Source organism: Anabrus simplex, chromosome 1, assembly GCF_040414725.1.
Source record: "Anabrus simplex isolate iqAnaSimp1 chromosome 1, ASM4041472v1, whole genome shotgun sequence".
Lineage (NCBI taxonomy): Eukaryota > Metazoa > Arthropoda > Insecta > Orthoptera > Tettigoniidae > Anabrus > Anabrus simplex.
In genome coordinates, this window is record NC_090265.1 from 925,413,305 (window position 1) to 925,557,483 (window position 144,179).

Here is a 144,179-nt window from a genome sequence, read left to right on the forward strand (position 1 = left end):
TTAAATTTAACACACTATAACAGCATTTCTAAAATTCGTCAAATATTAACCGAGTTTCAAAGTCCAGCCGTACTACTGCTCGCATGGTATTAACTTCAAGGGGTAAATAATAACATTGCATGAAAATTACTCACATGTGTTCAGCACCCCATTTTGAATATTTCCAGGTCCAGAAATGAAGGATTCATAATGATTTTATGGGTAATATTGGTAATAATTACTCATAATGAAGTAGGAGGGTGTATTTATCCAGAGGTGTTATAGCATAGACTGGTCACTTTCACTTTCAGCAAAACATGGAACTTACAGTAGATGAGAAAAGCATAGGCTGGACCATATGACTGGTCTAACCAGACCAATGTTCTTGTCCAGCCCCTATCCTAACCAGTTCAGACCAGTGGTCTAGTCCAGGCTCTGCCCTAACCAGTCCAGACCAAAGGTGTTTGCAGTGGAATCTAGAGGCCTAAGACCGCTTCGCAGCTGTAACCTTGGGGCTTACGTCCCCAGACCCCCTTTGCTTGTCCCCATATGACTGGTCTATCCAGACCAATGCTCTTGTCCAGCCCCTATCCTAACCAGTCCAAATCAATGGTTTACTCCAGGCCCTACCCTAACCAGTCCAGACTAATGGTGATTGCAGTGGAATCTAGAGGTCTAAGGCCGCTTCGCGGCTCTAACCTGGGGGCTTACGCTCCCAGACCCCTTTTCCTTGCCCCCAAATCATTGCTTTTCTCAAAAACACAACATAATCTATGAAAATATATTGTCTTATATCAATAAGATAAACAAAACTTTTAACTTCCATTATTTGTATTATTATTATTTTTATTATTATTATTATTATTATTATTATTATTATTATTATTATTATTATTATTATTATTATTATTATTATTATTATTTCCAGTCCCCTACTTCTTTACCACCACCGAAATATTATCTACAATATTAAATAATTTACATAATGAAGTTAATGTAATTTCGCTTATTTTTTCAATTTTTCAGATATTTATCCATTTTAGGTCAACTCAAGACCGTATCAATGGTTTTTAGCTTTCGTGACTGTTTTTCTATTTGTTCGTTTGTTCCATCATCACGGAGATTCGGCTGGATAGATCTCGACCAAACTTCATATTTAGAGTATACTCATCCATGAGGTGTAGATATGCATGCGATTTACAAATCACTGAATAGAGTGGGGGTTAGGTTTTTTCAATTTTCCCTTACACTATTGATTTTCTGTAAAATCCGTAGACTATATGTGGAATATCCCTTCATTTTCAACAACTTTTGTTATGAAGGCTACATAATTTCGCTTACTCTTCAAATGACGGAGAAAATGACTATTTTCAGCGGGTTTCACGCACTGCATTGAGTGACGGACACCCGCGCAGACCGACAACGAACCTACCGGTTAGCATGCCAACGTCTCTGGCTGCTTGCCAGCAGGGAAGTACCGTAATGCCATTTTCGCCATCATTTCTGTAAACTCGTGGTTATTCATTGTGTAGAAGACGAGAGAGACATCAATCTTCCATTCTGTGGGATATTTACGGAATACCGTTGTAGGTTTCAATCGTCTCCGAATAGCACTAATGGGGGCTGTTAATATTTCAACAGTACCACGGAGTGTAGCCCATTATTTCACACCACAAGTTGTTATATGACATTTGCTATAATTTGTACTGTATTTCTCTTCTACTTCCGTTTTCTGCTTTAATTTCTTGCCCTGTTTTGACGCTTTAGGGTTAATTACACCATAAGTCATCTTCCTATCTGACAATCCATGCACTTAAATTTTTCCTCTGTTACCACTTTCTTAAATCAGCAACTCATAACATCAAAATTTAATGAGGGACATAACATTTTTTCCCAATATTTCCACTTGGTATTAACATATTTGACCTATCCGGCTATCCTCAGTTATTATCCTATCTTCAATTAATGTCAACTTTCTTAACTTTCTTCCTTAATTTCTCCATATGTATCCCAGTGCTGATGTTGAAAACTGGACACTTTTTCCTTTGAGGAAAAATTCCAAAATGTTAAATTGTGTAAATTTTTTGGCCCCGAAAAGTTTCGAAATATGGAGGCATTTTTAATGACGGTGCGGACCTTCGTTTCGGGATAATTGTTGGCTTAACGGTAAATCGTATCACAAAACAGATAACGCAATCGCTGAGATCTTCATTATAATCAAATCTCCCCAATTCGATTGTGACTGGCATTAGGAAAAGGGGCCTATCTTTGTAATAAAATCTCCCCCATCTCCATTGAGAATGGCAGTAGGCGAGTGAGCCTGCCGTTATAGTAGAAACTCCCGAACTCGATTAAGAATGGCAGTAGGAAACTCGGCCTGCAATTATAGGGTACATTAGCTAGTAACACATAAAATCGTGAGACCCAAAGCACTGACTTAAAGAAGTGGTTGCGATTTACAAGACTTTATAACACAAGCAGATGGCAAACATACAAAACAAGTAACAAGCATGTAGGCGAACCATCAAACCCGGCAGAATAACGTGAAATGAAAACAAATAGAAAAATAATCGGCATTGCCTCTTCACACAGGCACTTGGGGCTCGAACTGGTGTCTCGGCAGAACATTTTCCACGACATAAGACCTGTAATCCTACTACGTAACGGGCTTTGTATTAGATAAACTTAGCTACTTCCTTCTCCCTTTTGTCAACGCTAATAAGATCATTTACTGATGACCACAACATAATTACAGAATACAAAAGTGTGGCTCGTATTGCGAGGCTTTCTTACCTAGCGGAACTTTAAATCTTTCATAGAAAAATACAAACATCCCTTGGATAACTACTTCAGCATAATGCAAGTCTTTTTCTATTACTGGATAAGGCTTCTTTTTGAAAGGAGTCCAATCACTAATTAAAAATTTTTACTTAAAATTCAGTATTACTGCAGGTTTTGATTTAGAAGTGTCCGCATAATGTACTTCGCCAGCAACTCGACTATGGATTCTTTCTCTTCTCTAGTGCCTCCAATTTCTTTAATTTTAATGTCATATATTACACCTTACGGAACGTACTCCCCTACGATCTGTTCTTCAACTTGCATGACGTTTTCAATAGACTTCATTGTTGTAGTCTGGCTTACTGGCTCCACTTCTTCTGTCGCCATTCTATATATTCTGATCATAATTAGTGTATATTGGGACGCCTTGACTTGAGAGTCTTCCAATTCGATCTATGCGACTCGCTATCTCTCATCATCACAGCGATATCTAATTTAATCTTCGTTAAGATCAATTATTATGCCACTCTCTCTTATAATGTCAGCACCTATGATGACATCATACCAAATTCCTTCTCTAATCACGAATTAATGCGCTAAAACAACGTCTCAAATTTCCAGTTGCAAATAAGTTTGAATTTTAAATCTGGCTGTCCTGTCTGGAATAATATTTCTATTATTTTGATATTAGACACAGATATTATTGGGATATCGGCTTTGAATTTTCCTCCAAAAACAATATTTCTCAAACTACGCTAATACTAGCGCCTGTATCCACGAGATATCTCACTTTATTTCCTTCAGTCCTGACCATGGTAATTGGCATCCCACGTCTTTTCTTTCACCTGACGAGTAATCTTCCAGAGATTCACGCTGTTCACCTAAATAACATCCTCCAATACCCTTTGACTTATCTCATTTCCTCTCATGTCACATGTCCTTCCGCATTTCTGTCGTAAGACAACGCGTTAGGGTTAAGCCTTTTCCGTGCTTCTTCCTCTTCTTCCTCCCGACGGTGCTTTGGTATTGGAGACTGTGCGAATATTTGATATCCCTTTCTTTCTTTCTTTCTTTCTTTCTTTCTTTCTTTCTTTCTTTCTTTCTTTCTTCGATTGCTTCTCTCAAGCCGGTGCAAATTTAACAACGCCGCCTCGCATAGTCCACGAAGCGACCAGATATGTTTTCTTCAGCAGCTGTTAAAATGATAACACCGCGAGAATTTTTTTTAAATTACTTGTGAGTAAGATCAAACCTCTAACGCTCATTTATATCCTCTCCACGTTGTCACTCACCACCCTGTATACAGTTTAGAGAGGAAACATCTTTTATTTTTTATAAATTGCTTTACGTCGAACCGACTCAAATAGGTCTTATGGCGACGATGGTATAGGAGTGGCCTAGGAGTGGGAAAGAATCGGCCGTGGCCTTAGTTAAAGTACAGCCCCAGCATTTGACTGGTATGAAAATGGGAAACAACGGAAAACCATCTTCAGGGCTGCCGGGAGTGGGGCTCGAACCCACAATATCTCGGATGCAATGTCACAGCTGCGCACCACTAACCACACGGCCAACTCGCCCGGTGATAAAACATTTCAGCGCGGTAATGTTCTGTTTTATTTTGGGTTGCAGTGTCCCAATATGCCGGCTGTCGGCTTCATCAGAATTACACACGTGCGTCGTGTTGGGAATGCGGTTGGTGGTCTAATATATTATTGAAGATGTTTCAGTGCGCTGTTCCGATGAATTAATATATAACGAGTGCGTGCAGGTGCAATAAAATGAAAACGATGGTGTTGTTGTGTCAGACAGCTGTTGATTGGTTGAAGTCCATGATATTCTTATACCGGATTGGTCATTAAAGCCAGGAGCCAAATAGTTCGGAAAACGCCATTGCATGAACTACATGCCGTATTTTATAGAGCAATGTAGCCTATAGTCTGGTTAAATAACTTTTTGTCACTTTCTTTCTTTCTTTCCTTCTGCCTTTCATGCTTAATCTGTTTACCCTCCAGGGTTGGTTTATTCCTCGGACTCAAAGACAGAACGCACCTCTATTGCCTCAAGGGCAGTGTCCTGGAGCGTGAGACCTTGGGGTCTGAGGGTACAACTGTGAGGAGGACGAGTACCTCGCCCAGGCGGCCTCACCTGCTATGTTAAACAGGGGCCTTGTGGGGGGCATAGGAAGATCGGAAGAGATAGGAAGAGGGAACCGAGCTCGACAGCTGCAGTCGCTTCAGTGCGGCCAGTATCCAGTATTCGGGAGATAGTGGGTTCGAACCCCACTGTCGGCAGCCCTGAAGATGGTTTTCCGTGGTTTCCTATGTTCACACCAGGCAAATTCTGGGGCTGTATTTGAATTAAGGCCACGGTCGCTTCCTACCCATTCCTAGCCCATTCCTTTCCCATCGTCGTCATAATACCTATCTGTGTCGGTGCGACGTAACGAGCAACTTGCAAAAAAAAAAAAGTGAAAGAAGTGGCCGTGGCCTTAAGTTAGGTACCATCCCGGCATTTGCCTTGAAGAGAAGTGAGAAACCACGTTAAACCACTTCGGGAATGACTCAGGTGGGAATCGAAAACAACCCCCGCCCCCCCCCCCCCCGCCCGCAACTCTACTCATTTGACCTCCCGAGGCTGAGTAGACCCAGTTCCAGCCCTCGTACCACTTTTCAAATTTCGTGGCAGGGCCGGGAATCGAACCAGGGCCTCCGGGGCTGGCAACTAATCACGCTAATTACTACACCACAGAGGCGGACTAAGTTATTCTTTTAATTAATCCGTTACACTCCATGGTTGTTTTTTCGCCCGAACTCAAACGGTTGTACCCATCCTTGTAATCCAATGGATTAAAATGGTAGGATTCGGGTATGGTTTCGGCCTCAGCTTCAAATGTCAAATATTGTCTGACACTTCAAGCACAGTTCCGTTGGAAATATAGGAACTAGTCCCGTAACTGATGATATGACCAGGTAAAAAAATTCTTCGTATAGCGTATCATGGGTGCTTGTCAATACTCTACCAGAAGTGGCTCTCCGTAGTTTGTCACTTCATCTCTAGATAATTGACGGGTTCGCACCAACATGGAGACCCCGGCTACTTTCTTTCCTTAATCTCGCCCTCAGTAAACTATAATGTATTGTTGTCATAAATAATAATAATAATAATAATAATAATAATAATAATAATAATAATAATAATCACTGCGGGCTGGCCAGTACTTGCCCCCGTAGAATACACGAGACGATACAATCATGCCTCGGGAATTATACACCAGGCACTTGCTCAGGAAAACCAATTAATTCAGGAGCGTATCCCTTATTACAAATACCATCCAACACCACTTCTGGAGAACGAGTCGATTAAGCTCGATTGGGACACTGCTGTAGTGACAGACAAAACAGTCAACCATAACAGACCAGACATCATACTGGTAAACAAGAAAACCGAGGCAACTTTAGTTATTGACATCGCTATCCCCAATGACACCAGCATTGACAAAAAGTACCATGAAAAAATCTACAAATACAAAGAACTTGCAGAAGAGATCAAGAGGATCTGGAAGATTAAACTGGTACGGATAGTCCCTGTGATCCTGTCAGTCAACGGCCTCATTCCACACACACTCCACAAGAGTCTGCGAGAACTGGGTTTTCCACCGAACATCTACAAAATTGTACAACGTTCTGTCCTCCTGTCAACATGCAACATTGCGCGATCTTTCTTCTTGCAAGAATGAAGATCCCGTAATCTGCAGTTTTGTATATACCTGTACATCAATATTTGTGTTATAATGTGTAAATACTTCAAGTATTGTAAAGGCGCGTCCAGACTTGTAACAGAACATCGTAACGTAACCGCGTCGCGCTCCTGTCTGGACGGTACTGCGTAACCTCGTCGCGCAACCTTAGCCCGCAACATGAACGATACGGAACGAGGTTCGCTGCGTTCCACTGCTTGTCGGTTTTCCCGCGTCACATCAAAGAGCTGCGCGCGCGGAAGTTACAGCAAGCTTGGACGTACACAGGACCTCGGCGCGTAACACACATTCGCCTCTGTCTGCTTGATCAGTAAAAATGTTGTGGACCGAGCAAAACACACTGCATTTTATTGAAATATACAGAGCTAAGGAAATGTTGTGGCTAACTGGCCATCCCAGGCATTTCAACAAAATTTTAAAGAATGACCACTTTCCCCATCCACTCCATTCTCCGGTTCACTCTACATATTCCCAATATCCCCATCATGCTGCACAACATAATGTTCATCAGCTGCCGAACCCATCACATTTTCAAGGTTACACCGTTTCAACACCCACTCTTTCAGCTTCCTTATCCTCGCCGAATACTACTAGTACACCCAATTCTCCTCACTCCAACTCCAGTCTGTCCACTGAGTGAAATACAGTAAGCAATTCCCACGATGTGGATATGGATTTTCAGGACTTGATTAGACTTACAAAGTAGTGTTTCTGTGTTGAATAAGCAATTAAAATAGATAATGTTTGATGTATGAAACATAGAATATCCCAGCAATAAATTCCTTACTTACGTTTATATTTCCGTTTAGTGCTTCAATCAGAGCTTGACACATTCCGGTACGATAACACTAATCGACTGTTTGCCAACATCGCCTATGTTTCCGTTTAGTTGCATAATGCAAATAAATATAGGCTGCTGCAGCTAAATCCATCTTTCAAAGCTGCACTGTCTCAACTGACGGAACGCTGGTAGGTTACGCGTTACGACCTGCGGCGCGGGGTAGAAAAGTTTACCTCGCAACCGCGTTGCGTAACATTGACCCGTTTAACCTTGGCGCGCGACGTGGTTACGTTACGGAGTTAGGCGCGCATGTCTGTACCCGCCTTAAGACACTTGGTGCATCCCGTGTCCCGTTACTGCGCATATTTCCTGTGGAGAAGTGTATGAATAATAATAATAATAATAATAATAGTAATAGTAATAGTAATAATAATAATAATAATAATAATAATAATAATAATAATAATAATATATTGTATGGCCTCATCTACCGTGTGTAGGCACTTTGAATTGATGACATCTAGGCTACCTGAATATCAATTTCATTGGTCCGTCGTACGGCTCCGTGGCTAAATGGTTAGCATGCTTGCCTTTGATTCAAGAGGTCCCGGGTTCGATTTCTGGCCAGGTCAGGGATTTTATCTCTCAATAGTTAATTCTTCCGGCTCGAGGTCTGGATATTTGTGACGTCTTGAACATTACAGTTCATTTCTGGTAGGGGCACATCTTTACAGATGCGCAGGTTGCTTATACGGCTTCAAATGGAAAGACCTGTAACAGACCTCTCCGGAGGCAACGCGCCATTATTATTATTATTATTATTATTATTATTATTATTATTATTATTATTATTATTATTATTATTATTATCGTTCCAGATGACAGAGAAGCGGCTCTTTGTTGAGCGATCTGAGTTTCGATTAATTTTGTTGAGTAAACACTACATAAATCACCAGAGGTCTTTTACATGCTCATCGTACGACATGGGGCACTGAATGGACTTTCCCTCGACCTTGAAAAATCCAACTATTCTGCCGAGTTTGAACCGGTGAACTTGGGATCCCAAGCTGGCACTCTACTACTGATCCACCCCAATGGCTACAATACATACACATATAAGTACGAACATCATATCCACACAATTTATTAGAAAAAATTCTCTCACTAGGTTCACGAGGCTGATTTTCCATATGTCCCTATCCCACTACATGAAACAACTGTAATGCTCGATATCCAATAATATGGGCATAATATTTAAGGCCTGGATAAACCTTAATGGTTGTGTTCAAGAATATGGCTCCACTACTTGTTCGACGTCAGCTATTTAACAGTATTGTAACCATCAAAACTTTCATTGGTATTAAGTAACCAGTACTACCCAAAGGCTCAAATTTCATCTGAGCGCGCAGAAGGTCTTAGTGTCTTGTATAGCAAACAGGCCTTGAGGTAATAAGTAAGGAAATCCTTAGTCACGAACGGCAGGTATCAGGTAGAACGGATGTTAAGGTGGAGTTCATTTGAAACAGCACTATAGACTGCAATTCAGAAATCTCATTGTCTTAAAAGAGACATGGCAGTTTAAACGTCATTCCGACGTTGTCTGTATAAACCCAGTACTATCTGTTCATATCTCTCTCTCTCTCTCTCTCTCTCTCTCTCTCCAGTCCTATCTAACAAGAGCACTGTGGCATTGTCTTGATGGCAAAAACTGTATCTCTCCAGTCTCTTGATTTTGTGCTATACTGTTCATTTTGCCTTGAGAAATCAGTTTAAATAGGCCAGTGCCTCTTCTGGAAATGTGTCCAAAATATCGAAAAAATGACCGATCAAATTCCTTGGATAGGACTGTTGTGATCTTCAGTTCTTTTAAAAAAAATTATACAATAGTACAGTGCTGCGCCCATGGTGTTCTCAGCGTCCTTGTATATACCCACATTTCGAAAGCATAACTTTTGTTTTCTACAACCTTTTGTTCATGGTCTAGGTTTCCTAGGTATTCGTGCCTATGGGAAATATAAGTGTTTTATTAACTTTAATAAGTCTTTCATTTCTAGTTATTCTCTTGGTCGTATTTCGAACTAAACAAATTCTGCGTTTTTCACAGGGAATATATACTTTTGAATGTGAAAGAAACCGAACAACATATCATGTATTCATATGAATATTAGTTCGTAATTGAATCTTAGATTATTTTGTGGTACAGCTCAGGATGATAATAATAATAATAATAATAATAATAATAATAATAATAATAATATGATGATGATGATGATGATGATGATGATGATGATGATGATGATGATGATGAATTCTCTGCAAATAACCCCATCTCCAATGGGTGGGGTTAACTTCCAATAAATCATAGGGGAACCTGACCTCTTCAGAGCGCGTCTCCACTTCTGCTGAGATGGTCTTAGGACCCGCGGACCAACAAGTAGCCCAATTCTTTGGGGCTTTAAAATACTTAGACACCCTCCATCCAGGGGTTATAAATTTGGAGGGCGCTAATTTCAACGGTAGTGAAGGCGGAGGGAATGAATCTCGATACGGAGGAACTAGCGGAAGAGACAGCTAAAAAGCAAAATCCATTTCGCGTCTGACTTGTAACAAGTGGCTAAATAGTCAGCGTCTGTTCACCAGAGGTGCAGGTGAAAATCTTTCCTCGGAGCTAACAACCTCGAGTAGAATTTTTAAGGGACTTGTTCTCTTAACCCATTAAACAATCAACTATGGATATGCACTTTGTCAGAGACTTACCCCAGGAAGTAACCAATCTCTCATTTCCAAGGAAATGAAAAGTGGGCATTCGGATTCTGAGGGCTCACAAACTTGTGCAAAGGATGGGTCGAAGCACCCTGAAACCTGCCTAAAGCAACAGTCATACAAAATTAGGTACAGAAACATAAATTACTTGACTACTTTTAATGTGTTTAATGTGAACTCACTTTTAAAGACGGGATAATTTATAACATTGACAGATTTTCTAAGAGTTAGAAACATTTTGATAAGCACTTCAGGAAACACGATATACTGATGAAAATCACATTGACTCACAGGGAATCAGGATATTTAAGGAAAAATCAGGAAATAGAGTTATGAAGAATGTACCTCACTTTGGAACAGGTTTTATTGTAAAGAGGAAGGGTTCCCTGGCCGAGGCGGTAAAGGCGTGCTCGGTCCGCCCAGAAGGACGTGGGTTCGAATCCCCTTCAGGAAGTCGTAAAATTTAAGAAACGAGATTTCCACTTCCGGAGGTGCATATGGCCCTGATGTTCACTCAGCCTACACCAAAAGTGAGTACCAGGTTAATTCCTGGGGGCAAAGGTGGCCGGGCGTAGAGCTAACCACTCTACCGCATCACGTGCCGCGGTTAACAATGGTGGAAGCCTTTACCTTACACTCCTCCAAGGGCCTCCATGGCCTGTGCGGAGGTGTCTGTCTTTTCGTCTTTGTCTTTATTGTAAACAATAATATACTAGACTAGCAAATACAGTATACCCGTGCTTCGCTACGATATTCTACATTGTATACGGATTTCTCAATAAATTACCAAAGGCAGTGAGTAAGATTATATTAAATTGCATGCCTCTTAGCGCTATCCTAGAAACAAGACAGGGAGGACAGAATATCTTGTTTCCGATGTAAGGTAGGCATTGGGGGAGTTTTGAGGAGAATGAAAGGCCACATTTTCTACTGCCAACCACAATCATATTCGGCAATTTATACTACAATGGCAGGCTCACTTGGCAACTGCAATTCACAATAGAGATGGAGAATTTTCATTATAAGACAGGCCATCATACCGAATGCAACTCACAATCCAGTTCGAAATATTTGATTATAATGGTGAATTGCAGCTCTATCTAACGTATCAACAATCGTATCAACATTGGAATGGCGATTGTGTTATTTTTTGTAATCGACTTACCGTTTAGCCACCAATTATTCCGAAACGAAGGTCTGCAACGTATTAAAATTGCATCCCTTCTGCGATACTTTCCAGTGTCAAACGTTATACATTTGCATAGCTTGGAATATTTCCTCGAAGAAAAGAGTGTCCAGGTTTCGGGATTAGCACTTGCATACATACGGAGTAATTAAGGAAGAAAGTAATACAGTTGAGAAGGTTGAAATTAATAGAAAATAGGATTATAACTCAGGAAAGACTGAGAGGACAAATATGTAAATACCAAGTGGATGTATTGGAAAATCAAATGCCCCTCAATAAATTATGATGGTATGAGTTACGGATATAAAACGGTAACAGAGGAGAAATTTAGGCGCAAAAATTCTTAGGTAAACAGATAAAAAGATGACTCATGGTGATAACTTAAGCTATTCGCGGACGGTTATAACCTCCAACGATATTCCGTCAATATCCCGCAGAATGGCCGATTGACGTCTGTCTTGCTTTCTACTCAAGGAACAACCGCGAATTTACAGGAATGATGACGACAATGGCAATACGTTACTTCCCTGCTGGCAAGCAGTCAGAGACGATGCCATGGTAACCTGTAGGTTCGTTGTCGCTCTGTCGGTCACTCATGCAGAGTATGATACCCGCAGAAAATAGTTATTTTCTCCATCATTTGAGGAGTAAGGTAAATTATGAACATAACAAAGTTGTTTATAATGAAGAGACATTTCACATGCAATGCACGGATTTTACAGATAGTAAATAGTATAAGAGAAAATGGAGGAAAACTGTTCTGGTGTTCCTATAAACCGCCCGTCTGTTCAAAGATGCTTAAATGATGTGCATATCAAAACCATCCCCGGGATGAGTATAGTAGAGATATGACGTTTGCTCGAGATCTATCCAGCCGTTTCGCCGTGATGGTGGAACAAACAAACACACAGACAAACGCGAAAAATAAAAACCACCCAATTGGTCTTGAGTTGACATAAAACGGATAAATATTTGAAAAATTGGCAAAACAAACGAAATCACAGCCAGCGGAATCGCTACAACTTTATTTATATAGATAAGCATGGGCACGTCTAGAAGTGCAGGTTTTTATTTCCAGAGTTACTATGTGCGTGCCCAATGTCATGATTGCATCTTTCCTATAAGTGTGCCTAACGATAGCATATACGTGTAGGAAGTACAAAATTAACTTGAACTCAAGAAATTCAGTTATATTTAACGTATGACAGAGATAAGATAAAAAGTCGTAGGAGCAAAGTTGTAGATCTCTCCAAATTGAAAGCGATTGCGCTTTCTGTTTTGTGATACGACTTACCGTTTAGCCACCAATTATCCCGAAACGAACGTCTGCACCGTCGTTAAAATTGCAACCATATTTCGATATTTTTCGGGGCCAAATGTCATACATTTTCCTAGCTTGGAATATTTCCTCAAAGAAAAGAGTGTCGATGTTTCGGGATCAGCATTCGCATACGTACGGAGCAATTAAGGAAGAAATTAACACAGTTGAGAAAGTTGAAATTAATAGAGAATAGTAGTATAACTGAGTGCAGCTGGAAAGGACCAATATGTGAATACCAAGTGGATGTATTGGAAAATCAAATGTCCCTCAATAAACTATGATGGTATAGTTTTTATACAAAAAGATCTCGTCAGTGTTGTGGAATGGACAGCAAGCAATGGTACGATCATAAACGGGGTTAAAGGTCAGGTTGTGAGTTACACTAATAGGGAAAGTCCTCTCAGGTTTAATTACTGTGTTGATTGGGCTGGAATTTCCTCATGGGGAACACTGTAAGTACCTAGGTGTTAGCATGAGGAAAAATCTCCATTGGGGTAATCTCATAAACGGTGTTGTAAATAAAGGGTACAGATCTCTGCAGATGGTTATCAGGGTATTTAGAGGTTGTATTAAGGATGTAAAGGAACGGGCATATAACTCTCTGGTAGGAACCCAACGAGAGAATGGTTCAAGTGTATGGGATCCTCGCCAGGATTACTTGAATCGAGACCTGGAAATAATCAAAAGAATAGCAGCTCGATTTGTTCTGGGTGGTTTCCGATAAAAGATTAACGTTACAAAAATGTTGCAAAGTTCGTACTGGGAAGGCTTGGGAGAAAGGACGTGATGTTCCCAGCTGTCAGTGGAGAAATGGCGTGGAATGACATTAGTAGACGAATAAGTTTGAGTGGTGTTTCTAAAAGTAGGAAGGATCAAAATATGAACATAAAGTTGTAATTTTGGAGGACGAATTGGGACAAATACTTGTGTAAAAAAGAGGAGTTAGGGATTGGAACGATTTTCCAAGGGAGATGTTCAATAAATTTCCAAATTCTTTGCAATCATTTAGGAAAAGACTAGGTAAAAACAGATGGAGAATCTGACATCTGGGCCGACTGCCCTAAATGCAGATCAGTGGTGTTTATATGATTGATTGATTGATTGATTGATTGATTGATTGATTGATTGATTGATTGTTGCCTCTAGGGTAAATTGTTCTTATATTTTATGATTTATTGATTTTGAAATTAATTTGTCGTATTAAAGAATACGCTGAGATGCCGGATATTTTGTCCCATTGGAGTTGTTCTACGTGTCGGTATATGTACCAATACCACCGGACTGAGCCCGAATGGAACCCTGCCACTTTGAAATCATAAAAGCAACGCTCTACTATCGCTTCCAACCATGGCTACCTTTTCAGCACATTTTGACAGAGTTGAGTCACAACCAAACATAATCCTTTGAGTTGTTTTCTATTCTAAGAGCACCGGAGCGTATCCCATCCAATGATTTCTGTGTCATACAGTTTTCCTCATCATTGAAGGAAGATGATCAGACAATACCATCGAACCTTTTTTTTTTGCTATTGGCTTTACGTCGCACCGACACATATGTTTTATGGCGACGAAGGGACAGGAAAGGTCTAGGGCTGGGAAGGAAGCGGTCGTGGCCTTAATTAAGGTACAGCCCCAGAATTTGACTGGTGTGAAAATGGGAAACCACGGAAGACCATCTTCAAGGCTGCCGACAGTGGGGTTCGAACCTACTGTCTCCCGAATACTGGATACTGGCCGCACTTAAGCTACTGCAGCTATCGAGCTCGGTACCATCGAACCAGAGTTTTTTCAATTCTGAACTGGCAAGTTAGTCTACATTTCACTTTTGATATGTTCCTGTGAGGCTTTCGTAGAGTACGAGAACCTTCTACTTCATTTTAGAATAGTTATCACCACCACTTCGTTCGTTGGAGCTATAGGGTGGATGATAAACAGCCATGTGATGATGTACCTCTGATTTTAATGCCTTTGATCTTTCATACCTGCCCGTGCTCGTCGTCGAATATCGTGAAGTATGATCGCTCCTGGACAGCAATATTTTTTTCAAGTCATGCATGTCACAAACGGCGTGCTTAATAGCTTCATATACTTGTGGTTATATGTCTGATGATCTCTGTTCAGTTAAGGGTACGATGACTTGTAAGTCATCAAATGTTCATATTTGTTTTCTTCACTCCTCTGAATAGAGAGTTTTCCTGAATTCGAAACTATATAATACTAGTACATAAGCCTCTCTTCGACAGTCTACATTCCTGTCTATAACGTAACTGGAAATTTTAAGTGAACTATTAATGTACCTTATGTAAAAATGTTACACTTTACAGGTTATATACGGCATTTGAATGGAATCAAAACCGGTGTAGTATTATTTCCTTACAAACCACATCGAGCGCAGTTGTAGCTTGGAGTTGTATTTTGATGTCTACGGATCTGAATACTTTCGAAAAAGCTACGTACAATTGTGCAAAATATACAACATTTGACGATGGAAAAAATTGTTTAGGCTAGACCTCATGCTTTCATGAATGTCGTCTTCTCCCGACGGATTTAGGCTGGCGTATTTCTGTGGACGTATAAATATAGCGTGTTCAGCTGTTCTCCATGCAGTCCTGTCTGCAGCGATCCTCTTAGTTTCTTCGTAATTTCCTGCTATTTTGACACTGTCTACCACCTGTTACCTTCTCCATCCTCTTCTTCTCCTTGCATTTACCGATCCTTCTAGACCTTCCATCAACAAACACTCTCTTCGTTGCCAGTGCCCAAACCAGTTACCCTTCCTCGTATGGATGGTTTGTAATAACTTCCACATTTCACCAACTCTCTTCAATACCCGGTTGGTTCGTACCTTTTTCTTCACCCAGTATATATACAGTATGTTTATATATATATATTTCATCCTTGTCCATAACCATATCTCAAATCCTCGTTTTCTCAATGAATCTGTGGACGGCAACGGAAGCCTGACGTAGTTCGACAACATGCCGATAGATATAACTGTATACATACGTCATCAAGGCGATGAAAAATAACTTCCCTGATAGTAACAGTTTTTCTTTTTTTAAAGTACAAAATTCCCGGTCGTAAGAATTTCATTGTATTTTACTTGTAAAGTAGATATAACAATCTAAAATTGGTACCAGTTTTAGCTGTTGAAACCTTCCCGTGTTTTTCATTATCACTCTGAATGACAGACAGAATTCGGCATTTTATGTATATAGACTAGCAGTGTCGACGGATAAAGAGTGGGTCTCGGCCCACAAGCGTCCACAGTTGGTCCGTAGTCCGACAGCTCTGCACTCCAATCGGTCAACCGAACAGAGGAGGGATGGCCACGGCTCTACGCCTCTGTATTCGGGAGATGGAGAGGGGCTGGTTCCCACCGTTCACTGTCCTGAGAATGGTTTTCCGTGGTTTTCCATTCTCCTGCACTAAGGCGAATGCCGGGGAGAGTTCCTAATATAGGCAACAGCCACCAACCCTCTCACCTTCTCCACGCATCACCTTCTCCAATACAAATCTCCTGGCCTGAGAGACGGCGTCAAAGTGTAGAAGGCCCGCCGTCCCCTTCAGGGAAAGAATGAAAACGCTGTAGTAGTAGTAGTAGTAGTAGTAGTAGTAGTAGTAGACACCCACGGCTTCGCTCGCGTAAAATCCAGCGAAACTTGCAGGAAAATAAACCGTATGTTCTGATCTGGTGACTGTCTGAGAGATTCCAAATACCGATTTCCACGTCTGTAACATTTTCAGTTTTTGACATATAGAGTAAGTATCCATATAAAAATAATTCAATCCATTATTCAGTCCTTTTTACCTCCCTCCTTACGTGGAGTTAGCGAAAACAAAAAACAAACAAAAAGTACATTTTCTTTTATTTTTAAAAATATTCCAAACACCAGTTTTCACATCTGTAATCAGTTTTGAGTGATACTGTAGATATACTCATTTTAAATATTCACTCTTTTTTCACATTTGTAATATCTTCAATTTTTGAGATACGTATATGTATCCCCATAAAAGGGATTAAACTTCTTTTAGAGTCCTTTTCAACCCGCCCCGACTTAAATGTATTTTCCAAGAACGAAAAGAAATGACATGTTGCTTCATTTTTAAAGGATATTCCAAATACCAATTTTATCGTTTGTAACATACTAGCAAAACCCGACAGACGTTGTCCTGCCTGTGTACATTTATTTACCTCAGCATATACGACACTAATATCGGTCGTTTTCGATTACTTTTACATTTCATCCTCTCCAATCAGATTTCATTTTTTTTTGCTAGTGGCTTTACGTCGCATCGACACAGATAGGTCGTATGGTGACGATGGGATAGGAAAGGCCTAGGAGTTGGAAGGAAGCGGCCGTGGCCTTAATTAAGGTACAGCCCCAGCATTTGCCTGGTGTGAAAATGGGAAACCACGGAAAACCACCTTCAGGGCCGCAGATAGTGGGATTCGAACCCACTATCTCCCGGATGCAAGCTCACAGCCGCGCGCCTCTACGCGCACGGCCAACTTGCCCGGTCAGATTTCATTAAAATAACTTCATAATCCCTCTCAGATGTAATAAGAACAAACTGTGAAATTTTCAGCGAAATCGGTCCAGTAGTTTTTGAGTCTATTAGCCTCAAACATACGAACATCCAATTTTATACATAGTCTATAGATTAAGTTTTTGAGATATAATTATTTTAAAATTTCTCCCACTTCTTCACTTGTTTTGAGCCCCCTTACATGGATTTTCCTTTACTTTTATAGGTGATTCCAGGTACCAATTTTCACGTTTGTATCTTCTTCATTTCTAGAGATATAAGTATCCACATAAAATGTATTCAACCCCCTTTTTCACTTCCTTTAACCCCACTTTAGTGGATTTTCCGAAAACAAAGAAATACACGATTCTTTTATTTCTCAAGGAGATTACACATACCAATTTTCAGGTCTGTAAAATAGATTTAGATATACTAATTTAAACAATTCACTACCTTAGCGATGGAAATGTACAAAAGTTTTCCCTTAACACCTCCACTGCAATATAAAAGTATACCCAAAATATCGTTTCTTTATGTCCAGTAGTTTTGGCTCAGTGATGATGAATCAGTCAGTCAGTCAGTCAGGACATGTTATTTTATATGGAGAGACTAGCTTCGCTACGGTGTTCTACCGTGTATGCGGATTTCTACGTAAATGACTGTACTCGCAGTAAGTAAGGTTATATTAAATTGCAGGTATCTGAGCTTTATCCGTGAAACATGACGGGGAGGACCTCATACGTTGTTTCCGATGTAAGGTGCGCGATGTAAGGTTCCCTGTCCTATTTCCTAATGCTAGTCACAATCGATTTGGAAAGATTTGCAGCTCTGTCTAGCGTATAAGGGATCGAGACACGACAAAAGTCATAGGACCAAAGTTGTAATCTCTCCAAATTGAGCAGCGACTGTGTTATTTGTTTTGTCATATGAAATACCGTTTAGCCAGCAATTACCCCGAGATGAAGGTCAGCACCGTCATTAAAATTGCCTCCATGTTTCGATATATTTCGGGGCCAAATATTATACATATGAATATCTAAGAATATTTCCTCAAACGAAACTCTCGGGGTTTCGGAATTAGCACGCGCATACTGTACAGGAGAAAATATGCCCGTATTTGGCTAGGGCCTAATCAACTTTCCTCCCGTCTTCACAGGTACATAAATAAATATTCCACGAATACACACTATTTCGGCATGCATTTCCTAATAATTTTCCTCGTGAACTATTTGGAGCTCCACTTTTCAATGTTTTACGTAATCCATCATTGAGGAAAGTGCTGGCATAGTGGGCTAGTAACTAGCTTCCACGTAATTAAAAGGCCGTGGCATTAATTAAGGTACAGCCCCAGCATTTGCCTGTCGATAAAATCGGAAACCACTGAAAACCATCTTCAGGGCTGCCGACAGTAGAGTTCAAACCCACTATATCTAGAATGGCAACTCACTCGGTCACTCAACGTTTATCATATCGATAGCCGCTATAAAGAACTGTAAGGTGACTTCTAGATTCACAAGATACGCAGATTGAACAATAAACTAGAAACATAATTTTCGTTCAATAAACCATTTTACCACCTCTTATATACATTGATAGACCCACGGATATTGACACAATCCAAACTATTACTTACAAATATCTTTGTACAGATGGATAAGCACCTATATGTATGATTTTCATCGTCCTCCCGTCAAAGTTTTTCATATAAGGCTGACTGCATCGTAACAGAACTGGAGACCAGTCCTAAATTCTTGAAAAAGTCGGGAACCTAGTATGTTACAGGATTCATTTTCCATGTATTGGTGTTGTATTATCTGCGTTTCTTGTTGAAAATAACGTAGTTAGACCCTTTTCGACAAGGTTAATTAGTTCCATTAAGATGTTGTAACTTCATTACCCCTAAACACCCTGAAGGATCTGCTTGATGTTCACCCCAAATAATTAAATCTGCAGGTCACCTCTTCTTCCCCCTTGGAACTACGCATGTGGCAAACATGATAAAATTACATTGCCAACGCAGTACATTACATCCAAGTGGAATAACATGAAACAGAGGAACAAAGTGCATATTAACAAGACTAAGTTAGGCTCCGTATGCTTTCCATATTAACACATAAATAATGACCATCTAAGTCTAGCTTTCATGCCTTCCTGTGTTAATGTTAAGCGCAGTTAATGATATAGCGTTAAAGAATGAACTTCTTCTTAATCCGTTTTCCTCCAGGGTCGGTTTTCCCTCGGACTCAGCGAGGGATCCCACCTCTACCGCCTCAAGGGCAGTGTCCTGGAGCTTCAGACTCTGGGTGGGGGATACAACTGGGGAGGAGGACCAGTACCTCGCCCAGGCGGCCTCACCTGCTATGCTGAACAGGGGCCTTGTGGAGGGATGGGAAGATTGGATGGGATAGGCAAGGAAGTGGGAAGGAAGCGGCCGTGGCCTTAAGTTAGGGACCATCCTGGCATTTGCCTGGAGGAGAAGTGGGAAACCACGGAAAACCACTTCCAGGATGGCTGAGGTGGGAATCGAACGCACCTCTACTCATTTGACCTCCCGAGGCTGAATGGACCCAGTTCCAGCCCTCGTACCACTTTTCAAATTTGTGGCAGAGCCGGGAATCGAACCCAGACCTCCGGGGGTGGCAGCTAATCACGCTAACCACTACACCACAGAGGCGGACCAAGGTTGAACTTACTGGATGGAAATGACGTGTAATAGTAAGACCTCCAGAAGCCTCAGTGGCTCACGTAGCAAAGCGCCGACCTCTCACCCCTGGTTTCCGTCGTTCAAATCCCGGTCACTCCATGTGAGACTTGTGCTGGACAAAGCGGAGGCGGGACAGGTTTTTCTCCGGGTAATCCGGTTTTCTCTGTCATCTTTCATTCCAGCAACACTTCCATTAACATTTCATTTCACCTGTCAGTCATTAGTTATTGTCCCAGAGAAGTGCGACAGGCTTCGACAGAATTCCTATCCTCGCCGCTAGATGGGCGCTTCATTCATTTCATTCTACACCCAGTCAAATGACTGGAAACAGGCTGCGGATTTTTATTTTCTGTGAGACTTCCGACTATTACGAAGTAAATCCAAGTCAATCCTCAACACTCAGTGAATTGCGTTCACCACTATTGCGTCCGGCTCCATGGCTAAATGGTTAGCGTGCTGGCCTTTGGTCCAGAGGCTCCCGGGTTTGATTCCCGGTCGGGTCAGAGATTTTAACATTAAAAATGGTTCATTCCCTTGGCTCTGGCACTGGATGTTTGTGCTGTCCCGAACATCCCTGCAACTCACACACAACACATTACACTATCCTCTACCACAATAAGACGCAGTTATCTACAGATGGCAGATGCCGCCCACCCTCATCGCAGCATCTTCCTTACAAAGGCTGCACCCGGCTAGAAATAGCCACACGAAATTAAAAGACCGCTAGTGGAACTGAAAAGTACTATAAATTAAATTTCAGGAAGATGGAATGTTATGGCATAAAACATGAAACAAAATAAGAGATGAAAACAAAAGTACACTGACAATAATATCCATCGTAATGAATAAAACGCGGTGACAATTATGAAGCATGAAAAATATGTGCGGTAGGTATGTGAAAGCAATGGTTGCAGACCTTTTGTTCGTAGAATGCGTCAGGGGGTGTTGGATGGGTGTTAAAAAATAACTGAATGAGCGGATTTTAGGGCTACGGAAGTTTCATTTGGCTTGGTACTTTTCGTTGGAATGTCGTGAAGGCACATTATTTTCAATCTCCATCCACTCGATGATATCATTCTCTGACGTGTTTATTTCCGGAGGTTCGTCGGGAGCAGTACAGGTCGGTGAATACAGAGTGGGTCTTGGCCCACAATTGGCCACGGCTGGTCCGTGGTCCGACAGCTCTGCACTCCAACCGGCCAAGGAGCTGAGGAGGGGTGGTCACGACTCTACCGTGGCTCTACGCCTCTGTGTTCAGGAGGCAGAGAGAGGCTGATCCTCACCGTTCGCTGTCCTGAGAATGGTTTTCCGTTGTTTTCCATTCTCCTGCACTAAGGCGAATGCCGGGACAGTTCCTAGTATAGGTCACGGATGCCAAACCTCTCACCTTCTCCGCACACCTCTTTCTCCGATACAAATCTTCTGGCCTAAGAGACGGCGTCATAATCTAGGAAGGGAGGGAAAGAAAATATTTAGTGGTAGTAGAATAGTAGATGCCGGCCCCGTGGTGTTGGGGTAGCGTGCCCGCCTCTCACTCGGAGGCCCCGGGTTCGATTCCCGGCCAGGTCAGGAATTTTTACCTGGACCTGAGGGCTGGTTTGAGGTCCACTCAGCCTACGTAATTAGAACTGAGGAGCTATCTGACGGTGAGCTAGCGACCCCGGTCTCGAAAACCAAGAATAACGGCCGAGAGGATTCGTCGTGCTGAGCAGCGGTCGCTTGGTAGGCCAAGGCCCTTCAAGGGCTGTAGTGCCATGGGGTTTGGTTTGGTTAGAGTAGTAGATATACAGTACTTGCGGCTCGTGCTCTTCAGCTGTCATGCCTTTCTTACGTTGTAAGCTCACTGGACAAAAAAAATAGTCGTCTCGCTAAAGAGATAGCACCAATACCGTATAACACCATCTCCAGCATTTCTTTTTTATCAGCTGGCTTCACGTCGCACCGAAACTGATAGGTGTTATGACGGCGATGGCATAGGAGTGGGAAGGAAGCGACTGTGGTATTAATTAAGATACACCTCCAGCATTTGCCTGCTGAGGAAATGGGAAACTACGGGAAATCATCTTCAGGACTGCTGAGAGTTGGGTTCGAACCCACTATCTCCCGAATCCCGAATGCAAGCTCACAGTTGCGGACACCTGATACACGGTCAACTCGCTTGGTCTTACTTCCTTGATTCGGCGAGGGAAGAAGTCCACAAATGTCTGCACGTATGTCATATCCAGTTGTAGCCATTCGCTGATGATAAAATTCCGCAGAACAACCAATTTGCTGGGATCCTGATGTCTGCGTTTAACTACTATTTCAAACTGTCCCCCGCATTTTGTACGGGATTAAGGTCGGGAAATTTAGCGGGTCATTCGAGGTGTGACAGGGTGATGGTTTATTCATCAAATTAGTCACGTATATGTGCAGCCCTGTGAACGAGGTTGTTACCTAGGAAAATGGGAGTGTCGAAACATACTCATTATGAAGATGTTGCATGAAGGGCAAGACTTTGTCACCGAAAATTGTAAAATAAACATCCTTCTTCATGTTCAGTGTGACCTACGTGAATGGGCCAAAGTCATAGCACGAAAACACATCCAAAAATCGTCGAACTACCTCTCGCCTGAACTACAGCCTCCGCACACTGCGAGTTAAACACCTCATTGCGCCGCCGGTTCATTCTACCCTAGGGATGGGCTTGAGCGCAGCTCGAGCAGCTCGAACTGATGACGTCACAGCTTGATGTAAGTCGAGCAGTACTCGAGCAGGAGTATGGCCCGCCATCTATGAGTGATTTCCTTGTACTAAATCACTTGCGTGGCAATCTTATTTGCTCTTTGATGTTAAACACCGCACGTTCATGGTGAAAAAAATTAGTTCATATCGAAATATCTTGAATTATTAATGACTAATCCACTAGAATTACAAGAACATAATACCAGCCCTATGTGTCCAGTGATGCATTTTTGTAACATGCAATATCTACGGATTGTGAGATGTAATTTTAAAAATCCTTAAAGTTCAGTTATATCCTATCGGACTCAGCACTTCAGTTCTGTTCAAATTTTCTTATTATTATTACTATTCTCCCTCCTTTCCCTTTTCCTAATTAACATATATGGCAGCAAAATAATTATAAATTGAATATCGAAGGTCCCGTCATACCAATGGTGTATCGTATATAAGCACGTCTTCGTGTAGGAGAAATAGTATCATAGGAGTATAATAAAACTGAAAAGATTATGTTATTAAAATTATACATCCAATGATCAGAAGAACCAGAAATGGAAGTAGCGACCAAATAATGACAGGAAAACCACAGAAATATTATCACTACGCAGATCTCATCTTCATGTCGAGCAGGCAGTTAAATTTTATAGCAAAAAGTTATTCCTGGCATATGTGGGTTTAATAAACTGATGCATTCATTACGACTTGTGGTACGTCCGTACTTCTGCAGAATGATCGCTAATTACGCTACTACAATATAATGCCGGAATGTGAAGACCAAAGAGAATGAGCTAAGACGGAAATGTGCTCGAGTCGAACACACACCTCCTGGTTAGAACGCATGCAAGCCTACGTCACAAGAGAATTCTGTGCTGCTCGATCTTGCTCGACCAAGCTCGACACACCAGTTCGTGACGTCGGCACTGGAGCCTACTCGAGCAAACGATCGAGTGGCACATCCCTACTCGACGCCTTGCATCATTCGAAAACAGGAAAAATGAAGAATCGTTGGATAGTAATACACACCTCCAGTCTGCTGTTGTCCATGTTGGTGTTGTTTGACCTATGTGCCTCTGTGAACAAAGTCCTCTTATGAGGTACCCAAAAACAAATGTTCAATGTACGCAGTCTTTTCCGCAATGTTCGCTCGGAAACTGGTTGGGATATACAGTATATACCTATTCTATTCGTACGGGCTGTTTGCTTTAGTACTTCAACGCACTGTCAGAAACTAAAAAGGATATTATTCACTGAACATATATTCAACAAAGCCTTCACAAGCCATATATCTACTGTATCTGTTTGCAATCATATTAACCAAACATACAGCTTCTAATAAAGGAAAGCACCCCCATAATCTTGTATCATTCCTATTCGTAAAAGCAACTGAACACTTGAAATAAGCCAAAAAAGTAAAGGGCTCCTGGAACATGTTAGTATCTAGCGGAATATTCCCAAGCCTTTTTAATTGCCTGAGATCGTCACCGCATAGAATACACTAATTTCTTGCACATTTTTGGGGCTGATTTGCTGCCATTCCTGAAGAATCACACTTTTAAGTTCGTCCTTCGTACGCACACGTTGCCTACGGAGATTTCTCTTCAACGTAGCCCAAAGATGTTCGATGGGATTTTAATCCGGAGGCTGGGGAGGTGTTCTAAGTTGCTTAGGAATGTTCCGGATCAAGCACGTCTTTTTAATATCAGCAGTGTGTTTTGGGTCATTATTATGCTGGAATATAAAAACAGGTGGCATCCCTTTATTTTCGGCACTCAGCTTCACGTTTGCCCACGGGATTGCACTATAGCCCTCCTTGTTCATTATTCCGTCAATGAAATGTACTATGTTCCGCACACCTCTGGCTGACATACAGCCCCAAAGCATTACAGACCCACCACCGCATTTTACAGTTGGGAGTGTATTCACCACATCATTGTCAATACCAATTTTCTCCATACTCTATGGATGCTATCTATTTTTATCTCATCAGACCAGATTACATCATTCCAGAATTCGTTCTCATTATTTATATGCTCCTTATCTAGTGTCAGTATAAGCCGTCTGCTTTTTATACTTACATATGGCCTTTTCCGAGGGATTCTTCCATAGCACCCATGCCGATACAGGATCCGACGGATGGTGGAGTTGCTGATCGTCTTTCCAGTTCATTCCTCCGTGAATTGCCTCAGTACTGGTGCACTTAGTTTGGAATCTGAATTTATCAGGCGAACAACGAACCGCTCTTTCCTTTCAGTTAAACACTTTATCTTCGATTTCGTCGGCGAGTTCTTAATAGTGCCTTTGTATTTAAATGTATCAACCACATATTGCACTGTAGAATGTGTTCTATTGATCAGCTGTCCAATCTTTCGTAGTGAAAGTCCTGTAAGTATAGTGTTCTTGAGCTCCGTACTTAACTTTGCACTCCTACCGATGTCCACCACAGATACACTAGGAAGGAGACTATCGCACTTGACCAGTCGTATGCCGTCACTGAGACTTTTCCGTGCATCACAACCAAATGGTGGGCATCATCCTGTCCATGTGTACGAATACAACTGGTAACCCGTTTGTCGATGCCGGCACATTCATATCAAATCTTCTTGCCTGTATGAAAATAAGTATGTTTTTCACTAACGAATTATCATTGACAAAGCATGTTTTTACCCGTAATGTACGTTTTATTTCACTTTTTCAATCGTTAATGTGAATATACGGGACTTGATAAGATATTGAAGCCTGTACGAATAACAGGGCCACATACTGTACCTTCATTTACTGACAGCAGTAATTCTTGTCGCATTTGAAACTGATCTTAATTGATCGCTGTCGCTGTCAGAATCATTTCATGGCCTCAGTTCGTACGCCATGTTTCAAAGTCGCGAGTGGCTCATAATTCCGGGTAGACTCGTTGGACAGTCTGCGATGGAACACCAACAAATCGAGCAACTTCATTCGCTGTATGGACATGGCCACGTACAAACACAACACACCCCATTTGCCAGTCTATGACGCCTTTGCTTCGATTAACCTTGATGCGCTGTTTCTATACAACCGACTGACGTATACACACACAAGCCACTTGGCTGCCATGGTCATATGTCAGTGGTGAATAGTCACATGACCATCTGGTACCAGTGCAACACCATCTACATTGCTCCTAAGCAACCAGTGCTCCCATTCATGGGGATGACTAATTTTTATCCGCTGTGCATTTATATCTCACTTGCGCTTATCGTTGATCGTTTTGAACTTGTTGCCTCTCTTTCTACTTATGTCTACTTGTTTTCTTTCGCAGTAAGCTTGACATTTCTTTGAACTTAATGCATACAGTATTTGTTGTTTCATTTTTCTTTTGGTTCGGATCCCACTGGTGTCCGGTTGGCCATTTTTGTTCTCTACTTAACAACACTTCAACACGTACTGAATGTTAGTAACACGACCTACTAGGGTGAAAGTCGATTTCGATTACAATGCGGTCGTGAAAATTCAAAATCAGAAGAAAATCTGTCCTGCCAGAGAGAACAAAAATTACTGAGAAGGACATAACTCAGTCGGGAGAGCATCGGGGACGAAATTCAGGGGCTGTGAGTTTGCTTACCACCAGTATTCGGTTGGCTAATTTTTCTCTATACCCAACATCACTACGGCATGTACCGTATGAGGAGCATCCAGGCGAAATTAAACATGTCTATCTGATCCACACTTCTAGGAGGAAAGTAAAAACCTGACCTAGCAACTAGATAGCAGCTTTTATATGTTCAAATTATGAAGCATTTTTATTGACACAGACAATCTCTCTGTGTAACTATCACTATGGAAAACCAATAATAACTAAATGATGTCATACGTAAACATGGACATGTTCGGTTTTGCCCTAACCGCACGCAGCAATAGAAAGTGCAGACTTCCATTATCAGAATCCTCAGCACTGAGTGGGACAGGTTGATTAGCACTGTGATCGGTGGACTTTGCTAAAGGGAACTGAAGAAAAGCAAACGTCACTGTTGATATGATGACAGCCACACGATCTCCAATTTTACGTCGAATCTTAATCACGGGAACGAAGCCTGCTTGTTGTATAATGGGGATTAACATCTAGGTCATCGGCCCAGAAAAATTACATACATTATTTTGTTAGTCTCCTTCTATTTGCCTGCGTCCTTCCGAGCCAGCTGCACTCAGTCTCTTAGACCGTCACCTATCCATGTAATAAGTAGGTCCATTGTTTCTTAATTTCCTGGACTTGATGTTTGAACGGAAGACTCTGTTGGCTGTGTTATGTTAGAAGTCTTTAGGGATACAGAGGGGTCTTATGGCGGTAATGGGATAGGAAAGGCCCAGGAGTGGAAAGGAAGCGGCCGTGGCCTTAATTATTTGCTTGGTGTAGAAAGGGGGAAATCACGGGAAAACCATCGTTATGGGTGCCAACATTGGGGCTCGAATCCACTATCTCGCAGATTCAAGCTCAGAGCTGCGCGCCCCTAACCGCACGGGCAACTCGCCCGGTGGTTGTTGTCTTTCATTTCCATGAGAGTCCATGGCTTGCTACAACATACTTACAATACACTTACCCTTTTAACATTCCCTATAGAGAGAAATTCATTAGTTTGGTTTTATTCCTGAAAATCAGGGGCCGAGAGCGAGTGGTGCGGCCTTTATATCAGTCTTCCAAGCGTACTGATGAACATACACTAACAGACCCTAAAAGTCGGACTGAGTAGCTCAAATGGTAGAGCGTTGGCCTTCTGAGCTCCAGTTGGCGGGGTGCAACCCGGCTCAGTCCGTTAGTACAGTATTTGAAGGTGTTTAGCTATGCCGGCCTCGTCTTGGTAGATTTACCGGCACGTAAGAGAAATATAATGGGACAAAATTCCGGCATGTGGGCGTCTCCGAAAATCTTAATTGCAGTTACTAGATAATAAAATTATTATTATTATTATTATTATTATTATTATTATTATTATTATTATTATTATTATTATTATTATTATTATTATTATTATTATTATTATAATTATTATTATTATTACTATTTTACCACACAACACTTATTTTCAATCGTCGGGACTGACAATTTAATGAAATCTACTGAGTGAGTTGGTCGCGCGGTTAGAGTCGCGTAGTTATGAGTTTGCATTCGGGAGATTATGGGTTCGAATTCCACTGTCGGCAGCCCTGAAGATGGTTTTCCGTGGTTTCCCTTTTTAACAACACGCAAATGCTGGGACTGCACCTTAATTAAAAACACGGTTGCTACCTTCCCAATTTTAGCCCTTTCCCACACTGCATCCCTGAAAACCTTCGATAAGTTAGTGAGACGTTAAACCATTAGCAAATATATATATATCTTCCTGTCGTCATTCATGTCTCTGTCAATAATTCACATTGAAAGTGAGAAAATGGAGCACTGAAAACACGGTATCTCACCAGAGACGGCTCTGGACTAAGACAAAAACGAATCATCGGGAAATCCAACCCCAGGGAAAGGAAATACATATTAGTGACAAAAGATAACGTCTTCTGATGTAATGCGAAGAGCGGTGCTCTGCTTAGTAAACGGATCGAGAACTGTTCTGAAGTTGGCGCAGTCTTCTCATCCCAACTGGAAGCAAGAAGGGAACAAACAGAATTATCGAGAAAGCTCAAATATCGAACATCTGGTTATCCAGTTAACCGTACAATGATCTTACCGCTTCTCCAACACAAAGAGAGCTGATCAAGAGAGGAAAACTACTTATTGAATTTCCAATATATTTCATCGCCAGAGCAAGAAACTTGTTGGAATGAAGCAACGGGCATGACATTTCGTCTTTATGAAAAATAGATTCTTTATGTTGCTGCAGTACAAATTATACCCATTAAGTTAAAATGTTGCTGACATAGAAGCAATTGGATTTATGGAGTGCGGAAAGAATTATTATCCACTCACATACGGGTCTCATTGCAGACAGTAAGGTAATAAAGATTACCGAAATAGCTAACAGCTCAGTAAACGTGAAGTAATACTTGTTACAAATTAAAATCGTTCGCCTCTGTGGTGTAGTGGTTAGTGTGATTACCTGCCACTCCCGAAGGCCCAGGTTCGATTCCCCGCTCTGCCACGAATTTTGGAAAGTGGTACGAGGGCTGGAACGGGTTCAACTCAGCGTCGGGAGCACAAATGAGAAGAGGCATTCGAGTCCCACCTCAGCTCTCCTCAAAGTAGTTCCGTCGTTTCCCACTTCTCAAAGAAAATGCTGGACAGGGTGAGTTGGCCGTGCGGTTAGGGGCGCGCAGCTGTGAGCTTGCATCCGAAAGATAGTGGATTCGAATCCCACTGTCGGCATCCTTGAAGATGGTTTTCCGTGGTTTCCCATTTTCACACCAGGAAATGCTGGAGTTGTACCCTAATTAGGCCACGGCCGCTTCCTTCCAACTTATAGCCCTTTCCTATCCCATCGTCGCCATAAGACCTGTCTGTGTCGGTGCGACGTAAAACCACTAGCAAGAAAACAGAAAATACTGGGATTGTGCCTAACTTAAGGCCACGGCCGCTTCCTTCCTTCTTCCTTGCCTGTCCCTTCCAATCTTACCATCCCCCCTTCCCACAAGGCCCCTGTTGCTGGTCTTCCTCCCCGGTTGTATCCCCCGACCCAATGTTTCATGCTCCATGACACTACCCTTGTGGCGCTAGAGGTGTGATCCCTCGCTGAATCCGAGGGAGAAAATACCCTGGAATGTAAACGCATTAAGAAAGAAAGAAATTCAAACTCGTGAGGAAATTCTTGTTTGCTCGGGGTATCAACGGTTTATACGTTTAGCCTTCAGCCTAAAGGGTGGATGGATCGCAACAGCTCTATAATGAGCTTTCATGGATAGCCGAAGTTTGACTGAAGATGGACATGAAAAGTGAGACAGTGTTTAGTTGCTTACAACACCGATATGGAATAAACTATTACATATCAGTCTTCAGCCCAGTGAAATAAACACACTACCCGAGGCTACTAAGTGACGCCTTCACGCCATCCATCTGAGCGATATATGTACAGTTGTGCTGTCAGCAGCGTAGCTCCTTTCCAACATAACAAACAATATGATTAGGCCATTATAGCTCAGTTGGTAAGAGCACTTAATGTGAAATCAAAAAGTTGTAGGGCCCGGTTTTAACTCGTGTCCGTTATGCACGCAACACTTGGAGTTTGTTTGAGGTTGTTCTTCCTGATATCACACATCCTGAACGGACCAACGTTTCCCACTTCTCAATGGAGCGAAGACAAGTGTTCTCTTCAGTTTTCGAGCTCAGCAGTTATTCCAATATTCCGTAAACAACGGTTTGAAAGACATGTAGAAAATGACTTTGACAGAAGTTGGATAAGGTCATCAGAAGCACAGTCAACTTGTTACTCGAATGTCAAACGCTATATGCAGCGCAAATAAACTAAACCTCCACGGACAACAAAAGACTTGATATGACAGACAGCCAACGAGTACTACAAGCATACAAAGCTAAAGTATACGCGATATACTTCTTTATTTCTTTCTACTAACAAATGTCAAAACTCAATAATTATATTATCGCTACGTTTGAATCAACGTGGCAGCATTTCGATCCACAGTCAATGCATCAAGGAGTTTTGAAATGATACGTCACTTCCGTTCAACTGAGATTCTACACATAACTGCACGGTTCCTCCTTATATTTCAATATTAAAAGTCACGTAGAACTACAAAATTCTTTTTATTTATTCTGGAATAGGTGTCTTTCTCCTTTTTTTCTTGTTTTTGTTTTTGGATAGTGATGGCAATAACGACATCCACTGGATATGACTAGCAACAGACGATACAGAGCACATTTCAAATGACAAAAATATTCAGTCATTGCAATGTTATTATTGATAAGTTGACAAGCATTTGAGGCCAGAGCTTCCAAACTCCTCGTTTATGTCCTGTTTACCCTCATTCTATGAGTGATCGTCACTTCACGTTCTTCTATTCATTTCGATAGTCATCTTTGTTTAATTCCTGATCAAAGAAGCTAATGATCACGTGAGTAGTTGTTGTTGTTGTTGTTGCCGTCCAACCCTTGTCCCGTTCCTCTAACGGGTCGGACATGAGGATGGATTAATCTTCCTAGCGAGGTTTAACGACCGGATGCCCTTTCTGACAATAACGTCATTAGGGGAGTTAGTGATATTAAATTAATGGTATATTATAGTAGGAGTGGAGAGGGTGTAACCCGGTACCGGCAACAACACCAAGGACTCTCCTCAAAGCTTCTTCAAATCCGCATCCGACGGACGAATCACCTTCAACAATGTCATACTGTATGGCGACACTCCATATGAATACTGCGGAGATTTGGAAATGAATCTAGGCTTTTGGCACGCAACCTACTGATTAGAAGTTATATACCACCACCTATCCTACCCTGGCGGCCAACATTCTGATGGCAAAATATTTTTGGACCAATGGGACTCGAACCGGTTAACCACTGTGTCAGACCATAGAGAGTTGACGTATTGATGATCATGGCCATCGGGCGGGCTAATGACTACACGGTTTATCTCCTTATAAAAATCGCACTAAACACTCCATCACCAGCAGGTTCGTTACCATAGCACCTGAACTATACTTCCTCGTCAGCGATACTCGTTATTGCTGTACCTGGCACTAAAATTTTTTAAATCCTGAGTATCTCCATTATCACAACTGGTATTGTAAAATTGTATCACCGGACGAGTTGGCCATGCAGTTAGGGGCGCGCGGCTGTGAGCTTGCATCCGGGAGATTGTGGGTTCGAACCCCACTGTCGGCAGGCCTGAAAATGGTTTTCCGTAATTTCCCATTTTCACACCAGGCAAATGTTGGGGCTGTACCTTAATTAAGGCCACGGCCGATTCCTTTCCATTCCTATGCATTTCCTGTCCCATCGTCACCATAAGACCTATCTGTGTCGGTGCGACGTAAAACCACTAGCAAAAAACAATTGTATCAGATAAGATAGATTGAAAAGTAGATTTTCTGTAATTTTTGTTTTGTACACTGAGCGGAGAGGTCGTGCGTGTTACCGCGCTATGACTATGGAGCCAAGCTGTGCATTCGGAAGGCAGAGTGGTTCAAACCTACCCTCAGCTGACTTGAGAATAGATGTCTGTGGTTTCCCATTTTTTCTTCCAGGCAAATGCTGGGACAGTACCTATTCATAGAACACAGCCGGTTCCTCCCATCTCCTTACCCATTATCATTCACAATCATTATTTTAATCGTCATTAGATCCTGAACTGAGGCTGTCACCAGGAGGGGCATCCGGACGTAAAAACATGCCAGCCCGCATATGGAATCAGGACTAAGGGGTAGATTGCAGGGAAAGAAAGGAAAATTGCGTTCGCCTGTTCATTTTTAGATAGAAGTACAGTAATATTTCTCGGGATATTTGCAAGTTTGTAACAAATGAAAAAATTGCAATCTCCGTTATTAAAATGCGAAAGGTAAAAGAGCATCAAACATAAACGATCAAAAATATTTTATACAACTTTTATTACACACACCTTTTCGATACACACCGGGCGAGTCGGCCGTGCAGTTAGGGGCGCTCAGGTGTGAGCTTGGAACGGAAGGTAGTGGGTTCGAACCCCACTGCCAAGCAGCCCTGAAGACGATTTTCCGTGGTTTCCTTTTTCGCATCAGGCAAATGCTCGGACTGTACATTAATTAAGGCCACGGCCGCTTCCTTCCCACTCCTAGCCCTTTCCTACCCCATCGCTGCCATAAGATATATCTACATCGGTGAGACGTAAAGCAAACTTGTATCATATCATGAATTTTCGATACAACTAATATTATCGGAGAAATGTCCGGCTCCATGGCTAAATGGTTAGCGTGCTGGCCTTTGGTCACAGGGGTCCCGGGTTCGATTCCCGGCAGGTTCGGGAATTTTAACCATCATTGGTTAATTTCACTGGCACTGGGGCTGGGTGTATGTGTCGTCTTCATCATCATTTCATCCTCATCACGACGCGCAGGTCACCTACGGGTGTCAAATCGAAAGACCTACACCTGGCGAGCCGAACATGTCCTCGGACACTCCCGGCACTAAAAGCCATACGCCATTTCATTTCATTTCATCGGAGAAATCTGATATTTCGTCGTTGCGCCTAGAAAAGCCGCTATGTGATAATATTTCAGCTTGGAACTCTGACCAGAAAGGTTCTGTCTTCTAAGGTTCAGTATTACACGAACTTCTTCTTCTTCTTCTTCTTCTTCTTCTTCTTCTTCTTATTCTTCTTCTTCTTCTTCTTCTTCTTCCGAATTTGGCCAACTGTGGACCGCATAGAACTTAAGGCTTGTTGGCCTTTCTTCTCTTCTCTTCCCGGAACCTTTTCATTCTCTCGCTTCGTGTTTTTCTCTCCTCCTCAGAGATTATCCGGTTGGGCTTCTTTTTAGGTGGTTTGTCCTCAAAAAATTTGATTTTGTTGATTATGTTTCTAAACTCTTTCCTTTTATTGATCACCTCTAGTGTAATTCCAACTTCTTCTGCATCTCTTTTGACCTCTTCTACCCACTTAGTGGTGGCCTTCAATCCTACAATGTACTTAAAGATCTTTCTGGTCAGTCTGCTTTCATCCATTCTTACTAGATGTCCGTAGAAGTTCAACCTTCGCTTCCTCATTGTGTCTGAGATCTTTTCCGTATGCTTATAAACATCCTTGTTTTTCCTTTTTTTCCAGGTTCCATCAGTAGTTTTCTGGGGTCCCATAATCTTCCTTAGGATCTTCCTTTCTTTCTTTTCCAGTTCTTGTAGCTCCCCTTTTTTATTCAAAATAAGACACTCTGAGGCATACAATCCTTCTGGTTTGATTACTGAATGATAGTGTCGGATTTTGGCCATGTAGGATATTGCCCGTTTGTTGTACATACTCTGGGTTAGTTTGCAGGCCAATTCTAATTTTCTGATTCTTCCTTTGATAGCCTCTTTGTCTAGCCCATTGGGTTGGATCCATTCTCCCAGGTATCTGAACTTCTCTGCCCTTTTAATCTTCCCATACTTTATCTCTATGTACTTCTCATTTCGGTGCCTATACTCCATATACTCCGTATTTCCGTAAGAAACTTTAAGACCTGCTTTTCCGGCGATTTCGTGCAGTTTCTCTATCATCTTTATAGCGTCTTCTCGATTTTTAGCTAAGACGGCGAGGTCATCGGCAAAAGCTAGACATTTAATTTCCAAGTTCTGGCCTTCTCTTCTGACGTGTATTCCTCTTATCCCTTCCGATTTCAGAGCTTCTTCCCAAGTTTTCATTATTTTCTCCAAAACTAGGTTGAAGAGGATCGGGGACAGTCCATCTCCTTGTCTGACCCCTGTCTTGATTTCGAACGGGTCAGATATATCTCCGAGGAACTTGACTTTCGAGATGGTATCCGTCAGGGTTTGTTTAATGAGTTCTCTAGTTTCCTTGTCAATTCCAAACTCCTCTAGGACTTTAAATAAGGTTTGTCTGTCTATTGAGTCATATGCTTTTGTGAAATCGATAAAGATGACTACGGTGTTCTGGCTCCTTATTGCTCTTGTTCGCAGTATACTTTTGAGGTTGAAAATTTGTTCTGCGCACGACCTTCCTTTTCGGAAACCAGCTTGGTATTCTCCAATGAGGTGGTCAGTCTGTTCCTGAACTCTGTTTAGTAGAACTTTAGAGAATATCTTATAAGCAATTGACAGTAAAGAGATCACTCTGTAGTTGTTCGGGTCTGTTCGGTTACCTTTCTTGTGAAGCGGATGTATAAGCGCACATTTCCAGTCCGCAGGGATCTTCCCAGTTTTCCATATATGTTCTATACAGCGATGAATTGCTTCCGCTGTGACTTCTCCTCCAATCTTCCACATTTCTGCCACTACGCCATCTTCACCTGGCGCCTTGTTATCCTTAAGCTCTTTGACTACCTGTTTGATTTCGTCTAGATTTGGAGGTTTAGAATCTGGGTTCTTATGGATTGGTTGCTGGGTCTCTAGTCTGTCCAGAGGTTCTTCACAGTTTAGCAGCTCTTTGAAATAGTCTGCTAGGAGTTGGCAGTTTTCTTTGTTATTGGTAGCAATGCTGCCGTCTGTTCGCTGGAATCAAAGACTTGGTGGTTGATAACCTTGTAGTTCCTCTTTGAATATTCTGTAAAAATTTCTGGTGTTGTTCTTTCTAAATTCTTCTTCTGCCTTTTCCACCCTATCTCTGTCATATTTTCTCTTTTCACCTCGTATGATTTTGGCTGATTCCTTCCTTTGATTCCTGAACTCTTCCCACTTTTCCTCTGTCTTGTTGGAATTCCACCTCTTCCAGGATTTTAATCTTTTTTCAAGTGCTTCATCACATATCAACGAATTTTCTTTCCGTGATACATGTCAGTATTTCTCCCCTTCATTTTGTCACATAACAGTATTTCGAGGCGCAACGACGCCTCCCTGTTTTCTTCTCCTTAATATTGCTATTTAACAGCATAATAATTAAATGATACACAGGCTACAGCACTCTCCAGATAACCCTGAACTTCAGTATAGAGTTTCAAGAAATTCTGTCGAGCCACTTTACCGCGATGTTGAGACAAACGTCCATATAAGAGGATAGAAAGGTAATAATTGAATTGAACCCGTTTTCGACTTTTGTATACCTAATCCGAGAAAATACGAAGAATGAGGCCAAAATTTGAAGTGAACAGACAAGATTATAAATCTATTTACATAAATAATGAAAATTATCAATGAAATGTTCTCGTGAGAAGTAGAATTAATTTCATTGAATTAATAGTTGTATTTAAGTTTTTTATTCACGCATAACACTCAATATGTAATTTTCTTTCTGATTTAGAGATATTGAGGGCCATAGTAAACTTCCTACTTCACTTTAAATGGCGTTTCTTCTAGCTTATCCGTGTATAATTACGGTGATTGTTCTCGTGTGTGAATTTATAATTTGATGATGCCAGGTCATGGAAGAGATCACGTCCCAAGTTCAGCAGATACTACAGTAAGTTTACCTTCCGAAGAACCAAAGTTCAGTCGGTTTTCTTTAGACCTATTGCGTGCTATCGAACTCAATTCGTCCAGTCTCATAAGTAAAATAAGAAATTGAAATATGTGGATTTTAGTGCCGGGAGTGTCCGAAGACAAGTTCGGTTTACCAAGTGTAGATCTATTGATTTGACGCACGTAAGCGACCTGCGCGTTGTGATGAGGATGATATGAAGACGACATATACACACAGCCCCCGTGCCAGTGGAATTAACCAATTAGGCTTATGGTTAAAATTCCCTACCCTGCCGAGAAACGAACCCAGGACCCCGGTGACCAAAGACTAGCACTCTAACCATTTAGCCATGAAGCCGAACGTCTCGTATGTAACACATGCAGATAAGCAGAAGTTTCCGAACTGAAGCATTCTCAACCTTGAAAGGCGGAGTAAAACGTTGTAAGCTAACATTGTCACTCGGCGTATGCATTTACAATACAGGGCGTAAATAAAATAAGGTACGTCCGTCTAATAGGTGATAGAAGAGACTATTCTAATCAACCTGTGCGAAGAAATTAACCGCTGTCCTTAAATTTAAAATTAAGTGTTAAACATGATGGTTTTTAAGTGTTTAGTCACTTTTCAGGCAGCAGTGGCAAAACTATGTCTGTGGTTGCGAGAGGAGTTTGGAGCGAGGCAAGGTCGTTGCGTAATCCAATCACGACATCAGCATTTTGTTTACGTAGAGATTTTACAAGACGAGCACTGCTATTCTCGCCTCGTCAAATCGCCAAATCTCCACGTAAAAAAAATGTTTCCGTTTTTGTTGCAACCTGACATTAAGGATTGTGATATTTGAACCGGTAGTACTGTGTAGCCTACATAGTAACAGTGGGATTGATTGATTGATTGATTGATTGATTGATTGATTGATTGATTGATTGATTGATTGATTGATTGATTGATTGATTGATTGATTGATTGATTGATTGATTGATTGATTGATTGATTGATTGATTGATTGATTTCTTTATTTATTTCTTTATTTATTTATTTATTTATTTATTTATTTATTTTAAAGTACAATATAATTTCGATAAGCAGCCCCGGTATGGAAGTCACTGAAAAACAGTGACAAAAACCCGATCACTTGGATGTCTTCATTTGGGAAAAATGTCCCGATACTGTCGTCCCACCCTTGCTCAAATACACCTTGCCTCACTATAAATTGAAATCATATCACGCATATTATGGTTTAATAACGCTACTTCCCTCTTACTCAGATCTCGTTTGTAGGTCGCAGTGCACTGACCCGATACACTTTGACCTAAATTGAACAGCCTTGGAGGGGAAGACGACCTGTGGAAATCACAGCTGTGTTAACTTTCTGGTTAGCAAAGGGGATGTCGGGTGCCTATAGACTTGTCTAAAACATTCACCGAATTTTGTGGTTTATTTCTTTTTTGTACACTAATTAAGATAGAAGTAAAATTTTGAAGTCGTTAGCTTAGAAATCAAGTTCCACCACCAGTCCAAATGGCGTCCCTTACTTTAATTTCACCCTTTATAACCTCTCGTTGTGTCCTACCCAGCATGATATTCCTGTTCCAGTATGTACAATACGGTATATAGTAACTTTTCTTGTAGCCTACATAATGAATTATCTCGACTGACTGTAGACATTTCTCTCTTTCTCCCCCTTGATTATTATTATTATTATTATTATTATTATTATTATTATTATTATTATTATTCACATTCTGTCCGTTGCTATTTCTTAATGGATTCAGTATTTTTCCATCGGTCTCTTGGCACTGGCACCGGCCAGAGTACAGTGTAGCTTTCGCTAGTGCCGGAGCTGCTAAGGTAATAACACACCCAGCAAGGGGCCGAGTGGTTTGGCTCACGTAGCTATCATCTTGCATTCGGAAGGCAGTGGGTTCGAATCCCACGGTCGGAAGTTCTCAAGATGGTTTTCCGTGTTTTCCCATTTTTACACCAGGCAAATGCTAGAGTTGTACCATACTTAAGGCCACGGTCGTTTCCATCCCACTCCTATCCCTTTCCTGTCCCATCGTCACCATCAGACATATCTGTGTCAGTGTGACATAAAGCAGGTTATAAAAATGAAAGGTATGAGTAATGGCACTCTGAGATGCTGAGAAAGACGTTACTGATAGGGTCAGTACCACTTTCTGGCTCAGTAAGGAAAGCAACGGAAAGGTTAGTTCCTCTTGTATGCCACGTTTTCCCACCTTCTCATGCTTTTCCTCCAGTAATGCTGCCGGAGGATACAACTTGCCTCTGGGCTAATGATTTAAGAGATAGACTTTCAGAGCAGCTAGTCCACCTGAAAAAGAACCCATAGTTTCCACCCAATTACATAATATTGAAACTTAATGATTCTACGCTGTATGCAGTGAGACAGTACAACATGAGATTAGGATCATGGGCCGTCACTTCTGCTGCATTCAGTAAACATCAAGGTTAACGCAGTCGTCAACTGAAAGCCACTTTAAGAGGAAGGGGGATCCGGAAGACGTGGTAAGTACTCTTAACTCGATTATAACTTTCAGCTTGTAAAGACAAGTAAATAATACAGACTTGTGCGGCAGTTGTTCGGCAGTAATTTCACTTCAAACATTATGACAGTTGAGCGTCAAGCAGATTCGATGGAACGTTACGCACTAATAGACCACACATACCGCAAATATGCTGAATTAGATTAATTTAACCCAAAGTGAAGCTAACAAAGATTCAACAGACAGAATTTACTTAGAACAAATTTGTCGGAATTACTGCATTCCTGTCGTTTTCCATCCGGGGGCTTCGTCCGTGTATGTACACTCAACGGTATAAAAGTTGGTCGTCGCAGAAAATTACTTTCTTTCGAAATCCTCATGTTTGAAATAGGATGAAGATGGTAGGATTCTAGGTACCATCTTTTCGGCCATCGGCTATCCACAGTTTACGAAATCTTCGCGTTTCGAGCATGTATAAAATTAAATATTTCTTTGCTGGCCATTTTTTGTGCGTATGAGTGTACTGATGCACAGACTGCCGATGATTCGAATGCATTCGAATACATAGCATTATTTATCAAATGTATCAACGGCCGGACTTAGTGGCTCGGACGATTGAGGCGCTGGCCTCCTGGCCCCAACTTGGAAGATTCGATCCTGGCTCAGTCCGGTGTTATTTTAAGGTGCTCAAATACATCAGCCTCGTATTGTAAATTTACTGGCAAGCAGAGAACTCTTATGCCTTTGCTGGCGAGATGTAGTGTTTACAGTGCACTATGTCTCCTGGTATGGGCTATATCAAATCTGTTACTTTCGTTGACCTGTCTCAGTCTCATCCTTGGCTTTGACAATACGAAAGTGACTGAGTTATGAGCGATGCTAGTAATACCATTCCTTTTGCAGCCAGTCCCTGCTATGAATGGTGTGAAAATATCGCTCATAGGGTCAGTTGGTGCATGCATTTCAGTGGGCTTGGCAGACTGATATGTAATAGCAATGGCTGGCTCGGTGAGGAAAGCAACGGGAAACTACCTCACTCCTCATTTCCCTAGTACGCCTCTTCAGTGACGCCTAGGTGTTTTATGACAGCTGTTGGCGGAGCTGCAGAGGATCAAACCAGCCTTCGGGCTGAATACCCAACATACGACAACATACATACAGTGAACTCATGCGGGACTAAATTCCGGAAATTCGGCGTCTCTGAAAGCCGTAAAAAGTTTAGTTAGTGGAACGTAAAGCCAATAACATTATTACTATTGTTTATCAAAGCACCTGCGCACTTTTGTTCGATCCGAGGTAATTAGACTCCGCAGGCAGCTAAAATCAACTAGTTCAATGGACATTAGATCAAGAACCATTCATTTCAAGCCGAAATGAGTGGCTCATACGATTGAGGTGCTGCCAATATGACCCAAACTTGTCAGGTTCGATTATGGCTTAGTCCGATGATATTTGAACGTGCTCATATACGTCAGCCTCGTATCGGTAGATTTACTGGCACGTAAAAGAAATCCTACCGGACTAAATTCCAGCACCTCGGCGTAAAAGTAGTTCGTGGGAAACAAATAACATTGTTATTATTAAGTTCAGTAAACCATGGAATATTGAACTCCTATTTACGTCAATGTTCTTAGTTTTTTACGTGACAAAATGTATTTAAAAGTACGAAATGTCTATCGTGTATGTTAATTAGAAATAATAAAGACGTTAAAATGCTCATATAGTTTTATTTGGGGCCGATGAGCTAGATATTAGGCCCCTTTAACATCAAGCATCATCATCATCATCATCATCATCATCATCATCATCATCATAGTTTTATTCATTCATTTACATTTTCATTAGTACAATATTTAGGTGTTCTCGAAATTGTATAGAACAATATTGTGAATGACGTGAGAATTAAGAAATGTATGGTTTACATTGTACAACCATGTTTATTACAGCCATTAAATCTACAGTGCCATTCAATGTGATTTGTTCATTGTCAGAAGCCATTGTTAAATGGATTTTTTTTTTTTCAGATACTCTTGCAATTTTGCGTTCTTTTTACAAACGGCCAGCACTGTAGACTAAAGTTTTACGCTCCCGTAGCTGTTTCATTAGTCCTGCAGGTGTACTTTTGATCTCATTCGATCCCATATCGAGTCTAGATTTTAAGACGCAGCGGCACATATACTGTAGGTCTTATGACGACAATGGGATAGGAAAGTGCTGTGAATGGGAAGGAGCGGTCGTCACATTAACTTAGGTACATCTCCAGCATTTGCCTGGTATAAAAGTGGGAAACCACAGAAATCCATTTTCAGGGCCGCCGAACTGTCGATGCGGCGTAAATATAATTGTAAGAAATAAAATCGGGAGTATATTTACATTAAATGATAGAAGCAATAATAATGTGATGATTCTCCCAGTGCGGACCGCGTCGATTTATTTACACTGTTAGACATTTCATCCATGGTACGATGTGGCACGGCCCATTTCTACTGGACAAGTCCAGAAGATACGAAAATTCTGTATTTTTGCTTAGGAAAATACGAAGCTTTGTATAAACTAGAATTGTAAGTATCCTTTTCTCGAAAATCTGCTTTAGCCGATGATGATTTTTACCATCCGGAGATTGAAATGTAATTGTTGGGGATAAGTTTATTTTCACTATTTGACTGTTTCTTGCACCACGAGACGGATACAATTAATTAAGTCATCGTAATACCTTCAGTCTAGTTGAAAGACTTAGTGTCCCTGCAAGAACACAGACGCAGTACCCAGCACTTCAGCTGCATTTCCAATTCACACGAAAGATGCAGCATAGTGACGCAAGCAAGCTTCCAACCACAATACCGTACATGAGAAATGTCAAGCCCATTTATAAAAACCTGCTACCATATGTGCTAATGACTCTCGAAACAGTTGTACATATACGAGGGCTGTAAATAAAGTACTGGCAATATGGATAGAACGCAATATTTAATGAACTAACAAGTACAATTGTATTACATTTCTTCAATGTAGTCGCCCGCAAAGTCTATTACCTTTCGCCAAATGTCCGGAAGTCGTAGGAGACCGATGGCAAGGCGTTCTCTGTTGATGACATCGACGGGGTGCCCTACTGCGTTGAGAAATGACGATAAGTCAGGAAATCGGTCGCCTTGGAGCGGTTTCTTTAACTTCGGAAACAGGTCTAAATCACAAGAACTCATGTGTGGTGAGTGCGGAAGGTGTTTCAGACCTCATTCCGACCTGCACGAAACGCCTTGACCCATCGTACAACCGTCCTGTACGGTAATGCATTCTCGCCACAGGCTTCACGTAATCCTCGATAACATTATGATTAATAAAATTTCCATGGGAAACCTCGATTTTTATCGACGAACGCTGATCACCTTTTGAAAACATGCTTTATAGCCGTGAATCGACACTCTTCACTTCAACGCCACACAGCAAAAACACTCCAAAATGGATGCCCGTCAAATTCACACTACACATCGACCGCTTCCATTTCTTATTATCGCATGCCCGATCTCCTGCGCGTGTCTGGACTACGTTACCTACACTTTATATACAGCCTTCGTGTTTTAGCTTCATGCTTTACGTATGCAAGACTCTCGGGAAAAATCGCACAAACTAACACAAGAAGTGGAACGTTATTATACAATGAGCTAGATTCTAGCACCAGGAGCCTCACTTCTGGGGTAGGGGAAATGACAAAGTTGTGGGTTGTGGTCAAAAATTGTCTCCGAATTTCAAGAAAATGTTTAATGTAATGAATGCATTACGAATTGGGCAGAAGTTGGAAGAAAATGTGGTCATGAAATGCGCGATGTTGCTGATAGTGAAAGCTGAAGCAAATTCTCCTTTACACTTAGTGTAAGTTGCGATTTCTGCACAAAAGTGTACGTACTGTATATCTTGTGGGATATGGACTAACAGTTTCATGTAAAATATAAATTTTCAATAAAATGAATGTCTAAAAAAAGTTTACCCACGTGAATGTATTATTATTATTATGCCATCTCCTCTTAGATGGCCGGCGATTTTGCTCTTTCCGTATCAGAGTTTGCCGTATGGTGGGTGTCAAACCATACGTGGGTGTCCGCGTCCAGGATAATCTTCTCTGTCTACGTCCACCTTTACATTCTGTCTTTCCTTCTATGGCCAGTTGTATCGGGCTGCATTTTTCATTTCGGAAGATGTGTGCGAAAAGGGTTGATTTTCTGGTTTTTGTGAAGACTAGGTCTTTGCATAACTTTCCTACATGACGGTGTACCTCCTCGTTGGTGACGTGGTCTACCCATGGGATCTAGAGCCATTCTGCGATACATCTACGTTTCAAAGGCCTGAAGTCGGTTCACTGACGAAGCATTTAGTGCATTTAGGGTATAAATCTGGCGACTATAGCGGTGTTTTCAGCACACAAGGTGTCTTGTAAAGCAAACCAGTGCTTAAAGACCCAGGCGGTAGGTTTCGGGTCATTTTTTTGAAGTATTCGTCGATGCAGTCCGTAATTAGCCAATACTGGGATTCATGAAAATGAAAATTCACACCATGTCTCTAGTCACTTGACCGGGTCAGGAATGGATGAATGAAGCCCCCATCTAGTGGCGAGGATAGGAATTGTACCGGCTGCCGAAGCCTGTCGCATTCTACTGGGTCAATGATTAATGACTGACATATAAATGAAATGATACTGGAGAGTGTTGCTGGAATGAAAGATGACAGGGAAAACCGGAGTACTCGGAGAAGTATCTGTCCCGCCTCCTCTTTGTCCAGCTCAAATCTCACATGGAGTGATCGGAATTTGAGCCACGGAACCCAGCGGTGAGAGGGCGGCGCGCTGCTGCCTGAGACACGGTGGCTACTGGGATTCATATGCTGCTTTAAAATGTCCGAACATACCATCCTATCCATAGTTGCAGGTATTATGTAGAAGTTGCTGACACCGGCCTCCAACATACATCCCCATACCATGATGGATCCACCCCAATGTTTAATTGTAGGCTGAAGGTTCTTTCTGTGGATTTCCTAGTCCTTCTCTTTTCACACTGTAAAGGAGTACCGCCAACACACAACAATTCACGACATACTAAAATTAAATAAATAAATAAATAAATAAATAAATAAATAAATAAATAAATAAATAAATAAATAAATAAATAAATAAATAAATAAATAAATAAATAAATAACATAAGTAAATAACTTCTCAGAACACACAGCTTCACACTACAAAACTGTATCCCAAGTGTGTTAAGGGACATTTTACAGTGGTTGTGTGAGTATAGAGCGTTCTATGTTGGTTTTGATTGCCCTCGGGAGCGGTTTGGAGGACTGTCGCATATAGGGTGAATTAGAGTGTCTAGTCACGAATATTGAGCGCTACAGACGTGTCACCACAGACAATGGTCACAGTTCCATAAAGAAACTATCTCATTTACGTGAACTGCTACTGTTGGGGAAATTGCATCGACACACTCGGCCGTTTCAATGACTCATTACAAAGTTTCTTTTTTACCTAACAGACCAGCCGTTCCAACGAGTTTGTTTCAAACATGTTACTGTGATAGGAAGTAATGGACCTATATTAATGTATATTATTATTCACAAACTTGATTATAATAAAGGATGAAAGAAAGTAAAACATACCGAGCTCGATAGCTGCAGTCGTTTAAGTGCGGCCAGTATCCAGTAATCGGGGGATAGTGGGTTCGAACCCCACTGTCGGCAGCCCTGAAGATGGTTTCCCGTGGTTTCCCATTTTCACACCAGGCAAATGCTGGGGCTGTACCTTCATTAAGGCCGCGGCTGCTTCCTTCCCATTCCTAGGCCTTTCCTATCCCATCGTCGCCATAAGACATATCTGCGTCGGTGCGACATAAAGCAAATAGCAAAAAAAAAAAAAAAGAAAGATAAGTGAAACATAAATGCTATAGAAATAATACAGTAAATAAGGCCACCCCGCGCTGTGGAGGTAGCATGTCTGCCTCCTACGCAGAGCCCCAGGGTTCGATTCCCGGTCAGTCCACGGATGTTAATGCGGGTCCATGGGCAGAAAGATGGTTCATTTAACCTCTTTAGACTAACGGAGGAGCTGTCTCGTACGAGAAGCAGCGGACCTGGTCACGGAAGACAAGCAACGTAGTGAGGTCCTGAGGATTTCATCGCGCGGAACGTCACTTGAGTAATAGATATCAAGAAGAAACACGTCACTTCATGATCAGCAGGCATTCGAGCTGAGCAGCGGTGGTTTCATACGCCAAAGCCCATCAGTGCTGTTGTACCATAGGGTAGGTGGGTCAATGAACCAAATTCAGTGAGTGAGTTAACTACGTAGAATGGATCATATAGTTGTAGGCTTACATTCCAGAGGTGAAGGGTATGAACCTCACCGACAACAGCCATAACGGTATGATTCCATACATTCCCATTTTCACACTAGATAAATTTTTGGGACTTCGTTTTTATTTACGTTACGACCACTACCTCCCTACTAATTGCGCTCTCTCTCTCTCTCTCTCTCTCTCTCTCTCTCTCTCTCTCTCTCTCTCTCTCTTTCCTGACACAGAATATTCAAGAAACTGCCTTAGTGTTATCGAAATCGAATTTCAACGTGTTATACGTACATTCAGTACGTGTTGAAAAGATGTTAGTGTAATCTCAAAAACAGATAGCAAAGGAAAAATGAGATCCATTACCACAAGTGACATCCTCCACGAATATCGGGGTAAGCTACCATCAGTCCTTAGCAGTCTAAAACGTTTGATTGGTTGCGTAACTTTACTCGTATCTACTGTAATTTCCTGAAAAAATGCGAGTGTTGCTGTCTATTCTTAAGGCTAAAAATATTTTATACTATAAAATAAAGTGCTTCATGTGATTATATCGGATAGATCAGCTGCCGCTATTTCTTCGGTTTTATGCAAACCGCAGTATATAACCTAACGTAAAAACATCTCCCCTGTCATCTGATAACACGTAATTGTGTAGGTTCACGGGTCTAAATACATGAATTCGTTGCTGACAAACCAGCAATATGAAGGTAATAATGAATGAATCAACGCATAGGACCGTGTTACACGTAAAAATGAAACGTTCAAAGCTGATCAAACACTAGATTGACAATGAAATTTTACGGTATATGAGCCATCCTATCAAACTTCTCCGTGGCCACGGTGTTTGACGGTGAACACTGACTTTTGTGTTTGGAGGATCGAACCCGGTTCTGACAGAGTAATTTCGTGCATTTATTTCAGTTCCGCGGGGGATACAATAACAGTGATAATTTTAAACACATTTCACCTTCAAAGTACTCTTCTATGTTTGCTTATTCAAATTATGTAGAATGGCTTGTGAAGTGGTATGCGGGTTGCTCTCAATCGCATTATCCACAGCTTCTTAATCACTGGAGTACACGAACAGGTGGTTCCATTCCAACGGGCATCGTTCCACTCAGACGTCTTTCAGCCCTTCGAAACATATCCGTAGTGGTAGTCTTCTACCAGGAAATCATTCTTGGTATAAGCGTCATGCTTCTCACGCAACACGTCTTGCTTCATAGTACAGTAATAATAATATTCACGGAATCACCAGTCGAATAGATAGTGTTGTATTTATGTATGTACATGACTTGAACTACATGAATCCGTCGCTGATAAATTAGCAATAAGGAGGTAATAATGTATGAATTAACGCTTAGAATAGTGTTACACGTATAAAATAAATTGCCCATGCTGATCAAAAACTAGGTAGTGGGTGAACGCTGAGTTTTGTGTCTGAAGGTTCGAACCCAGTTCTGGCAGTGTTCTTTTTTTTTTTACTTCAATTCCGTGGAGACTGCAATAACAGTTGTAATTTTAATCACATTTCACATTTAACGTACTCTTATACAGTATGCTTGCTTGTTCAAATTATGTGCAATGCCTTTTAAGGCGGTATGCGGGTTGCTTTATCTACAGCTTCTTCGTCATCACTCGAGTACCCCGAAGAGGTGGTTCCCTTCCAACAGACATCGTTCTACTCAGACGTCTTCCAGACCTTCGAAACATATCCGTAATTGATAGTGTCCGACCAGAAAACCATTCTTGGTATAGGCGTCATGATTCTCATGCGATACATCTTGCTTATCCGTACGGTAATATAATATCTACGGAATCACCAATCGAATACATAGTGGTTGTCTACAGAAGAGCTGTGACTCGAATGTACAGAAGGATTTGCCTTGCTGTAAACATCACTGTGTGCAATCAACTTGAAGAGAGGTGATTATATAAGTTTGGTACTGTTATCAGTGATTGTCACATTAAAGCGGACCAATGATTCTCTACCCTAACACGACACGTTAATATATTAGTTGTATACTGTACTTCCTCGGGATCAGTATATCGTCTTCCAGTTTAATTTTACTTACTTTCACTTGGAGTGTAAATGTAATTTGTTTTTATCCTGATCTGAATAAGAGCTATAAAAGGGTAACAAATATTGTACATGCCTCGGCTAATGTATCATGTTGTGCACAATGACTACGTGTGAAATTATTTCAATGAATAGCGCAACGCAGCAAAAACAAATATCTCAATTCAAATTAGCTCTCAGCCCATAAGATTTGTGGAATGTCTTATTTTCTAACGGCCTGCTTACTCAAGTTCTATGCAATACTAATTTAATTCTTAATCCGTAGGCCTACGCTGACCACATAGATTTAAAAGTGTCTAGCAATAATAATAATAATAATAATAATAATAATAATAATAATAATAATAATAATAATAATAATAATAATCATAATAATCATAATAATAATAATAAAAAGGCCCTAATAATCTCAGCAGTTTGTCTGCGTGATTCGAGCCACGTACCTGTTAGGTTTTATTCGGGTGATGGTGGGTTCAAGCCCTACTATCAATAGCGCTGAAGATGATTTTCCGTTGTTTCCCATTTTCACTCCAGAAAATACTCGGGCTATACCTTAGTTAAGGCCACGGTCGCTTCTTTTCCAGTCTTATCCGTTTCCTATCTCATTGTTACAAGAAAATTGTTCTATAATAATAATAATAATAATAATAATAATAATAATAATAATAATAATAATAATAATAATTGTACCGGACGGTACACCTCCACGCCGCTAATTTAAAATTTGCGCCAGTTGAAACTCCTCTGCTGGAGGAAGTCTGAACTTTATCGACGGCATTAATTTTCAAGTTTCTCAGAAGATGTCACTACTTGGAAATTTTGCAGTTTTTGAACTGAGTCACTTTTGATGTATTTTTGTTTTACCGGTAGTAAGAAGTGTGAACTTTCTCTTCTAGAGGACACTACTGAAAAACTACAATGGTGCACCCTAGTGCGATGAGAAAGAACTGTTTTTTGGAGAAATTTTTATTTCAAAAGTTTGTTTCTTGTTAAATTTCTTTGTGTTGTTGTTTAGGTTGGCTGTATACCCCTCTCTTTCCCCTTGTTTTGTATTTAGCCAATCCCGAATTTCTTTAATTAATTTCTGACCAATCTGATGTATCTTCCCCCAACTTGAATATGCTGCTTATCCCTAACCAATAAAGTGATTGTGGGCGGGTGTTTTCTTCCCTGAAACGCCTCGAACTTTCCGCGAGAGTATATAAACTGCTGATTTTTGGGTCTCTGCGCCACTTCTGTTCCATCTTTTAGTGTGTAAAGTACATAGCAGGGGGCGGGAATCGCCTCTTTCTTCGGCAGCGGTCAACAACAAGGTAATGGCCTTTTAATATCTTCTTTTCTTGCTAGCTCAGCAGTTTAACTCTCGGGGCGGGTCCGAAGCGTTTCCACCATGTAACCTTTTCCTAAAATGTAACTACTTTTAGCGTCTATTCTCTTTTAAAGCTACATATTGGGATAGAGAGTGCTTAACCCTCTCGAGCTCCCACTCATATTGCTTTGAGGTGAACTTATTTCTCTCAACCGATTCTTCCTTAATGTAATGTAAATTGTTCTTTTCTAAAGTCACCTCTCTAGTATGGGATTAGCCCTTGCATCTGTGGCCTAGAGCCAAATTAGGTTTTAAAACAAATACATTAGGAGTGCAGATCGCCTCCTCTCAAAATGTTATTTTAGAGGTCATGTAATTAATCCTTTTCTTACTTAATAGACCTCAGTAGGTTGGGTATTTTACCCCTGTGTCCATGTCCTGAGAGGACAACTTGAAGGTGGAGAGGCTTAAAGTTTGTGAGCGAGTGGCTCTTTCTTGAAAATTGAGTGTTGTATGCCTCGAGGAGGCTTTTCTGTGTAATTTGGAGCAAGTGCTCCTGATCATGAATGGGGTTTTCTGCCCCTCTGTTAAAACTTATTTTGGAGTAAGGTTGGGCTGATTGCCCAAGATTTGTGAAGTCGGGGCGCGAGGCCCAAATCCGGTAAATGTTGTAACCATACTTTTGTTGCCTTGCTACTCTGTACCTGCCATGCTTGTTATTTCTTAATTTTGAAAAGAAAATATAACCTTGTTAAATTTTACATTAACTTTGATTTCCGTAGTTTGAGACCCGTTCAAGCCCGCACCTTCTTTCACCTCTACCTACCGCAAAAACACGGTAACAAGTGGTAGCAGAGCGTGGTTGGATGGGTCTCAATTTAGCCCTTTTTGAGGGCTAAACATTGCTTTGATTCAAACTAACAATTTTCTCAGTTGCTGGAATTTTTGATCTTTCCTGTTTCAAAATTGTTCTGTAATCATGCCCGGCCCTCGCGATGTTCTCCATCTTAACTATTTGCGCAAGGAGGAGTTGATCTATGAGTTAACTATCAGAAATGTGCAATCTGGAGGCACGGTTGCGATAGACACCAACAAGCTTAGAGAGTCCCTTGATTTGCCCATTTCCATCCCCAATTTGGGAGAGAAAGAAATTGACGACTCTCTTTCCACGATCACCGAGAATACTACTGGGCTAGCATCGGTAGTTAGTTTTTTTGATGAAAATGATCCTTCTCCTAATCAAATTAAGCGCGTGCAAGCCAGGCTATATCATTTTTCAAATAGAGTTAACGATCTGTTGTCTCTGAAGTTGAATGACGTTCAGAGGAAGGAAGCTAGTACGTTGCTTGAAAGTATTTCTGAATTATCTAGCAAGGTCACTCAATTGTTAACTGGGGAAGTTCCTCCCAAAATTGTTCAACCCACCACGATGAAGGTAGGTAGCGGGGAAGAGCCTCCTAAGGGAGAAGTCAATAGGATAACCGTTGCTGCTCAAACTATCTCTGCCCCATTGGACAACGAGTCTGAACGCCGTGCATCGTTGAATAATATACGTTCTGAATTAACTTCCTTGCCACTGAAACCTTTACCTACTATGTCACCCGGGTTTAGCAGCTTGCCTCAACCATTGGCAATGTTGCTCAGAGGTATCTCTAAGTTTTCCGTTAATACCACCAGTGAAGTAATTTTATTTTTAAGATTTTTAGTTGAATTTCAGGATCATGCCCTTGTGTTTTCTCTTTCCCCATGTCAGATTTTGCAAATCATCTATCCTTATGCAATTGGTATTCTCTCAGACAAAATAGTAAGAGCCATTGCCGAGCAATCATCTATTGAGGATTTCCACGCCCACTTGCTAGCTAACTTCATCCCGGCTAGGGCCAGGTCCTCCCTTATTCAGAAGTACTATTATCGTGTACAGCGTTTGGATGAAAATTTGGCAGACTTCATCCAAGATATTAAATTCTATACTAGGGTGTTTGCTCTTCACTTTCCTGAAGAGCAGATAGTACAGGCTATTGTAGAAGGAATTTCACCATCCTATAGGTCATATTTGTGTTTCGCGGCGTGCCCGCAAACCTTCTCTGAACTTGAAGCATTGGCCGTCTCGGCGGAAGGAGTTAGATACGCCGATTCTTTGCGTGTCGCGAAAGAACCCCCTCCTTCTTTTGGTAATCCTCGGCCTCCTCCTCCTCGCCGGCCAGTCACACCTCGTAAATGCTATGCTTGCGGGTCGCCCGACCATCTTCGGAACAAGTGCCCATTGCTCAAGTCTAGTGGGACAAGGAATGGAACTGGTTCATCACAAGGCTGTTTTAAATGTGGGGCTTTCTCACATATCGCCAAGAATTGTCCCAATTCGAATAGCACCCCCTCCTGCTCAACCTCTGGTGCAAATCCCACCAATGCCAATAATACCAAGTGACTAGCGGCTTCGGCTGAGTCGACTAATTCTGCTTCCCAAGACTCAGCCCCTGGCAAAAAGGTCGTAAATTCAGGGAACGTTCAGTCGTCAAATTCATCTTTTGAATGCCCCAAAGAGTGTCTTAGGATTGCGGCAGATACCCCCGCACCTGTTCCTTTTCTTAAAATTGAGTTAAATAATGAGCCTATAACAGCTCTATTAGATTCAGGCAGTGTTTGTTCTATTATTTCGGCTGAATGGTATTCTAAATTGAAATCTGTTTGTAAACTACCTGACTATGTCTCATCTCCTGTTCAATACGTTTCGGCTAATTCATCTCCATTGGAAATCCTAGGTTCTGTAAATGTCAAAATTCGTATTTTTAAATTTACATGGAAAAGCAAATTGTTGGTGGCTAAGCACCTGTCTTGCCCCATCATATTGGGAGCTGACTTCATTTCTCACTGTGGTCTTGTGCTCGATCTTCAGAGTAAGTCGTGCACATTCAAATTTGCGTCCAATTGTAAAATCCCCTTGTTAAAGTGTAATTCTGTATCATGTTCATCTATTTCGCCTACCCAGGATGAGATGTTGTTAGACCTTAGACATTTACCTGAGGAGCAGGCTGATAGTATTCGTAAATTATGTCAGTCATTTCCAGAGGTGTTCTCTGATACTCTTGGTGTTACTGACCTTATTGAATACAAAATTGAGGTCACGGATTCAATTCCTGTCCGTTTTACACCTTATAGACTATCTCCACCTAAAATGAAGGCTCTGAAAGAAATCATCGAGCAGATGTTGAAGGATGGTATTATTAGGCCCTCTAAGTCGGCGTATTCGTCACCTATTTTTCTAGTCCCGAAACCCCAAGGGGGCTTCAGGCCTGTCATTGATTATAGGGCTCTCAATCGGAAGGTGGTGTTACAATCTGTGCCCCTTCCCGACCTTCATTCTTGTTTTTCATGGTTCCGTAAGGCCAAGTTCTTCACCATCTTGGATTTGAATCAAGCCTACAATCAAATTCCCCTTGCGGAAGAGTCTAAACATCTTACAGCGTTTGCCACGGACTGGAATTTATACGAATACAACCACGTGCCTTTCGGGCTCCCCACGGGAGCAGCTGTACTCACTAGGCTGCTAGATAGGGTCTTCTCCGACATCAAATTTGAGTACTTGTATCACTACTTGGATGATGTCGTCGTATTTTCGGAGACCTTTGAAGAACATCTATATCATCTGCGAGAAGTTCTCAATCGCCTTCGTAAGGCTGGGTTAACTGTCAAGTTGTCCAAGGTTGCCTTTGCTAAGCCCTCTATGTCATTCCTAGGGCATATTGTGTCACCTGATGGTGTTGCCGTCGATCATTCTAGAACACAGGCCATCCGTGATTTTAAACCTCCTAAGGACATTAAAGGTATCGCCAGGTTTATTGGTATGGTGAATTTTTTCAGGAAGTTTATTCCTAACTTCGCTAATAGAGCGGCGCCCTTGAACCTTCTTCGTAGGAAAGGCATCAAATTCGAGTGGGGACCTTCTCAACAAGCCGCTTTTGAAGATCTTAAATTAGCTCTCTGTAATGCCCCTGTACTTGCTATGCCTGATTTCTCAAAGAAATTCATCGTCCAAACCGACGCGTCGTCGTCAGCGGTAGCTGCAGTCCTTCTTCAAGAGACTGAACTAGGGAGGCGACCCATCGCCTATGCATCTAGGACCTTGTCGGCTCAAGAAGCCAAGTATTCCATCTATGAGCTCGAAGGGTTGGCAGTCTTATTTGCCTTAGAGAAGTTCCGTCTCTATCTGGAACATGTCAAATTCGACCTGGAGACAGATAATCAAGCCTTAAGCTGGGTCTTAGGTAGGCCGCGTCGTACTGGTCGTATAGCCCGTTGGGCCATCCGTATTTCTGCCTTCCAATTCGATGTCAGGCATATCAGAGGGACCGAAAATGTTGTTGCCGATGGACTCAGCCGCATGTTTTCCAACGACGTCGAGATCCTTGAACTGGTCGACAGTTCATCACCTCCCGAGTCCATACTATCTGGTGTTAATGCCATCTTAACAGATGCTCCCATGCTCTTTAGGGATATCGAGAAATACCAACGCGAAGATCCGACGCTGGCTCCGATAATGGAAACCCTTTCTTCTGGGGAACATGTTGTCCCTTATGTTCTGAGGAATGGTGTTCTATGTTGCCCTTCGAGGCATGATAAGATGATGAAGGTTGTCGTTCCAGCTGTTCTTGTGCCTATGATCTTCAAGTACTATCATGAGACCCCATTAGGGGGGCATCTTGGAATCTTTAAAACTCGTGAGAAAATTCGTGAAATGTTCATCTGGAAGGGTATGGACGGTGACATCCGTGAACTAGTAAAGGCTTGTAAATCCTGTTTGCTTAGTAAACCAACCATGTCCACCAAGGTAGGCCTTTTGTCTTCTCATCAAGCGTCGCGCCCCATGGAACGCCTGTATATTGATTATGTAGGACCCTTCCCCCAGTCGAAGGGAAATGCCAACAAGTTCATCTTTGTATGCGTAGATGGTTTTACAAGATTTTCCTGGTTATTTCCGACTAAGCTGGCTACCGCTCAGTCCACCATTACTTGCTTAAATTCTATTTTTGCTTCTTTTGGTCCGTGCCAATATATTGTGTCTGATAATGCTAAGGCGTTCACATCAAATCTTTTTCGTAAATTCTGTTTTGACTTGTCCATCTCTCATGTAACTACTTCTGCTTATTACCCTCAACCATCTCTGGCTGAACGGGTTAACCGTAATCTCAGGTCCGCGCTTATTGCCTATCATCATGAAGATCATTCCAGGTGGGACACGTCCCTGCATTGGTTAGCTTTTGCTTTGAATTCGGCGGTTCATGAATCACATAAATTTACTCCAGCCTCGTTGATGTTCAAGTTTGTTCCCAACACGCCGCTCTCTAACCTCTGGTCTCTGAGTGACATTCTACCCGAGACAATAGATCCGGATAATATCAAAGATCTTTGGAAGAAGGCTAAAGCCAATCTTAAAGTATCTCATGAAAAGGTTAGGGAAAGATATGATCGTGGACGGAGACCCACCAATTTGAAGGTAGGCGACCAAGTGATGGTCAAGAATTTTGTTCCCGCGGGCAAGCTTGCCCCCAGATTTCATGGGCCGTGCATAATTCTCGATTTCCTTACACCGGTTACGTTGTTATTAAGCAACCCAGCCACAGAGAGGATATTTAGGGTTCACCTGTCGCAGGTGAAACCAGTGTAAATTTTGTGTCAACTTGCCTTATATAATTTGAAAGGATTATGAAGGTTATATTTTTTTTTTGAGTTTCACTTTTAAGGCATTCTGCCCCTTCTATAATATTTTGTTTTATATGTAAGCATTTTTTGTAAACCTCCCCCGATTAGTTAAACTGCCATTCTGTCCTTACCACGGCCATTACCACGCTCCCGTCTCCTGCTCCACTACACACAGTGGCTTATGGGAATTAAATAAATATCTCCATGCCGCTGGCCCCTCAACCTCACCACAATGAATATACCCTAAAATCATTCTGGTCCAACAAAGATTCTGCCGCCTAACTTTAATGTTTCAGTGCCCCCGCAGCCGCGCGGCACTGTGCCGTGACTGGGATATAGGAAGGGCCCCCTCGACCCCAGCGAGGACGACATGTGCACGGCGAGCCGGAGCTCTCCTCCCGGCCAAGGCTGATGTGCGGCGCACGACCTGCTACTGGCCCGCAGCCTGTATCTGTTCACCGCGGGCGCGGCGTACTTCAACACCTCTGCTCCCCTCATAGTGCGGGCGAGCGGTATCTCAGGGTACTTGAGGGGCCCGGGCGGCCTCCTCTGAACGCAAGCAGTGGCGGCTGGTCTGGCCGTTAAAATCATCAACGTTTGAAGTACATATCCAGCTATATGGACATTCCAGTTCAACTTTACTACCTTTTCTTGGGTATTCTACTGCAATATTTGGTGGACTTAGAAAATTTTCCTCAACTTTAAAAACTAAAGTTTTCCTTCTGAATTCAACTTCTACAAACACTTTACTTCACCAGTTACTACAAAAATTTTTGAAACTGAATCAAACCAAATTAAGAAAATCTTATAAATACTTCTGCAATTAATCTCCATATCAACATCAAAACTTGGACCTGGTTTTCAAACAAATTTCATGTGTCACCCCTGGAGGAACTTTTGGGGGGGGAGGTCTGTACCGGACGGTACACCTCCACGCCGCTAATTTAAAATTTGCGCCAGTTGAAACTCCTCTGCTGGAGGAAGTCTGAACTTTAACGACGGCATTAATTTTCAAGTTTCTCAGAAGATGTCACTACTTGGAAATTTTGGAGTTTTTGAACTGTGTCACTTTTGATGTATTTTTGTTTTACCGGTAGTAAGAAGTGTGGACTTTCTCTTCTAGAGGACACTACTGAAAAACTACAATGGTGCACCCTAGTGCGATGAGAAAGAACTGTTTTTTGGAGAAATTTTTATTTCAAAAGTTTGTTTCTTGTTAAATTTCTTTGTGTTGTTGTTTAGGTTGGCTGTATACCCCTCTCTTTCCCCTTGTTTTGTATTTAGCCAATCCCGAATTTCTTTAATTAATTTCTGACCAATCTGATGTATCTTCCCCCAACTTGAATATGCTGCTTATCCCTAACCAATAAAGTGATTGTGGGCGGGTGTTTTCTTCCCTGAAACGCCTCGAACTTTCCGCGAGAGTATATAAACTGCTGATTTTTGGGTCTCTGCGCCACTTCTGTTCCATCTTTTAGTGTGTAAAGTACATAGCAGGGGGCGGGAATCGCCTCTTTCTTCGGCAGCGGTCAACAACAAGGTAATGGCCTTTTAATATCTTCTTTTCTTGCTAGCTCAGCAGTTTAACTCTCGGGGCGGGTCCGAAGCGTTTCCACCATGTAACCTTTTCCTAAAATGTAACTACTTTTAGCGTCTATTCTCTTTTAAAGCTACATATTGGGATAGAGTGTGCTTAACCCTCTCGAGCTCCCACTCATATTGCTTTGAGGTGAACTTATTTCTCTCAACCGATTCTTCCTTAATGTAATGTAAATTGTTCTTTTCTAAAGTCACCTCTCTAGTATGGGATTAGCCCTTGCATCTGTGGCCTAGAGCCAAATTAGGTTTTAAAACAAATACATTAGGAGTGCAGATCGCCTCCTCTCAAAATGTTATTTTAGAGGTCATGTAATTAATCCTTTTCTTACTTAATAGACCTCAGTAGGTTGGGTATTTTACCCCTGTGTCCATGTCCTGAGAGGACAACTTGAAGGTGGAGTTTGGTGTGGCCTTTGAGAGGCTTAAAGTTTGTGAGCGAGTGGCTCTTTCTTGAAAATTGAGTGTTGTATGCCTCGAGGAGGCTTTTCTGTGTAATTTGGAGCAAGTGCTCCTGATCATGAATGGGGTTTTCTGCCCCTCTGTTAAAACTTATTTTGGAGTAAGGTTGGGCTGATTGCCCAAGATTTGTGAAGTCGGGGCGCGAGGCCCAAATCCGGTAAATGTTGTAACCATACTTTTGTTGCCTTGCTACTCTGTACCTGCCATGCTTGTTATTTCTTAATTTTGAAAAGAAAATATAACCTTGTTAAATTTTACATTAACTTTGATTTCCGTAGTTTGAGACCCGTTCAAGCCCGCACCTTCTTTCACCTCTACCTACCGCAAAAACACGGTAACAATAATAATAATAATAATAATAATAATAATAATAATAATAATAATAATAATAACAATAATAATAATAATAATAATATCAGTATTGTCTCTCATACTATGTCCAGACATGTGGATTTGAGAACATATAGGCTGCCACCGTACCATTTTTGACATTTAATTTTATTCTACCAAAGGACAGAGAAATCGGAACTAGGTTGGGCGACCCATGGCTGAGTTTTAATTTTATCGGTTAAACATCAACAAGGTTACTAGAGATCTTTTACTTGCCGACATCGTGCGACATGGAGTGCAGAATGGACTTCCTCATACTCTTCAAATATTCGACTACCTCTGCCGCGTGTAAATTCGTGACCTCAGGATCCGGAGAACAATGATCGTCAAAGGGAGCTACCATGTCATAGTGCAGCTACATCAACGAGCCTCCATGGGCGCTTCTTCTGGGACGTCATAGCCGAGTATCATTATGAGCATCTCAGCGACGTGGCCGTAGTTCGAATCACGTTCAACTAAGATGGAATCGTTTATATGAAAATTCACGTCGCTCTGGTTTGGATTCATCGTGAAACTGAAGGAGTTACATTAAAGTGCAAACTCTTTTCTTTTTATTCCAGCGCTGGCAGAAGTAGAAGTGACCATAAAAGGTAGCACGGTGATGGTGGTGGTGGTGGTGAAACAGCTGATAACTTTTTTAAAATTCTCTTACCTACAAATTCTGTGTTTATGATATATTCACAACTTAATGCACCTAATGCACAAAACGATTCATACGACGAAATTAATAATTTTCCTGAAACTCCTACTGTGGTACCTTTCACCATCGAAGCTCCATATTTCATTCGTGCAGTTATTTTCTTACGTTATTTTTGATCATAGGATTCACTTCATTCACAAAACACACGTGCATTCTCTGGCTTATCCAGAACTCCCAAGACCATTCCATCAATACTCTGTTAAACTTTTAACGTAAAGTCAAATCCTACAATTGTTCGGTGATATTCCTTATTTCACTCGTCACGACTGCGATAAAATCTGCTTCATCGTTTTTCATAGCTTTATTGAATATTTCAACATGCTGGGCGAGAGCACATTTTATAAATTTTATAAAAACTGAACTTGACGTAAAATGTTCATCGGCAGCATTAATGACACTGTTCACAAACTAAATGAATCCTTGTACATATATTTTTATTCACATTGTGCCGTCTCAAGTCGTGCTCAAAATATCTTAATAGCTTAAATAAGTCGATATTGCTTAATAAATATTTTCTTCCTATTAATAGATTTTATATGAGTTTCTTCATTGAAAGTGTACGGCTTTATGCACGATTTTTGCTAGTGGTTTAACGCCGCTCTAAAGCACATAGGATTTCGATTACGCTGGAAAGTGAAAGGATTAGGACTGGGAACGTAATGAACTCGGCCTTAACTGAGGATCATTCCCCACATTTGCCAGTCGAGAGAAAGAGAAACCATTGGCAACAAACTTCCGAGAACCAACGGTAGTGTGCGAACTCATAATCCTCAGAATACAAACTTTCAGGTGTACGATACGCAACAGGTAGCCAACCTATTGTAGCTCAAGAGTGACTTATGTAGATATTACTCCTATACTCATTAGGAACCAAGACGGAACGAATTATGGATTAATTAAATACTGAATGTGTGTATTTAGGTGCGTCTTAAAAAAGGGATTATATCAGGTACTCCAAAGACCCAGAAAATAGACAATACATTTCTTGAATTTTTGCGTTACATTTAAATCAGAAATGAATCTAACTGCCTTACAAACAAACGTAAGTTCATCCATAGAATGAGTGAGTTTTACAAAATAATTTAACTAGTTCATTCTGAACGCCTTAGAAGCACAAACAATGCACACGACGGCTGTGAAAGACATAATAACTTCTTGAAAGGATTGAGACTACCTTCACTAGTAACTTTCCTAATGAAAATAGAGGTGAAAAGACAGTAGAAAGAGTGAGAAAGAACACTAAGAAATTTCACAGGCCTCTAGATTCAAAGTAATCAGAAAAATCCCTTTTCAATATGGGCAACAGAGAATCGTCAGAGATCAAAGTTATCAATACAATATATTTAACTCCGCATTAAATATGCCTAGTAACATGCACCAGTAACACAACAGACTTACCTTGAACTCAGGTCACGGCGTCTCATGTTGATCAACATTAGTGGTTATTGCAGGAATTTTCCTATATCGCTCCAGGAAAGTTCTGGAATACAGAATATGTGGAAATGAGGACAGCTTCAAGAGCATACTACATCACATGGACCAAAGATGGTCATATAAATCATCTTTTATTTTCATGTTATTTTGGTAGGCTAAAATGATTCATACAGCCTATTGCAAATCTACAGTGAACTGCAAAGGAAGTTCAAATATTTATATTTCAAACAAATCAACGACACAGTTTGAACATGAAAAATATGCCGATTTCTAAACAAAAGAAAAATATATTTTACTTCTTGCGAATTATTCAACAATTTTAAACGGAATGTCGAATAATTCTAACTATGATCAGCAAAGCACAATGATGTTGATATTGGTGAAAGTTTACTTATGTCCACAGGATGATGATGGACAGTGACCCAAACCACACACCCACTCACTCGGTGACATAACCACTAACTATACACGTAAGTGGAACGGATAACTGGCATAAATAGAAAATGTCCTTGTTTGGTGTGAAAAATATCTGCCTCTGAATTCGGAGAAGGTCTGTAGGAGACAGGAATTCACGAAGTTATCACCGTCAGAGTTCACGTTAATGATCGAAGGAATCTTTGAACTTGTACTATGAGCAGCGAATGAAAGAAGAGTCACTGCACTGATTGCTCACTCTATCCATACCAAAACCGAACTATTTCGGTTTCGTAAGTTATTCAGGATGATCAAATAATATACTATAATCTTTGTGTAAGAACGTATATAGAAAAATCGTCCTATGAAAAATGTAATCATACTGAAGAATTTTACCACACCGAAGTTCACTTCTGAACTGGGTGACGTGGAAATCGAACCAAAGAACGAGACATATATTCCAAATATCCCACATTCGTTGGCCGGGATTCGAGCCACGACCACCTTGTAAGAAATCAGTGAATATGACATTTGGCTTGATTATCCCCATACCCACTCCTTGTATGTCAACCCACATTAATACCAACGTACAGTTACTGAGAGCTAACCTATATCTGAACGGTAGAATGCTTGAATACAGCATTGGAAATATTTCTTCCTTGTCTATATTACGAGTCCTTTCTGGATTCTGATATGCTATATAGTTTAATGACCGGGCGAGCTGGCCGTGCGCGTAGAGGCGCGCGGCTGTGAGCTTGGATCCGGGAGATAGTAGGTTCGAATCCCACTATCGGCAGCCCTGAAAATGGCTTTCCGTGGTTTCCCATTTTCGCACCAGGCAAATGCTGGGGCTGTACCTTAAGACCACGGCCGCTTCCTTCCAACTCCTAAGCGTTTCCTATCCCATCATCGCCATAAGACCTATCTGTGTCGGTGCGACGTAAAGCCCCTAGCAAAAAAATATATCTATAGTTTAATGAAATTCTTTGTATTCATTTCAAAGTCTTCTGTGACATCCCAGGAGATTCTAGAGAAAGGCACTGATTACAAAAGCAATATTATGATTCAATCACAATCATACGGTTTATCAGTTCACTTGCTGCAATGATTGGTTCTAGGTAATTTTCTTTAAGAAGCTTAGCAGTTCTATATTTCTTGAGAATTCTTGCGGGGAAACAAGAGATCTGTGGATGCTCATAACTAATTTAATTTGTGCAAGTACAACCGATAAGACAGTCAAACAAATCCGGGAGCGCAAGATTCAAGAAATGGAACTGTATTTGATAACAAAGATAAAGACTGAGTATTAGCTTAGAATGTACCAATCTCGGCCATATAAAAAGACCGTCAACAATTAGTTTTAGTGTAGATCAGTAAAGAAGTATAAATCAACTAAAAAATTTTGTTTAATTTCTTTGTGTGCGCAAAGTATCCAAAATATGTTTCGACGTGGAATATATACATCGTTTCGATCCAGCACTGGAACCACTCGGTGAAAATCCAACTTTCTTCCAATAACTTCAAAAATAATAATAATAATAATAATAATAATAATAATAATAATGTTATTTGCTTTACGTTCCACTAACTACTTTTACGTTTTTCGAAGACGCCAAGGTGCCGGAATTTAGTCCCGCAGGAGTTCTATTACGTACCAGTAAATCTACCGATACGAGACTGACGTATTTGAGCACCTTCAAAACTCTAAAATCTAACAGAAAAACATCTTTAACAAAGGAAGGACCGAAGAATCGAATCAAATAGCTTTCAAGGTCGGATGGTGCAACAGTGAGCGATACGTGAATCTGTCATTCTGTGGGGAAATCAGGGCCAGGAGCATGCGGTAACATCCTTATAGCTTGAGACCACGTACTGCGCGTAGTCTACGCAAGGTCTATCGATAACTGTAATAATATTTGTGAAAAAATTGGGGGTCTGGTACACAAGCCGGCTATCTCCAGATCGGGTCTCAGAAATTTTTTAACCTAAAGGGCGAATTCTACTATGTCCAGAAAAGGAACTTAGATGCGAAAATTAAGAGTTTTTGCAATTTGTACGTAATTATTAAATGCCAATATGTGCCAAGCGCTACGGCTCTCTTGCCAGGGTAGCCATGTTGATGACGTCATAGTTTTACTTAAAGTAAATGTATATAATAGGTATGCATTCCCGAATAGTTGTACCTAAACTATTCACACGTTGTATACGCCATGATTATGCATTTTCTGCCATATTCCTTCATGTGCCATGAATATGTACATATTTCGATGCACCCACACACATCGGGACAGCTGGTGTTACGCCCCCTTCGTTACGCGCGGAGGGGTTGGCGGCCCTGTGTTACGTAACAGCTCCCGTCGCCATTGCCAGGTGTACCACATGAGTTATCTATAGAGGAACAGGGGGGCGTGACGTCATAATTATGATGTCACGATCATTTTTCTTGTCCACGGTGAAATGCTAAATAATTAAATTCGCGGCGCATGCGCAGTAGCAAAAATTCGGACTTAGTTTTCGGATATTAATTCCCCCTCTCTCTCTTACACCCTGTGACGTCAGGTATGACGTCATCACCCTTCCGTCACCAAGTAAATATGGTCGCCATGTGCTCTACCAGTCCTATATAGTGTCTTCTTCAGTGTTCTATATGGCAGGTAATAATACAAAAACCTAGTATTTTCGCACCTCTACTCCTTGCTTGTACCCTAATGGACATATTTAACAGCATATGTCGGCGCCTACGAGTGAACTGGCGATAGCCGGCTTGTGTACCGTAACCACCGGACTGAGCCGGGACCGAACCCACCATCTTGGACTCAGGAAGCTAGTGTTCTACCAGCTGAGACACTCAGCCCTGCAGCAGTCTCCTATGTTGAATATGCATGCTGTTCCGATTCGAGTTCGGACGGGATGGTTACTTTTTTAATTCTCCTGTAAACAATAAACACTTCCACCACCACCACTTTATGTAATTAATCATCCACAGGCTTGAAATGCTCGACTTGTAGCTTTGTTCGGTTATTAATAACGCGTGCTGTTACTGGCAATAATGTGGACAAACGTGGTAGGGCTGTATTGCTTCAATGACCGCAGATCTTTTGAGCGTAGGATTCATGGGTGTTAGAAGCAAGTGTAAACCTAGAATTTAGGTTTAAAATTTATTTCGTTCTTGCATGGGCTCTCCTTGCGCGAATTTTATCAAGTAACACTATTTCCGATCTTCATAAATTCGATTACATCCTCTTGAGTGTCTTCGGGCGTATTTACCTCCATAGGCTAGAGGAGAGCGGTAAACGTGCTCAGTTGCGGCTAGCGGCGAGAGCCCGGACTCGACTTGCTCACTTTGTATGTAGGCTCTCCTGTGGTCACTTTCGACATTCTGGTATTGTTCTTTTCATTTTGACTCATTCTTTCTTCTTGGTTTAATTTCCGGTAGGCTTCAGCATTCTACAAATTAAGATACTAAGACATTCCAAAAAAGTTCATAAAGTTCACAACTGTTTCACGTACCGGTAACTAGTCCAATTTTGGTTACTTGATAAAATTCGCGCAAGGAGAGCCCATGCAAGAACGAAATAAATTTTAAACCTAAATTCTAGGTTTACACTTGCTTCTAACACCCATGAATCCTACGCTCAAAAGATCTGCGGTCATTGAAGCAATACAGCCCTACCACGTTTGTCCACATTATTGCCAGTAACAGCACGCGTTATTAATAACCGAACAAAGCTACAAGTCGAGCATTTTCAAGCCTGTGGATGATTAATTACATAAAGTGGTGGTGGTGGAAGTGTTTATTGTTTACAGGAGAATTAAAAAAGTAACCATCCCGTCCGAACTCGAATCGGAACAGCATGCATATTCAACATAGGAGACTGCTGCAGGGCTGAGTGTCTCAGCTGGTAGAACACTAGCTTCCTGAGTCCAAGATGGTGGGTTCGGTCCCGGCTCAGTCCGGTAGTGTTTAAAGGTGCTAAAATACGACTGTCTTGTGTCGGAAGATTTACCGGCACGTAAAAGAACTTCTTCTGGACAAAATTCCAACATCCTTACGCTTCCGGTAATCGTAAATATACACAGTTCAAAAAATTAGGGGAACATGTATTATATCGTCTGGTATGTGAACGTTAGTTTGGTAGATGGGGTTCTATTTGTCGTACAGCATCCAAGTTATACTCAATCTGTAGGGGTAGCCATGCATTAAACTGTCAGGTGACCCCTCAGTACAAAGGGAATAGCGGTGCATCCGTGTGTCGTTGTGCGGTGCACAGACTATTGCGGTCATTTGAGCACGTCGTACATAAATCAGCACATTTCATGAGACATCTTAACGAGTTTCAAGTCGCAAGGGCCGTCACCTTCATCCAGGAAGGATGGACTTTTCGTCGTGTTGCTGTGGATCTCGATGTCTCCCTGTCAGTTATTCGCCGTTTGTGGAATCGCTATAATGAGACAGGCCAGTTCACAAGGAGGGTTGGACAAGGTCGTGGACGCATGACAACCCCGCAGGATGACCGATATCTGACCATGTGTGCGTTGCGGCGACGTTCAGCAACTGCCAGAGAACTGTAACAAGACCTCAGGAGAGTCACTGGAGTCACGGTGTCTGACCAGACAGTAAGGAAAAGGTTATGAGGAGTGTCCTTACGACCCGGACGTCCTGTTCGAGTGCCCCGTTTAACGCAGCAACATCGCGCAGCTCGCCTTCTGTTTGCCCGTACCCACGTCAACTGGCCACTTCGTCAATGGAGACCCGCGTTGTTCACAGACCAGTCCAGATTTCCCCTGACACAGCAGGATGTGTATGGAGACACCGTGGTGAGCATTACATGCCCAATGTTGTCAAGGAAGGCGACCGGTTCGGGCAAGGTTCTGTGATGCTGTGGGGTGGCATCATTATTGATGGCCGTACGGATCTTGTCGTCGTCCGTGGTAATCTTACCGCTGCAGGGTACATCCAGTAGATACTGCTACAGCATGTGTTGGTTGCTGCATACGGTGTTGGCCCTGAATTCGTACTCATGCACGACAATGCCAAGGCTCATGTAGCGGAGCTGTCTTGCGAGAACTGGACATTCAAGAGATGGAATGGCCAGCAGTGAGTCCCAACCTTAATCCCATCGAGCATGTGAGATAGGCTTGACATACGTGTTCGTTGGCGTCCTGTTCCACCACAGACTTTCCAAAACCTCGAAGAGACTCTCATTGAAGAATGGGACCTGATACCGCAACATGACCTCCGTCGACTTATACGGAGCATGCCACGTAGGTGCCAAGCTGTGATAAATGCTCGTGAAGGACATACACCATACTGAAGCTCTCCAACTGTGATAAAAATCCACCCTGGAGGACTGATATCACTTTGTTTTCGTCCCTATTTAGACATTTCTGTTTGTGTTCTGAAAATGAACGTGAATCCATCGATGTTTTTTTTTGTATACTTGAACGGTAAAATATAAAGGTTTTGGTGGCAATATACTTGGGTGTGAAGTATTGTTTTGTGGAGCAGGGTATACGTTTAAAAACATGTCCCCCTAATTTTTGAACTGTCTATTTAGAAACACATTACAGTGTTGTTAATAATAATAATAATAATAATAATAATAATAATAATAATAATCTTCTTCTTGATCTTGTCCTGCTCCTCGGTGAACGGTCAGCATCGGAGCCTTTGGTTCAGAAGTTCCCGGATTTGATTCTCGGCATCCAGTTAATTTCTCTGGCTAGGGGATTGGGTGTTTGTATATGTCCCAGTACACTCCTCTTCATATGCATACGCGACACTTCCTAACACCAGAGAAACATGCAACAGTGAATACAAACTTCCACATTACGTTGGCGTCAGGAAGGGCTACCGGCAGTAAAACAGAGCCTAGTCCACATGTGCTACACAGTTCACACGCGCACCCCACCGGGGTAATGAATTGGCGTATGGCTTTTAGTGCCGGGATTGTCTGAGGACATGTTTGGCTCGCCAGATGCAGATCTTTTGATTTGGCACCCATAGGTGACAAGCGCGTCGTGATGAGAATGAAATGATGATGAAGACAACACATACAGCCAGCCCTCGTGCCAGCAAAAATGACCAATTATGGTTAAAATTCCCATCCCTGTCGGGAATCGAACTCGGGACCCATGTGACCAAAGGCCAGCCATGGAGCTGGACCCCACCAGGGTGTGCTATAGTGACAGAAGAAAGAAGTCGAGGGCCTGCCTTTACTGGAGCCCTAATGTTTGCATTTGCGCTTTCACAGTTGACCATTGTTGACCATTGTTGACCTCTTTAACAATGTGTGTATCCGAAAATCACTTTGTTGCTTGTTATCTGTATGAATTTTAAATCAGTCATATTGAAATCGATTTTGGATTTGATGTGCGGCTGGCACAATGATTCCACTCACAAGAAAACCAGTCCTTACCAAGAGCGTCTACATGCCAAACACCTTCCAAAAGTCTCGCCATTCTTTCCATATTCACAAATAAACTGAAAAGAAAACACTATGCAAACCTTCAGTCATCAGCTGATTTCCTCCATTTAACAAGAAGCATCTTAGCAATAGTCATAAGGATCATATGATTTGTACCACGCAGCGGATAAGCCAAATGGATAGGACGTATCTATATAAACAAAATCGTACCGGTCGTGTGTCTGTACATTGACTATTTTGGCGAAATTTTTATTCAGTTATCCGTTTAAAGAATAATAATGACCATCTGCATATTTCTTAGCTTTGGTGTCTATGTGTTTGTCTGATTGTTTGTTTGAGTTCTTATAACTTGAAAACTACTGGATATATTTCTACCAAACTTGGTATTTCTAATCCTCCTGTACTTCGGAAGGTTTTAGGGGCAGTCTTATTTCTGAATACCTAAATGTACTGGGGGTTTATCCTAAACCCAAACCATAATTTCGCACTCCCACAAAATATTCATATCCAAAATTAATAGAATTGTATCATCCTGATAGGAAATCAATTTCTGAAACATTTTTCTCATGTAAATCATTTCGATAGGAGGATTAATAAGGGAGATATCATTAACAGACAGTTTTTCAGCACAAGTCCCAACGGACTTGGGTGCGTGTAAAGCGTATTTCTTATAACTTGAAAACTACAAAACAAAATCAACCAATCTTTATATTTAGCATCCACCTGTTCAAAGGTAGGTTTTAAGATCCATAACATGTCAAATTCCCGGAATGGACTGGGGTTTATAGGGAACCGAAACTGTGACTTTACTCTCCCACAATATATACAAGACGAACCTGACTGGTAATCGATCAACATTGATGGAAATCAATTTCTAACACTTTCTTTTCTCATATGCATTTTTTCGACAGGATGTTTAATACGGGAGATATCATAAACGATCGACTTTGCAGGCTAAGTCCAGCGGACATAGCCCAAAAGGTGTACGCGGAGCAGATTCCTTACCTATATATACATAAATCCTCCTCTGCGAACCATGTGACCTTGCCGCGGTGGGGAGGCTTGCGTGTCCCAATGAAGCAAATAGCCGAGCCGCAGGTGCAACCATATCGAATGGATATCTGTTGAGAGACCAGACTAACGAATGGTCCATCGAAAGGGGGATAGCAGCCTTTCGGTAGTTGCAAGGGTGGTAGTCTAGATGATTGACTGATACGGCCTTGTAATAATACTCAACATGGATTAGCTGTGTTGATATTGCTACACGGCTGAAAGCAACGGGAAACTACAGCCGTGACTACCTCCCGAGGACATGCAGCTCTCTCTCTATATGAATGATGTACTGATGATGGCTTCCTCCCGGGTAAAATATTCCGGAGGTAAACTAGTCCCCCATTCGGATCTCCGGGGGGCTACACGAGAGGGGGCGATCATCAGGAAGATGGATACTGACATTCTGCGAGTCGGAGCGTGGAATGTTAAAAGTTTAAATCGTTGTGGTAGGTTAGAGAATCTGAAAAGGGAGATGGATAGGCTAAAGTTAGAAGTAGTTGGTGTAAGTGAAATACGTTGGCAGGAAGAACAGGATTTTTGGTCAGGCGACTACCGAATTATCAACACAAAATCAAACAGGGGAAATGCAGGAGTTGGTTTAATAATGAATAGGAAAATAGGGCAGCGGGTAAGCTACTACGACCAGCATAGTGAAAGAATTATTGTCGTCAAGATAGACACCAAACCAATGCCCACCACAATAGTGCAGGCCTATATGTCTACTAGTTCAGTGGATGATGAGGAAATAGAAAGAATATATGAGGAGATAGAAGATTTAATACAATATGTCAAAGGTGACGAGAATCTAATTGTGATGGGAGAACGGAATGCAGTGGTAGGCCAAGGAAGAGAAGGTAATACAGTAGGAGAATTAGAATTGGGACAAAGGAACGAAAGAGGAAGTCGGCTGGTTGAATTCTGCACTGATCATAATTTAGTCCTTGCCAATACTTGGTTCAAACACCACAAACGACGGCTGTATACGTGGACCTGACCTGGAGACACTGGAAGGTATCAAATAGACTTCATTATGATTAAGGCAGAGATTCAGAAACCAAGTGTTGGATTGCAAAACTTTCCCAGGAGCAGACGTGGACTCTGACCACAACTTGTTGGTCATGAAATGCCATCTGAAGTTGAAGAAATTAAAGAAAGGAAATAATGCACAAAGATGGAATGTAGATAAGTTGAAAGAAAAGAGTTTGAGGGATTGTTTCAAGGAACATGTTGCACAAGGACTAAATGAAAAGGCTGAAGGAAACACTATAGAGGAAGAGTGGATAGTCATGAAAAATGAAGTCAGTAGGGCTGCTGAAGAAAGGAAGGAAGAAAAGGTCAACTAAGAATCAGTGGATAACTCTGGAGATACTTGACCTGATTGATGAACGACGAAAATACAAGAATGCTAGAAATGAAGAGGGCAGAAAAGAATACAGAAAAGAATACAAGATTGGGAGAGCTAAAATTAAAATTCAGGAAACTCAATCGTCAAAATTACCAGTGTTTCACCCAGAGTGCGGCATGGAATCATCAGTTGGATACCGCACCTTTTCCAAGACACTGGCCGGCTAGCACGCCGGTAGCGACACCACTGCAAGCCATACATATGATAAGCACAATGCAGTGCCGACGTACTAGGGGAGAATTGCATCTCCCGTCAAGTGGATAGAAAGTGCAAGGTATCTAAGGAAGAATGGCTGAAGGAGAAGTGCAAGGATGTCGAAGGCTGTATGGTCCTGGGAAAGGTAGATGCTGCATACAGGAAAATCAAGGAAACCTTTGGAGAAAGGAAATCTAGGTGTATGAATATTAAGAGCTCAGATGGAAAGCCACTTCTAGGGAAAGAAGACAAAGCAGAATGATGGCAGGAGCCTATCCAACAGTTGTATCAAGGTAAAGATGTAGATAATTTGGTTCTGGAACATGAAGAGGCTATTGATGCTGTTGAATTGGGAGACCCAATTTTGAGGCCAGAGTTTGACAGAGCTCTGAGTGACCTAAATAGGAACAAGGCACCTGGAATTGATGACACTCCCTCTGAATTACTGACTGTCTTAGGAGAAACTAGCACGGCAAGGTTATTCCATTTAGTGTGCAAGATGTATGAGACAGGAGAAGTCCTATCCGATTTTCGGCAGAATGTTGATATACCTATTCCCAAGAAAGCCGGTGCTGACAGGTGTGAAAACTACCGCACCGTTAGTTTAGAATCTCATGCGTGCAAAATTTTAACACGTATTATTTACAGAAGAAGGGAAAAACAAGTTGAAGTTTAGGAGAAGATCAATTTGGCTTCAGAAGAAATGTAGGAACACGTGAAGTAATCCTGACTTTACGTCTGATCTTAGAGGATCGAATCAAGAAGGACAAGCCCATGTACATGGCATTCATAGATCTAGAAAAGGCATTCGATAATGTCAATTGGACCAAGCTATTTAAGATTCTGATGATTATAGGGATCAGATACCGAGAACGAAGAATTATCTACAATCGGTGAGATTACCACGGACGACGACAAGATCCATACGGCCATCAATACTGATGCCACCCCTCAGCATCACAGAACCTTGCCCGAATCGGTCGCCTTCCTTGACAACATTGGGCATGTAATGCTCACCACGGTGTCTCCATACACATCACGCTGTGTCAGGGGAAATCTGGACTGGTCTGTGAACAACACAGGTCTCCTGTATAAAAATCAGTCTGTAGTGATAAGAATCGAGGGCTTTGAAAAAGAAGCAGCAATCCAGAAAGGAGTGAGGCAAGGCTGCAGTTTGTCTCCCGTCCTTTTCAATGTTTACATAGAACAGGCAGTAAAGGAAATCAAAGAGAAATTTGGAAAGGGAATCACAGTCCAAGGAGAGGAAATCAAAACCTTGAGATTTGCCGATGATATTGTTATTTTATCTGAGATTGCAGAAGATCTAGAGAAGTTGCTGAATGGTATGGATGAAGTCTTGGGTAAGGAGTACAAGATGAAAATAAATAAGTCCAAAACAAAAGTAACGGAGTGCAGTCGAACGAAGGCAGGTGATGTAGGAAATATTAGATTAGGAAATGAAGTATTAAAGGAAGTAGATGAATCTTGTTACTTGGGTAGTAAAATAACTAACGATGGCAGAAGTAAGGAGACATAAAATGCAGACTAGCACAAGCAAGGAAGAACTTTCTTAAGAAAAGAAATTTGCTCACTTCAAACACTGATATCGGAATTAGAAAGATGTTTTTTGAAGACTTTCGTCTGGAGCGTGGCATTGTATGTAAGTGAAACATGGACATGGACGATAACTAGCTCAGAAAGAAAGAGAGTAGAAGCTTTTGAAATGTGGTGTTACAGAAGAATGCTGAAGGTGAGATGAATAGATCGAATCACGAATGAAGAGATACTGAATCGAATTGGTGAGAGGAGATCGATTTGGCTAAATTTGACGAGAAGAAGAGATAGAATGATAGGACACATCTTAAGACACCCAGGACTTGTTCAGTTGGTTTTTAAGGGAAGGACGTGTAGGTGGTAAGAACGGTAGGGGTAGACGAAGGTGTAAATATGACAAGCAGATTAGAGCAGATGTAGGATGCAACAGTTACGTAGAAATGAAAAGGTTAGCACAGGATAAGGTGGCATGGAGTGCTGCATCAAACCAGTCTATGGACTGATGACTCAGCTTATGAAGTTCGCCAATCATATCGTTTCGCGTGCGAATTCAAATGGGCTTTGCGCGGTGGTGCTGCTAAATCTGACGGGACTTAGGAACGGTTTCGAAGCCATGCCACGATATCAGCGTCAAGCACTAACACTACGTTGGTTTCAGCCAGTGTACTTGCTTTGGAGCACACGCAGATGGATAGACGTTGAGGTTCTTTTTGTTTTTTTGCTATGGGCTTTACGTCGCACCGACACAGATAGGTCTTATGGCGATAATGGGTGAGTAAAGGGCTAGAACTGGGAAGGAAGCGGCCGTAGCCTTAACTAAGGTACAGCCCCAGCATTTTCCTGGTATGAAAATGGGAAACCACGGAAAACCATCTTCAGGGCTGCCGACAGTGTGTTCGAACCCACTATCTCCCGAATACTGGATACTGGCTGCACTTTAGCGACTGCAGCTCTCGAGCTCGGTACGTTGAGTTTTAGACTATATATGTAGAAGTGGTAACCTGCACTGATTTATTTTACGGCAAATTAAACTGATTTATGAAATTCTTCTCATTATTATTCTTCTTCTTCAAGTGTTTACCCTCCAGGGTTGGCTTTTCCCTCGGACTCAGTGAGAGATCCCACCTCTACCGCCTCAAGGGCAGTGTCCTGGAGGGCGAGACAGTGGGTCGGGGGATACAACTGGTGATGAGGACCAGTACCTCTCCCAGGTGGCCTCACCTGCTATGCTGAACAGGGGCCTTGTATGGAGATGAGAATATTGGAAGGGATAGACAAGGAAGTGGCCGTGGCCTTAAGTTAGGTACCATCCCGGCATTTGCATGGAGGAGAAGTGGGAACCATGGAAAACCTCTTTGAGGATGGCTGAGGTGGGTGTCGAACCCTCCTCTACTCAGTTGACCTTCCGAGGCTGAGTGGGCCCCGTTCCAGCCCTCGTACCACTCTTCAATTTTCGTGGGACAGCCGGGAATCGAAACCGGGCCTTCGGGGGTGGCAACTAATCACACTAACCACTACACCACACAGGCGGACATTTATGAAATTGCCAAGAATATATACGTTAAACTTGCACTACTAAAATTGTATATAAAATTCTCAAAACAATTCATAGCGTGACATGAGTATTTTCTTCTCTTTACTTCTACTGATTTTTTTTGTTGTAAAACGTAAACAGTTTCATTCCCTCTCGGTAGTGTTTGTAAAAATAAGAGAAAAATGGAAAATTTATCAGACAGTATGTAGCAAGACAGGACAATACTAAACGAGTTTATGATACGGATTATAGTTAATCTACGCGTTTCCTAGTGTGCAAGGACAAAGACAAAAGCAACTAGGTTCTTACTCCACTGTCGGCAGCCCTGAAGATGGTTTTCCGTGGTTTCCCATTTTCACACCAGGCAAATGTTGGGGCTGTATCTTAATTAAGTTCACAGCCGCTTCCTTCCCATTCCTAAGCCTTTTCTATCCCATCGTCACCATAAGACCTATCTGTGTCGGTGCGACGTAAAGCACGTAGCAAAAATAACCGATAAAATAAGAGAGAAACAGAAGGAAAGAGTAACTGAAGAGGAAGAACGGAGTGCTCGAGTACCTCGAACTTCAAACGCCCACGTAAAGGGACGCTGACTACTGCCCCACCAGTGACACAATTACTCAGTCGCAAATTGCCAACAGGTATGCAGACTGAAAATTTTAAAGGTCTTTCCCTCATTACTGTAAATTAGGACCAATGACACAAATCTGTTTATTTTTGACATAGATACCCCGAAGTCTGAGCAAACTTCGACCCCATAGCTGTGACCTCCTCAGGTCACGATGCGAGAAATTTCTCTAGAGACATGGTTCATATATTCAAAATTAAATAAAACGTGTACCTTTTATACTTAATTTTTGATTCTTCATTCATTACATAGCACGAAAAAAAATTTCAGTCCAGGCTCAGTCTGGTGGTATATGAAGGTGCTGAAATACGTCAGCCTCGTGTCGGTAGATGTACTGGCATGTAAAAGAACTCCTGCGGGACTAAATTCGGGCAAGTCGGCCTCTCCGAAAAGCGCTTAAAAGTAATATGTGGTACGTAAAGCAACGTAACATTATTGTTATAAATTTGAGCGTTAATTTTCCATCTGCCCTCGCAGAAGTTTCCGTAACCAATATTTCATAAACAAACAAAAACTAGTCAGATAAAACTTACGCTGGTAGGAATTAAAATCTTTGTTCTCTATCAATCTGAAGAACGTTTATAGATTGCACAGTGTTTCCGATGTTCTGTTTTTAAGTTCCGTGGATAATAAACCGTATAATCACGCAACAACGTGGGTGGACAGCTTCCGGTGCTTTATTGATCTGCTAGGGAGAGCAGGTCCCAGAAACTGACAGCATCTATTCATAGGGAGGTTTTTCTGGAGTTTCCCCTCCAGAGTTAAGTCACAATATCCCGAGCTATCAGGTTTATGGGTCTGGAGCGGGCTTCTCTCAGCCTCGTGAGGTCATTAAAGAGATAGGGTCCGTTAGGAAAAAGTGGAGATCGCAGTCTTGTTGACTGACAATGAAGGTGAAGGGATGCGACAGCACGACATCCAATAGCAGGCAATTGTCAGTCTATAAAGTATGGGCTAATAAAACCTGTATAAAAAAGATTATTACTTTAAAGATTAAAAGATTATGCTATGTTTGATGTATGGGAAATATATTATTCCGTCTTCCACTAATAATAATAATAATAATAATAATAATAATAATAATAATAATAATAATAATAATAATAATAATAACATAAAAGTAAAAACAAGTACGACTATTACCGTACAGACCATGAAGACCTTTGATGCGTGAAATTCTTTCATTTTCCGTAACCTTAGCACTAAATGCGATGAAGTGGTTAAGCTTACAGCCCGACCACCTTTATTCCCAAGATTTACAGAAATCTATAACTAATTTTCAGTGTGGACTGATAATTAAACTACTTCCAGCGGGAAACTGAACCCAAATCTATCCGGGTGAAGCGATTACGCCTTTGCTGCTTAGGCTAGGCACTCCCTGATGATGATGATGATGATGATGATGATGATGATGATGATGATGATGATGATGATGATGATGATGATGATGATGATGATGATGATGACGATGATGATAACCTACCGCTTTTCTCACACCTTGCTGGGTCACGGGTGTGAACTATATCGCGCATGTGGATTTGGCTCTGTTTTACGGTCGGATGCCATTCCTGACTACAATCCTATGCGTAGGGACGAACCGAAGGCCTCAAAGCTGATCATTCAGCCGAGAAGTCGGTCAATAATAATAATAATAATAATAATAATAATAATAATAATAATAATAATAATTTCGAGTAGAGTGACTCAGACGATAGGGCGCTTGTCTTGTGAAAGCAAATTTGGCGGGCTCGATCCGGGATTAGCCTGGTGGTACTTGAAGTTGCACAAATACACCCGCTTCGTGTCGATAGGTTTACCGACATGTAAGAGAACTCCTGTAGGAACAAAACCCATTACGTTGACGTCGTAGTTAGCGGGACGTCTAACCTATAGTATTATAGATATTTTGTATTTTTACATAGAATTTGCTTTACATCGCACCGACACAGCTAGGTCTTACGGCGACGATGGGATAGGAAAAGGCTAGGAGACGGAAGGAAGCGACCGTGGCTTTAATTAAGGTACAACCCCAGTATTTGCCCGGTATGAAAACAGGAAACCACGGTAAATCATATTCAGGGCTGCCGACACTGGAGTTCGAGCCCACTATCTCCTGAATTCAAGGTGATAGCTATGGGACCCAAGCCGCGCGGCATCTTGCTCGGTAGGAAAGTTGTACTTTGTAGTCTGATCACACACTGAACCTGAAAAACAACTTGGAATGATGATGATGATTATAATAATATACTGAACCCATGAACTTTGAGTCATAAGGAGCCAGAATCCTAAATTCATTACACGAGGCACCATTCAATTCCAACGCGCCAGGTCACGAGGAGTCCTAGTTACATTTTTATTTCTGACCAGAGACGCCACGTGGAGAACAGATGCGATATTCTCAATCTCACGCACACGTGTAGAATGTGCAGGGATAAAAGTAATTTGGCGCGGAACTATTTTTGCTGAAATTCCGTTTTAAGAAGAATTGGTGACGAAACAGCCATGCTAAACGTCAGGAGGCCATAAATGGAACAATTTAGTTGTTAGTGGTAAAGACTTTAGGCCGCTAAGTGCCCCAAGAAGGAAAATTACTGAAAAGAGGCGCCTGTTGATTTAAACCCTGTTACACCGACCAAAATTCAGTGCCTAGCTTATGAGTTAATGTAATGACTCAAATTTGTTAATAGAAACCCTCAATGCTCATCATCAGTACCGCTACTAAACTAAACAATTACGTTTTATTTCAGAATCAGCCCTAATTACATATTCTGTGAGGTATAATAATAATAATAATAATAATAATAATAATAATAATCGGATGGCCTCAGCTACCGTGTGCAGACATTTCAAGTTGACGCCATCTGGCTGTCTGCTCGTCAATTTTGACGTTCCGTTTTACTCTAGGCCCACTAGATGTCAGACCGAGTAAACCGAAACTCTCTTGGGCGCCTATGGCTGAGATTTAATTAATTTTGTCCGGTAAACACCAAATGTATCACCAAAGATCTTTTACATGCCGACATCGTACGACATAGAGTGTCGAATGGACTTTTTCCGCCCTTCAAAAATCCGACTACATCTCCCGGGTTTGAACCCGCTGTCTTGGGATCCGGAGGTCGTCACTCTACCACTGATCCACAGAGGTGAAACTGTGTCAGTAAACTTTTGGCGGTAAATGCAAAGAGCATGAGAGAGGGAGAAAATTTAATAAAACCATGCCGCGCCATTTGCGAGTGCCCGTTGTGTCCAGTGAATTTGAGGCGACTCCATGCATTTCAGAATAACATTGCAAACCAGCGTTGGAAAGACTAAGTCCCAAAAGAGGAGATAGGTTTGGCCGAAGGAGCCTGAAGCATGATTTCCGAGTGGAGATAGGTCAATGGGTAAATCAACGCTTTCCAAATGTTTAATCATCATTCAGATTCAGGTTCAGGCAACATACGGTCATTCTAATGCAGAAATCCTGCAGTTGAATTATCACGTATCATTGTTGTATTATGAAGTATTGCGTGTGCGGATCATTGGATCGACAAACGTGTTCGGTCGTGCAAGGAAGAAACGTGTGAAGGGCATTTATGTTTTAAATATGTCATTATTTTCAGATGAATGATATAAAGTAATCAATATAAAGCATTACACCCAGAATAGGAATCTTGATTAAAGCAAAAGTATGTTTTGTAAATCCACTACCTGTTGGGATGGCTAGATAAGAGTTTGAGAGAGGCTGGTGGGGCTGTAACGATGCAAGACCACATACGACTTCCAGGTATGTAAGCTACCCTTTGTTAAGTGCGTTTGTTTATTTCATTATGTCACGATTTAATTTCTGTATCTCTGACGCACTTTCGTCACCCTTTTATTTCGTGGAAATGTCACAATTATACGAAAAAAGGACATGTTATGTTTCTTGGATAATTGGTAGAGCTGCGAAACTAGCGTGTGTAATGTTTCACAATAATAGATTTAGTGGTTGTAAAACGATTGTAATATGTAGTGCGGGGTGTCATTTCCGTACGTTTATTCCTATATTTGTTGTTTGCCCAAGTTAAGATATTAATTTATCACGAAATTCTGTACAGTGTAAATATTCGATTCCAGTAAGTGTAATCCGTGTTTTACCATTTAAAGCGATCGTGTACAATAAAAACGAAGGAACGCCAGCCGTTGCGGAGCGTGCGCCGTAATGTGGTCGGGGCTGTAGAATTTGTCGAGGAATGTACGAGGTGAAACTGGCGTGTGATTTGTGGAAGGGATGCGTTAATCCAAAGGTCTATTAAAATATGTGTAGAACTGGTGAAGGCAAAATAAAGGTAACATTTTGTAAGTCAAGTTGTGAGTTTCGGTTTATTTTGTTGTCAGACTCAGATGTGCGAGGAGAAATGATTAGTTTGTCACAGATTGTTTTATGTAACAGCATAGTGGATCGCGTAAGAGAGATATTCCGTATTATTGTCGTGTAGATAATTTGAGGTAGCAAGTGGTTCAAGTCTTGCAGAGTTAGGTGAAAATGTGGCTCAGGTGGTTGAAATCCTGTAAATTTGAAGTGATACTTGTTGCCGGGATATTTCATTGTAGGGAACCCGAGGATTTATTTGTTTAACTGAATGGTATGGGAATAGGGTCATTTCATAGTTAGGATCCCACGTGAAACCGTAGGACGTGGAGGCTAGGAACATTTCAAGTAACGTTTTAAATAAAATCTTTTCGCATATTCTGTATGGGTTAAGTATTGGCTTTCTCGCGAGTTGTCAACGAGGTGAGATTTCATTTTTATACAGTTAGAAGCGATAACGTGTTTGCATTCATAGAGGTATCGAAAAGGGTCTTCCTTCCAGGTAGACCATCTGTTTCGGCGAGCGAGCCAGCTAATTTGTCAGAAAGGAGTTGTAACTGAAATTTTGCCATTTATAATAAATGTTTCGAAATATATTTCATTACTTAAGAGGAAAATCGTTTGGTAGAGAATTTGAGATTCATTATAGGTGCGACGGAAATAATACGATGTTGTGTTGTGTTGTAAATAACCATTTTCAGGGGTGTCAGAATTTGAGAATCTATAATAATGCTGATTCGTGTTGTTGAGGATTGTCCTAGGTCCTGCGATGATTTTATTTAAACCACGAAAACTTGTCAATCCATAGAGTTCGTGGTGGATGAGGTGGTGGTGTTGTTGGTTCCCAAGGCACAAGTGTAGGTTCGTGTGGTATGGGACCATGCCTGTGGAGCACATGGTGGTGTAGTAGTCCATCTATCCTAGAGTTTGGGTGAGGTGCATTACGACACTTGAGTCTCATCAGCATGAAGTCATATCGGAAGGAGGTACCGGAATTAGTCCAAGGGATAACCGTAAACGTTATAAGAGATTGACATGGGTTGTTTTATTTTGCGTTTCGTGTAATTTATGCAAATTATAGGATTTAAGATTAGGATTATCTAAGCTAGTGTCTCAATAAGTATTAGTGTTATAACGTAAACTTGTTGAGTGACGTAATGAAATAAATCAAATGGTGCCAGTAGTTATGGCCATGTCTTTCGTATTACAGTTGCGAAACAAGAAAGCTGTGAGAATAAACATAGAATAAATATTTTCTTTTAAAGGATTGTTTCTGGTAAACATGTCCAAGTGATAACGTAAATTTAATTGAAACAACTAGGGAGTTCAAAGAAACCACCTCGTCCGGGATAGATAAATTTGTTGTTAATCAGGATTATGAGATTACTTCATTTATTCATTTATTAAATTCAGTGAACCATATTTTGATAATTAGCTTAAAACCAAGTGACTAACTTGAAAATGTATTCTGGAATTCTAGGATTCATTTGCTGGGAAAATTTAACTTATTAACGTAACGATTAAAGGGACATGTCCGATAGCATGGGACTTTAGTGCTGTTGTTTTTATTTTTGATTTTGATTTTTTGAGCACCAGATGTGCTGTAGGATTTACTAACTACTTTAACTTAATTGTGCTCAGCCTTCAGCCTATAAATATTGATGGTCATGGGGTCATCAACCTCAGTGACATTGATTAGGGACATCTGCCACGATAGCATCATTCTTTTTGCTGTCATCATCCACAATGACTTCACCGTAAATCACAGAGTTAGATGTCGGTCCATGACATAGTCGCAGGTCACATCGATTCAATTAAGGGTTCATGCCGTACAACCACTGTGTGGCACATACCTATTGGACAGCCTTAATTATACCAAGAGTCCAGAGCTTGTGTTACAGGGCTAGATTATCACGAATCATTATGGTGGTACACGCAGTCTCACATGGAAGCCGGTCTTAGGGATCTCCAGACGTTCTTTATTTTATTCTTAAATTAAGACGGTGATTTCTAATAAGGATGCCCCTGAGGCAACGAAGTTAATGTCGTCTCCAAAGCCAGCGTCTCTCATCATCGTTGTTATTATTCGTTTATTTCTAATGGACAGGCATGAGTTCGTTGATCAGCTGTTGTGAAATGTCACAAGTTTCAGATGTCGTTTCAAATGGTCGATAAATCTACATTTTTAAGTTAAATTCACTGATTGTAGACATTAGTTTTAAATTACTGAAACCCACCTCTTACCTAAGCAAGTGACGCAGAATCCGTAAGCGCCCCAAGAGAAAGATCTCATGCCGATTGCTCATAGGTAAGGAAGGTACGTATCCTTCGAAGGGCCTTAACGGGTTTAATATTATTACATTAGACACTCATGTTCATAATAAACAGAACACCTTGAAACACTAGAGATAGAAAGTTCATATTCACAAGACATATGCATTAGTATGTTCTAAAAATTTATTAGCATTTGACATGTCGACCTTCAGGTTCGAGGTCCACATCGATATCTCGGCGAACCACCACCGACTGATAAAAAGTGCCTGCTGATCTCGTTGTCGCTATAAACCGAAGGTAATGGATCAGTATGATTTGAGCAGACGTGCAGGGTGCCTCGGAGACGTATGCGAGGACCGTACCGTCAAATGAGTGAGTACAGAATGGTTCACAGAAGGCCGTAGAATACGACGAGATGGGTCTGGTCGCACCACCCAGATCACCCGCCGAGAAGATCGACACCTCATCCGAATGGCAATGCAAGACAGATCTGCGTCCTCCTCAGCTCTGGCGCAACAGTGGAACAGTGTAACCCATCGTACACTATCAGGAGTGACAGTCCGTCGCCGTTTATTACGGTCTGGGTTACCAGCGCGTCGTCGACTTCTCCGCCTACTTTTGACTAATGTGCATAAACATTCTAGACTGCAATGGTGTATGGAACGACGTCACTGGGGACAGGAATGGCAGCAGATAGAACCTGGAATCGTCCGAAAGCACTGCGCCTGTTCCAAAATGATGACCACAGTTTGGTTCGCCGCAGACAGGAGGAGAGGCATCACATTAACTGCATTCGCACAAGACATACTGCGCCAACCCAATGCCGTATGCTGTGTGGTGCTATTGGGTACAACCACAAATCAGAGTTTGTGTGTGTCCAGGGTACTGAGACCAGTTTGACCTACGTGAATGACATCCTGCGACCCGTAGCCATACCCTTTCTGCACGACAGCCCAGACGCCATATTTCAGCAGGACAATGCACGACCACATGTTGCTGCACTAACACGTGCCTTATTGTTGTCACAGAATGTCAGATTGTTGCCCTGTTCCGCCCGATCACCGCACTTGTCGCCAATCGAAAATGTATGAGATATGGTGAAACGACGGGCGCGGCGCTGTGACCCAATGCCAACCACCAAAGTTGAAATGTGGAACCAGGTGAATGCAGCATGGAGGCTATACCCCAGGACGCCATTCGCGCCTTATAAGCGTCGCGTCAATGCCATCACGCATGGAACAAGTTATCAGTGCCCATAGTAGACCCAGTGCCTACTAGGCAACAGGACATATGCTGAACCCAGGTGACTTAAATGCTAATCGTTTCTGCTGAACATACTAATGAACATGTCCTGTGAATATGAACTTGCTGTCTTTCAAGGTGATCATTTTTATGCAAATGCGTGTATTAATATTATATTATATTATATTATATTATATTATATTATATTATATTATATTATATTATATTATATTATATTATATTATATTATATTATATTATATTATATTATATTATATTATATTATATTATATTATATTATTATTTAGAGACGACAGAGTAACGGAATTCTGTCCTACAGGAATAATTTAAAGTGCCTGAAGCCAGCGCATGGAGTTGTCGCATTTAAAACACGATAAAATGCCGCTGAAGTTTATTATGGTGATGATTATCAACTCATTGTATAGACCCAGATAATGCGAGTCTAAAAGTACAATAATAATAATAATAATAATAATAATAATAATAATAATAATAATCGTATTACCTTGGCTAGTATGTTCAGGCATTTTGATTTCACGCCATTTAAACTGCCTGCGTATCCATTTGAACTAGATGGCAGAGAAACGAGTGGTCCATAGCTGAAGTAAACACCAAGTGTGTCATCAAAGATCTTTTACATTCCGAAATAGTAAAACATGCAGTGGTGAATAGATTTTTTCCGCACTTCAAGAATACGACTACCTCTGCCGGGTTTGAACTCGTGAACTTGAAATCCGGAACACGGCACTCTACCGCATATCCACAGATGAAACTTATTATCTTCACTGTCAATCTGACTTTTACCGTTCGCCCATGTGTATTCAGATCCTTCACAGGCTATCCTTTCTTTAAATAAATTAAATTTCCTATCCCAAGTTATTTTAAGTTGTAAATTATATGTTTGTAATGTTCCGATTTTGTCAGTCAAATTATTGGGAAAATGTTCCAAGGTCTTACGTCATAAAATAATCCCTCTTGTATTCAATCGGAGTATCTCTTCAGATAAGGTCTCTTATTCCATGATGTTGTAAATGTGATATTTATAATGCACCGATGATATCACTTACGTTACTTAGAAACAGGTATTCCAGATTAAAATAATACTCATAAATAATAATCTAACGTCCTTAATTTGGTCCGTATAAGTGTAAAAGAAAAGGGGATACTGTGGAGAAGAACCAGCGTGATGATATCAGATGTAGCGACCAGAGACTGGGTCACAATCAACTCCTCGAACCAGTCCTCTCTTAGACGAAGTCTGGGTGCCATAAAAGCGAAGAAATCCATATGCGCTATTTGTACACGTTATGCGTAAGTTGTATAATTTTACGATAGCAGTACCGCGTAGTCTGATCACGTTGAAGTGGAAAAGCGGCAGTTATGAGCGGGGGATATCTCCGAATTACTTACCTTGCTCTAAATGTTTGTTGCTCAGTTATTGCCAGTATCTTCGGCCCATTCAGATTTGATAGCTCCCTCTCGTGCTGCAGCTTAACCACTAGTTCAGTGAAACTTTGGGGATACAACGTTAAGTAAGAAGTTTACTAAGAACGACTATATAGTTCTTGTCTACCGATGAGACAGCCGCGCGGTTAGGCTCGCGTGGTTGTTAGCTTGCGTTCGGGAGATGATGATTTAGAATCCCACGGTTGACAACGCTGAAGATGGTTTTCCGTTGTTTACCATTTTCATACCAGGCAAATGCTCAGGTTGTACCTTTATTGAGGCGACGGCCTCTACCTTCCCAAATTTAGCCCGTTCCCATCGTCGTCCGATTAAAGATGGGGGAGCAGAAATAATGGAAGGAACATAAGTACAGAAGTATAATTTCAGAGATATTCTTCTTTCTTTCTTTCTTTTTCTTTCTTTCTTTCTTCCTTAACCCGTTTACCCTCCAGAGTTGGTTTTTCTCTCGTGCATCTTTCTTAACGAGGGATCCCACCTCTACCACCTCAAGCGCAGTGTCCTGGAGTGTGAGACTTTGGGTCGGGGTGATAAAACTGTGAAGGAGGACCAGTACCTCACTCACGTTGGCCACACCTGATATGCTGAACAGGGACCTTGTTGGGGGATAGGATGATTGGAAGGGACTGAGATGGAAGAGGGAAGGAAGCGGCCGTGGCCTTAAGTTATGTACCATCCCGGAATTTGCTTGGAGGAAAAGTGGGAAACCACGGAAAATCACTTCGAGGCTGGTTGAGGAGGGAATCGTTTCCCCTTCTACTCAGTTGACCTCCGAGGCTGAATGGACCCCGTTCCAGCCCTCGTACTATTTTCCTAATTTTGTGACAGGGCCGGGAATCGGACCTGCGGGGTGGCATCTTCAGAGCTTTTAAGTAACGAATTCCAGTAAATCTGAACAAAAGTCCAAGTGACCTCATAGCATGGGATTATAATTTGTCTATATGGAGAAATAAATTTAGTTTGCTATCGTGAATTATTCCAAGATCTTCGACCTGAGTAACGGCCTACAGCCTTCACTGGAGTGCCGTTAATTTCATACCTATGGATAAGCACATGTTCATTTAGTCAGATCGATATTTAAACACATATTTTAGCATTAATCTTCAGTTTCCGTCTAGTTATGCAGTCACAGTACAAGTCCAAAGCATTTAGAATGCTATCACAATCACTGAAGTTCACTGTTTTTGAATTTTTTTAGATCGTCTGCGTACAGTAATATGGAACATGGGTGAACTGTCAAATTCTTTCAGTAAGAAGGGCAGTACGATATGGGGATGGGCTCTCATCGTTGGTTTTCAACTGTGTGCTTGAGAAAGTAATTAGACAATGGAATAAAAATTTTAAGAGTGGGATTAGACTGGATTGCAAAAAGAAGAACCTTAAAATCAATTCTATTGCTTCGGCAGATGATATGGCCTTGTTTGCTGAAACAATGGAGGAAGGAAGGGAGAAAATCCTTGAACTAGAGAAACGTAATATTATTGTCTTTAAGTCCCACTAACTACTTTTACGGTTTTCGGAGACGCCGAGGTGCCGGAATTTAGTCCCGCAGGAGTTCTTTTTACTGACCCGGGGCTGACGTATTTGAATACCTTCAAATACCACTGGACTGAGCCAGGATCGAACCTGCCAAGTTGGGGTCAGGAGGCCAGCGCCTCAACCGTCTGAGCCACTCAGCGCGGTCGAACTATAGAAACATGCAGCTAAAATAGGTCTTCACATCGCATTCAAAAAACCAAAATTGTGACAAAATACAAACACCAACACAAATACAAAGTCCAAGAACAAAATATTGAAACTGTAAAATAATTCAAATATCTCGGAGAATGGATTAGTTGGAATGTTGTGGAACGTAAAGCGACAAAGCAATTGAATAAAGTAAAAATAAACTTGAAGTGGCCTTCCAAATAACAAATGATACACACAATATGAAATCCCTTTCACGGGGGTTCAAAATTAAACATTTTAAAACGGTGATTAAACCAGAAGCACTATACGCAGCAGAAACACTAAACATGAACTTTAAAGGAGAAACTCGAACTAAATGAAAGGAAAATTTTAAGAAAGATCATAGGACCAAAATTCCAGGATAATAAGATAATATAAATCAAGAATGAGACATTCTACAAGAAAATTGAAAAACTCTCAGATACTATGCGAAAAAGAAGGATCAAATTTTACGGTCATCTTCCCAGAATGAACTCTTCATAGATTAACCAAACAATCATTGACTTCTTCCGTAACCGCAAAACAAAACACAACTGGTCTGAAGAAACTGAAAAAGTCCTAGTAGAATTAAAAATTACAGAAAATCCATTATTCGATCGAACAGATAAAGTAAGAAATAAGGACGAAAATATAAGATTCCAATCTACATTAAAAGTAAACCTATTATCGCGGAAAACGAGAGGAAACGAAGATCAGAAAGAATGAAGAAATACTGGGCACTAAGAGACGAACAACACACAGGTAAATGATTTATTCAACGTACTCCAAAGAGGGTGAAATGAAAGAAGATGTCTAAGAAGAATATGGAATATGGGATGCTCTTTATTTCATCTGTGGGGTCGTCCACAATGAGAGAAAATTATAGAGACGATATAATTCCTCCTTGTTAGACGCCAGACGAGACATTCAGCCATGAGGATTTAGAGCCAGGAAGTACGACTCGCTATTGACGATTGAAGGACGGAAGGAAGGAAGGAAGGAAGGAAGGAAGGAAGCAGGGATGTAGTTATATATTACTGGTCATATCAATATCATAGCCATAGGACCTTCAGTTTTGCTTTGATTCAGTCTCAAGGATATGACTTTTCATGTCAAAAATCGCGCATGCATTAACTGTCAATTTAATTTCGGTAGCCTTGGGGAAGTACCAATGAGTGTATAAGGCCACTACCATGTCTCTCCAAAGACAGGTAATAGCTGTAGCAATAATCAGTAGTGGTATGCTATCATATTCCATAGACTTCGAGAAACATCAGAATCTCCCTCGGTTTCATGTCTCATTGAAAAACCTACACCAGAATACCCCTGTCTGCGCTGAGGTTTTCTTCCGATTCTGTTGACTACGTCTCACACGTGATAATCAAAATGAGCGATTCTAGTTCTTTTCAACTTAAGCTCTGTTTGTCCCTTCTGATATGTGCTCTAACTTCTTCATTTCCAATTTTATCTATCTAATTGATTTTCAAGATACGACGGTTACCCCCACATCTCGATGCTTTCAACTTACTGATATCTCCATATTTCGCATTCATATGCATGAGTAGGCCAAACATAGGTCTATTTACCCGTAGAGTTTTAATAGTGCGCCGGGAAGACTGATTCAGACGGTAGAGGTACTGTCTTTCTGAGCTCAAGTTGGCAGGTTCAATCGCGATGCAGTCCAATAGAAGTTAATGGTCATCAAATATGTCAGTCTCGTGTCGGTAGATTTACCGAGACGTGAAAGAAATCATGCCACACCTAATTCCATCATCTCGCAGTATCGAAAACGCGTAAAAATGTGTGAATGGGATGCAATACATTAATAATAATAATAATAATAATAATAATAATAATAATAATAATAATGAGTTATATAGAGCTATACACGACTCACAATTTGAAATCTTTCTGGACCCTTTAGCCCTTCAACTTGCGACACAATTAAGAAAATTGCTTAATTTTACGTTTTTCGTAGTATGGGGATGCCTACTGTGTCTGCTAACAAAATGTTTTCAATATTTTAAAAAAAGTACGTAATAGGGAATACATTTCTCCGCATACAGCTGGTGTCAGGAACGACATCCTGTTGAAAAACTGAGCCAAAGCATGTCCAGTTCCGACCTCAGTAAGGTGGAATTAAGTCCAATTAATATTTATTTATCATTATTATTATTATTATTATTATTATTATTATTATTATTATTATTATTATTATTATTATTATTATTATTACGTCCGACTCGTTGGCTGAATGGTCCGCGTACTGGCCTTCGGTTCAGAGGGTCCCGGATTCGATTCCCGGCAGGGTCGGGAATTTTAACCAGCATTGGTTAAGTTCTCTGGCACGGGGGCTGGGTGTATGTGTAGTCTTCATCATCATTTCATCCTCATCACGACGCGCAGGTCGCCTACGGAGTCATATCGAAAGACCTGCATCTGGCGAGCCGAACATGTCCTCGGATACTCCCGGCACTAAAAAATGCCATACTTTTCATTTAATTTCATTATTATTATTATTATTATTATTGTTCCGAGGTATCTGTGGAACAGCAGAGGTGAAAGAAGGTGCGGGGGTGAACGGGTCTCAAACTACGAAATTAAAGTTAAGGTAAAATTTAACAAGGTTATATTTTCTTTTCAAAATCAAGAATAAGAAAGAACAAATTGAACAGGTACACAGTAGCCGAAACACAATTCGAAAAAGTACAATTACAGTGATTACAGGATTTGGGCTCCGAGAGCCAGACACCCAATTCTTGAGCTATAAGCCCAACTTTACGATATACAGAAGTCAACAAAGGGGCAGAAGTCCCCAATCATGCCTAGGAGCACTTGCTCCTCTTTACACGGTAAAGCCTCCTCGAGGCATACAACAACGCACTTGTTCAAGAAAGAGCAACTCGCTCTTAAAATGTAAGCCTATCAAAGGCCACACCAAACTCCACCTTCAAGTTGTCCTCTAAGGACATAAACACAGGGGTAAAATACCCAACCTACTGAGGCCTATTAAGTAAAGAAACATGAAAATTACATGGCCTCAAAAATACCAACTTGAGAGGAGGCGTACTTGCACTCCTAATACATTTTGTTTAAAACCTAATCTGGCTCTAGGCCGCTAATGCAAGGGCTAATCCCATACTAAAGAGGTGACTTATAGAAGGAACAATTTACATTACGTTAAGGAAGAAAAAGTTGTGAAAATAAGTTCACCTCAATGCAATATGAGTGGGAGCTCTAGAGGGTTAAGCACTCTCTATCCCAATATGTAGTTTAAAAAGATAGAATAGATACCAAGTGTTTTTACATTTTAAGGGAAGTTACATGGTAAAAGGCTTCGGACCTGCCCCGAGAGTTAAACTGCTGAGCTAGCAAGAAAAGAAGTTATTAAACGGCCATTACCTTGTGGATGAACTGCTGCCCGAAGAAAGAGGCGCTTCCCGCCCCCTGCTACGTACTTTACACACTGAAAGATGTTACTGAAGTGGCGCAGAGACCCTAAAATCAGCAGTTTATATACTCTAGCGGAAAGTTCGAGGCGTTTCAGGAATGAGAACACCCTCCCACAAGAATTTTATTGGCTAGGGTTAAGCAACATATCCCCGTTGGGGAAGATACACCTGATTGGTCATAAATTAATTAAAGACATTCGGGATTGGCTAAATTCAAAACAAGGGGAAAGAAAGGGTTATACAGCCAACTTAAACAATAACAGAAAGAAATTTAACAAGGAACAAACTTTTGAAATAAAAATTTCTCCAAAAAAAACAGTTCTTTCACTTCGCACTAGGGTGCACCATTGTAGTTCTTCAGTAGTGTCCTCTAGAAGAGAAACTTCACACTTCTTACTACAGGCAAAACAAAACTACGTCGAAAACGACCCAGTTCAGAAACTTCAAAATGTCCAAGTAGTGACATCTTCTGAGAAACTTGAAAATTAACACAGTAGATAAAGTTCAGACTTCCTCCAGCAGAGGAGTTTCAACTGGCGCAAAGTTTGAATTAGCGGCGTGGAGGTGTACCGCCCGGTACAATTATTATTATTATTATTATTATTATTATTACTATTATTATTATTATTATTACTATTATTATTATTATTATTAGCATCAGCAGCAGAACATATTGGCCGTTGACAGGCTGGTAGTAGATGATGTCACTAATTTCGGTTTTTAAAATTCATTGGCGTTTAACAACAACTTTCAGATATTCGTAGTGTCCATTTTGAATTAGCAGGACATACAAACAGCCGTCTAAACAGCGCTAGGTTGGAGATAGCTCTGAAATACGAATTTCCTGGAGAACGATTACAATTATAAAGGAAATGGAACTTTAAGTATTCTTCTTCTTCTTCTTCTTCTTCTTCTTCAACTTAATTCCGCCTTACTGGGGTCGGGACTGGACATGGAACTGGCTCAATTTTGCGACCGTATGACCTTCCTGAAGCCAGCTCTATTACGTGCCTCTTCTTTGATGTTGAAAAATTAAGCAATTTCGTCAATTGTGCCGAACGTTGAAGGGCTAAAGGTCCCGGAAGAGTTTAAAATCGTGAGTCTTGGATAGCTCTATCAAACTAAAAATAAAACAAACTTAGAAAATTACTTCCGCCCTAAATGCAGTTCCGGAAAGAACAGCCTAAAATCGCGTGTTCCTTTACTCGTTTTCTTTTTTATTCACATCCCAGCCAAATTAACTAATTCACATGATTCTTTCTGTAATGTGTTCCTTGGTTCAATAACTTCAATTGATTTTCAATAATGTTTGCAACGAATGTAGTTATAAGAGCTTAAGTGAAACTCTGCATTGACTCACATTAGCGCTCGGAGTGGTAGAAAAAGGCAAACTGCTAATGTAATCGATCGGATAACGATGATTAAGGAAAGGATTGTGGTTTTTAGGAAGAAGTAATATATGCCCTTACTTTATTATATTTTATTTACCTAAAATTCGTAGCTCATATCCCTAGGATGTTTTTGACATTGAGTTACTTGCCTGAAGAGCTAGAACTGGTGGATCATCATTTTTTTTTAACAATTTGCGTTACGTCACACTGACACAGATAGGTCTTATGACGACCATGGGATAGGAAAGGACTACACCCCTCATTACATCTTTATGTGGTAGTTAGTAGTATAGAGGAGGGCCTCTCAGGGTGCATGCACTGTGCGCGGTGCAAATGACGACTTCGCTTGTTTGACCAGAGCGCAGACCCCCCACTCCTCGATTTGGAGCAATAGCGCTTACTCTCTCTTTCCTCACGCCTGTCTTGCTTGCTCCCCCAGTCACCCTCTAACCCACTTGATCCGTAGCGTTCCAAATCCGAGCTGAGTTGAGCCGAGTAGAGCCGAGCTTAGCGGAGCTTAGCCGAGTAGCCCATAGACGAAGCGTTGGTCCGAGCCGAGCCGAGCGGCACCGATGCACAGTGTACGGAGTTTTTGCGCCTCGATCTGCACGCGTGAGATTTTGGATGTTTAGAAGGCCCTGGTGTAGAGTGTTGTGTGTAGATATGAAGAGAAGTGTACTGAAACAAACATTAACACCCAGTCCTCGAGCCAGAGGAATTAATCAGGAACATTTATAACCCTTGGCTCAGTTGGGAATCGAAGAAGGGATTCTCTGAACCGAAGAATAGTACGCTGGTCATTCAGCTAAGTACCCGGACAATTTTAAGTACATATACAGGGCTTCGTTTGATGTTAGGAGAAACCACATTCACTCATTAGTTGTCCTTAGCGGGTTAAAACATGCGCAAGTTCAGTAAATGCCTATGCAGGATGGTCGGAGAAAACGTGAACCGTGTATATCAGCGTTATGAGGTTGGTCATGCTGATGAATAATTTGAAAGAAATAATTCGATATCTCACCCCGTAGTTATTTTATCAGCTGTTGAAGTTGTCCAATCAGGTCGCTTCGCGCGCGAATTCAAATGAGCTTTGTGAGGCGATGCTGATAAATCTGTACGTAGTTCAGAACCGGCTTGAGAGCACCAGTCGAAGAATAAAATTTCGCTATGTGTGAAGGTTTGAATACAGACCTCTGCGCTGACAGGATCGTGCCAAAGCAAGTACGTCACTGTGACAATGGCTGACACCAGCGGTGTGTTTGTGTTTGATGCTGATTTTTCGGCATGGCTCTCAAGTCGTTGTTAAGTCACGCGCAGATTTAGTGCCACAAATTTGGTCAGTAAATGGCATCTGCATGCTGTATGGGTATATAAAAATTAAAGCTAAAGTCTGTAAAGTTTTGGTAACGCTTTAAATCGGGATTATTTTAAATCCTGTAGTTATTCTCTTGGGATTACTATTTCTTGAAATTTACTCAACTTGAATATGTTAAGATTCACATTTTTATTGTGATTTAATAGCCTATGATTAACCAAAAATATAACGGATATCGTATTGTATAATTTTATTTCATGCAGACTTTTAAGTAGCTTTGGATATGTCAGTGCTATTGAAGTTGCCCTGTTATATCTCTGAGGTCAATTAGGAAGGATAATTTACTAAGGAATATGTTTGGTGTAGGAAACCTCTACGCAGGCAAACGTGCTCTCACCGTGCTCAACAATCCATATATTATCAATATGCTGAGTGTTGTCTTCATATCAATGAACTTACGTCATTGTTATGCACATGGTAACTGGTCTGGGAGTAAGCTACTAAGCGAATTTTCGCAAACAGTTTCGAGAGTAATGTATATTTTATCCTTTATCCTCTGAGACTGTTTACGAACAATGTCCTGAAATTCCGTCCATCAGTTCAGTTCTGTCATTAAAGGTGGGCAGGCAGACAGACATTTCATGTTTACATAAAGAGATTAGTGGCTAAGTTTCGTATCTCGATACACATTTCGTTGGTACATTGAGCTCTATCAACTGTTTCCGCATGTATGTCGATACTTTCCTACATCACAATCTCCTGCTCTCGTATTTCAAAACTCTTCCGCCACACGTTCGTTCTAGAAATAACGCGTAAACTTTTGAAGCTCTTAGCAACTCTTGGGCAACATCGAGTATACGGAACAGCAATTTATGGTTTTCGAATAGAATCTTCCTGACAACACGTAGACTGACTGAACAGAAAGCCACAATTCATCAAGCCACTACTCAGAAGATTACGCTATTAGGAGGGGCGTACTATATTGTTTCACACTTTACTTTTTGTACATCGGGATTGGTTCACATTTCACTTGTGAAGGTGGTTACGTGTTACTAGTGTCTTTTTCCACCATTTGGTATCAGCACACGCAGAGGGGCCATCGAATGCACTCGTCATAGCCATTTCATAACAACACTGTGGGCGTAGGAGCGAGCAACATGGAAAGCAACCGTCAGGGACAGCGCTATACGACTTGGTTCCTATGGAATGAAGACGTGACCACTGCAGAAATTCATCGGCGCTTGGTGGCAATCTGTGGAGATCATGCGCCGTCACGGAAAACAGTTTACAACTGGGTGGAAGGTTGGAAAACAGGGCGTACATCGGTGGACAAGGGAACCACTTTTGGAAGGAATGTGACAGTGTCAACACCAGCCATCATTGCCCTGGTCGAACAAGCCATCCACGGAAACAAGTGCATCACATTTTACGGAAATGGAGGCAGCCACGGGAATTAGCCGAAACACCCTGCAGCGGATCGTGCGCGGCCACTTACAGTTGGAGAAGGTGTCATCCACGTGGGTGCCTAGACTATTGTCTGAAAACGAAAAGCAGAGGCGTGTGGACGTGCGTAGAGAACTTTTGCAACGCCGTGGTCAAGATCCAACCGACTTCATGGCTAGGCTTTTGACTGGTGATGAGACATGGCTCCATTACCATGAGCCACAAACGAAACAACAATCGATTCAAGGTGCTGCCACACCCGCCATACTCTCCCGTCATGGCACCAAGTGATTATCACCTGTTCGGGAACATGAAGAAACCTCTGCGAGGTCGCCGTTTTGCGTATTTTGCAGAACTGGACACAGCTGTCAAGGCATGGGTATGCAGCACTCCAAAAGAATAGTTTCAGGAAGGTGTGGATAGACTGACACATCGATGGCAAAATTGCAAACCGTTACAAGGAGATTATGTTGAGAAGGTGGATATAACAACTGATGTGTAATTTACATTTGGGTAGAAAAAATGACGTATAAAACAAAATAGTACGCCCTTCGTGCAAGTGTAGTATTGGACAGAACAGAGCGAAATCTACTTTCAAAATGAAAACCAGGTCTTCTTGGAGGTTTTTGCTTTGAGACGTGCGATCCAGAAAGTGAAAGTAAGTAACAGAGGGAAAATTTGCATTTCTAGCATTAATGTAATCATGTAAGGTATTTTATTGCAGTTCGAGGGGAATATAGAAAATTTTCAGGCTTGAGAAAATATCGCAATACAGTATTTTTAGAAAACCGAGCTCGCTAGCTCCAGCCGCTTAAGTGCGGCCAGTATCCAGTTGGCAGTATCCACTATCCCTGAAGATGGTTTTCCGTAGTTTCCCATTTTCACACCAGGCAAATGCTGGAGTTGTACCTTAAATAAGGCCACGGCTGCTTCTTTCCCACTCCTAGCCCTTTTCTATATCGTGGTTGCCATATGACCTATCTATGTCAGTGCGACGTAAAGCAAGTTATTGTTGTTGTTGGCTTTCTAGACTGAGGCCGCTCATCTCAACATCAGACGGCTCGTTAATTGTTTTCACGTATGCTGAGTGAATCACGAATTAACCCTCAGATCCAGGTAAAATTCTCTGACTTGGCTGGGAATCAAACCAGGGGCCTCGTACCTCTAGAGTGCAGGGCAGCTATTCGACAAAATAGACATATTAATGAAGGGTAGTTATTTTACTGATAGTCATTTAACAATTCCTATATTTGTTATTGCCCCAGTTGTCCCCTAAGTGTTAAGAGAATACAGCTCACCATACGGTTTCCACGCGCTTGCCCAGAAGGGGGCAATACCCCTAAACCTCTACATAACACAGGAACAGAGTCTAGTCTATGCTGATGAGGCGAATAACCAAGAAAATACATTCTTCAACTAAATATCTTGAAACATAGGGTTGAAGTCGAAAGTGAATCGAATATTTTGAAGTCTGCGGATATCGACTTTTAAAGCATATGAAAGTTCACTTGCTATATTGTAGGTCTTAAACATTAAATTATGGAACTTTATTGGAAAATTCTGAAACAGGAAATTCGTACTCGTTGCCAATATCCTGTCCTATCGACCAAACCACACACCCTCTGCACAAACACTGCAATATTAAAATCCCTCTATATACTCTATCTCTTTACGTTGAGTAACCACGCACAATAATGGTAACACAGATACAGTTTCATTAAACGTAACCATTGTGTATGTAAAATCGCACTCAATTTCAGAACCACAGAGTTAAATAACAAATGATTAGCGGGTGAACAATATTATTGGAAATAAATGAGTTAAATTGTGACCAGCAACATCAAAAGAGAAAGGACGGTTCAATCTTTCAGTGTAACGTAGCTTTTATTTAACTTGAAGCACAGGTTATAATTTCAATAGGTAACTTGATCAGTGTATTGATGAACGATGTGACTTCACCTCTCATTACAAAAGAGCTGCACAATTATCGTGTTATTGTTCTTGTTCACGATTCATATACATTTTTTTTGAAGTGGTGACAAACTCAGTTTACATATATTTGAACCTCAGTGTAAGGAAACCACGTATTTACATTCCGGCTTGTAGCTCAGGAACTACAGATCCCATTCGAATGGTTGAGAAACCATTTGATTTTAAATTTGGGATATTAGAGGAAATAGGCAGTTACGTTGTGTTCCATTGACACCCGCACATCGGCGGCACTGTTTGCGAGGGTGGTGCCAATAGTATCAGGTCTGGACCGACGAGAACGGGGGTCGCGTGCTTTTCCCAGATGAGAATACATTCAGTCTGAGTAGTTATTCTAGACGTACCCTCATCTGGCGAGAGGTGGGAATACGTAATGCACCCACAAACATTGTCGAACATGATCATTTTGGTGGTCCAAGTATTGTGGTACCGACCTCGATAGCTGCAGTCGCTTAAGTGCGGCCAGTATCCAGTTAATGGGGAGATAGTGGGGCGAACCCCACTGTCGGCAGCCCTGAAAATGGTTTTCCGTGGTTTCCCATTTTTCACACCGGGCAAATGCTGGGGCTGTACCTTAATCAAGGCCACGGCCGCTTCCTTACCATTTCTAGGCGTCTCCCATCCCATCGTCGCCATAAGACATATCTGTGTCGGTGCGACGCAAAGCAAATAGCAAAAAAAAAACTCCTTCCCCATGTGCATTTTTTCAGCGATGCATTCGGCCCTGACTTCATTTTTATGGATGACTATGCATGAACGCATCGAACAATACAGGTGGAGGAACTCTGGATATTCAGCGGATGGACTGGCCTGCCTGTTCCCCCGACTTAAATCCCAGCGCGCACGTGTGGTACAAATTGGGCAGACGTGTTGCATGCACAAACTGCCATTCAGCAGTTGTCACCCGCGCTGGTGGAGGAATAGAACGCCCTACCACAAGAACTCCTTACCAATCTTGTGGCCAGCATGGGAACACGTCACTGTCCGTGGTGATCACATACCCTTTTAAACACCATGTTCCTTCTTTTCCGATGTCCAGCGCACCATCATGTGTCGCAGTGCCTTACGTATAGTTTATTGCCTCTGTATAAGTTGAATTTCTGTTCGTCTCATTGCATATTCCATCCAGTTGCCTCCCGTACCATACTGTAGCAATTCTTTCTATGTATGGTTCAAGTTTCATCAAGCTATGTTACTTGGCAATGACAAAACATGCGAAAGTTACTTTCGTCCTTACGTTTTCACAGCAGTGTATTTAGTTGCTTTAAAAGACGTTTCCAATCTCCGAATGAAAATTAGCTAAACAGCAATTCCTCCTAAACATGTTTAATGATGAATATCATTGTTTTGAAGCACAGTGTCGGGCTGCATTTGTGACCCAGGTCTTATTTACAATAAGAACATTAATTACCCAGTTGGAGGGATCTTCATACTCGTTTGCACGTAAGTTGTCGGATGAGTAGTTTACTGTGCTGAAAAAGTGTGGCGGAGGATGTTGCCCATGGACTCTTTTTCAAATGGAAGGCTAAAAGATAAAATGAAAACCATGTTTATGGAGTGTGAGCTTAAGTGCAAATAAAGTTGAGCAGTCACATGGTAAAAAATTACACAAATTGTTTTTTCCAAGAAGTTGGCAAGCTTTTTAATCCTGTCACTGATGGCCGAGTATTGTCAACAGTTTTGAAATATTTAAGTGAAAGTAAAAGAAAGATCCCACTTTTTATCTTAATACGGATAGTTTTCTTAAGGAATATTTTGATTGCTAACTGGTACAAATTATGCAAAAAAAAACATTTTAGACTGCCTGCAAATGCAGTTTGCCCAAGTAGTTCTGCAACGTATTTGGGCTACTACCAATAGCGTAGATGCTGAAAAATATTTCAGCAAACACAATTTCATTGTAAGTGACCACGAATGAAAGAACAAAATATTGAGGCTCATTCTATGCTTTCATTCACCAGTGTTACTGATTTATGAACTTCTACGATTTAAGTTTTTCTTGTATTTTCACTTCATTATTCAGTTTCGCACATAATAATTTTGACATAAATACGGCCACCCTTCTTTTATATTACCCTTCTTTTTCCTTCATGCACTATACTAGTGAACCATTTTACTAAATGCTTCTAAGTCAACCTGCTAAGCGGCTACCATTTTTACTTCGTCCATTGTCCCACCTAATACCCGAACTATTGTGGAGAAATGTTGATTCAGGGGTTGGTAGCCCTCCTTGTATTCCCAACTTGATACTAACTGTGTCCAATCAACAGCCAGCTCGCTGTCAACAGAATGGACAAGGGACTCTCAGTTGCCCTGTCGTGATCTTCGTCGATCTCTTCTCGTGTAGTAAACACTTCGGGTGTCAGGTAGGCACAAGCTCCTCAACATGTAAGACTGAAGCGACTACGCTGCTCCTCTGCTCGTAGGCGGAGATATTTTCGAATTTGAATATGTGAAGGTCAGTGTAGGATCTTCGCCTTTAAACTAAATTTCAAACATGCACGCAAATTTTGTGGACATTCAAGGAATTAGAGGGCTAGTTCCTTTACCAGGCCTAATTTAGATGCCACCTTTTGTTATAAAGTTCACAAGGATATGCGAGTGTTTGTTTCTTGGCATCCTCATGATTTCATTTTCCGCGACTTGGCTCATTCAAAATTTAACTTACCATCATACGTACTTTGGATAACCAGTGGGTGTGATGATTTTTCGGATCGTAGTTTTCCCCTTCCCTAATGAAATGAAATGAAATGAAATGTCGTATGGCTTTTAGTGCCGGGATATCCCAGGACGGGATCGGCTCGCCAGGTGCAGGTCTTTCTATTTGACACCCGTAGGTGACCTGCGCGTCGTGATGAGGATGAAATGATGATGAAGACAACACATACACCCAACCCCCGTGTCATTGGAATTAACGAATTAAGGTTAAAATCCCCGACCCGGCCGGGAATCGAACCCGGGACCCTCTGAACCGAAGGCCAGTACGCTGACCGTTCAGCCAGCGAGTCGGACCCCTTCCCTAATCAAAGCTTAGGATGGGATTATCCTCTGCTTCATTGGGTATTTTTTCCTATTTACATTAGGTCTCGTGTTATTCTTCGAGGATTGCTCTGATGTTTCTGAATCCCCTTTCTATTGTTGGTTCTGGCCTATTTCAAATTCTTTTTTTTTTTGCTAGGGGCTTTACGTCGCACCGACTCAGATAGGTCTTATGGCGACGATGGGATGGGAAAGGCCTAGGAGTTGGAAGGAAGCGGCCGTGGCCTTAGTTAAGGTACAGCCCCAGCATTTGCCTGGTGTGAAAATGGGAAACCACGGAAAACCATCTTCAGGGCTGCCGATAGTGGGATTCGAACCTACTATCTCCCGGATGCAAGCTCACAGCCGCGCGCCTCAACGCGCACGGCCAACTCGCCCGGTATTTCAAATTCTAATTCTGTCATTTGTACGGACTTACTTTTTTTCTCTGGCCAGTTATATACACAGTTAGAAAAAAATAGGGAAACATTTTTTTGAATGTATGCTATGCTTCACAAAACAATACCTCACACCCAGGTATATTAGGCCCCTACCAACTAAACCTTCATCTTTTACAATTGAAGCATACAAAAGGACATCGATGGATTCGCGTTCATTTTCAGAATACAAACGGAAATGTTGAAATAGGGACGAAAACAAAGTGATAACAGTCCTCCAGGGCGGATTTTTATCACAGTTGGAGATCTTCAGTATGGCATATGTCCTCCACGAGCATTTATAACATCTCAGCACCAACGTGGCATGCTCCTTATAAGTCAACGAAGGTCACGTTGCGGCATCAGTTCCTATTCTTCAATGAGAGACTGTTCGAGGTCTTTGAGAGTCTGTGGTGGAACAGGACGCCCACGAACACTTCTGTCAAGCCTATCCCACACATGCTCGATGGGATTAAGGTCGGGACTGACTGCTGGCCATTCCATCTCTTGAATATCCAGTTCTCGCAAGACAGCTCTGGTGATGCGCGCTGCATGAGCCCTGGCATTGTCGTGTTTGAGTACAAATTCAGGGCTAACGCCGTATGCAGCAACCAACACATGCTGTAGCAGTGTATGCTCGATGTATCCCGCAGCGGTAAGATTATCACGGCGACGACAAGATCCGTACGGTCATCAATATTGATGCCACCACACACCATCACAGAACCTTGTCCGAATCGGTCGCCTTTCAGGACAGCATTTGGCATGGACTGCTCACCACGGCGTTGACCATACACGTTGACGTTCATCACGCTGTGCCAGGGGAAATATTGACTCGTCTGTGAACAACACAGGTCTCCATTAGCGAAGTTGCCAGTTGACGTGGGTACGAGCAAACAGAAGGCGAGCTGAGCGATGTTGCTGCGTTAAACGTGGCACTCAAACAGAACGTCAGGGTCGTAAGGACACTTCTCTTAACCTGTTCCTTATTGTCTGGCCAGACACCGTGACTCCAGTGACCCTCCTGAGATTTTGTTACAGTTCTCTGGCAGTTGCTGAACGACGCCGCAACGCACAGATGGTCAGATATCGGTCATCCTGTGTGGTTGTCATGCGTCCACGACCTTGTCCAACCCTGCTTGTGAACTGGCCTGTCTCACTGTAGCGATTCCATAAGCGTTGAATAACTGACAGAGAGACAATGAGATGCACAGCAACACGACGAAAAGTCCATCCTTCCTGGATCAAAGTGACGGCCCTTGCGAGTTGAACCTCGTTAAGATGTGTCATGGAATGTGCTGGTTGACGTACATCGTGCTCAGATGACCGCAGTAGTCTGTGTACATCACAACGGCACAAGGGCGCACCGCTATTCGCTTTGTTTTGAGGGGCCACCTGACAGTTTAATGCATGGCTACGCCTACAGATGGAGTATAACTTCGATTTGATACCCTGAATAGCTAATGTCTAAAGGTATGCCGTACGACCACTGGAACCCCATTCACCAAGTTAACGTTCACATACAAGACATTACAATACATGTTTCCCTATATTTTTTTGAACTGTGTAGTATGAGCCTACTTCCCGTACTGGGCAAGATTTTCCCTGTTTTTTTATGTTTCCCGAAAACTTTTGTTCCTCCTTTGAATAATTAAAGAGTTAAAGGTCGTATGCCATTGCATGAGGGTAAAATTCGACTGTAAAGCCAAATTAAGATTTAGGCATTATCTTAGCTACATCCTAATATTCTGAGAGCGCTAAACTTGTTAAAAACTATAAACATTAATCAATTTATTGTTATTTACTGTTAAATAAAACTGGAGCAGTTATGAATTTAAGGCGATACGTTACTTTTAACCAATTACTTATATAATTTCGTGGCTTCTCCTCCAGTAATGGACACGAAAGTATTTTGGTGTAATACTCGAAAGAGACACATAAAGCTCTCCATGAGGAAAACATTGTCCAGTGAGATCTGAGATCAACTCCAGCCACGCTAAATGTCCCACGCTGTGTTTTGTTTATTGCCATGTCAAAGTAGACTCATACCGATAATTGGACTCCTTTGAAATCAAAATGAAAATGAAAACCTACAACCTGTTTTCCAGTCATTGACCGGGTCAGGGATGTAATGAATGAAACAGATATAGGCTGTTATTACAATGGGGTCGCCACTCCCAAGGTGATTTATTAATGAGTGATAAATCCTATGAAATGATAATGGAGAGTGTTGCTGGAATGAAAGATGGCAGGGAAAACCGGAGTACCCGGAGAAAAACCTGTCCCGCCTCCGCTTTGTTCAGCACAAATCTCACATGGAGTGACCCGGATTTGAACCACGGTATCCAGCGGTGAGAGGCCGACGCGCTGCCGTCTGAGCCACGGAGGCTCTACTTGAAATCAAAATACAATTCTGAAAGAATCATAGGGATTCTCTGTCGTTGTTAAGATCGCGTTTCCTGTGCCACAGACAGTTCAATTAGTAGCTTCAATCAAAGAGTTTTTCAAAATTTCCACTACCAATTGCGTCTTACTGCATTGCTTTTGCGGGTGCAGATTACGTAACTATATAATAGTCACCCCCACCTTCAAAATCAACTTGTGTGACGCCAAGCCGGAAGGATGTGAAGAATTTATAAATTATATAGTGTAATGGACAGCTTCTTCACTATCGACTGGTGTCTTTACTGACGAGGGAACATCGGATATGGTGAAGTCTTCGATCGCGATAAAACTTGGAAAACCCATTGAGGTACACGTAAAAAGATGTCAGCATTAATTTTGGGTGCCGACATTCATTAGGGCGTTAACTAAGGGGCCTAAAAGTTGCCTTGTTATGAAAATATTTTCACATGAAACTATTAATGTCGCATGCACCTCGTCTGGAAAGATGGGCAAAGCAGAAGTTCATGGCTTGTATAATGTCATCTTGAAACCAAGTTTACACGATGGACAAAGAATTTTATTGTTAGATTCTTTCTCTGACCAGAATGCGCTTCCTCATGGCACTGACGTAGAAGTTATGACGATTCCAGACGGCGCTAAGCAGTTTGTCAACCATTAGACATGTATGGGTTTCGGATTTGGAAAACTTGTACAAGAAGAATTTATTCCGGACTGCGACTTATGAATACCAAAATCGTGCTGCACCACCGTAACACCATCTTAAAGTTGTAATCACTGTTACATTTCCAGCTGACATCTCCTCGCTTCAAAAACAAGTGGAAGTATTTGTGGTACCGCAGTGGGTACTTTGATGATCATCATTTGACAGTATTGGCTTGGTATGTTCTTTGTGCCCGAATACTGGTTTTGTCAAATTTGCTTAGTCTACAAACTTGTACGTCACACACTTCTACGAGGAACATCACTATTGTCAAGCATACGTCCCGTGATAAAAGTATGGTACCAGTTGTTAATTGTGTTTTGTTTCAATTTCCTTTCCATTATTTTTTAATGTTTCGAATAGACCAAAGATTGTTTTTGCTTACTATCAGTTAGTGACGGGGACTTTGCCCGGTGTCATTTATTGTGTTGTCTTGTAATTTTTCTTTTTTTTTTTTTGCTAGTTGCTTTACGTCGCACCCACACAGATAGGTCTTATGGCGACGATGGGACAGGAAAGGGCTAGGAGCGGGAAGGAAGCGGCCGTGGCCTTAATTAAGGTACAGCCCCAGCATTTGCCTGGTGTGAAAATGGGAAACCACGGAAAACCATCTTCAGGGCTGCCGACAGTGGGGTTCGAACCTACTATCCCCCGAATACTGGATACTGGCCGCACTTAAGCGACTGCAGCTATTGAGCTCGGTGTGTAATTTTTTGTTGTTGTTGTTGTTGTTGTTGTACCAGTTCGTACAATAGACATTTAAATTTGTACATATGTAACTGCCATTGTACCCAGATGACTGTAGTGTGATAGTTTAATATCGATACTTGTTGAATACATAGAACTTCGTCAACATTAACGCGAAAGTACCGACAAAGTAAGACTAAGGTCTGCCTGTATGTCTACTGCATGTATAAATACGCAACATTTTTTTCAAGGCTTCTCTTATTACGTCAAACTTTCCTACATTACATATCATATTCATATCAAAGTTGTGTATGCATTAAACTGATATACAGATTCGGCAACCATTTCTGCAATTGTAATGTATTGTATCTGTCACTGCAAAACATAAATAAATCGTTCAGTACAAGCACAAACAAAAGCATTATACGTATATTATTTATACCAGAGTACGTAAGACGGAAAATATCAGTAGTTTCAAACTCGAAGTTTATAAATGTTGTTGCCCGCGATTTCGTTATGAGACAACTGATAGTGTACATAAAAGGAAGGTCTGGACCTGTAACCAAGTTTTGGTATCCCGAGGTATCGAATCATATTACATTCATTGAGATCCTCTATCTGGGCACGTAATTTCTTTAAGGTGGGTGATTTATTTAATGGTGGACGATTTAATTTCATATTATGTCCAGTCTAAAGGACACTACCGACAGCTTTAAGGCAGTAGAAGTAAACAATAATTTAAGCGTAGGTCGGACGTGCTACCCCAACTCGGGGCTGTAATTATAGTACGAAAAGAAACAAAGTATAGCGCCGGCCCCATTCAACAGCTAAGCAGACGGGTAGGTGCGGGGTGAAGGGAAACGTGCGGCGACGAAACATTAGGAGTGAGGAGGGGAGGAGGAGGTGCAGAGGTGTGGCACGAGGCAGGCCGTGTGCCGGCTTAGCATTGGTCAGCAAGTATGCATCGCTGTTCGCGCGGAACTTGAAATGTCGCAATTTTTAGGCCCCTTAGTTAACGCCGTAATGAATGTCCACAACGAAAATTGATGCCGACAACTTTTTTACGCGTACCTCAATGTGTTTTCCAAGTTTCATCGCGATCGGAGACTTAACCATTGCCGATGTTCCCTTGTGAGTATTATACTTAAACGTGCTTAGTGAATTACAAGAAAGATGACTCCCTTTGCCTTTGTGAAGTCATTCTTTCTCTGTTCTGTGACATTCGAGAAATCCCTTTGTTGGTCAGTTTCATTTTTACGTGATAAACGCACGTTTTGGAATGCATTATACTACCACATACACTATATTGGCTTTCCATTTCGGCATGACGGATTATCATAGATTTAAAGCAGATAGCAAAACAATCACTGGAAAACTATTAATTATTGTGTCGTACCATGTTCAACGAATGATGGCCGAAGTCGATACCTCGTGCGCTGGATCCCAAACTACTCAGTCGCTCTGGAGCTGGTCATTTATACTTCCGTATTTCAGGATGAAGATAGCGTGAAAAAATGTAAACGACCATATCTCCGAAAGTATATGTAAATAACATTCTGTAAATTACATCTTAAGTTACGTTAGTTACTTGAGGGGAATAAACAATTTATTTTGATAAGGATTAAGTTATTAATTTGAAACTTTGTTTTTATATTTGACGTGTAACAAAAACATAATGGGTTGTGTTAAAGACAGACACATGCTGTCACGGATTTTTTGCAGAACTTTTGATACTATGTATCTCTAACGGTTTAGCCATGTGAGCCGAAAATGGCGTGCGAACGGATGTTTCTTCTTAGACTAGTTCACTGAACTCGTTAATGCTCGGCTTTCTTTGGTCATATATTAAACATCTATATATAAAACTTTATCATGAAATGTTTAATAGAATGGTGAAAACCGCATGAAAATCCAGTGGTTCTCAAGATTAGCCGTCACAGACAGACAAGATCGGGGAGATTATTTTATATTAAGTGAAGGAAGAAGGAAAAGAAAAGACAAAAAGTCCATTAATATTTCTATTGAAAACGCTGGAGTGTTTAATCACTTAATCACCTCATCCAGTTTTTATAGTAGTGCTGCTTCTTCAATCCCACATCCTGCCTATTCACAATAAATAATAATAATAATAATAATAATAATAATAATAATAATAATAATAATAATAATAATAATAATAATAAGTGTTATATCCCACCTATTGCTATTACAATTTTCGGCGACATCGCTCTTCTTCTTATTCTTATTCTTTTACTACCGCTTTTCCCACACCGGTGGGGTTGTGGGTGCGAAATGCGTCACACATGTGGATTTGGCCCTGTTTTACGGCCGGATGCTCTTCCTTACGCAAACCCTGTATGGAGGGATATAATTACTATTGCGTGTTTCTGTGGTGGTTGGTAGTGTAGTGTGTTGTGTGAATATGAAGAGGAAAGTGTTGGGACATACACAAACACCCAGTCCCCGGGCCAGAAGAATGAATCAGAGGCGATTAACACCCCCGATCCTGCTGGGGATGGAACCCGGGAACCTCTGAGCCGAAGGCCTCAATGCTGACCATTCAGCCAATGAGTCGGACTTTCGGCGACACCCCGATGTCCCTGAAATTTTGACTCGCATGCGTTCTTTATTCGTGCCAGAAAATCTACCGACCCAAACAATGTATAATTCAAGGACCATGCAGTTTTATTCCTTGACCTCATGAGTATCCGAAATGTCGGAAAGAGAGGCAATTCACTACTTAAAATAAGAGCATAAGGTTACGCAAGTCGGGTTTGTACAACTGGGAGATCGCTGCATGACCATGAACTACCAAAAGTTAAATCTACTGTGCTTCCCCCATGGGGAGAGGGTGAAACCCGGTGTTGGCGAATATCCCACTCCCTTTGAATAACATCAAGGGCTCTGTTCAGTGCTTACCGTCCCCATCCGACGGACTAATCACCTTTAACAGCTTATGCCGTCGTATGCACTCACTCCATACGGGTACTACGGAGAAGTTTGGAATTGAATTCGGGCTTTTGGCACGCAATCTAGTGACTGACGCCAACAATGAGATGATGAAAAAATCTACCAACGGGACTCGAACCGACTAACTACAATTGACAAACCATACAGACTTCTGATCACGGTAACCAAATGGGCTTAGACAGATATTTTGTTTCTGACGATCGGCACTTTCTGTGCGGAGATAAAACGAAATCAAAGAAAGAGACTCCACAGTGAACTATCTAAAATTATTTAAACAGTATTAAAGTCATCCTATACAACTGTCATCTGACAGCTTGAAGGGAATGCAAACAATTGCGCTTGAGGGGAAGCGGAAATGGCAAGTAAAGAAGGAAGGAGAGCTCTTTAATGTGCAACGTAATAGGTTACGAACTTCTTTTAAATCGTCCCATTGTTCTTCTCCAAGACGAGAAAAGTGAACGCACTTGTTTGAATGCAGCACAAGAATTAAAAGATTCTCCTACGAGGAATCGTACACTTTTGTAATAAAACTGGTCAGTGAGAAAAACTGGAAGATCCACAGGCAGTATAAGACAAGACATTTTAGAAGTACTACAGATTTATTTTTAAACGAAATCTCCGCAATATCTGTTTGATGCTACTGCACCATAACATGCAATGACCAGCGTAAATTTAGCCACTGCTTAATCTTTGTACGTGGAAGTGTACGTAGGCCTGCAGTGGTTGGCTAGAGAGAAATTTGTAGATATAATATCTTTGTTTGTTTTGTTGTTTTACCGTGTGAAAGAGACCAACTGTAGCGGAAACTTCGCATTTCGTGAAGGCTTTGTTCCGCCTCCTCAGAAGTTAATCTCAACCGACCACAACAATTCTAATAAGGGCGGAAGGTTTGAATCAATTAATTAATCGTTCCTCTATTGATAATGTACCGGGAGGTACACCTCTAAGCCGCACATTTAAATGTTGCGCCTAATAGAACGCCTCTACTGGAGAAACAGTGAACTTGAAACTAGACCTACTTAAACCTTTACTCAGAAGATGTATCACTACAGTAATTTGACGTAATTTTCTTATTGTGAAGTTTCATGTACTGTATGAAATTCTACGTGTTTTGTTTATCAGTCATCAAGAAGTTTGGACTTTCTTCAGCAGAGGTTACTGCTAAAAAACTATGATCATGCACCCTGGTGCCAAGTGGATGAACTTTGATTCAAAGACGTTTTGTATTCATAAGTGTTTACTAAATTATGTTCATTCATTTTTAGGTTGGCAACATTGATCTTTTCTTTCCGCCAGTTTTGAATCCAACCAATCAAGAATTTCTGTAATTAATTTTCTACCAATCACCATCTTCTTCTTCGATTTTGAGTGTAACTTTTAAAATCTCCAATAAAATTGAGAGGGTGGGGCTAGTTTATTCAAGAACGGTCTCGAACTTTCCCCGAGGGTTTATAAACTGCGGATTTTCACGTCCCTTGGCCATTTGATCAACATCTAAGCGTGTGTGTGTGTGTGTGTGTGTGTCAAGCAGGAGGCGGGAGGCGCCTCTTTCATCAGGCAGCAGTTCTTCAGCAAGGATGTGACCTATTAACATCGTTATTTCTTGCAAGGTCTGCGGTTTAACCCGAGGGGGAGATCCGAAACCTTAACTATGTAACCTACTTTTCTGAAAATGTAATTTCTGCCAGCTTATCTAATTTCTTCATAAAATCTTTAACTGTAAATCGGGGATAGAGAGTGAGCTCCCTTTCATATTGGTTTGAGGTGACTACGTTTTGTAACTGGTTTTCTTTGCTAGGGGCTTTTACGTCGCGCCGACACAGATAGGTCTTATGGCGACGATGGGATAGGAAAGGCCTAGGAGTTGGAAGGAAGCGGCCGTGGCCTTAATTAAGGTACAGCCCCAGCATTTGCCTGGTGTGAAAATGGGAAACCACGGAAAACCATTTTCAGGGCTGCCGATAGTGGGATTTGAACCTACTATCTCCAGGATGCAAGCTCAGAGCCGCGCGCCTCTACGCGCACGGCCAACTCGCCCGGTAATTGGTTTTCTTCCTTTCCGTAAAGTCTTAATTTATTATTATACGAGTCACTTCCATAGCTTGGGAATAGCCCCTGTTTCATTGGCCTAGTGCCCTTTAGGTTTTAAGAATGCATATTTAGGAGTGCAAGTACACGCCTCCATTCATTTTGTGTTCGGACCATTTATTTAACTGTTATTTCTTTTACACGAAGGCCCTATAGGTTGGGTACGAGATCAGTTTGTAAGCTGGGCCATGGAAGGCCAAAAGGTGTAAGATATTTTTGGTGTTGCCCTGAATAGGCGTGAAAACTGAGAGCCTGTTAGCTCTTTTTTAAAGCAAGATTGCTGAATGCCTTTTGAAGGCTTGATATTGTGAGTTGGGAGCCAGCGCTCCATGTATTGAGGGATTTCTTCCCTGATATAAATTTGTACCCTTTTGTAATTTATAGCCGGGAACTCAAAAATTGTAAAACTAGGGGCTTGTAGCCCAAGAGCGTGAAAATTCTGAAATCTTAGACCTTTCTAAGTCTTGTTTTTAAATTGCTATGTCATTGTTATCTTACTAAGTGAGAATTTGTTAACTTGTTGCTTTTTGAAAATATAACCTTCCATTTCAGTTTAAATTCTTTCTTGACGTTGTAGTTAGACCCATTCACCCCGGCACCTTCTTTCACCTCTGCTGGTCCACGGGTAACCCCGTAACAGATAAAATTATTTCCTCATTCGTCACCAGATGGCTCGCTCTGCACTATTACAATCCGAGATGACTTTTCCTAGTGGTTTAAATTTACACTAACACACAAGAGATTTTCAGAGACGCAAGGATTGATTGGAAATGATTGGAAAGGTGTGTAAAACGAGAAACAACGAGAAACGATCTTCAGGGATGTCGACGGTGGGAATCGAACACACCACCACCCGAATGCAATCTCACTGCTACACGAGCCCAACCGTATAGCCAACTCTCTCACTAAAAGGAATTTATGAAACATGCATTCGAGAGATTGTGGGTTCGAACCCCAATGTTGGCAGACCTAAAATTTATTTTCACTGGTTTCCCTGTACCTTAATTAAGGCCACAACGGATTCCTTCCCGCTCCAAGGACTTTCCTATCCCATCGTCGCCAAAAGACCTATCTGTGACGGTGTGACGTAAAGCAACTTGCAAAAAATTATTATTGTTGGTATTAATGATACTAGTTTTACCCTCCCACAATCTCGCTCTCTCTCAGTCCAAACCTATATAAGGGTGTAATGAGTTTAGTCTTCCCAGAAACTACTTTAACGGTTTTCAGAGTCATTGAGGAGTGAGAATTTCGTCTCGCCAGAGTTTTCTTACGTGCCATTATATCTACCAAAACAAGCATTATTATTATTATTATTATTATTATTATTATTATTATTATTATTATTATTATTATTATATCACAATTGAGCTTAATGACTGCTTAGAATGTGTGACGATACAGCATTTCCAGTACACACCATGTATAACAAAATATTGACAGAATTTACAAGAATCATTCAATTGAGGCCACTAGGTGGCAATGATAGTTTAAGTGTCAAGCCTTTATGGTCAGACATCGTGGTTAGCCGGTTCGAGTCCCGTTGATGGAAAACAGTTACACCGTCATAATGTTGGTCTACGGGGAAGGAGAGTAGGTGGTACATAACTTCTAGTTACTAAACTGCGAATGCCTGCCACAAGCCAGAGTTAAACTCGAAACATGTGGAGTGAGGACGTATTGTATGACGCTGTTTATAGTGATGCATCCTTCAGATGAGAACGTTAAGCCTCAACAGGAATAACCTATGTGCAGACACCAGGTTTCATCCTCTCCCTACCTCAACATCACACACACACACACACACACACACACACACACACACACACACACACACACACACACACACACACACACACACACACACAGGTCACCCATGAGCGTCAAGTAGAAAGACCTGCTCTAGGCCTGTCCAGAGACCACACATCACATGACATCACATCGAACTCACACGATGGTATATACATTCAGACCCTATGCCCGCGTCTCTGTGTGTGTAAAATAAGTGAAAACTGGGAAGTGGAGTATCGATTTCAATCAATAGTACACTTTCACGGACAGCACTTTGAAAGCTCTATATGACAACAGTGCTGTCACTTGCAGAAGACGCGTGGTTAGAATATCAATAAATGACCGACCAATTCCCAGATCTTCAGAGCAGCACAACGGTTTATAAATACAGTACATACGGCTAGCGTTGGTAGGAAGAACTCGAAAACTCCACAACTGAATCATTCATTTCCTAGGGTGTGTGCGTACGATTTCTCTGTAGTGGTTCTTCTGCTGCTTCTTCACTGTCAATTCGCAAATAATAACTATAATAATAATAATAATAATAATAATAATAATAATAATAATAATAATAATATATTTTTTTTGCTAGGGGCTTTACGTCGCACCGACACAGATAGGTCTTATGGCGACGAAATATAATAATAATAATAATAATAATAATAATAATAATAATAATAATAATAATAATAATAATAATAATAAGCTATTAACAGTGTGACCGGATTACAAGCATTTAAATACGAGACACTTCGACAACCGTTAATTATTCGTCCCTATTTAAGATTAGAATTCTAACACGAGCCACAGACCTCACAAAGAGTACCATATATTTGTAGAAAACTAGTGCCGATTATTATTATTATTATTATTATTATTATTATTATTATTATTACTTTTTTTTTGCTAGTTGCTTTACGTCGCACCGACACAGATAAGTCTTACGGCGACGATGGGATAAGAAAGACCTGGGAGTTGGAAGGAAGCGGCTGTGGCCTTAATTAAGGTACAGCCCCAGCATTTGCATGGTGTGAAAATGGGAAACCACGAAAAACCATCTTCAGGGCTGCCGACAGGGGGATTCGAACCCACTATCTCCCGGATGCAAGCTCACAGCCGCGTGCCTTTGACGTGCCAACTCGCCCAGTTATCATTATTATTAGTAGTAGTATCATTACTATTCCTGGAATATCGCGGAACGTAGAGGTGTAAGAAAGTGCCGGGATGAATGGTCGGATAAGGAAATGACCAAAGCATAAGTTAAAGCACTAAATTTGAAATTTTATTTCTTTCCTTCTTTTTTATTTTAAATTTTGATATTTAGAAGATTTCGAACAAATAGCAATTAGATAGAAATGAGCTCGTCAGATCTGATAATAACAGCGGACTATAAGTCCAAAAATCAGGTACAAGAACTAGAGAGAAATATCAACACGACACTATACAAGGGATGAGCGTTATAGCTCTGAACAAGTACAAAGAGCATGTTTGCTCCACACACTAGGAGTCTGAGCTCCAAAGGTTAATAAAGTCTAGCCTCTCAGAGGCACAAGTTTCTTACAAGGTAATGCCTGACAAACTTTACAGTCACTTCTGCTCAACAGTTTGTTACACATTGGTCTATAAATAATTACAATTTAAATGGGGGCAATGAGTGACCATTCTAAATGGCCTTAATGTAAAAGGAAAGGGATTTAACATGATCGGCCACGAACAAAAGGCTAGGAGGTGAAACACTTGCACTCGTGTTAGAAAAACTCCTAAAAACCTAAGTGGGCTTATGGCCCGAAGTTGCAGAGGCTAAGCCTATTCTATAAAGAGGTGAACAAACGAGAAATATTAAATGCTAAACCTGTGTTAAGAATTTAGAGGCTTCGAAAATTTTACTTACCCCATACCAAGTTGAATGGGAATCAACAGAGGGTATAATAATAATTTCGTGTGACTATTTCTAGCCGAGTGTAGCCCTTGTAAGGCAGACCCTCCGATGATGGTGGGCGGCATCTGCCATGTGTAGGTAACTGCGTGTTACTGTGGCGGAGGATACTGCTATGTGTGGTGTGTGAGTTGCAGGGATGTTGGGACAGCACAAACACCAAGCCCCCGAGCCAAGGAAATTAACATTTAAGCTTAAAATCTCCGAACCGGCAAGGAATCGAACCCGGGACCGTCTGGACCAAAGGTAAGCAAGCTAACCATTCAGCCATGGAGCCGACCTAAACAGAGGGTAATCTCACTTTGTTCCCTTAGTTGACATATTTCCCAGCCGGGATTTGATCACAGTCCTCAGACTTGCCGAAAGTCTACATTTAGAATGTTAAATTAGAACTTTACATAAAATGAAAGAGGTTTGAAACCTTCCCCTCAAGTTATATGCCGGAGCTATCATAGATTTAAGAAAATTCTGCGGTTATCTTGTTTAGCTAGGGTTTCCGAACGCCGACCTACGGTCCCTGCCTCTGAATTACACGCAGCACTCGCCGAACTGGAGTGATGAAGATGACAATACGGCCTTAAAACGCCCAGCTTTTATAGCATTTTGAGGGGAAGTTTCCAGAACAGTTTACAGATAAGCTGGATGCCAGTATAAACCCCCAATTCTAATTGGCTAGAGAAAATATTCACAAAATTTCTGATTGGTTGCTAGATGCTGGAGTTTGAGGGGGCCAGAAGTGTTGACAACCTTGACACAAGAACAAAACAATCTTCACAAACTTAAGGTCTGCCACCTCTGAAAATCAACTTACCCTTAAAAATTAATTGTCCTTAATCCCGCCAGAGGGGGGCACTTAGGCTGATGGTAGAGACATCTAACAGTTGCAAATCCAAGTATCTTGTATAACATTAGTTTAAGTTCAATTACATAGATGGCTTTATAAAAGGCGCGCAGTTTAACTGGACGAAGAAGGTGTACCCCCGGTACAATTATTATTATTATTATTATTATTATTATTATTATTATTATTATTATTATTATTATTATTATTATTATTATTGTTGTTGTTGTTGTTGTTGTTGTTGTTGTTAACAATGAAAGAGGCCACATCCCAATGCATACAGTGTTTAAAAAAATTATGTTTACTATGCAGGATTATAAGTTGCCATTTTTACATCTTATGTACATCCATCTCACTGGTTTGTTCTATTTGGTGCCAACCAAGCAAACCGAAATTACTTTATACAGTGAGAAATACACATCAGAACTCTGTGATATATAAAGTTTAAACATCGTGTTTTAAAATATACGGAGCAGTTCTCAAAAAACGGGACAATATGCCTCGCGTATATTTTTTGCTGGGACAACGGGACACTTAAGAGAAATAAGGGGCAATCCAATAAAATAAGGGACGTCTGGTTACCCTATTAACTCCCTGTGCCTACAAATGATAATATGCCGTATTTTTGTCCTACAAAGGTTTCTCTTGCGTTAAATTACATCTTCTCTGGTTCTGATATTAGATATCTGATATCGGACCGATTAATTGTGTCAATGTTAGATATCATGATATTAGACACAGAAATCTAGAGCATACAGATTTCGCCTCACAGCGGGCCGATTAGGTTCTTTTCATATAATAATAATAATAATAATAATAATAATAATAATAATAATAATAATAATAATAATAATAATAATAATAATAATTTCGTGTGGCTATTCCTAGCCGAGTGCAGCCCTTGTAAGGCAGACCCTCCGATGAGGGTGGGCGGCATCTGCCATGTGTAGGTAACTGCGTGTTATTGTGGTGGAGGATAGTGTTATGTGTGGGGTGTGAGTTGCAGGGATGTTGGGGACCAGCACAAACACCCAGGCCTTGAACCACTGGAATTAACTAATGAAGGTTAAAATCCCCGACCCGGCCGGGAATCAAACCCGGGACCCTCTGAACCGAAGGCCAGTACGCTGACCATTCAGCCAACGAGTCGGACGGTTCTTTTCATTAGTCAGTTATTTAACTGAGAGCAGCATAGACCCGTGCACCGAATTCGCAATGGTCAATGCGTAACTAATATTTCAGACAAACAAACAAATACCTAAACAAAAAGTGCAAACAAACCCCATGGCACTAGAGGACTGATTGGCCTTGGCCTACCAACCGACCGCTGCTCAGCCCGACGTCGTGCAAATTACGTGGTGGCGTGTGATCGGCACGAAAATCCCCCCCCCCCCTTCCAGTTATTCAAGGCATTCTCACGTAAGTAGGGTGGACCTCAAACCAGCCGTCAGGTCCAAATAAATCTCCCTAACTTGGCCGGGAATCAAACCCGGGGCCTGCGGGTAAGAGACAGGATCACTACCATTACGTCGCTGCGCCGGCATATTTCAGACAAGAAAGTATGAAAGGCTGGATTTTGGACCAAAAATTAGAAAGTATTACTTGGTATATGATAATCAATTTTATAAAAGCATTGTTTTAGCTGGATGTCCGACTCCTTGGTTGAATGGTCAGCGTTGAGGCCTTCAGTTCAGAGGACCCCAGGTTCGATTCTCGGCCGGTTCGGGGATTATAATCACGTTTCATTAATTCTTCTGGCTCTGGGACTGGGGTTTGTGTTTGTCCTAACACTATCGTCTTCATATTCAGACAATATACTGCACTACCAACCACCGCAGAAACACACAATAGTGATTACTTCCCTCCATATAGGGTTGGCGTCAGGAAGGGCAGCGGGCCGTAAGGCAGGGCCAAATCCACATATGCGACGCAGTTCGCATCCGCGACCCCACGAATGTGGAGAAATCTGTAGAAGGAGATGAAGAAGATTCTTTTAGCTGGATGTTACGAATTAGCAGAGGTTCTCAGTGATGCGATAATCAAGAGAGACTAAATTCCGCAGTCAGTGCACACGTGAGGAGTGTTAAACAGTTAGACAGTTCGAATGGTTTTGTATTTCACACGGCGAGCAGAAGGCAAAAATTACCAAACGCAACCCCCATTGTCAAGATGAAACCAACAATGTACCTCAGCATGGCATAGGTGGTCCGCGAAAGCAGTTGCTGAATTTATTATTTGCTTTTCTCCTGCTGAGAGGTGGTATTCATAAGATTAAAATGATATTGTTCAGCTCCTGCTTAACGACTTGAGATAAAAACCGAGTGTAGGGAAATTCTGGAAGTCTGTTCTTTAATATTGGCAAGTTTCATAAAAAAATTAAGATTAGCAGTCTTTCCATGTACTGTATATTTTATCTAAACAGAACGACGGTCTGAACAATCTTTCTAAAATTATGGAGATCATTCCTTCGTCACGTATTGCATCAATCCTCTCAAAATCGCAACAAGAAAACGTATGTACGGACAAACACTGCGTTCTTATTGCTTTATCTTACTGATATAGTAAGATAAAGCAAAAATGACGTCCACAATCCTTAGAAGTACACACAGCTGCGTTTTATAGCTGATGTCATTACATTGTTATACTGTGTGTAACCTACTTCGTCCTCTGCTTCAAGGGGTTGAGCATGCCACACTTTAAAACAACGATGTACTGTATTTTGTAAACCAATGCACGTGGATCATCAACGCTCCTCATCGCATTCTAACACGAGTAGCCCTTCACTAATGAATATTTTGTTGGTAGGGTATAATTATTTTTCCACAGTAGCCAGTAGCTGTAATCAGTATGGTAATATTAGTTGTGTATCATAACGGGTCATCGCAGGTCAGCTCCTCCCACAGAAATGAATTCAAATCCTCCGCCTCATATGCTTATGAATAGAGCCGTAATGAAACTGGTAAAATTCTAATATTTATGCGCGCAACGATCAGCTGAAAATGAGCGCACAGAGAATAATAATAATTATTATTACTACATATATTTCTTTCGTAGAATGCGTGAGGGTTGATGGACCACAAAGATCATGGCAGGGGGTGTAAGACTGGATGTTTTATCTGCTTCTACTTGTTTTTGCTAGTGGTTTTACGTTGCAGCGACACAGATAGGTCTTATGGTGACGATGGAATAAGAAAGGTCTAGGAGTTGGAAGGAAGCGCCCGTGGCCTTAATTAAGGTACAGCCCCAGCATTTGCCTGGTGTTAAAATTAGAAACCACGGAAAACCATATTCAGTGCTGCCAGCAGTGGGATTCGAACCCACTATCTCCCGGATGCAAGCTCACAACTGCGCGCCCCTAATCGCACGACCAACTCGCACGGTTTATCTGCTTCTAAGAGGTGCTGTTATTGAAAATCCCAACCAGAATAAGCTTGGATGAAACTCAGCTGGATGCTTCAGTGGTGGTGTTATATGAGATAAATGGAGGAGGAGAGGTTACTAGAAGAACATTGAACTCAGCTTTGGAGGGTAAGAGAAGCAGAGGGAAACTTATTTAATGATAAGAGGTGTTGAAATAAACTAGGCCAAAAAGAGTTGGAAATGGAGGATTCTGAAGGCACTTAATTAATGCACAGAAGCTTGCAGACTGAACGCTATAAGGAGTAACGGTCTATACTGAAGACGTACGTAGGCAATAATTCTACTTCGTAACATCTCGCTCCATTTCATCCGAAAACATTTTGGGGCTTAACAGACACGTGTAATTCTCTGTCTCTCTCTCTCTCTCTCTCTCTCTGAATGATAAAAAAAATATTTTTGTTCCTACTCCCCATCGATTATACACTTCCGAGTGTATTTAAGGAGACATGTATAATCCCACTTCACTGAGGGTAAGTTCATGGGTGTGCTGATTGTTAACGATTGGCTCCGCGTCACCTACCGAGTCCCGAAGAATGGGTTGTCACCTCTTTACCTTATTAGCTCGTTTGATCAATCAATCAATCAATCAATCAATCAATCAATCAATCAATCAATCAATCAATCAATCAACTTAATTAATTAATTAATCAATCGATCGATCAATCACCACTGATCTGCATTTAGGGCAGTCACCCAGGTGGCAGATTCCCTATCTGTTATTTTCCTAGCCTTCTCTTAAATGATTGCAAAAAATTGGAAATTTATTGAAGATCTCCCTTGGTGAATTATTCCAATCCCGAACTTCCTTCCTATAAACGAATATTTGCCCCAATTTGTAATGATCATGTGGTTGTCAACCGGAAATCGAAATAGACAAGCTGTACTACAAGCTTCAGTTGTTGTGAGCACCACCTTCAGCTTCTAAATGGCCCTGAAATATTGGAAACGCTCACCCAACGTCTAGCAGATTGAGAAGTCCAGATAGTACTGCATCAAGGCTAGTCGAAAATGAAAAACGAACGCAGCTAATTGGTGCAGACAGAAGAAGCAGGTTCCACTTCTTCGATAATATTGCCACTTGCTGTTATTAAAGGCTTCTTGGTCGTTAACAAACATAGTGGGCCTAAAGTATGATATTTTGAAAATAAAAGCCAGGATTGCAGAGGGGCCGACGAGAGACGAGTGTGTCGGTGGAGTGGCGACAGTATGAGCGGGCCAGCAGCGAAAAAAACAATAGCGCCGTTAAATTGTTGAGGCTCGCGATAAGGAAGCTTTAAGAAGAAACGGGAAATTTATTAACAATGGAACAGACACCCAGAATGATTTGTAAGTGGAAATTACTAGAATCTCCCGCTGGCTTCTATACAGGGAGTATCATAATTGATAGTGCAAATCGAAACAGCTAGTAAACATGTGTCCGCAAATGAGCCATTTTCGAGATAATTTAGAATTTGTGGTTACCAGCCACCATTGACTTAATTGTGTGTAAACGTCACCCTAGTTAGGAAAAGGTACCAATAGAATACTAAGAAAAGTTATTAGATACTTTTGTAGAAGTGTAGTTGATTTTAATGTACAAGAAAACAAGTCTTACTCAGTATGTTACAGTTACAACGACTGTACAGTACACTAACTCGGTAGTTAAAGAAAGACTTCTACAAAAGTATCTAATCTATGCTTCTAGTTTCGCGCCCTTACAGTTGTTTCAATTTACGCTATTAATTATGGTACACCTTATAAAGAGCGGAACTAGCGAAAGTCAGTCAGTCTCGAGTGAGTCAGTCGCGAGTGAGTGCAAGCGGTTACGAGACAGTCGCGAGTCTGTGAAGAGTCACTCATGCGCAGTAAGTCCATCAGACGGCTATGCGGATTTCAGCGAGGTTTCCTGCTGTACTTGTGAACTAAACTGTTCTGGACGACTCTGCTGGGTGGAAAACGCAAACGCGAGTGAACATGTAAATAACTGTAAATAGTATTTAAATAAATTTAGTCAGCAGTAAAACACGCTACCTCTCTGAGTAGTAATTTTCGTTTTAAGGACATTGATAACCCGCCTACGTACTCTCTCTGCTCCTGCACAATGGATGACGTCGTTGATTATTAAGTCTACTTTTGACTGACTAGGTCCTACTTATCTACTATTCGTAATTGACATGTATACGCTCCACGTCCAGAAGACAATTCCTTTTTCAATATGGTAAGACAAATTATTACAGCATAACTTGATAACCAAAATAAAACGACTTTTATAACCAAACGTTTCGAGTACTTTTGAAATGGCGTGTTTCACAGAAACCTCTGAATGAATTTGCATATCTTTAACTAAAAGCGAAAGCCTGTATTATGTCCCTGGTATTTATTACTTCAGAGTACGATGATTCAGGAGTAACTTTCTTTAACAAAGTCGCTGTATCTTCATTAGTGCTGTCTGTGTTTCAAATTACTCTCTTCCATACTTGTCTGCCTTGCCCTTTCATGTTACATTTTTCTTCTTTTTATCCTTCCGCCTGCCTTCTCTCTTATTATTTATCTCACGTCTCATTCATACAATGCACCAGCACAACTAGGAGCAACACCTAGTATTATGTAAGGATACTAAACAACATTCCAAATCCCTTTGCATAATGGGCTTGGAACTTTGCAGTTGACAGCCCCATACACAGTGCGTGTGATTTCGGTCCGATATTGGAGTCCGATCTCTGTATTCTAGTAATTACGTTGACTATCATATGGAAATAACTTACTTCTCCTTAAATTGATGACTTACCTCAAGAAAGGTTATACACCATATTTTTATGATGTTATAACAAGAGAAAAATTTGCCTGTTTTTAGTTATATCCATTTACGAATTTTTATCATGGGTAATCATTCGTTATACCATACATTATAACGCAATGGCACCTAGTTCTCATATTTTACCCGTTTAATTATTTGTCATTATTTTTGTGACATTTAATGTAATAAGAACGCATATCTCACCGTTTCCCTTATTTTTCTTCACATTTTGTTTCCGATTTGAATTAATTTTCTTTTTCTGCCTTTGTTTAAAATTTAACAGTTTTTTTGGAGTTAAAAATACAGGTGTCAGCCATGTTTACTTGAAATACAACGTTATTTCAGAGTGACCAATCTTAAAACTGCAAACAGACTAACTTGTAATCAGAACAGAAACGTACCTGGCACGATGTACAGCCTTATTCCATCAGAAGCACAACTTTGTGAAAAATGTTATATTTAATTTTTTTTGAATGAGGACTTCAGTTTTCTAGGAAATAATTTTAATCCACTTCTCTCACCCATTATGTTGCCTCCTTTAAATCAATCCCTTTCAGTTTCCCAAACTAGTGTTAAGTTCGCAGAAGCTAAACTCGTAACCAGGCCACGTAGACGAGAAGTTACAGTAAGTGTTGCTATAACTTATTTTTTACTATTCTTCACACAGGCCAAACAACATATCCCTGTATTCACTCTAAATTCAGTTCTTGAGTGAAATAAATGAATGTAAGGAAATAACATTTATTATTATTATTATTATTATTATTATTATTATTATTATTATTATTATTATTATTATTATTATTATTAAAATGGAAACACATTCACTCTAGAATGATATACAGAGTAGTCGGACACAACGTGAAGCCGTTATTCGAGAGTTAGAGTGTTGGTCTTGCTGTTAGTTAATTTGAAAGGAATAATTCCATATCTGGAGCCGTTGTCTTTTTATCAGCTGCTATAGTTAACCAATCAGATCTCTTCGCGGGCGAATTCAGATAAGCTTTGCGAGGCGGTCTTGCAAAATCTGCACAGAGCTTAAGATAGGATTAAGAACACGAATCGAAGAAAAAATTCACAATGGGTGGGGTTTAAACACGGACCTCCAAGCTGACAGCATCTCTCCGTAGCAAGTACGCTAAGGTGACTCCGACTGAACCCCGCAGTGAGTTTGATGCTGATTTCTAGGCATAGGTATCTGCTAGGCGATCGGTCGTTTACAGAAATCTGGAATGCGTTTGCTTATGTCTGTTGTATGCTTTTGTATGTTGTGACTGTCTCGTAACCGCTTGAACTCACTCGCGACTGACTCGCTCGAGACTTCTTCTTCCACCGCTTTCCCCACATCTGTAGGATCGCTGGTGTAAACTGTATTGCACGTGTGGATTTATCCCTGTTTACGGCCGGATGCCCTTCCTGACGCAACCCTAAATGGAAGGATGTAATTTCCATTGCGTGTATCTGTGGTGGTTGGTAACGTAGTGTGTTGTCTGAATATGAAAGGGAAAGTGTTGGGACAAACACAAACACCCAGTCCCCGGGCCAGAAGAATTAATCAGACGCGATTAAAATCCACAACCCGGCCGGGAATCGAACCCGCGGCCCTCTGAACCGAAGGCCTCACCGCTGACCATTCAGCCAATGAGTCAGTCTAACTCGCTCGAGACTGACTGATTTTCTCCAGTTCCGATCTTTACAGGGTGTATGATAATGCTTATGCAGATTTCTTGATATAAATTTAACTTATGGCATTGCTCAGTAAAACGGAGCACAGGCACGGAGGATTTACAGTGAAAGATTTCCTCACCGTGTCATTCCATACAGGAACACATTTCTATTCATCCATCACGTAGTAGCTACCGATGTCAAGAAATCAGCATCAAAAGCAAAAACAATGCGAGTTTCTGGCAGTGTCACCGGAGCGTACATGCTTTCGCGCGATCTTGTCAACTTTGAGATTCGTGTTCAAATCTCGCAACTGGCGATTTTTTAGATTGGTATTCTCAAGCCGGTCTTAAGATTTAGCAACTCCGCCTCGCAAAGCCCATTTGAATTCACCCGCGAAGGGATCTAATTGGTTAACTTCAGCAGCTGATAAAATGATAACGGCGCGAGATATGGATTTGTGGTTGCCATTGATAATTTCACGGTCTGTACTTATAGACATGATACTGTATAGGCATTTGGGCTTATTCTATGTCAAGAAAATAAGGCGAAATTCTTTACGTTTCGCAGAGAACTGTGTTCTGCGTCATCGGAAGAAAATCTCGACTGTCCACGGTCAGCTTCCGCTTCGAACGCTAGCGCTGTGCCGCGTCCGGGGAGCCATCTGGTGACGAATGAACGTACCATTTCCACTTCTATTATAACGTCTAAATTTCAAAAGCTCAATGTTTAAGAATACTTTCTCGTGGACAGTCGAGCTTTTCTTCTGATGACGCAGAGCACAGTTCTCTGCGAAACGTAAATAATTTCACCTTATTTTCTTGACACGGTATAAGCCCAAAAGCCCATACAGTATCATGTCTATATTGAACCGTTCCGTTCATGGTCAAATAGAGACAATTATAATATAGCAGATGAGACCAGAAAGGACGGACATTACATTTGGTATTATTGTCTAATAGGACGCGACATTGTGCGCTCTTTTAGAGAGCAGAGCGTCAGTAGCGAGCTGAAGTACCCAGCATGAACAAGTAAATTTATGAACCCACGCTAACCACTTATCTTATAGCGTTGGATGCTAGCAACTTCATGAGAAACCGCGGGGAATTCTGCTTGGAGGGAAATAAAACTCATGGAATATTTCCGCCCACATGAGGAATAGCGAGATTTGGAAATAATAGTTGGAATGAGAGTACTTTTCTGCATGACGGTATTAATAATTTCAACGAATTAATTAATCATTATCTCGAACCGTGAGAGAATTTCAATCTCCGCGCACACGATTTCGAGTGGACCACACAAGATGATCTCACAGGCGTGAGTAACGCTCGTTCATATATACAGCCCGCGAGGAGCATTCACTGTGCGTATCGCTGACTGAGAGGTGTTCATGTCTGACGGCAACCTAACGACGAGAAGACAGCCTTTGTCTCCACGCATCGCAGTTAAAGACTGCATTGTCCTTGTGACATTTCTCTAACATCACTAATTCACCTGATACTGCCAATTCATTACGCTGGGAGCTGTGGCACCTGCAAACAACGGGACATCCTTCACCGCAGTGAGGCAGCGAACGAGGACCCGCTGACAGCCTACGTCACATCCAATCGAGACAACGTAAACAACGAAGAGGCGGCGATCAACTAACCAGTACGAGCATCGAGCTGAACAACGCAGATTCTCGTGATGTCACCAGTCATGAACTCCGGACTGCCGCCTTCCATCCACAACATTAGCATGACTTACTAAGTCGCATGTCCGCGAGGAGAACTGCTCAGGTGTGATCGTAGATGCAGGTCAGACAAAGTCAAATTTCTCAGCATGGAGCAGAGATAGGATAGCGTCAACTATTTAAAAATGTAAAGTAACGGTTTATGTTATTATGTAAATAGTAAATGTGTCCTCGGGCACTTGTACATAGATTTGACCTGACTCTCGCAAGCGTTTTTTTTAAGTAAAAGTTATACACGGCTGCTTGTACCTTTCATACATGTAATTTTGAGATCCATTATCTGTCTGTGCATTATAATAATAGTATTTGAATTATATCATGATTAGAGTGGTTGCGGCTTGTTCTGCGAAGTCATGAGTTCGAATCTTGTAAATTACGCATTTGTGTTGCATGTTTAGTTATAAGTACGTGTGTGGTTACTCCAACTCCTGTAGCATAATATCAGTAGGGATGAATTTTCTTTATATCATTTATGTAAGCGAGTTAGCTATCTCTTGATTTATTATTGGTTTCATTTTGTTGGAGGTTAGCCTTTGTCTGAACCAAACGCCTAGGATGGTAACCAGATTGCCATGGCATCTACGTTTGGGGATGCGAGCTTTTCACGTCACTTTCGCAGACGACGAAAGAAGATCCAAATTGTTATGTCATTACAAACGGAAGAAGAATTCCTTGTATAAATTTAATTTGTTTCATTTATATGTTAGTCATCTTACTCTCATTTTGTAATAATTTTTTCTTATTTTATCGAAATTTTGCAACTCACGTATTTTATTATTTTGGCTTGTGGTAGTTATAACCTGATCGCACAAGTCCTCTTCATTTTTGTATGGTTTCGCTGACCCAATTTTATCCACTTTCCCCTTTTTTCGACTGAGTTATGCTGTGCTGCAGAAGAGGATTTACGATTCTGGTAAGCTATGTGCCAAGGTCACTTAGCGTTAGGTGAGTAAGTATTGTCCACTATGAACCCTATCGGTCCTTGTTATAGAGGCATGATTTTAGCCTATGGTATCATGTACCTTCAAGACCACCCTGAATAACCTTAGAGATCCTTGTATTTTAACCCTCTCATGCATGAATTTAAAAAAAATTAAATTAAAAATAGTGTAATGTGATTTTCCTGGTTAAAATGACCCTATTAGATGATACAAACATAAAATACAAAACGAAGTTACCATACTTGGCGGGAATTTGATGTCCTCATATGAGGACATCATGCATTTAGTGGAATAATGTCAACACGTCATACATTTACTACTTTGGTTTATTATACTAGTATTTACAAGAAATTTTTACACCTGAGGCAATTGTGTTAGTACAGCGTTATCACACTGGTCCTACCTGGGCATTTATATGTAACTGATGTACTTCACATGTTCATATTTCAGGCAATTGTACGGAAACTCTGAAAGCACTCTGGACATCATGGTACATAATACTTTCCACAAATATACGGGTTTTACTTGCGCAGTTTTGTCACGGCATCTATTAGCATTTCTAGCCTCTGTTTTCTGCAGATAGTGTCCTACTCCATCCATCCTCTTTTCAGCAGGCACAGTATGTGTAGCCTGTTTCTTGAGTGGTGATGATGGGCCATTTTTGCTTGGCCGTCCCCTCCTCCTTGGTGCTTCTCCTGCCTTACCACTGAAGATAAGTCCTGTTGCCACTCGACTCTTGAACTCGAGCAGGTCCATAGGGGTCTTGCAGTCCATTTTCCATAGTAACCAAGCACTTACAACTGTGACATTTAGCACATGGTGAAAAATCCTCATGTACCATCAGCAGTTCCTTATATCATACCTGTAAAGAGCCACCAAGGAGTCCATGAGATCAACACCACCCTTATGGCCGTTACGTGTTCATATACCCTTCGGTCTGTCAATTTCAATGAATTTTTCTCCTTTCTACACCATCTTCTGGCCTTACCAACTGGTTCTAAGCCTGCATATGAAGAAATGATATGAACTGCCGAATTATCAACCCACCGAATTACTGTGATGCCAACTGTTGATGTTATAACTGATGAGCTTCCTCGACCCTCTTTCTTTAGATCCTTGACATCTTTCAGTTTTTAGTAGTATCCTTCAGCCTATTTTCTCTGAAGGGCCGTACAAACCAGGTATCAAGTTCTTTCAGTTTCAGCACAAGGTATAAGTTAAATGCTGCTATCTGGTGGGAATGTTGTAAACTACTATAATCTTGTCCTACAAACATCACTCGCTCATCTGATAACATTACAAACCATTTGGAGAATCCTGGAAAATAAATATTGGATACAGAAGTTGAGAATACAAGCTAACCTTAAAAATAACACATGGTAGTTTGATGCATGATGTCCTCATATGTGGACGCCCGTATTATACCAATATTGTGTAAAGACTACAAACAAGAATACGCTGAATTATAGTGGTAGTGATAGTAGAATGTACAAAATGAAAAACCACACACTTACATTGGGCATTTTCAAGATAGGAACAGCTCAAAACAATTGGAAACTATAATGACTTCTCACAAAATGGCGAACCATGAATATCGTGTTTTCAATTATGCCAATTAAATGCTGCCACCTGCTGGTTCTTTCAGAAACTGATGTTTTCCACTCTTACCAACCTAAAATAATCTTTTAATAACTTTACCTCCGTCTTTGGAAACTCCAGGGAATAAATAATGCCTAAAAATTCGGATGTCCTCATATGAGGACACCATGCATGAGAGGGTTAATTTTATCCTGGGAGAAGTTGAGTGGTGCAGTGCTCGTCGGAATGGAACAGCTAAATAATTAGGAAATCTCTGGAATCTCATAAGACAAATTTATGACCCCAAGCCAAGCGCGTTAATTTAGACGCTGGACGCTAAACCCTTTACAAAAGGTGGCGTGTCAACAAAGATTTGGAGCGAAAAGGAAATTAATTTATATCTTAAAGCACAGAAGAAATGCATTTAATCTGAGAAGAAAATTGCAACCTCCATAAAATGAGCAAAATTTTGATATGCGACTTGGGCATAACTAAAAGTGCATATGCGAGATAAGTACTTGGCGCGCTTCTTGCAAGTAGACCGCCGGAGAGAGAATATTGCGGGGAAATACGTAGCTTGGGTACGCGAGACGTGTTATAAATATGCAGCAGTAGAGCTCTCGAAACGGCACTCTTTGACTGTCTCGCGACTGCGACGGTGTGATACTACTCCAGGAGGACATCGTGAATCAGATCTAAGCGGCGAGCTGTTAACATCCAGCACAACCTACCAGGGAATAGAATTTCCCTTCACGTATACAACGTGAGAAACATCGCAGAGAACGAGAGAGAAGAACAGCAAGCTGTAGCAACGGAACAGCTGTCGAGACAACCGAGCATCGACGCGGGGACTCCAAGTAGGCGGAGCTCACCACAATACCGGAAGAGACTGGACCACCTTCACGGAAGCTGTCGAAGAATCATTCACCAGCCAGCATGAACCCAGTGATCTACATAACTTTGCAGTTGGCAGGGTCATCTGTCAACATGAACTAAACTTCAAGGTTCCATAGAGAGCCGCCTCACAATGTCATCGGTACTCCCAGGTCAGACAGATCCAATTAATCATTAGCATGGGCTAGACTAAAATTAAAATCCAAGGTGGCGTCAGCCACGACAGTTATGTAAATAATGGTTGGTATAAGATAGGTATGCACAGACCTCGAACTCTGGACGGTAGACATGGTTGTATATTTTTATATTTTCACCTTGTATTAGGTTTGTTTCTGTTCGCGGCATCTTTTATGCATTGGTCACGTTAGCTAGGTCTTTTTGCCAGACACGGGATTTCAGAAGCAGAGGATTTTTATTTCTTTGGTTATTGTACGTAAGTTTTTCATACTGGAGACAGATTCCTTGACTTTAGAGGTTGGCATGGCTGGAGGTGTTAGACATGGTGCTAGTGCTTCTTATGCACGGTAGAGAGAGCTAATCACACGCATGATGAGAGTTATATGTATGAGTGCTGTTGAGATAATGAATAATTTTGGTAGTGCCACGGAATTGAACCCAGGTGTCATGATGATAAGCCCTATGGAGGCAAAGTATGTGAGCGTAATATGTATGCCCAAGCCCCATGAAGGCAGATATTGATGATTTCAGCACTAAATGGTTAGATGTGTGTTAATGTAAGGGGGAAAGAAGTCCCTGTAGTTGTACAGCTGTGCGTAGTGTAGGATGGCGGAAAAAAATACTCAGCCATGTGATTTGTGCGAGGCAGGGCAATCGAGTGTGACGTCATTGACGGGAAGATAGTGTCTCTGTCTGTGTGTTTGTTTTGTTTTCAAGTGCTTAGGGGGGAGTCGCCCTCGGCTTGTGACCTTGCCTATAGCGGCCTGGTAGAACCACAGTTCGTTTGTTTGGTTTATATTTTCTTGTCTACTTAATCTCGCCACATGTTTATTTCGCCACGTATTGTTGGAGTGGGGATATTTATGGATTTATTGATATGTGGGTGTACCTTACTTATGTGGGACTGTGAGCTTTCATCCTGTCCCGGTCTTGTACTGTAATGCTTTGATTACGGAAGTGTATGGGTTCGAGGTCATGTGACGTAACATTTTTACGCACGGGAGATTGCTTTTTGATTTTTCCTTTTGCCCAGATAGTTATCTTATCTCCCTATTTAGATTTATTCTGTTATTCCACCCTTGTTCCAGCCCGGCAGACCGATGGTTTTGTGACGAAGAGGTTCCCAGCGATATCATATTGGAAAATATCAGATATTCAAACTCTTTGTATATATGATTTTGGCTTTAAAATTTTTGTAATAAATTCATCACGTTATTTTATGAATGCAGCTTGGTTTCTCGTATTTTGTTCATTTTTATTTTAGATTATTCTTACCTGATATGTCACATATCCTGTTGTTTATCGTAATTTCCCCCTTCGTTTCCATTGTATCCCCGAGATGTGGGCGACTGAGTTGCTGTGCGAGGATATGTGTTCAGGTAAGACTATGTGCACAAGCTCACGTTTGTGGGAGTTTTTTTCACTACTGTGCTCTGAGTTCGAGACCGGTATTCGCCTGGCCGGAACCACAGGGCCCTGCAGGGCACAACTATAATGTACCTGGTTGGTCCTCAGCATTTGCTTGATAGCGACCAGGGCATTGTATGGGACAATATGGATTTATTATTTCAAATTATTTATAGTATAACCAACCCTCTAAAGCTCATGTGTCCGTTTCATGTTGTTTCCGGCCATTCTGTTTATATATGTGAAGACTAAAGCCTTCTTACCGGGCGAGTTGGCCGTGCGGTTAGGGGCGCGCAACTATGAGCTCGCATCCGAGATATATTGGGTACGAACCCCACTGTCGGCAGCCCTCAAGATGGTTTTCCGTGGTTTCCCATTTTCACACCAGGCAAATGCTGGGGCTGTACCTTAATCAAGTACACGGCCGCTTCCTTCCAACTCCTAGGTCTTTCCTATCCCATTGTCTCCATAATACCTATCTGTGTCGGTGCGACGTAAAGCCACTAGCAAAAGCGATGTGGTAAATTTGATCAGGTGTGTTTATTATCATGATTTAATTTTAATCGGCAAGATATTCACAAATTATGTGAACTATTTTGAGAACTAGAGTTAGCATGGTGTTTCAATAATTAACTATGCATGGACGTAGACATCCTCCCATTAATGTTAAGTGCACATTATGTGTGAAGAAAAGCGGAGACCAGACTGGGGTTTCAGTGATTAGTGGGAGCATGTTCGCGACATTCCTTAGAGTAGGATTCCCTTTGAACAGAATCTTCGAAAATTAATTATAACAGTTTGATTAGGAATCTACCAGCAATACTTAACTGGAGCTAGTAGATTAACACTCGTATGTGATGTGGATTGCCATAATGGTATATATATACGATTTTTCACGATTACACGCTAAGCTTTTAACATTCAAAGACCGAACATTACTGCCCACTGGCCATGGGTACGTATTGCAAGGCGCAAGTGTACTTGCACGACCGTGGGTCGGTAATGTCTTTGAGGTTGAGCCAGAGGTACTCCTGAAGCCTGTGGTAATGTGATGGGGAGGGTCCACGTAAAATAAATGGTGGGTTGTACGCGTAGATGTTGATGGGGTGGAAGGAGTACCTTTGGTTTGTAGGGATGTTTTGTATTATGTTATGTAAAGAAAAACAAGGCATCACTGGTATATGTGTTTAATTGACGGTACAGTTGAAGGTGTGCCGTAAAACTACCTCTGTCCACAATCTCTATCCATTTACACAGATGAAAAGTTATATGTTGCCTGGGGGCAACACTATGCAGAAAAGGGTTAATGTTAAGTGTACATTATGTGTGAAGAAAACTGGAGACCAGACTGGGGTTACAGTGTTTAGTAGGAGCATGTTCGCGATATTCATTAGAATAGGATTCCCTTTGAACAGAATCTTCGAAAATGAATTATAACAGTTTGATTAGGAATGGGTTAGGAGTTCCGGTGTGTTTGTTTTGACTGGTAGACGGAAGATCAATGATAAGGAGATATAATGAACAATTAGGCCACCTGAGTAATTTATCAGAGATGTATGTGAGACATTGAGATAATTATGTGATTGCCCGGATTGAGGCATTATAGACAATGTATTCAATTAGATCGTCCTCTTGTAGAGGCGGGAATAGAAGTCAGCTGTTTGGGAGGCTGTCAGATAATAGGCCGTCCGGCCGGTGAAAGATTTAAGGGTCTTGAAATGGCGTGACAGCAAGGGTGTATGTGAGGGTTTCCCCCTATGTCGCTGGCGAGTGTTAAATAAATGGCATTCTTGAAAGTTTCGAGCTCCATGTTTTAGCCCACACTGCATTCAAACACTCATTTATAAATACATCCATTATATAGCGTCGAGAATGCAGTAGTAGAAATTTGAAGATTGATTTTTCTCCCCTAACTATTTTGAATTAGATCGTAGAGAGGGATTTTCAGCCGTAACCTCGGTCAAATTAGTACCGGTTCGACCCTAAGTCGAGGATCTGATCCTGGGTGAAACCGAAGATACTGCTGACGTGATGGTCTCAAGAGTGTTCCGTACAGATGTTTCTTTTACAGGCAACGTTCTACCATGCAATGCATTATAGGTCATATTTGAATGGGTTTATTTTATTATATGCTTTGATACTCCATTCGGAGTATTGTTGTATTGTCCACTGTTGTATATATTAATTGTAAGTGTATCACCCTAAGAGACCATAAACCTCGAAATCGCGTGCTTAATTATGATTATGTGTTCATTTCTTACCGAATAATTATAACGACTACAAATTTCATGGCAGGGTACTAAAGTATTCCAGAGAGAGGGTATTCGATGTTATGAGTGACGAAAAGTATGATACAATTCGGACATGCCAACTATCTGATAGTGTTAAGGAGTGATTTATTGTGTTTAATTATGGTAGTAGTAGAATTAATAAATGAATATTATGATCAAGGAATGAATTTGTGTTTATCTCTAAGGGATGATTCATTGCCGATATAAAGGAGGACTTTTATGCAAAATAATAAAGGTGTAATAAATCGATGAGATTCAAACCTGGAATTGCAGGTGTTATAATTGTACGGAATCATATACTGAAATGACAAAATCATCCCTAAGAGATTATAACCATACCAGGTGGAATGAATAGATAACGAATCTCAATAATTGCCACTCAGGCAAGGTAGTTGGCATCGACGTTTGTAGAGGGTCAAATGGTAGTGTCTTTCATTGTGAATAATTTGTTTCCAATAAATTAGAAATCCATTCTTATTTTTTTATTAGATTACTGTATTCCTCTCTACAGCGCCCTACTTTCAAGATATTGATTTTACATGCCCACTTCATTTTCGTCGGACAGGGCTACGACCCATATGCTCTTGAGCGAAGTCGTTGCTTGGAACGAATGTAGGGAGGATGGGACTTCGATGCCTGGGTTTGATTCTCCGAGGTTCTTCATCCATAAGATCTTCATCCATGACATATTTGTGAGGTATAATTTTTATACTTTGTACTCTGTCGATGCCCGGGACAGGTAAATATGAAATTGCTTCATGCGCTTCCCGGGTACTTTTTTGAATGTTTACTTTTAGGATTTGTATTACCTGGGGATTACATGTGAAGTGAATTTTTGTACATTTCTTTATTATGATATTGACAGATATTTTAGTTTTAGAGTTATTGGTACGTGTTTTATTAAAAGTTTTAGTTTAATTTTTTTTTCTTTTTGCGGGAAGGTGTTTGCCCTTCTTGCAGCCCACATTGCCTGGAAGGAAGTCGATCCCTTCAAATCAATAATAAAAATAAATGATGACTGCATGGAATTAGGCGTCATCCTACAGATATAATGTAGGTACACGATCCAACTGTCTGTCACCAATCAGCCTAGCGAACCCAAAAAGTGTGGATTAAATATAATCTCGATCATTTAGAGCATTTTCTTTTTCACCCGTGAGCCGACACCTGCACCAGTATCCCGGTAAAGAGGACAAGAGAGAAGTAATACAGGAAACGCGTGGAAACGAGCGCACTAAATAACACGAGGTCACGAGGTCCGGCGATCGCGACAGGGGGAGGCCACAACATATAAGCCTCGAACTGGAGATCAGTTCCTTAATAATTGTAATGATACCAAAGGACTAACGCTACTATGAATCAAATGCAAATTAGCGCACAAATCCCAAGTTTATTGAAAAAGTAAATTAAGGAGAGAAAATTAACCAATGAAACATGCGAATAAAGATGAAAGGAAAATGTTAAAAAGAAATGCATACATAGTGAGCATAAACATCCAAATTCGACAGCTCTGGGTTAACCATGAAGAGTGAGGATATTGTTACGCAAGTTCATCCACTTTTATCACCAAGCAAAAGATACGAGTTCGTACATTCGTTACGGGCGGACGTCAAATTTCTATCATGTAAATCTGTTTCACAATTAAATGTTTAACCTTTTCCTCAACCAGGCTTCCCACCGAATTACAAACGGTAATAAAACTCAAACCAAAACATTCAATTCCACAATACTCTCTTGCTTCTCTCTCTATTTTTATATCCCAAAACGCCCACACGGTCGATGTTAATTTTCTTATACTTTTCTCCTAGTTAGTTATACTTTTCATTAGACGACCCATCAGAACGGAATAAAAACATATGTCAAAACGGACGAGCGGGCCGAGCATATTTAGTTATAAACCTCCTTGGCTGAAAGCCACAAGATTGCGCACACCATAAGTCAAGTATAGCAAAAGAGAAAGAAAAAGGAAACGGGGAATGAGAAATAAAGTGACGGCCATAGAAATAAAAAATAAGTCAAATACAGGCCCGGTCAGGTACGAGCACAAATGAAAGGGCAATATAAAATCATCACATGAATTAATAAGGGCAAAATATACATAATATAGTGCGGCTTCTGCTCCGTCCAATCCATACACATAACACCTACCCACTCACGCACAGCCAACCACTCACAATTACATGTTTAACCTTTTCCTCAACCAGGCCGGGTGACAAAATCAGACTGCCTCGATATAAGGGACGCAGTATTCCGTGGGAACGAGAAGCATCAAACACAAGGTTCATGCGATAGGCAAACTAAGACACACAAGGTGTACAAGGTCTCAATTCGTACAGATCCAATTTTACAGGTTCTGACACGAATGACCAACACTCATGTAATCGACGGATAAATGTAGAGAGACACATTAATACGAAGCACTGGGACCGTACATCAGATAGGCAAATAACGCGCCCGACACATCTACACACACAGAACCGTGCGCTCAAGGACATAACAGTTCGCACCAAAGGGTAAAGTAAAAATGCACGTACCTGAGAAATATAAAGGAACAATAAAATGGTTAGATAGGGATAATCACGGTTGAAATTTGCTAAAAAATCTTCTGATAAGTCAGAAAGGCGGTCTCGTTTAGTGTAGAGTCCATCTTGTTGTTTTTCATCGCCGATCCCATTAAAAAACAAGGAGTAACCATCATTACCCAATTTCGAGAGGAAGCATGGCCTGGAAATTAAAGATGGCGTAGCAGTGCCATCTAACGACAAAACTCGGAAATATTGAGCTTAGTAGAATGACTGAATTAAGTATGACAGATATACAGGTTCGAGTACGAACCAGAACACGGGTAATGAATAACGTGCCATGAAAATGGCGCACCCTCACCCCACATTCTCACCTCTATGACGATGGAGGCTGAACTATGACTTAAACGGCATCAAGAGCGTCACAACTCATCTCAACGACCCAGAAAAGTATGGATTTGACATAATATAGATCGTCTTCGATTAATTTTTGTATGTCACTCCCTTCGCCTTCAGCCCCTAGGGGTGTTAGTTGTGTCTTATTTCCAAAGTATTCATGTCCAGATGGTGCCAAGTTTGGTTGAAATTGCAGGTTTGCCTATAGTCGACGTCATTTTTAATCATTTAGCTTCGCCTATAGCTTTACGTAAAGATATTGCCCCTTAATTGTGTTCAATCCATTAAGTACAGAATGTATTGCGGGCTAGGGTAAGCCATCGCCTGGAGTGGTCATTTGGTGACTTGATTTTATGATTACTCGAAGTTGACTGAACTTAAGATATTTATCAATGCGTGATGATTCACCGGCAGTTAATTGTGGAGAGAATAAAACAAAAATAAGGCTGATCTGTCAAGTAGAACGGATGGACGGTTTGGACATAGCCGTTTTTAATAAACTCTTAATATAGAGATTTGCTTTACGTCGCACCGGCACAGAGAGTTTCTACGGTGCTGATGGGACAGGAAATGGCAAGGAGTGGGAAGGAACAGACCGTGACCTTGATTAAGGTACAGTACCAGCATTTATGTGGTGTGAAAACAGGAAAGCACGGTAAATCATCTTCAGGGTGCCGACAGTGCGGTTTGAACCCTGTATCTCCCGAATGCAAGCTCACAGCTACATGATTCATACTGAGCAAACACTGGCTCAGTACACTTAAATTATTGTTATTATTATTATTATTATTCATCATCATCATCTGCTTACCCACCAGGTTCGGTTTTTCCCTCGGACTTAGCGAGGGATCCCACCTCTACCGCCTCAAGGGCAGTGTCCTGGAGCTTCAGACTCTTGGTCGGGGGATACAACTGGGGAGTATGACCAATACCTCGCCCAGGCGGCCTCACCTGCTATGCTGAACAGGGGCCTTGTGGAGGGATGGGAAGATTGGAAGGGATAGGCAAGGAAGAGGAAAGGAAGCGGCCGTGGCCTTATGTTAGGTACCATCCCGGCATTCGCCTGGAGGAGAAGTGGGAAACCACGGAAAACCACTTCCAGGATGGCTGAGATGGGAATCGAACCCACCTCTACTCATTTGACCTCCCGAGGCTGAGTGGACCCCGTTCCAGCCCTCGTACCACTTTTCAAATTTCGTGGCAGAGCCGGGAATCGAACCCGGGCCTCCGGGGGTGGCAGCTAATCACGCTAACCACTACACCACAGAGGCGGACATTATTATTATTATTATTATTATTATTATTATTATTATTATTATTATTATTATTATTATTATTATTCTCTACTACTTGAAGTCTTTAACAGTTGGGGTTCCTTAACCGACTCGTACAGCAAACGGTTTCTTTCTTCTCACCACTGTGTATTAGTCGGGGAAATCATTCTTTCAACGGTTGAATTGCAACCTGGAATAGCAAAATAATACTGACGAATTCTGTTTGTTCAGTAGTATCCCTTTAACATGTGTATAGTTACCTCAGCCTAATTATTCTCCACTTTATCTTGAGAGGCCTCGCTAAGCAAAAGCTTACTTACAAAACTTGTACAGCAGTAATTCATTGGAATGAATATTACGGCCGGTGAAAATAAGTGTAGTTAAAACATCGTGATATACGGTTATTACTACAGACTAAAATACTGTTCTCGTCTGAAATAGTAATAGTTATTTAATTATGTCCAGTTGATGTTTAAGTGCTCTCTAAGTACTTATCTACGAAATTACTAAAATTATTTTCTCATTTGCACATTTGTACAATTCCACTAAATTGTACTGCATATCCCTGGCAAATGTCAACAGTAAACAGTCGAGAGAGATAAGAGTCCCGAGGAAGAGGAAACGGGATTTCACACCACACTGATGACCAATACAATCGCAGTGCAGGACGGTACACACGCCGAGCCCCCGAGCCATCGGAATTAACCAATTAACCAATTAAGGTTAAAATCGAACCCGCCGCCCCTGGTCCACAGGCCAGCACGCTAAGCATTTAGCAATGGAAGCGGATGAGAATTAGTATCAGTAGGATGGACATAGCCGGCCCCGTGGTGTAGGGGTAGCTTTCCTGCCTCTTACCCGGAAGCCCCGGGTTCGATTCCCGGCTAGGTCAAAGATTTTTACCTGGACCTGAGGGCTGGTTCGAGGTCCACTCAGCCTACGTGATTAGAGTTGAGGGGGTATCTGACGGTGAGATAGAGGCCCCGGTCTCGAAAGCCAAGAATAACGGCCGAGAGGATTCGTCGTGCTGACCACACGACACCTGGTAATCTGCAGGCCTTCGGGCTGAGGAGCGGTCGCTTGGTAGGCCAAGGCCATTCAAGAGCTGTAGTGCCATGGGGGGGGGGCGAGAGGACATAAATCCGCTGATGATTTAGGAAATGTGTTTACTGGTCGCTCGTGTGCACAGACAGCTGTAGTATGCTTCCTTCAATAATACAGCACCCACCACCACCTATTTTCATCGAGAGAAAATTGTGCCACATCGAAATTATGGATTGGATTATGAATAATAATAATAATAATAATAATAATAATAATAATAATAATAATAAGAAGAAGAAGAAGAAGAAGAACGTTATTTAATTTGCGTCCCACTAAATACTTTCTTTCGGTTTTCGGAAACGCCTAGGTGACGGAATTTTGTCCCACAGGAGTTCTTTAACGAGCCAGTAAATATGCCGATACGAGGTTGACGTATTTCAACACCTTCAAATACCACCGGACTGAGCCAAGGTTCAACGCACCACATGCGGATGGCGACAGGAAAGGGATCCGCCGGTAAAACTACGCCAAATCCAGACGAAGTGTCGTCCCCAGGAAATTAGGAAAACAAGCCGGAAAGAAAACTGATTGAATTAATATTTAATTTATTCCTTCATTTATCATTTGATTTTGTTAAAATAATTCCCTACAGTCTCTTGTAATTCGTTGCATTGTGTTGTAATCGCGTGTTCAGCGCTATCATAAGATTTTTCTAAATAACTAATTCACTCATTAAATTTCAGAGTGTCTTCCTAAGAGATAGCTCACGAAGTGCTGTAAGATGAAATGAAATGTAATGACGTATGGTTTTTAGTGCCGGGAGTGTCCGAGGACAAGTTCGGCTCGCCAGGTGCAGGTCTTTCTATTTGACACCCGTAGGCGACTTGCGCGTCGTGATGAGGATGAAATGAATGATGAAGACGACACATACACCCAGTTCCCGTGCCAGCGAAATTAACCAATGATGGTTAAAATTCCCGACCCTGCCGGGAATCGAACCCAGGACCCCTGTGGCCAAAGGCCAGCACGCTAACCATTTTACCTAAGGAGCCGGACGCTGTAAGATGATTTGCGCTAACGTTACACATAGTATTCTCTGTATAAACGAGGGACACAATTATGTAGAAATGTCACTCACAGTTCACGAATTTCTCACAAATCTCACTGAGGTATGTGACATTCCTCAGATTACATGAATAACCCGAGAATTCGTCCTAGAGGAATACAGGACTCTCAGGTATTTAGCAGTCCGTCACGCGATAAGAACTTATCTAATTATGGTAATATGAATGAACTTTCACCCATCGGCTTCCACTCTAGTGCCTTCTGCCGGCTGATGATCAAGAGGAACCACTAATAACGGCTTAGAGGTCATCTAGACTCGGAGTAATTTGAATTTCAGCGCGCATTACGTTAGGCTGAGGTTGACAAAGTTCGTCAGGAGTTTCGATTCACTGCCACGTAGGGATTGAGAAGGTGGGTTTTATCTCGTGGAAAGGACGGGTTTAATCAATAATGTTATTGGCTTTACGTCCCACTAACTAATTTTTTTACACTTTCCGGAGACGCCGAGGTGCCGGAATTTATTCCCAAAGGAGTTATTTTACGTGCCAGTAAATCTACCGACACTATGCTTACGTATCTGAGCACCTTCAAATACCACCGGACTTCTCTTCAGGCGAACACTTTGCATTTCAAGCTGAAACTTGATATCGACAATTCTTTGGCGTAAGATTATTTTTATACATTTCAATTTACATTCTTCTTTCAACCACATCTCCTAGTTTTTGTTAAAATTGGTTAACGTACTACTGAGAATTTTGAAATCCTCCTCATTTCTCAAATATGTTTCTCATAAAATAATCTTTATTCACGGTATGGGTGGGTGTGGGCTTGGCATTTACAACGGTCAAAATGGCAGATGCCAGCTAAACAAATATAGGGAAATGAGGAGTGAGGTAGTGTTAATTTGAGAATGTTCACACAAATTATTGCCAGTTGGATGAAAGAATACATCTCAGCATACTGTCTAGAGTCTGTGTAGCAGAATATATTATATTTGTCCGATAAGAAATTCTCCTGAGATCTAATCTGGAAAAGTAAATAGTCAAAAGGGGAAAAATTACTGTATTAGCCCTCTCAGATTACCTGGGGTCTCTTCTGACCCCATTCATTCTAGAAATCTTAGTAACTCAAAATTTGAAACAATTGCAAATTTCATTATCTAGACGTTTTGAGGTAATTCACTTATAGTCTTAACCTTAGTGAAATACCTGTCTCTTCATTGATAATTCTTTTGAAATGAGGACATGAAAGACCCCTTGTATCCTGTGCCACCATCACTGGTTTTCAGTTGTAATATAGATTAGCTGCCATAAAACATTCCCAGATTATCCACTTAATTGTAGCTTCTTCCATTTCAACATACCTTTTATAATTTGTCTGAGGAAGCTATGTGTCGGTCTTCCCTATGAATGTTATCCTTCAATGAAGACTTCTGCCACGATTTCCTTTACACTTGAGTGGCATATTTTGTAACCCCACCATCCGGGGCATCGGTTTTGTATTTTGTGAAGAATGTACCTCCTTTGCATGAAAGCTGTTTGAGCCTGAGTTCTAACGTCAATGGCACACTTATTGTCCTTTGTCATCCTCTAACCTAGGTTAAGTGAAAAACTTGACTTGTTCCATATTAGAGTCATCGAACTTTAAGAGAAGAGGTTTTGTGAATTTCAAGACTGTAATGCAGTTTGCTTTCAAGGTGTTTTCATACCGTATTTGTGCACTATTGTTGCAATTCTTGATAGCAGTACTTCCAGGAAGGTGAGCTCTAGGTATAATGGTCTCATCATAAGAACACTTCATTATTTTTACGACCATTCCATTGATTCACTGATATTCCTGTTTTTCAGACTTTTTTAAGATCTTTGTTTTAATTATAATTTTATTTGTTTAACATCCCTTTTATTGTTATACATTTTAAGAGACACTGTAACGTAATTTTGTCCGGCAGGAGTCCTTACCGTGCCGATAGATGACATGGAGTTCTCCCATTTAAAGAATGTCACCAAACTCATCTGGAATCGAATCTGTATTCTTATAACAGAAGGGCAACGACCAACCGGCTGAGTAAAATACGTCGGTTAATTAATGAAATAATCGAGTAACCACAGGTGTGCTACATGGAGGGGTCTAACTGTGTAAGTTTGGAAGAAAGCGCCGTTCCAAACCAGGTATTAATAATCACTTAGATTGGATGTGTTTACTCGTCCAATGGGGGATAATCGTTTCATCAGCCGGACAGCAAACGATATCATTACACCTCCTCCTCCTCCTCCCTCGTGCTCTCCATCACTGCCGGTCATGCGAGAATCGATACCCATCAGGCGAGAATCACTCCCCAGTACCGCATACTCCCACGAGTTTGGCTATACCTCTGCAGTAAATAGTTAATCAAAGAGCGATATTAAACACCAATAAACATCACAAAATGGACCGTAAAGCTGGTCGTAATTAGGAGGACAAAGCCTTCTGGCACAAAACTCTGCGGAAAATTGAGCGTCCATGCTATAGCTTTCTTTTTTTTGCAAGCTGCGTTACGTCGCACCGATACAGATAGGTCTTATGGCGACGATGGGACAGGAAAGGGCTAGGAGTAGGAAGGAAGCGACCGTGGCCTTAATTAAGGTACAGCCCCAGCATTTGTCTGGTGTGAAAATGGGAAACCACGGAAAACCATCTTCAGGGCTGCCGACAGTGGGGTTCGAACCCACTATCTCCCGAATACTGGATACTGGCCGCACTTAACTGACTGCCGAATATAGCTTTTAGTAATAAAATAGTTCTCATCCTACTCTAATAATAATGTTATTCGTTTTATATCTCAGTAACTACTAATTTTCACGCTTCCGGAGACACCAAGCTGCAGAAAGCTCCTCCTCCTCCTGCAGAAGTTCTTTTACGTGCCAGTAAATTTATCGGGACCCAGCTGGCGCATTCGAGCACCTTCAGGTACTGCTGGACTGAGTCAGAATCAAAGCCACCAACTTGGGCTCAGAAATCCATCGGTCCATCGTCTAACCCACCCACTCTCACTCTTTAATGTTTCAAAGAACGTGTAACCCAGGGACTAAATGGAAAGACTGAAGGAAACACAGTAAGAGGAAGAATGGACAGTCGTGAAGAATGATATCAGTAAGGCAGCTAAAGAAAAGTTAGGAAGAAAGGAAAAATCAACTAAGAAACAATGGGTAACTCAATAGATACTAGACCTGATTGACGAATGACGAAAGAATGCAAAAATGCGAATAAAGAGTGAAGTACGTAGAAAGTGCAGGACAACTAAAGAAGAATGGCTGAAAGAGAAGTGCAAGGGTGTTGAAGGTAGCATGGCCCTAGGAAAGGTAGATGCTGCACACAGGAAAATCAAGGAAACCTTTCGAGAAAGAAAACGTAGGTGTATGAATATTAAAAGCTCAGATGGAAAATCAGTTCTAGGGAAGGAAGACAAGTCAGGAAGATGGCAGGAACATTTCCAACAGTGGTATGAAGGTAAAGAAGTAGCTGATAGGGATCTGGAACAAGACGAGGCTGTTGATGATGATAACATGGGAGGCCCAATTTAGAGGTCAGATTTCGACAGAGCTTTGACAGACCTAAGTAGGAACAAGGCATCGGAAATTGATGACATACCCTCAGAATTACTGACTGCCTTAGGTGAAACCAGCGTGGATAAGTTGTTCCGTTTAATGTGTATGATGCATACAGAAAAATTGCTATCTGATTTTCGGCAGAATGATGTTATACCTATTCCCAAGAAACCTGGTGCTGACAAGTGTGAAAACTACCGCACCATTAGTTTAGAATCTCACGCCTGCAAATTCACACGCATTATTTACAGAAGAACGGAAAGACAAGTTGAAACTGAGTTGGAAGAAGATCGATTTGGCTTCAGAATTTTTTCTTTTCTTTTCTTTTTTTTTTTTTTTTTTGCTGTTTGCTTTACGTCGCACTGACACAGGTCTAATGGTGACGATACGATAGGAAAGGCCTGGAAATGGGAAGGAAGCGGCCGTGGCCTTAAGGTACAACCGCGGCATTTGCCTAATGTGAAAATGGGAAACCACAGGAAACTATCTTCGGGGCTGCCGACAGTGGGGTTTGAAGCCACTCTCTCCCGGATACAAGATCACAGCTGCACGCCCGTAACCGCACGGCCAACTCGTCCGGTCAGAAGAAATGTGGGAACGCGTGAAGCAATCCTGACTTTACGTCAGATCTTAGAGGACCGAATTAAGAAAGACAAGCCAATGAACATGGCGTTCGTAGATCTAGAAAAGACATTCGATAATGTTGATTGGACTAAGCCGTTTGAGATTCTGAAGGTGACTGGGATCAGATACCAAGAAAGGACAATAATCTACAATCTATACAAAAATCGGTCTGCAATGATAAGAATCGAGGGCTTTGAAAAAGTGGCAGCAATCCAGAAAGGAGTGAGGCCATGTTTACATAGAACAGGCAATAAAGGAAATCAAAGAGGATTTTGGAAAGGTTTTCAAAGTTCAAAGAGGAAATCAAAACCCTGCAATTTGCCGATGTCATTGTCATTTTATCTGAGTCTGCAAAAGATCTGGAGAAATTGCTGAATAGTATGGACAGACTCTCGGGGAAGGAACATAAGATAAAAATAAATAAGTCGAAAACAAAAGTAATTAGAGTGTGGTCGAACAAAGTCAGGTGATGCAGGAAATATTAGATTAGGAAATGAAGTCTTAAAGGAAGTAGACTGTTGTTATCAGGTAGCAAAATAACTAATGATTGCAGATATAAGGAGGACATAAAGTGCAGACTAGCACAAGCAAGGAAGGCCTTTCTTAAGAAGCGACATTAGTTCACCTCGAACATTGATATAGGAATTAGAAAGATGTTTTTGAAGACTTTCGTCTGGAGCGTGGAATTGTATGGAAGTGAAACATGGACGATAACTAGCTCAGAAAGAAAGAGAATAGAAGCTTTTGAAATGTGGTGTAACATAAGAATGCTGAAGGTGAGATGATTAGATAGAATCACGAATGAAGATATACTGAATCGAACAGGTGAGAGGAGATCGATTTGGCTGAATTTGACCAGAAGAAGTGATAGAATGATAGGGCACATCTTAAGATACCCAGGTCTTGTACAGTTGGTTTTTGAAGGAAGTGTAGGTGGTAGGAGCCGGGCCCGTGGTGTAGGGGTAGCGTGCCTGCCTCTTATCCGGAGGCCCCGCGTTCGATTCCCGGCCAGGTCAGGGATTTTTACCTGGACCTGAGGACTGGTTCGAGGTCCACTCAGCCTACATGATTAGAATTGAGGAGCTATCTGACGGTGAGATAGCGGCCCCAGTCTAGAAAGCCAAGAATAACGGCCGAGAGGAATCGTCGTCCTGACCACACGACACCTCCTAATCTGCAGGCCTTCGGGTTGAGTAGCGGTCGCTCGGTAGGCCAAGGCCTTTCGAGGGCTGTAGTGCCATGGAGTTTGGGAGGGTAGGTGGTAGGAACGGTGGGAGTAGACCAAGGTACGAATATGACGAGCAGATTAGAGCATATGTAGGATGTAATAGTTATGTAGAAATGAGAATGTTAGTACCGGATAGGGTGGCATGGAGGGCTGTATCAAACCAGTCTATGAACGGATGACTCAAATAATAACAATGTACAGTCGCTCAAAAAGAATGAGTGCATGGTATTGATATGTTCCTCGAATTTAATAATTGCAGATTTAATTTTAACATAGGCCCTACATACATACATCTTATGTATGCCTTTCAGTGTTCAGCCTGCAAACCCCTCTGAAATTAATAAACGCCGCCACAATCCTCTATTTTAACTAATTCTGTGATCTCGTTTAGTTCTGTAACTCCTTTGAAAGGTTATAAAACCAGTCTAAACACCGTTTTCTTGATCTCCCTCTACTTCTCTTACCCTCCATAACTGGGACTATTATTCTACTAAGTAACCTATCCTGTGCGAACAGTTTTATCCATAGAGTTCGTTCCTAACTTAGCCTTTATCTCCTCATTCCGAGTACCCTCCTGTCGTTGTTCCCACGTGTTTGTACCAGCAGTCATTCTCGCTACTTTGTAGTCTGTTACTTCTAACTATAATAATAATTTCGTGTGGCAGTTTCTAGCCGAGTGCAACCCTTGTAAGGCAGAACCTCCTATGAGGGGGAGGGCGGCATCTGCCATGTGTAACTGCGTGTTATTGTGGTGGAGGGTAGTGCTATGTGTGGTGTGTGAGTTGCAGGGATGTTGAGGACAGCACAAACACCCATCCCCCGGGCCACTGGAATTAACCAATGAATGTTAAATCCCCGACCCGGCCGGGAATCAAACCCGAGACCCTCTGAATAGAAGGCCAGTGCGCTGACCATTAAGCCAACGAGTCTGACACTTCTAATTCATGAATATCATGTGTCCACCCAGCTCTCACTCCCGTAAAGCAAAGTTGGTCCCAATGAAACCTTTGGTGGTTTGCCTAAACAACCGGTCGTCGGACTATTTAACCTATGGTCTTCGTACTCTGTCATGCAGAGCATTAGTACACATTTTCAGACTGTTTCATATCTCTCTGCGCTCCCGGTGAGTTTTTAACGGGAAATTCAGGTCCTGACGTATAGCTCGAGGAGTCATAGTGCATGGTGCGACTGCCTGTCGCTTCTGACGGATATAATTTGGAGCGTACCACGACGATAAATAACTCCCCAAACCATCTGTAACAGCGGGAAAACTTAACGAGTGCGGAAATTTCTCCAGTCTTATCAACTGTGTTAATGATTACCAGGTGAATTAATTCTTTTAAGGAGAATTTTATTATCATTCTATGTAACCCTGACGAGAAAAGGAGGTTGACCGCTTGTATACCACCGGTGGTACAAGAAAAAAATTGGTGGAAAATTATCATAAATAGACCGTCAGCGCTGCTGAAATGACCACAACAATACGGGTTATGTACGACATGGAAGTGGAAACGTAGTATTGAACTCTGTGGTGGAGTTTAAGGGATCTATTTAGTGACATAACGCGAAAAATAGTTACCTTCTTAATAAAATCGTACATAAATTAATGCGAAAAAGTCATATCCCTAGTAATAAGAGCCTTTGTATAGTATTCTGAAGCCGGCCCCGTGGTGTAGGGGTAGCGTGCCTGCCGCTTACCCGGAGGCCCCGGGTTCGATTCCCGGCCAGGTCAGGGATTTTTACCTGTACCTGAGGGCTGGTTCGAGGTCCACTCAGCCTACGTGATTAGAATTGAGGAGCTATCTGACAGTGAGATGGCGGCCCCGGTCTAGAAAGCCAAGAATAACGGCCGAGAGGAATCGTCGTGCTGACCACACGACCCCTCGTAATCTGCAGGCCTTCGGGCTGAGCAGCGGTCGCTTGGTAGGCCAAGGCCCTTCAAGGGCTGTAGTGCCATGGGGTTTGGTTTGGTTTGGTATAGTATTCTATGGCTTCAAGATAGTCAAAGGAAATGGCTGACGACAATTTGAAAGTAGTACAACATACGGAAATGAAGTAATTAAAAGTCGATTCAATCTGGTAACATAATATGGTAGTTCAGAATATCCAATGATAATTTTACAGCATTGAAGAGGATTTTGTTTGGTGGTAACAGAGCTGATGAAAGTTTTTTTTTTTTAACTCCCACATTCACTCATTATTTCCTCAACTGTGTCAACCACTGGCTGATTAAATTTAGCCAATGGGTCACGCAGCTCCAGCAGAGTTGTAATTATAAAAGCGTGGCTCATGAACCCAATTTACCACTGCATTACAGAATATATACATATATCTGTGACCGTATTAGTAGCAGCATTCCTTCTTAATTAATGTCCAGATGAACAACTGGCTGATAGCAGATGACCAGTAAGAGAAAAACAGAAATTGTATTCGTGTCGTATTTCATAACTAATGGCTTTGGTTCAAACCTTACGTAAAGTATAATATCATAATATCATAATGTACTTTTTATTTAAATTGCTTTACGTCGCACCGACATAGATAGGTCTTATGGCAACAATGGGATAGGAAATGACTAGGAGTGGGAAGGAAGTGACAGTGGTCTTATTTAAGGCACAGCCCAGCGATTTTCTGGTGCGAAAATGGTAAACCACGGAAAGCCATCTTCAGGGCTGCCGACAGTGGGGTTCAAATCAACTCTCTCCCGAACGCAGACTGATAGCTACGTGACCCATGCCGCGCGGCCACTTACTCGGTTATCGTAATGTTATTGGTTTAACGTCCCGCTACTACTTTTAGAGTTTTCGGAGACGCCAAAGTGCTGAAAATGTGTCCCGCATGAGTTCTTTTACGTGCCGGTAAGTCTATCGACACGAGGATGTATATTTGAGTGCCTTAAAATACAACAGGACTGAGCGGAGATCGGGCCCACTAACTTGGACTCGAAAGGCCAGCGTTCCACTGTCTCAGCTACTCATCCCAGAACTTAACAGATAAACACGATGTAATAATAATTCCTTCTTCTATTTCATCATGGTTCGTCCCGCCTGTTGGCAGGATCTGCATAAAATTGTCTTCAGCTTATCCCAGTTATCTCTGTGGCCTTGAAGCCATCCTGACTCGTTTTAGGTTTTAATAATGATTAAAATAATAACTTCTACGGACACCTACGCAGAATGGATATTAACAGGCTGGCAAATAATCTTCTAAACCTAGGCACTATCCCTAAAAAATTGCAACGATTGGTTAGTAGAAATAAACGAAGAATTACTAGAAACTGGTAATACCAAAGAAACCATTCAAGACAGAACAAAATTTAGGATCTTAGTAAGCAAACAGTCCGCTTCTGTGGTGTAGTGGTTATTGAGGTCAGCTGCCACCCCGGGAGGCCCGGTTTCGATTCCCGGCTCTGCCACGTAATATGAACAGTGGTACGAAGGATGGAACGGGGTCCACTCAGCCTCGATAGGTCAAATGAGTAGAGAGGGGTCGATTACCACCTTATCCATCCTCGAAGTGGTTTTCTGTAGTTCCCCACTTCTGCTCCAGGCAAATGCCGGGATGGTAAAAAACTTAAGGCCACAGCCGCTTGATTTCCTCTTCCTTGTCTATTCCTTCCAACCTTCCCATCTCCCTAGAAAGCCCTCGTTCAGCATAGGAGGTGAGGATACTTGGGCGAGGTACTGGCTCTCCTCCCCAGTTGTATCCCCCGACGCAAAGTCTCACGCTCCGGGACACTGCCCTTGAGGCGGTAGAGGTAGGATCCCTCGCTGAGTCCGAGGTAAAAACCAACACTGGAGGGTAAACGAAGAAAGAAAGAAAGAAAGAAAGAAAGAAAGAAAGAAAGAAAGAAAGAAGAAAGCAAACATAAATTTGCAGAGAAATCTGAAAGAAAATATACAGGATGGATGGGAGAACGTAGAAAGGAACTCAATAAGGGAATGATGTTATATTGGGAATACATGATTAAACATTGTACTAAGTGAGGTCAAACGCGCTCCTTAGGTCGGCATAACAAATCAATAATAATAATAATAATAATAATTGTTACCGTGTTTTAGCGGTAGGTAGAGGCGTAAGAAGGTGCGGGCGTGAATGGGTTTCAAACTACGGAATCAAAGTTAATGTAAAAGTAATTTAAAATTTAACTAGGTTATATTTTCTTTTCAAAAACAAAGCAATAACAGACATGGCAGGTACAATGTAGCAAAACAAGGGGAGATACAATATTTACAGGTTTTGGGCTTCACGCCCTGACTTCTGCGATCAGCTCAGTTTTACCACAAACACAAGTTTTAACAGAGGGGCAGAAAACCCCATTCATCCCTAGGAGCCCCTGGCTCCGAATTACACAGAAAAGCCTCCACGAGGCATATGACACTCCACTTTCAAAAGAGCGATCCGCTCTTAAAATTTAAGCCTCTCAAAGGCCAAACCAAACTCTACCTTCAAGCTGTCCTCTAAGGACGTATTCACAGGGGTAAAATACCCAACCTACAGAGGTCTATTACATGAAAAGAAGGTTGATTACATGACCTCTAAAATAACAATTTGAGAGGAGGCGATCTTGCACTCCTAATACACTTTGTTTTTTTTAAAACCTAATCTGGCTCTGGGCCGCTAACGCAAGGGCTAATCCCATACTACAGAGGTGACTTAGAGAAGAACACTTTACATTACATAAACGAAGAATAGTTTGAGAAAATAAGTTCACCTCAAAACAAATGTGAGTGGGAGCTCGAGAGGGTTAGCACTCTCTATCCCAATATGTAGCCTTACAAGAAAAAGATGAAAAGAGTAATTACATTTTAGGAAAAGGTTACATGATGGAAAAGCTTCGAACCCGCCGCGAGTGTTAAACTGCCGACCTAGCAAGAAAAGAAGTTATTAATAGGCCATTACCTGGTGTTGAACGGCTGAAGAAGAAAGAGGCGCTTCCCGCCTCCTGCTATGTACTTAATACACAGAAAGATGGAACAGAAGTGGCCCGGAGACCCCAAAATCAGCAGTTTATATCCTCTCGCGGAAGATTCTAGGCGTTAGGGGAAATAAAACACCCTCCCTCAAAGTTTTTATTGGCTAGGGAAAAGAAACCCCTACATAGAGGAAGAAGAAACACATTATTGGTGGAAAATTAATTAAAGAAATTCGGGATTGGCTAGATCCAAAATAAGGGGAAAAAGAGGGGTATACAGCCAACTTAAACCATGACAGAAAGAAATTTAACAAAGAACAAACTCTTGAAATAAAAATTTCTCCAACAAAATAGTTCTTTGATTTCGCACTAGGTTGCACTATTGTAATTCTTCAGTAGTGTCCTCTAGAAGAGAAAGTTCACACTTCTTACTTCAAGCGAAACAAAAACACATCAAAAGGGACACAGTTCAAAAACTCAAAATTTTCCACGTGGTGACATCTTCTGAGAAAGTAGAGAATTAATAGAATAGATAAAGTTCAACCTTCCTCCAGAAGAGGAGTTTCAACTGGCGCAACTTTTAAATAAACGGTGTAGAGGTGTACCGCCCGGTACAGACCTCCCCCCCCAAAAGTTCCTCCAGGGGTGACACATGAAATCAGTTTGAAACAAAGTCCAAGTAATGATGTTGATACGAAGATAGATAGCAGAAGCATTTACAAGATTTCTTAATTCAGTTTCAAAATGTTGTTGTTGCAGGAGAATGAAAGTCTTTATGTTTGTAAAATTTGAATTTCTGAAGATAAACTTTTAATACTTAAAGGTGAAGAAAAATTTTGCAATGTCCACCAAATATTGTAGTTGAATTCCCAAGTGTAGTTATTGCTTATGGTGACTGTCCATGTAGTTGATGTAGATTGAGTCGAATGGCCGGACCGGCCGTTGCAGCTTGCGTCCAACGGAGGCCGCTCGGACCCCTCAAGTACCCTGAGATACCGCTCGCCCGCACTATGAGGGGAGCAGAGGTGTTGAAGTACGCCGCGCCCGCGGTGAACAGATACAGGCTGCGGGCATGTAGCAGGTCGTGCGCCGCACATCAGCCTTGGCCGGGAGGAGAGCTCCGGCTCGCCGTGCACATGTCGTCCTCGCTGGAGAGGAGGGGGCCCATCCCCCTCCCCAGTCGCTGCACGGCGCTGCGCGGCTGCGGGGGCGCTGAAACATTAAAGCTAGGCGGCAGAATTGTGTTGGACAATCATTTTCTTTGAGGGTACAGGCTTGTAGAGAGAGTGAGGGGCCAGCGGCGTGCAGATATTCATGGTATTCATTAAGCCACTGTGTAGAGTGGAGCAGGAGACGGGAGCGTGGTAATGGCCGTGGCAAAGACAGGATGGCAGTTTAATGGGTCGGGGCAGGTTTCACAAACATGCTTACATAAGAAACAAAATCCTATAGAAGGGGCAGAATGCCTTAAAAGTGAAACTCAAAAAAAAATATAACCTTCATATCCTTTCAAAATAATATGAAGCAAGTTAACACAGAAATTACACCGGTTTCACCTGGGACAGGTGAACCCTAAATATCCTCTCGGTGGCTGGATTACTTAGCAATAAGGTAACCGGCGTAAGAAAATCGAGAATGATACAAGGCCCATGAAATCTGGGGGCAAGCTTGCCCGCGGGAACAAAATTTTTGACCATAACCTGGTCACCTACCTTCAAGGTGGTGGGTCTCCGTCCACGATCATACCTTTCCCTAACCTTTTCATGAGATACTTTAAGATTAGCTTTAGCCTTCTTCCAAAGATCTTTAATGTTGTCCGGATCTATTGTCTCGGGCAGAATGTCATTCAGAGACCAGAGGTTAGAGAGCGGCGTGTTGGGAACGAACTTAAACATCAAAGAAGCTGGAGTAAATTTGTGA